This window comes from Nipponia nippon, unplaced genomic scaffold (assembly GCF_047370975.1).
Source record: "Nipponia nippon isolate SJK-2023a ecotype South Korea unplaced genomic scaffold, ASM4737097v1 scaffold_13, whole genome shotgun sequence".
NCBI classification, from domain to species: Eukaryota; Metazoa; Chordata; class Aves; order Pelecaniformes; family Threskiornithidae; genus Nipponia; species Nipponia nippon.
Genome location: NW_028262324.1, coordinates 17,075,537 through 17,189,359, shown reverse-complemented (window position 1 = coordinate 17,189,359; position 113,823 = coordinate 17,075,537). Strand labels below are relative to the sequence as shown.

Sequence of the window (113,823 nt, the reverse complement as noted above, 5' to 3'; positions counted from 1 at the left end):
GGAGCATCCGTGCAGCATCCTGCGCTGCCCGTGGCCGCCGTGCTTTGTGAGCACCAGCCAGGCCTGGGTGTGTCTTGAGGGCACTGGGGGCTCTCACCAGTTTCGCACAGGGGGTTGGCACATCCCAGCCCTTTGGTGATGGCTGTGGCAGCCGCGTCCCGAGGAGAAGTCCAATGAGCAGAGCCTCCTGGGCTTGCAGGAATGGGGGTTCCGGGGAGGCCAGCAGTGCTGGAGGCATGGGCAGAGCCAGCGACAGGCTTGGCTGGGTGTGCAGAGTAGCCCGGTCAGCAGGGAAGGGAGATGCAACACAACACAGACTGCAGAGCTGCCCTCTGGAGAGATGTGCCTCTGGACAGGGAACCTGGCAGCCCGTCAGGGCACATGCAGGTGCTCTGCAAATTCACAGTGGCAGCAGCATTAAGGCAGAAGCCGGCACTACCGCGGTGCTGTGCAACAGTCGGCAGGGCTGCTTGGGGCCAGCGAGAAGCAGGCTATCAAGAGAGAGTCTCCTTCCAGAGCTGCTGCCAGCAGCCCTGATCCAGCTGATGGTTATGGGGGAGCAGCCACTAGATGCTTCTCCCGTGAGCTTAGGAGAGCCCAGCAGCACACACTGTCATGTAAATACTGCTTTGTGCCCAGCCGGGGTCCTTGTGGGGTGTGGGGAAGGACATAGCCCTGCATAGGGACACACAATCGAGCACGGGAAATGTCTCCTGTTGCAGGAGGAGAAGAGCCAGGACAGAGCGCGAGCCCTGGTTGATGCGAGGGATGTGGGGCTTCCCCTCCCTGGGGAGATGCATGGCTCCGGCTGTGCTGTGGATGCCAGCAGGGGAGGGAGGCAGCGAGGTCAATGCACTAACGAACACGCTGGCCTTTGAGGGCAGGTGATGTATTATTCACTCTGCATTCCATATGCTGGCTGCCTAGCAGAGAACTCTTGCTCATGCCAGCTTGATTGGCTCAGCTGTCCTCGGGCCGCAGCTCATCAGGTGGAGGCCCTGACTGCAGGGCACTGCCGACTGTGTGCATTTTCACCAAACTTTGCTAACGGTATGAGTCCTCCTCCAGTGCTCACATCTGCCACGTGCACAGAGGTGCCTGTGTGGTGCAGCCTGGCTGGGGGAGATGAGCAGGGGGTGGATGGCTCGCTCCCCTTGGCCCTGCTCTGCTGCAGGCGGGTCGGTGGTGTATGGCGCTCGTACAGCCCCTGGGGGGACACCGCCAGTGCGGTGGCCGAAGTCTGGTGCTATGAGTGACCCCAACCAGGCAGGACCACACTTGCTGGCAGGGCAGGTGCAGGGAACAGGAGACTCTGCACCCCCAGGGGCAGTGGTGGCTGTGACACAGCCTAGCCAGCCCCAGCAGACCTTTCCCTGTGTGCCAACTCAGTCCAGGCAGGACACAGGCCTGTCCTCATCCTCAGCAGGTTGGGTTCAAGCTGCTTCTGCTGCTTGGTGCTGAGCAGCCTTCCCACAAGGCTGGCTGCGTTCTCTGTGGAACTGTGGCAGCTGACCTCCACCAGCCCCTGCTTGTGACGTGCGGCAAGGAGATCTCACCGAGCAGGCAGCCCCTGTGCTGGAGAGTGATGAAGGAGGGCAGTAACCTGCCTGCCTCCTCCCCAGCACTGGCCAGCGAGTGCCCTTGCCATCCACAGCTGCCAGCTGGGCTGCCCATGCGACCCCCTGGGGTGGGCTGTGCTGCGCTGTGCAGGGACTGCCCCATCCTGCAGAGCTGTCACCCTGTGCATGGTGCAGCACCCTGCCGCAGCAAGGCAATGCTGACAACCCAGCCAGCCTTCCCCCAGCCTGGCCTGGGAAGAGTCGGGCCCCCTGCGAGCACCTTGGGTTGGGAGGTGGGACAGGCAGCATGCTGCCAAGCCTGCTGGACCTGGCTCTGCTCCCAGGACCAGAACTGCAGCCCCTTCCCTGCCAGGACTATGATAGACAGTCAATGATTAACACTAAAGTAAAGCAAAAGCTAATAGTAGCAGCCCTTCCCACCAGCCCCAACCATGAGAGCGCTCTGCAGCAGTGCTGCAGCCTAAACCAGTGACTCTCTAGGAACCATTGTGCTCAGAGACCACCCCAAATGTACCCTGGCAGTCTGCAGCACCACATAGCTTTGCGGAGCTGACTCCTCTTCATTACTGTTGTCAACATCTTGCGCCTGTCCTGCACGGTCTGTGTGATCACAGCAGCTTCCAAGCAGGGCCAGTTCTCTGCAGCTCAGCCTAGTGCCACAGTCTTCTTCCTCCGTTAGGTGTTTCTCTGATCAGCAAGCAGAAGGCAACTTGCTGGCCAAACTCTCCTACAAGAGCAGAACTTGGCTCTGGCTCTAGCCTGAGCTTAGAGCAATTTAGTATCAGCAGAAGGAGAGGATGGGGAATTAATTTTGGTTGCTACCACCTCTTTAGGCTACACCTGCAGGTGCGTGTGTGGTGCCACGCACAGCAGTGTGCTGGCTCCCTCCTTCCTCTGCTCTCACAGCTGCTTGAATTTCCTTGCCCTGCCTTCATCATTCCTTGAATTAACTGTTTCTCAGACATCAAACGCTGGAAGGACTGCAGTCTGCTCTGCCCAACAGGCTTTTCCTTCCTGGTGATGGAAAAAGCATGAAGCTCTCAAGGAAACCACAGGCTATAAATCAAGGGCAGCAGAAGCACCAGGCAGCCAATGGCTCTGAACAGGCAGTGCAGGACTCACCGGTAGAGGGCAGGTGCTTGGTGGTAACCATCTACTCTGGGGCACTCGCGGTCCTGAGGGAGAGAGGAGGAAATAGCTGTGGGACTCTTGCTTGGGTGCAAAGTCAAAGCTCTACTGCAGAGCCAGAATGGCTGGCCAGCAGTGTGCCCTGCCCACACAGCCCTGCCCACACACATGCCAGCATCCCTCAGGAGAGGATCGAGCAGGCAGGGCTCCCTCAAGAGCGTGCTTTGGGCAGTCTGAGCTCACCAGCAGGGGCGGCTCCACACAGCAGCAGAGTGTCAGGCCGGCGTTCCACCACATGCTGTGTCCCCCTCCCCAAGTGGCAGCACAGGACGTGCCCCAGCCTGGGGCTGGGGGTGGTGGGGCCCTGGGGGGACACTGCCCAAGGCAGTGGGGCTGAGCACTCGCCCTGCAGAGGGGCACGCAGTTCCGGCTGGCTCTGAAGAGGTTAAATCTTTCTAATCACTCAGTAAGACCTTCTCTAAGAATTTATCTACTTTCTGCCTTCCAAGAACATATGGATAAAATCCCCCTGAGCGGGACTTACATTTATAGCATCTATTACTGAGATCAAGGTTAATCCAGAGTAATCTAATGGGGTGAAAAGGACTTTATATAAATCTGTTTTAATCTACAGGACATGATAGCCTGACAAGGCCATCAGAAAACTCGTGCGCCACAGGCTGGGGCAGGGAGAGGTGCCCAGGTTGCTTGGGAGGTGTGTGAGGGTGAGTTGGCTCATCAAGTGCCCGCATCTCCATAGCATAGTGGGGCTGTGTCGGGCAGCCGCCGGGGCTGGGACGTGGCTTGCTGGGCCAGAGCTGTGCTGGCTGTCCAAGCGTGCAGCTGCTGCCGGGGGCTTCAGAGAGATTTAGTGGCTCTGTCTCTGTTGGGATGTTGTGCCATGGGACAGGGAGGCTGTAAATGCTCTTCCCACTAAGTTATGAGCCGTCCCTGGAAGGTGTAATTTATCTGCGCTTAGACAGAGGGGATGTTCAGCAGGGAGAGGCAGAAGGTGAACTTCACGCAGCTTCCAGTGCTGTGGCCGCATCCTGCATGTGTGCCCCATGCTGAGGACCAGTGCTTCGCTGGGGCCTGGTGCCTATAGCACCACGCACGGGGCGCTGCCAGGCAGGCAGAGCAGAAGGAGTTCCCCTGCCAGGGTGTCACACTATGGTCCTTGCTGCACCCCGCATCCCCCACAGCTGGGGCAGTGTGCCCTCTCTAAGCCATCTGGTGCTGAGCACTGCTCCCACGGCTCCTGCTGCTCCTGCTGCCCTCCGTCCTGCCACCTCTGGGCTCGCTCTGGCTGCTCCCCATGCGAGTCCCGCAGCGCTGCGCCCGGCGGCTGGGGATGTGCTGAGCGCCGGCTGGGCCCAGCGCCAGCGGGCAGCCCTGCACCGCACTGCCTGCCTGGGCCAGCGAGGCGCAGGAGCGAGTCCTGTGACACGGGAGGCCAAATAAGACAGTTCTCCAGAGCATGGTGTGTCGTTTTACATCTGCTCAGATGGAAACTGAGTTATCCAGGTCCCTGAGTCCCAGACCCGCCAGAAGACAGTATCTCAGCTAAACGATGCAAAAATGATTTAATGGAGGGAACTAATCAAGGAATCCAAGAGAGACTGCTCACCAAGGGCTGATGCAAGATTCAATTAAACTGCAGCCTTTGTGGGCTCACCATTTTAATTTTCCACAAATTAGCTTAAAAAAGGTATGGAAATGAAGATATTAGATTTTTTTTTAAGTCAAAAGGAAAAATCCTTTGAGGATTATATTAGCTATTTCGTTTTAACAAACATAATTTCTATACTCATTTTTTTTGTTTTAATCTCAGCTGTTGAGATGCTGTTTCCATTTCAGCTCCAGTGTCAGTGTTTTGAGAACAAGATGGGGAAGGCTGTTAACTCTTCCAGGAGCAGGCCTTGCAGCCCAGCTGCCGCAGCTCCCCAGGCTCCCATGCCGGCCCGCAGTGCTGCAGCGAGGGGGAGTGCTACGGCACAGGCAGCCCTGCCCATCCCCTCCTGGGGCAGCTGGGTGCTGATGTGGGAGCACTTGCTGTGCTTCCACAGGAAGCATTGCCACCTGGCTCTGCTGGCCGCCACAGCACCAGCAGGTACAGCTCAGCTCTGCAATGGTGCAGCTGGCGGCAGCATGGCTGCACGGGACTGCCACAGCAGCCGGGTGCCCCATGCTCTGCTTCAGACCTACAAAGCAAGCCCATCCTCACAAACGCTGTCCCCCATGTGCGGCTGCATCCCTGGGGACTCCCAGGGGGCAACTCCCTGGTTTGTTAGCAGCAGCCGGCCCTGCCCCACGGTAGCGTTGGAGATGCCTGCCCAGTGCAAGGGCAAAGCTCTGCTCCATCCCTGCCTGTGCCCGGCTGGTTGGGCAGAGGCTGGTGGTGAGCGAGCCCCGTGCTGGGGCAGGACAGGGCCATGAATCTGCTCGGGGCTGTGGCAGCTCTCGGCTGCAGCAATCCCACGTCTCCTCTAACTTCACCTGCTCTTGCCCTCAGGCAGCTGGAGATGAACACGAAGCAACGGTGTTGTGTGTCGACTGCGATTTGTTTTCTGCGTGAGTGTGTCTTGTGCTAAGGATCTCCCGTGAATAATAACAGCTGCTGTTACGGCCATGCCTCCACTGGGATCCACTGGGCTGGCACGGCTGTCCTCTCCCTGCCCTGTGCAGCACAGCCCTTTGCGCCGGCTCTGGCTCTGCCAGGCGGCTGCAGCACCGGGCTTGGCCGGAAGCCACTCTCCGGCAGGAATGGTGCCTTGAAAGTGGCGCGGCTGGTGGCCAGTTCACTGGGCTTTGCATAGGCAGACAGCCTGCTTCCCACCCCAGGGAACCGTGTTCCTTTCCCTGGGTTCATGGCTCGTCAGTGGGAAACGAGTCCCCAGCAGCATCGCTTACCAGCACAGGGCTTGGGCAAGACCGCAGTGGGTCTGGCAGGGCTAGCACGGCCGGGCCATGGCCCCAGGCACTTGCAGTGCTCAGGAGCATCATCCACAGGCCTCCTGCTCCCTGCCCATCCTCTCCCAGGGTGGGGACAGCTGCTGCTCCCCCTCTTCTCCCATCGCTGCCGGCACCTCTGGCGCTGCCCACCCGGGTCTGGCACCCACCGTCCCACCCTGCTCACACTCTCTCATCCCACACCGTCCCCTCCTGGGCCCCCCTTGCCCCATGGCAGCATCATCTGGCTCCTGGGTGACCTTCAGCTCGCAGCTCCTGGAAGCGCCTCCCTGCCCCCTTCCTCCGCGCCTCGAGCTGGAAGGGAGCTTCATTTGTCACTGTCTCTTCCAAAAGGTCCAATCTCTTCCTCGGGGTCACCTGGCTGCTCTGCCAGCAGCTCCTTGTGCTGGCACGCCTCTGCTGCAGCCACCGCAGCTGCCAGCCTGGGACACATCATCCCTATCCCCTTGTCCTTGGGGGTCCTGCTGCGGTCCCCCTCTCCCCATGGGCAGAGGAGCACTCGGAGCTGGGGCCTGGGGGGTGCCCAGGGGTGGCTGCAGCCCCCACCGGGCCCCACAGCCCATGGTTGGGGCCTGGGGCACCCCCTCCCCTCTGCCAGCACGGGGCTCATGGAGCCGGTGCAGCCCAGCCCATGGGACTGGGAGCAGAACCCCCGTGCAGCAGCAGCCCCCATCCAGGGCCAGGCTCCAGCTGGCAAGGCGGGCGGCTCTGGGGCAGCAGGGCCGTCCCCTTTCAGGTGCTCGGCGCTCTGCAAGCCCCACTGATGGCTGGGGGTTTCTGCCAGCCATGAAGAGGGGCTGCAGAGCCAGGCTGCGGCTCCTGGCTGAGGGCAGCTGCCAGGGACGCAGGGACTCTCCTGCACCATCCTCCAGGAGACATTCCTGAAGCAACAGGTTGTGAAGTCCTGGCTTCGCCCCATGGTGCGGATCTGGTGGCAGAGGCTGTGGCCAGGACTCTGCTGCCCCTCCCCGTCCTGCACTCGCTGAATGGAGCTCAATGGAGAATTAATTTGTCATATTGACACTGATCGTTTATTATGGAGCAGAGTGGAGCCCATTCATTTGAACAGAAAACATTTCATCTTATCTCCTGCCTTTTCATGCCTCAGCTCTCACTCTTTAACCTTGGACAACGAGACGTTCATAATTTCCTCACTGGCTCTATGGCTCCTTTAGATAAGAAACTTATTTTTTAATCTTTCTTTCTATTGAATTTTAAACATGTTCCATTACAAAACCTGATGCACATAACAACATACTTCGCCCAGCATTAATGTGGCCACGTTGTGCTGCAGGCTCCTCTCTGAGTCAGGCTCCCGGCCCCGCTGTGCCCCGTGGGGTCTGAGGGCTGGGGATCAGCGCTGCTTTCCCAAATGGCCATAGGGGCTGCCCACAGTGGTGCACGGGTGCAGGCACTGCGCAGGCAGCAGCCTGGCCCAGCCCATGCTCGGCCGTGCTGGGGCCTGGTGAGCACCCAGTCTGGGGGACAGTGTGCACGTGGGGGTGCTGCCAGCAGCCACGGGGAGGGTGCATGGGGCCGTGGGACTGGCTCTGCCCACGCCAGGGATTGCAGCTCGGCAGAGCTGCGCGAGAGCAGGTGGCCCGAACTGCCACAAGAGGAAGATGCTGTCACTGGCTGATTGTTTCCAGCAGTTCCCATTTGCTCTAACATGGTCTGAGGTTGGGGGGCGTAATTGTTGTTTGGGGATGGTCACTGGAGAGCTGCTGCGTGACCAGGAGCCTTTGCAGCCCCACGGCCGAGCCCTGCTGCAGCCTCAGGCACAGCAGTGCAGGGTCTGGCTTGGCCCAGGGCTGTGTGCGGCCACGGAGGGACCGGTCGCATCTCCAGTCTGCATAGCCACTGCTCCAACAGTAGATAGCCCTGTCAGGGCCCCTACAAGGAGAAGCCACGATTGCTTTCCGTGTGCAGGAGAACCACATAGATAAGGCTTTCACCTCCAAGGCTCTGCTGAAAAATTAGGAATGGGAAGTGGGAGGGAGCAAATTGAGATAAATGAGCGTGCTGCATGGCATCCTGCCCACAGGATGCTGAAATAAAAAATCAGTAAATAAAAAATCACCAGTCTTTATCTGGTCAGAGCCTGAACGGGCTGTGTGATAACTGTAACAGATGAGCCTGCTGTAAGGGCCTCAGAGAGGGACCTACAGTCCCTCACCACCACACGGGAAGGCACCTGCCGTGCTGGTTTGCTGTGGAAAAGCGAAGGGCCGGGGTGGGCAGCTCTGCCGCGGCGCACCAGGTCCTGTCCCTCCAAGTGCGCCGCACTGGCTGCCATGTCAGTCCCAGGGGGTGCTGGGAAGGGCTTGGCTCCTTCCTCACCATGAAATGCACTTTTCCAAGTCGTCCTTCACAGCAAGGGAAAAGGCAGATCAGATGCCGAATTAGCCTGCGAGAGCCGTGTCTCTCTTATCTAACTCACTGTAACAAGCTCTTTGCATTTATTCTACCAAATGTGCTGCAGAATTACGTTACAGCTCATGGCTGCGAGCCATCTGTGGAGAGAAATCCAGTTATACCTTGTATAATAAGTTCCTGACAATCTTACAGAAGACTCCGGGTCATAAAAGTCTCCCAGTTTTATCGCCAGTAACAGACATGGAGAGAAATTAAGTTGTCTTATCAAATTTAGATAATATATATCCCTCTGGAGTGGAAGGTTTCTGATGGATCTTTTACAGTATTAGAACATTTAGAGGGGTGAATAGAAATGCACAGCAAGGGTGAGAGAGCAGTGGGGAGCAGAATGCCCCAGGGGCACCCAGGGAGCAGGAGTCCAGTAGCCGCCAGGCAGAGATGGTCCTTGGGGAGCCCTTGAAATGCAAGATGAGGCAAAGGCTGTTTGCAGGCAGGAGCCATGCTGAGATATGGGCTCTGCTCCTGTCTTTCTTACCTCAAGCACTTGCATGCCACCAATTTATGAAAGCAATAACTTCCATCGGTCCTGATACGCAAATGCCTTCCCTGCTGCCTCCTGTGCTGGTCATTGCAGGAAGAAGGAGCCACAGGACGTTTGCTGAGTTTCTACGTCCCAGGGTCTGCTGAAATAAGCAGCCAAGCCCCTCAGAGAGGCGAGAGACGGGATGTCCTTATCACATATTCTCTGTCCCTGGGGTGCATCTGCTTCGGACCAATGCACTGAGCGCCCTGCAGCTTCCCTGCTGCAGTCAGGCATGGTGAAACGGCCAGCACAGGGGAGGAGGATCCCCGGCGATGGGAAAGGTCTTGCTCCTGCAGCCTTTGCAGTGAGGTGAGGTCCTGGTTGGGCTCTCCCTGCCGCTGCTGGCGGGAAAAGGAGCTCTGCTCTGTGCAGGCAGTAATTTTAAGCTCCCTGGAGAAGGGTCTCCTGCTGAGCCTGTTGCCCAGGGCTTGGCCTGGTGTCTGCTCCCCTGGCTCGGGTGCGAAGGCTCCTGCAGTCGGGCATGTGGGACAGGGACGCTTGCTGCCTCGCCTGGCCCGCAGCCCCGCAGCCAAGCGCTCCCTCCCAGGGGTCGCGGCTGCCTACAGAGATGGTGCTGATGGCTTGGGAGGGCTGGGATCCTCCGCACACCTGCTCTCTGTTCAATATTTAGTTTTCTGTAAAAGCAGAGTGCAGTAGTCATGGTAATGAAGCGGGCAGGCCCAGCATCGCTAGCGTGCCATTTATTAAGAGCTGTGCAGTCTCAGGCGCTGGGGATGCAGACACATGCCTCCCCTGAGATCCCTGTGCTAATAAAAAAATGAATCCTCACTTACTGATCTCTGTATTTTTAAAGACTGGTTACTCTGTCTTTTCCTTTTTTATTCACTTTTTAAAAATCTATCTTGCCCTTCAGTACAGAATTATCTGTTTAGCACCATCGTTACTTTAATCACAATTAGCTTTCCCACTCCATTAATAAGACTCTAAATGGTGCTAGATCATGGGAATGGGCCTTCACAGCCATCCCAGTGTTTTGCCAGTTCCAATACCCAGGGTTTGCTCTCCCGACAAAGGTGGTGGTCGGTGCTCCCCATGCCATGCCATACGCTCCTCCCCGGCCCCTTTGGTCTCAGAGAGGTGCTGAGCCCCGCGGCCAGCCAGACTACAGGGATGGGCAGGCGCTGGCAGCACTTCCCTGGCAGGCTGCACGGCTGGGCTGGAGCCGTTCCTGCTCATCGCAGCGGAAGCAGAGAGGCTGGGAATTAGGATTTAACCAGAAGAGTGGGTCAAGAGCCTGCCTCGCCACCCCACATCTTTTCTTTAGAGCATTTGGTGAACAATGCATGCAGAAGGCTTTTTATTTTTGTGTAGAAACGTGTGTCTAATGAATTAGCCACGGATTGGAGCCTAACATGGGTAATTTACACTGAACATTCGCTCGCTCAGAATCATCCATCAATATCTTACCACATTAAAACTGACGTCCCGCCCTGGGAGTGTGCGGCTGGTGTGGCACCCCGTGACTCCCTCCCAGCGCAACCCTCGGCGCAGCGCGACCACGCGGGTCCCCTCTGCGGAGCGGGGGGCTGGCGTGCCACAGGCCGTGGTCACTCCAGTCCAGCCCTTGTGTAACTCCATGGGTGACGGGCCATGCTGTGCCTGGGACCTGTTGGCACGAGATGGACGGACGCAAGGACAGGCACAGGCTCCCCGTCCTGCAGCCTCTGGCCACGGGGTGCCAGCAGGGTGTGGGGGGAAGGGGGATTTGTCACTCCAGAGGGCTGGGAGTGGGGCTGGGCACTGCAGCAGGGTCCCAGGCAGCTGGCACATCCCTTGGCACCCACTGCCCAGGCATGGGAGAGGGTCACGGAGGGCTGGCTGCGGGAAGCAAAGCCCCTGCCCGAGGCTGGGCACCAACCACTAGGACCAGCGGGAAGCCCTGCCGTGTGCTGAGTCTCCCCCGAAAGCACAGACAGCTTTTCGGCTGGGAGCCACATCCTCAGCCCAGTGTGGCATGAGCCTAACTTGCTTGCCTGGGGACCAGCGCCAAACCCAGGGGAGGACAGCACCATCAGAAGCCAGCGCAGCCGGAGCAGGGCATCTGCAGCAGGGCAGGTGGCAGGTGGGGGGAGTGCACCCGTGCAGTGCCGGTGGGGGCATGGGTGGGGCTGGTGCGTGGCCGTGCCCGGGGTGCAGTGGGGCAGCTCACCCCTCCGCTTGGCAGCACCAGGCTCCCTCCTCCCACTGGCCTGCCTGCCGCTACAGGGACACCCCCAGGGGAGGGATTACATGAGGGAATCTTCAGCACAGACATAACTGCTGAGATAACTGCTGATTGTGGAGTTTGCAGACAAAAAATGGAGTGGCCAGGGTCAGTCATAATTGGTAAATATTTGTCTATCTAATCAAAAGGCCTTTTAATTAACAATTTTGTTCTTGCAACTGGTTTAATTTTTTTTAAGAACTTCTGCAGGAAGTCAATTAGACCCAACAGATGGTGAAGAACATCCCAGCATCAGCACATCCTGCCATCTGCCACCTCTGGAGCACAGGGCAGCCCTGCCAGACCCACTTGCCCCATGGCAGCCCCCCTCCCTGGGACAGGGCAGCTGTGGACCCTCACCTCCACCACGGGGCCACAGACAGGCGGGTTCCCCTCAACAGGAGCTATGTGCAGCCGGTGCCACTGCAGGTGCTGAGAGTGAGCAGAGGGGCCAGGGCTGCCTGAGCCATGCGCGCCAGGGCTTTTGGAGCTGCAGCTCTGCCTGGGGTGGTTTTGCCTCTCCCTGGGCAGCTCTTGCTAGCCCCGTCCCCGAGCGAGCGGCAGGCAGACAGGGCAGCTCTGTGCTCGGCCGTGCCTCAGGGCTGGCTCCCTGGCAGCACCAGCAGCGGGCACAGGGCACAGCTCGAGGCAGGCATGGCTCGCCGTGCCGACAAGCATTGCTCCCTCAGCTGGAGACCATGGCCTGGTGCCCCTGCCCTCTCCGCCCTGCGGGGCTGCCTGGCATGTGGTCCCCAGGCGGCCTGTCCCTGCAAGGCTGGAGCAGGCCCTCAGGAGAGAAATGCCTGCAGGAATGCAGGGCACTGCCGTGCAGGGATGCAGGGCACTGCTGTGCAGGGACACAGGGCACTTCCAGGCTGGCTGCAGCCCTGGCATGATGAGTTCTCCCATCTCCTGCAAGCAGGAGGTCCATCAGGCCTTTGCCCCGCACCCACATCCCCCCTGCCCTCACACTGTCCTTCCCTCCCCCTCTGCAGGCAGGGCTGCATCTCCGCAGGTGAGCTGACAGCGCCCGCACCTGCTGCTCTCCACAATCAGGAGATCGCTTTGCACAAGAGGCATCTGATGCGTCTCTTCCTCAATCAGCTGCTCTTCACGCCCAGCTCCGTGCCACTCGCCGCTGATTGCCCTTTGTCTCCTGCAAGGCCACACTCTGCGGCGGTGCAGGCAGCAGGGCCGTGGTGCTCCCATGGCAGGCACAGCGCTGCTCCCAGCATGGCTCTGCCCTCCTCTTCCCATGTTCCCTCTGTCTCCTGCAGCTCCCAGTGGGGGAAGATGCTGGGGCTCTCCCAGGTCTGGGGGCTTATCCCAGCGTGGGCTGGACAGGAGCCCCTGGGACGAGCTTTGGCTCCACATGGGTCCAGGGCCCTGCTGCTCCTGCCCCAGTCCCTGCCCACAGGAAGATGGCCAGAGAGCACATAGCCAGCTGGGTCTCCGGGTTTGTATGAAGACCAGGCATGGGGTAAGTGGCCAGTCCTGCAGCTGGCAGGGCAGGAGGAGATGCAGGAGAGTGGAGGGCTGGGCTGGGCACAGGGCAGAGCGCCCGTGCCCCAGGGCTTAGCTGGCAGCAGGGCAGAAGCAGGCACGGCCACCCCGAGCATCACTCCTGAGCCATGCTGCTGGAATGTGTCCAAGGGACCAGGGAGCAAAGCACCTAAATCTCTCCTGCCAGGCTCTCCAGAGATGTCCCCCTTTATTCACAACTGCTTTTTAATTGCCTTTTGTCAATTACAGTGAGATGGATCGGGTTCCTTGGGGAGGCAGTAATTAGTGTGGGGATGAATGCCGAGGCAGCCAAGCTCCCTCTTCACACAGCAATGGTGATTTGTAAACCTGTCACCGAGGCACTGAACTCAGCTCCCTCCCGCCACAGCACGGCCTCGTGGGGGCAGCGGGAGCACTGTGCACAGCATGGGGAGGCACCCGCGTCCGCCTGGTCCCCCTGGAGTGAGCAGGACCCAGGCACCCACCCCAGCCTCTCCCTGCAAAGAGCCTCACCATGCCCCCCAGTGCGCAGGGCCCAGTGTGCGGCTCCGCAGACAGAGGGCTCGCCAGCCAGCGTCCGGGAGGCGTGCACCCTGCCGATGGGGAATGGCTGTGCGTGCAGGGCAGGAGGGGTGCGGACTGGGGCACAGCACCAGGGCAGGCAGGGCCTCTGTGGGCAACTGGGGAGAGGAGATGCTGTGGGCAGTCTGGGGTGCAGGCGCCCCTCTAGACAGGGCACTGCTCCCACCAGAATGTATTAACACCTACAGTTTCCAGCTGGCTGTGGCCAGCCTCCTGATTAGGTTTGGTGACAAGGGCAATTAGTCTTCCAGGTTTCCGGTGCAGTGCCTGGGACCTGCAGGGAGCTATGACCAAGTTGCTGCTTTCCACGCAGTGACTCAGGCGTCCTGCCCGTGGCTCAGCCTGCACGGATGCTCTGCCTGCTGCTGCCTGGCCTCCACAACTGACTGTCCTTGAGCTTGGGATGGTCTCATTCATGTTGCCAAAATTCATCCCTCCGGATAACCTGGTCAGTCATGGGACAACCTGGGCAGCGGTCGGCTTGGCTGCACCCAGAGCTGCAGCCTGCCAGGGGCTTGCTCTTGCTCAGCCCTGTCTCCTCCTGGCACTGATGTCTCCCACGTGCATGGGCGGCACAATTCCAGTCCCAGCTCTGCAGGGCTTTGGGCACCAGGGGGATGTAGCCACCAGCCATGGGCTATGGCCAGACTGCAAGGACAAGCCAGCGTGCCAGCCTGGCCAGGCTTGTATGAGCCCAAAGGGTGCTGCAGACAGCAGCATCGCCTGGCCAGCACTGGGATGGGGCCAGCCTGTGGCTGTGCTCCTGGCGAGAGGGAGCTGTGCGATCCCCGCCGCGCTCGGCAGCACCTCAACATGCGGTGCTTCAGCCTCAGCAGGTGTAAGTCACATCCCCAACCCCATCTTCCCGGAGCAAGGTTGGGGCAGCGCAGACAAGCGTCCTGCAGCTCTCACAGGTGACAAGACGGGGGGGACAGCCGTGAACGCTGTCTGCCCCCCTGCCTGTGCAGCTGGAGAGAGCTCATGGCACAGCAGAGGCTTCCCGTGGAGGCAGCACAGGGTCGGGGCAGGAGGGAGGGGGCAGCTGAGTCCTTCCCACCATGGGGCTCTGCCCTGCCCTGGCTGCAGCATCAGCTATGCCTGTGCTGGGGCTGCCATTGGCCACCGCCTGCTCTCCCCAACTCCCCCCCACCCTCCCTCTCTGCTTTGTGGCTTTTGCCTAATTCCCTACGCCCCTTTCCTATTTTTCTTCTTGACAGAAGAAGCAGGCTCATGCATCTAGAGACTCCACAGCCCTTTCTTGTAGCTGTAGATTAAATTTCCCAGCGCAGTGTCTGCTGGCCTCTGGCTGAGTCGGTGTGCACAGGTGTCCTCCCCCGCCTCCCAGGAGCAGAGCACAGTCCTGGCAGTGCCAGGTCCTTGGGAAAGGGTCTGTGCAGAGGCACAGGGTGGTCCCTGCCAGCCAAGCTGAGCCAAGCTGAGCCCTGCCAACCCTCCAGGCGAAGAGAAGGGGTAAATCTTGTGTGAACTCAACAGCCAAAATCTGCCGAGCATCCCCCAGCTCCCGCTTCCCTTGCTCTGCTCTGTCCTTGACCCCAGGGAGAGTGCAGCGTGTGGAGGGAGCCTGGCTGCTCTAATTAAACCATGTTTGCAAACTCCCATGGTAAGCATCACTAATTATAATTAGGGAGAGCAGATCTGCCTTCCCTGCCTCTTGGAGACATGAACAAGCTCCCTGCATGCTGACCACGGTTGGAGGGCACTGAGGGCCGGCACGTGGCGCTGCTCAGCGTCCCCTGGGCCAGGCACGTGCCCCAGAACAGCACTTGTGGAGCGACCGTCCCATTGGGGCCCCTTGGGCTGGGGGTGCCAGGCCGGGGGCAGGGTGCCGCAGTGCAGCTGGCATCGACCCTTCCGTCCATACATGGCATGACTGCTGCCCTGCTTCCTCGGCACGCTGTCTTCATGCTTGAACCATTGGCCTAACGATTTCAGGTTTTTCCCCATTTTCCTGTATTATTATTTGTCGCTGTTCCTGTTGCAGTTCAGTGACCATGAATTATTGAACGTCTGCTTGCTCAGTAACTCTTTACTTCCACCTCGGCACACTGCTGCCTCGCAGCCTGTGCGGGACGGCCGCCAGCTCTTGCCCCCAGCCTCGCCGCCTGCTGCCATGGGACCCCTCGCTGTGCTGCAGCATGCACAGCCTGGCCCCACTCGCTGGCAAGGCTGCAGGCAAGGAGCTGCACAGGCTTCTGGGTCCAGCAAAGTGCCTTTCCCCGGCTCTGCTTTGCTGGCGACAGGGGCTGGGGAAGGCCAGGAGCCACTCAGCCACGAGAGCCCCAGACGAGATGTGGGATGATGTGGGATGCACTGGGGGGGCGTGGGGGCAGTGGGGGCAACCAGCTGGAGTTCACTCATGCCCTGAGTGGGTGTGACCCAGGCCATTAGGTGCACATGGGGCTGATTGAGGGCAGTGCTCAACACATCCCTGCCAGGTGATAAGAGGAGGAGAGGGGAGCACTACCTCCCTACCCAGCCTGGGGTAGTGTGGTGGGAGAGCTCAGCCTGCTTGTTCTCCAGGGAGCCTAATGGCGCTCTGCGGGCAGGGAGGGTGCAGGCATGGTCTGGCCCTGGGATGTGATGGGTCTGCACTGCTGTTGAGGACTGCCGTGGGTGCCTGGACCACCAGCTCCCTGCAGCTGCCTGTGCGTTTGCTGTGCCAATGCCGTGTGCTGCAGCTGCCATACCTGTGCAGGTGAGTCTGGTCTCGCTGGGCTCCAGCTCCACTTGCTTGGGGCAGCAGGGCTGGATCCCCCAGGGCCCCTGCAGTGCTTGCCTTTGCCCCTTCATCCTGTCTCTCCCAGGGCTGTGCTGGGGAAGGGGCTAGTTGTTGTGGCTGCTGCAAACACAGCACCTCTCACTGAGCTGCAGAGACCCTAGGTGCTGGGAGGCCCCTTCCCAACAGCTCCCCAGCTTGCCCTAGCAGGGGCAGGGGCTTTGCAGCGAGCGCTCACTGGGCAGTGCAGGTGGGCATGAGGGGGTCTTGCCCAGTATCCTGTCCCCATTCTTAGGAGCTCTGTGCCCATCAGTGGGCAGAGACATGTTGGTGTTTACTGAGCTGCCCCAGTGCTGGTGGCAGGACAGGGGCTGGAGCTGAGGATGTGCTGTGGCATTTGCAGGAGTGAGGAGGCTCTTGGCGGGTGACAGCGTCTGTCCAGACTATCAAAGCATGGGGGGGGGGGGGCTCAGGCAGAGACTGCTGGTGCTCCAGGACTGCCTAGGGCAATGGCACAGGTGGCCAGGGATGAGCAAGGGAGGCTCTTGCCAGCACCCAGCCCTGCCTGGGAGGACAGGGCTTTCCCAGGACTGGGGAAATGTTTCCCTCCCCTGTGCCATGCTTGGAGTGCGTTTACTGGGGGCAGAGGGGAGCCCCTGGGTTTAACAGGTCCCACAAGTGGCCCTGGGTGGGAGCAAGGACGTGGGTATGCCTGGTGCCAGGCTGAGCTGCACCAGCGGGAGCCGGTCCCACCAGTGCTAGGGCAGCCAGGATGTGCTGTGGCTGGAAACTGGCTGGCACCTTGGCCCTGCAAAGCCGCTGCTTTCTCCACGCTGCTTTTGTGCTTAGGGCAAAGCTGAGAAATCTCTGCTGGTATTGTGGGACTTCACAGAAGTGAAGAATAAAGTCTCTGAACTCCCTACAGCTGCATTTTCTGAGCACTGCAATACTCTGATACCTCTGAAACACTATTAAGCACCTGGTGCTGTGTTGTATTTGCAACCGTGTCCCCTAAATAAATCCCTTCCCCATGCTGAGCTGTGCTAATGGCCCATTATTAAATGGCCAGCCAACACAGTATAAGATGAAGTCATTATTTTTTCCAATCATCCCAGAAAAAAAAAAAATATCTCCAGCACCTTTCTTGTAGGATGAGACTAAAACTGGGAAGCTGCAAATCCCTGTGCAGGGCACTTGCTCAGCTGTGCCCCCTGAGCATTGGATGTAGGGGGAGCTGGTTGCTCGGGGCCCTCCTCACAGGGCTTGTCACAGGAGGCATTTGCCCGCACTGAGCTGGGCCAGGCACCCTCTGCGGTGAGGCAGGGCAGACTCCGGCAGTGCCAGGGCTGGGGAGCAGCATCTGCCCCGCTGGCTGCCACGTGGCGTCAGCTCCTCTGTCAGGGTAGGCCAGTGGCACCTACAGGGACTTGCAGCCTCCTCGGGCTGTCCTGGATCCACAGGCCCCACTGCCCTCCCCTGTCATGAGCCAGGGCCATTGCTGCCTGCTGTGCTGGGGCCATGCTCGGCTGGGCATCCCGCAGGGCCAGCAAGCCCCCATCCCTGCCCGCATCCACAGCCTGCTCCTGCTTTGCGCCTGAGCCAGCAGTGAGGCAGGGCGGGGAGCCTCGGCAGCCCAGCATCAGCTACGCCGGCAGGCCAGGGCCATGCGGACCAGCACGTGCTTGGCCCTGGCCTTTTGCACTCGTGTGCAAGGCGCTGCCTCCAGCCTGTACCGGCCTGGCTGCTCTCCAGCACCTGCACGCTTGTCTCTGTCTGCCACCGTCTTGCACATAAGCAGGATCCCTGGGACACTTGCTCCATTTTTTTTCTTTAACCTTGAAATGCAATTTCCTCCCCAAAATACCCTTTTTCCTGTAAACAACATCTCTTTAGTGAGATTACAGCAAAAATCCCTGAGCTACTGGGTCTAGGCGCTTTATCACCTGGTGAGCCCCATCCGTCACAGCTGTGCATGTGTTCCCGGTGCCCCGCCCTTGCCGCCGGGTGATGGTCTTTTCATCATTTTTACAGATTTATTTTACAATAATTTAATTTCATCCTCAGCCCTGGGAAGACAAATTGGCCCCTGATGTGACTGGGGATTTGGAGCCAGCCTCATAAATTTGCTGCCTCTACACAAAGCTCCTTCTGGAGTCCCAACCACAGCCGTGAGCGAGAGTCTTTAAACAACAGGGGACGGGCCGTAAATCTCGCGCTGTGGCAGAGATGCTGGCGCCACTGCTTCTTCTGGAGCCTCAGCCGGGCTCGGTGACTCCAGGTGGCTGGTAGGGCCTGGGCATGGGCACGGGGCAGGCAGGGCTCTGGGCACTGCCAGCAGCTCCACAGGGAGCTGCCAGCGGCCACATGCCGGGGCTCTCACTGCGCTGTCAGGATGCAGCCTGCCTGCATGGGCACCTGCTGCTGGGAATCCAGGAGTGGCCAGTGCCCGGCACCCACCTCCGCAGGCATGCACCTCACTTTCCTGGCTCAGTGGAGCTGGTGCTGTGCCAGACATGGGCTTTGGGGCGGTGCTGCCAGCCCTGCTGTGGAGCTGTGCCCGCTCCTGCACATCTGCGTGCACCGCATGTGGGACTCGCCATGCTTTTGTTGCAAGAGGCTGGCCAATGTAATTAAACTCGAGTGACTCCTCTGCCCCCAGGCACAGCCCCTCATTTCCCTTTGATTTATTATGTCTTCTTAATTTATTTAAATGAGTCTGTGTTTGCACAGGCTGGGAGGGTGCTGGCTGGAGCTCTAATTGCTGGAGCGAAGGGAAGGCAGAAGGAGGGGCTCTGTGGGCGCTCAGCCTGGGCTAGGCAGCCATGTCCACCCCCGGGCACAGCTGGGGCTGCAGCAATGGAGCTGTGGGAAGGAGCTTCCCTGCCTGCAGCCACTGTACCCTGCAGATGTGCTGCTGAGTGGGGCACGGCTGCCTGCAGGGGTGTGCGCTGTGGGGCAGGGGGCTGCAGCTGGACCCCTAACTGAGGCCTGGGCATGGGAAGAGCCTTCAGAGCAAAGCTCCCTGTGCTGGTGGGGGCTGTTTGGCTCCTGGTGTTGGGCTGTGCCACCGCCTGGGGCTCTGCCTCAGTGAGGCTGCAATGGGAAAGGCTGAGCAGCTTTTGGGGCCGATTTAGGGGCATCTCCCTGGGCACTGCAGGGCAGTGGCTGCCCTGGCTCTGAGCTGGCAAAGGCAAGGGGATGGCAGAGCCCAGGGCGGACCCCTGCTTAGTCCCGCTCCCAGCGTGCGCAGCAGCTGGGGTCCAACCAGATCTCACCATGGTTCCTGGCTGGTATGGAAGAGGCGTGCAGGACCCTGGGAGAGCCCATGGCACGGCTCCAAAGGGTCACTCTGTGCTCGAGGCTGGAGGAGGTTCCTCTCCGCAGAGGCTCTCACTCCCTCCATCTCTTCCTCCTGCCTCCCCATGGGCCCTGCTCCTCTGGTTCCCAAAGGACCACTAGGCTGAGCAGGCAGCGTGCCTCCTTCCTGCCCTGTTCCTGCCTGAGCGCCTGCTTGGTCTCATGCCTGGCTGGGCTCTGTGCTGCCGGCCTTGCCATCCCCAGCCTGTGTTTGCACAGCTGATTGTTCCTGGCTCAGCATACTGCCTTGCACTTGTCCCTGTTGAATTTTATCCTATTTTTTCCAGTCCATTTCTCCAATTTGTCAAGATAATTTTGAATTCTAATCCTGTCGTCCGAGATACTTGTAGTCCCTCCCAGCTTCGTGTCATCTGCAAATTTAATAAGCACTTTCTCTATTCCATCATCCAGCTCCTTAATGAAAACATTGAGCAAACCAGAACCAGGGCGAGCCCTTGGCCATCCAAGCAGCCCGACACTCATGCCGCGCTCGCCATGCTTGCTGCCCAAATGTGATGGGAGGTGGTGCCAGAACTTTGCCATGTTGGCTGTGCCTTGCTGCGTCCCCCAGTTCACGTGGGACCTCTCTGCTGCCTCGGAGCGGTGCTAGGACCGTGGTGTGCTGCTGGCTCTGCGGTCCCCGGTCCCTGCTGGGGGATGGGGGTGCGAGAGCTGGGGCAAGGTTGGGAGGGGGCAGAGGTTCATCTCGAGGAGGGCTCCAGCTCGAGCTGCCACCAGCCGGCACAGTGCCAATGCCTGGGGCCAGCCTGCAGGTCTGCACAATGTCCTGTGTACTGGGGAGCTCGGTGTGGCAAACACCGCAGGGCCGTGATGTACGAACCCCTGCTGCGGTGATGCCAGCGGCACAAGGAAGGTGTGCGGAGCAGCGGTGAGACACGGCTCCGGTGGCAGCTGCTCTATCCTGGGCTGGGGCATGCAGCCTTGACCGCAGTGACAAGTGGGGTGCAGAGGGGAGCAGGCGTCCAGCAGTGGGAGGGCAAGAGCCCCTCACCCAAGTAATTGGCGTGGGCATGAGGGCAGCAGAGCAGAGCCTGATGGGGCCGTCCTCCCCCCTCGCAGCGCAGCAGCAGAGGGCAGCAGCCCATGTCCTTTTCTGCCAGGTGCAGGCTCTCCCCAGCCCCACGGTCTCCCCATGCTGAGGCTGCTCCCTTGGGGGCCAGGACTGCTTCTCTGGGCTGCACAGCAGGGACCTGGAGCCAGCCCAAAGAGGAGCCACCCCGTGTGCCCCCTCCCAGGCCACCAGCCATCTCTTTTCTTTAATTGATTGTGGAAAGCAATTTGCAAAATACAAACTGCTGCCTATGCCAAGCTCTGTGTGTCCAAGCATAGCTTAATTTCACAGTAAAATTTCAAATGCAATGAATGGCTTTTCCCAGCTCCAGTCCATGTCGAAGCCAAGAGCTTTGGTAGCTGCATGGGCTGCGCTGAACAGGCCAGAAATGGCTCTTGCACTGCCCTGCAGAGCACGCAGCTCCCCAGGCTGGCTGTCACGACGGCTGCGGCAGCCCTGCCAGCACTCACGTGGCTGATGCTGCCTGGGTTGGCTTGGCTGTGCAGGTCCACCACAGCTGCAGCCAGGTCTGCAAGGAGCCACAGGCCTTGACTCTCCATGCAGCAAGCTGGATGCAGACCTTGCTGCAGGCGTCCCGTGCGATGCTGCCTCTCTGTGCAGCTGTCGGGGAGGTGTCCCAGCAGGGCTGGCCAGCATTGTGGTGGCAGGGGCTCAGCTGAGGGCTCGTGCTCCTGCTCTGGCTCCTTTCATGTCAGAGTTATAATTTCATGGTCAGGGTCTAGGAGGTTTGTACACACAGATGCATTAGTTCTGCATTTAGTGATACTTGAATAATTGGTGTCACGTCAATTAGATCAGTTCTTGGATACTGCAGTGATAAGTGCTGTGCAAAAGCCTCTGGGCTGCAGGATATGAGGAATCCCAATGGTGAGTGAGGCTGGTGGGGCGGGCGACAGCGGGCAGAGCGGGGCTGGCGGGGATGTCAAGTGCCAAGAGAGCGGCAGGGGTACACGGCGCGTTTGTCTTTTGCAGGAGAGTGGTGAGGCCTGGGGCTCTCGAGGTGGTCAGTGCCTGGGGCTGCTGTGCTGGGGGGATGCTGCCCTGGCTGTGCAGCATGGGGCTGCAGGTGTGCGCTCAGGGAGGTGCTGCCAATGTTGCAAACTTCTGAGCTCCTCGATGCCCCAGTTGTCCTGTTGTGGTGCTCCTCTGTGTCAAGCCACTTGCTGGGTACCTAGCTCAGCATCTTCTGCCACTTCCATCATCCCTTTGGGCTGCTGTTACAGCCTGTGGCGTGCATTTGTACGCATGGTGGATTTCCCGGCACGGTGCTGCCAGACCTGCCAGCTAACGGGGAGGAGACTCAGGTGGGTCTGGGACAGTGTGGAGAACCCCAGGGCTCATGTGCCCACAATACAGATCAGTGCTGTCAGTCCTATCCCCGCTGCGGATTGTAGGCAGAGGTAATTTGCAGATGACAAATATCCCCGACAGTAAATATTTTTCCCACCCTCATCTTTCTACAAGCAGATAAGGTGGCAGCACTGTGGCAATACGGTTGCTGAAGGGAGACAAACTCTTTGGCAGTCATAAAAGTCTATTGTGTCCCTGCAACTATTTATAGATAAACAGAAGAAAGCCAATAAGCACAGAATGGAGCTGCACAGCTGCATTTGTTATGATGATGATGATGTTATCTCTCCCTCATACCCACACAGGCACGTCTCCAGTGCATGGAAACTTGCTGCTGGCAACAATTAAATCTCCATCCCGTACGAGGTAGGACAGGCGGGAGGTTTTGTCCTCTCCTTGCTGACTTGCTGCCAGTCTCTTCTCCCCCCCAGTGACCCAACACAACTCCTCCAGTAGCTTCCCACCCCTGGCTGAGCCGGGGAGCCACGGCACCCAGAGTGCTGCAAGGTCCTGAGGCATCCATGCAGAAGCGTGGTCCCTCCTTGGGGCAGCCTGGGGCTGCTGCATCTCTGGTCCTGGAGACAGCAAGATGTGGAGACCAGGTGGCCTTCATCCAGGGAGGGTGGGTCCTGGTGTTGCTTGCAGGGAGTGTGGGAGTGGCTGGGTCCTCACCAGCTTGTGCAGTAGGACCACAGGGTGCAGGTGCTCCCCACCTCCGGGAAGGGTGCAGGGGTGAGCCTGTTGGCTTTCCCTGTTCTGCCCAGCCAAGATCTCTTCTCCCATACCACACTGCTGCTGAGGACAGAAACAGGTCTGTTTGGAGGAAACCGCATGAGGGATCTGGGATTAAATGATGTGGCAGGGAAGAGCGATGGAGATTGCTGCTAATGAGGGCGTTTCTCCAGCCTGTGGAGTGAAGATGCCAGGGAAGTGCCAAGGAGTGAAAAACTGACTCTGGCATGGGAAGGGGTCAGGAAGCACCGTGCTCTCCCTGTTTGGCGAGTGCTTGGCGAGGTCCCTGAGCTCTGTGGGAGCCTGCAGAGAGGGGCTGGGGCGCTGGCAGGGCTGGACCCACCAAAAGGGAGAGCAGGAAAGTTGCAGGCAGAAGGCCCAGGGAGCCTCTGCACCAGGCACCGGCGTCCTCAGGTGAGCTGTCGTTCATGTGGCATTGGGGCTCTTGACCAGCCCAAGTCTCCCCATGTCCCAGGGTGCTGCACGGCATCACCTGGCTCCCACTGGAGCCAGAGCCCTGCAGCTCCCCTGGGCATGCACAGCTGCTGCTCCTCCCTGGTGCCAGGGGTGCAGGAGGGGTATGCATCCCTGCCAAGCACTCAGCCTTGTCTCTGTAGGTCGTCCGCCCAGGGAAAGCACCAGGACGAGCTCTCCAGCTGCAGACAGCATCCGAGGCAGCAACTGGGAGCCCTTAACTGGACTGGAGAGTGGGATGATTTTTCATTGCTTCTTCATAACAAGAGGACAGGAGTAAGTGACTAGTACAGTTCGTTCACTCGGTAAAGATTTATATTATCACTTCATCCAGTAATTGGTATTCTGGGGAGAGAGGGAGCTGCAGCTCCAGCATCCGCCTCTATTTGTTTTCTCTCTGTCTTTCTCTCTTTCTCTCCCCTTTTCAGAATGAGTAATTCTGTCCCTCACAATCCCATTTAAACAGAGCATTTGCAGAGTGAATAATTAGTTACATTCAATTAGGTCTCACGTGCTCTCCCTTCTCACTTTGGGGGACAGAATTAGTTACATTCAATTAGGTCTCATGCGTCCTCCCTTCTCACTTTGGGGGACAGATGTGCTAATGAGATGGCACATGTCTGACATGCGGGAGCCGGCATTAAACACGCTGCATGCCAGCAGGGAGCGGTCAGCACTGGGGGAGGCAGGCAGCCAGAGGGGCCAGCCCGCTGCTGTGGGGAGACAGTCCTTCGGGGGCCATTTGGGGCCAAAAGCTCCGTGTCTGTGGCCCACATGATCCCAGCCTTCTCTGCCAGCAGGACTGGCAGGGCCCGCAGGAATCAGGGTCACATCTGTCCCCAGGGCAGGGTGCTCACTGGGCTGGTGCCGAGGGGATGCTGCCCAGCCTGGGGACCATCCCGCCAGCACTGCTGGGAGTGCCGAGCCCTGAAAGGGAGAGCTGCTGACATGCTTTTATCTCCCTTATTAAACCTAACATTAGGTTTTAAGAGGAGCCTTAAATAACATGCCACTGCCTTTACAGTAAAAGTCGCTCTCTGTTCCAGCTGCTCCTGGCTCTGGGATTTATGGCCTTTCTTATGCCACACTGCATGCTCTCGGGTGGTGGCAGGTCACAGGCTGCAGCTACTCTCCGTACCTGGAGCCTGCACTGGGCTTGCAGCCACTGCAGTCCAGCCCCATGCCAGCGAGTCAGGGCCCACAGCAGCTCTGCTATTGTGCGCCCCATCACCCTACAGCTCTGCCCTGCAGGGAGACGGGTCCCAGATGGTGCACGTGGTGATGGACGGGCAAGACAAGGTGCACTGAGCCTGCCTGCTGCAGGCAGCCCTGCCTGTATGCTCAGTCCCCTGCGATACGGGGTTGCGGTCAGGGCACGGGCGGTGGGGCTGTGTTGGACTGGAGCCCCTGTGCAGGCACGGGGTGAGCGGGCAGGAGCTGTCCCATTGCTGGGCAGCCTCGGGGGCCACTGGCTGCAGGTGCAGGGGAGCAGGCCCAGGCTGAGGGCCCGCTGGAGGGGGGGGACAGCGTAGGGAGGGCCTGGGGCCACGGCAGGGCTCAAGCACTGCGGACGGTGCCCCTTCCCTTCCCTCCTCTGGTGGGAGCGCCTGTCCCCGGGGCGTCCCTCGTCCCAGGAGCGCGGGAGGCAGCCGTGCGGCGGGGAGGCCGGCGGAGGGGCTGGCCGGGGCTGCGGGCCGTGCTGCTCACGCACGTCGGGAGCATAACGAGGCTCAGCGACAGCTCTTTGTCGGCGGCGCGGAACGATCGAGCCCCGTCCTCCCCCCGCGGCGTGGGCTGCGCGGCACGTGGCGAGCGGCGCCTGCCCCGCCTTGCGCACGTGCCGCGTGGGTGCGTGGCGGGGGGGTCCCGCCCCGCGTAGGGGTGCGGGCGCTCGGCCGGCCCCGCCCCGCGCAGCCCCGCGCCCGTCCCGCAGCACCATCTCCCGGCCGCCGCGCGCCGGTGCCCGTGGGCCTCGGCCCCGCCGCAGCGGTCCCTGTCCCCGGGCGAGAGAAGAGGGCCGCAGGCTCTGCCGGACACTGCGTCCTGACTGTATTTGTCCGCACGGAGTCCGCCAGCGCAGGGCGCCCGGGCTGACACGGGGGCTGCTGCCCTGGCCCCGGCCGCCACGGCACCAGCAGCCACCTGGCCTCCATCACCAGCACCCGCTGCAGCCGCTGGGCCCAGCTCCATCACAGGGCTCTTTTACAGGTGGCCCAGCTCAGTGCCGCTGCAGCCTCCTGAGGCAGGTGGCTGAACCGTGCTCTGCCATGGTGGTCCCACACCAGCAGCCCGCCCTGTCTCCCCGGCAGACTGGGCTCTGCCATGGTGTCTCTATGTGAGCAGCCACGCTCTGCTCTGCTGTGGCAGCCCTGGCCCAGTGGCTGCACCAGCCTCTGCCAGGGGGTGAGCACGTGAGCAGCCACACTGCACTCTGCTGCAGCACCCCAGGCAGGCAGCAGGACTGGGCTACGCTCTTGCATCCCCATGCAGGCAGCTGAGCTGCCCTGCTGTGGCAGCCCTGGGCAGGCGGTCAGAGCAGGCACTGCTGTGGTACCTCCATGGGGTGGTCATGCCATGGTCCACTGCAGCATCACATCATTTGCAGCCAGGCCAGATGCTAGATTTCCTCCCTGGCTGGAGAGGGGACAGAGGAGACAGTGCTGGCCTCAGTCTGTGCTCCTGTCAGAGGCAGTGCCCTGCACCCTCACAGCCTCTCCTGCTCCGAGATGCGGCTCTCCTTGCCATCCTCCTGGACCACAGGCTGGCCCCCAAGCAGGGTCTCTTGCACAGGGAGGAGGTCCTCCCCCTCCTCCACAGGCTGCTGGGCCTCCAAGATCTCTCTGGGCTTCTCGCCGTCTATCTGCACAGGGGCAGGGGTAGGGGTCATGGGCAGGCAGCTACATCCCCCTGCAGCCACATCTTTCCACAGGCTCCTGCTACGCTCCTGTGCAGGGCAGGGCCTCACCCTGCGTGCACCCCTCCTGTCTCAGCATATTTGCCAGCAGCATCCCAGGGTTGCCCCAGCCCTTGTCCTGTCCCAGCCAGGCAGCCCTAGGACAGGCCCCACCCCTCCTGCCCTGCAGAGCCACAGCCCCTGCTCTGTTGCACTCTGCTGCTGGCACATCCCCGGCTGTGCCCAGGAGGGACCCCAATCCATTGCTGGGGGAGGACTCTGGGCAGACTCACCTGCTTCTGCACCCGTCGCCTGGGATCTGAATAGAAAGAGGGACAGAGAAGGCAACAGTCAGGGGCATGCTCCCGCCCTGCAGTGAGCTCTCAGGGGTCAGAGCCGGGGCTGGTGCTGCCACCCTGCAGGTCCTGCAGCTCATGTTGCTGCTGCTGCCAGGCTGGAGAGGCAGAGAGCCACGGCAGGGGAGCTGGGCTGGACCCACAGGGCACTGGTGCTTTCCTCCAAGAGCTGGCCCAGCTTCAGCTGCAGCAATGCAAACATGCCTGCTCCCAAGGACAGAGCCCACTGAGCCGGCAGGGCAATGGGCTCGGGAGCCATGCCCTGGCAGTGTCCCCAGAAGGGCTGCCCCACTCTCAGCAGAGCGGCCGCCATCCTCCCTGCTTGGCTCCTCAGCCCCATATGGCGCTTCTGGCCAAGGCATCACTTCCCGCATCCCAGCCCCTCACCTGTGTGTACCAGGCAGTAGATGCAGATGCCCACGAGGCACGTGACGACCGCAGCCGTGATGGGGATCAGTACTGACAGCGAGGAGCGCCTGCTCGACTCTGCTGAGGGAGATGGGGTCAGTGAGGCACCCGTGTGACGCTCCCACCGAGATGCCGAGTGCCCCAAGCTGCCTCTGCTCCAGGCCCAGTCTCGTGGGGATCCCTCACAGGGACAGAGAGGAGCAGGAAGGCATCACTCCAGCAGTGCAGCCAGACCCTCCTCTCCCAAAAACACCCACGGGCCAGGCCAGCTCCTCCAAGTGCTGTGGGAGCCAGAGCACCAGGAGATTTCTGCTTGGCACTGGCCCAGGCCGGGGCACTGGGCACTTACCACAGATCACATCTGAGGTGTTCGTCCCTTTTGCTTTCACCACCAGCCCCTTTTCCTCACAGCTGCAGGGAAGAACAAGACCGTGTAACCACAGCAGCAGCCTGAGCACACAGAAAGCCCTTGAGAAGGAATAGCTGGGGCTGGGCAGCCACCAGAGCTGCGTGAGAAAGCGTCCTGCACTGAGCCTGCTGGGCTCTGGAGGGGCAAGTGGCCGGGGTCCCCCCGGCTGACGCCAGGGCCTGTGCTGCCTGATAGGGACACCGGGTACATAGCAGGGCCCCACCCCGGGGTCCTGGTCTGGAGTTGCTGAAACTGCTGAAGATGGGGACAAGTTTGGGGACAAGGCACAGGAAGGAGCAGATATTTGAGACCGGCTTGGTCAGGAAGACCCTGGGGCTCAGGCACTGCAGCTATTGCAGAACAGCTCAGAGATGACTTGATGACAGACATGACAGACTACAAGTGGCTCCGTGGGGAGGTAATTTCTGGGCACAGATAAAAGCAAAGTGAAATCCAATGGCTGGCAGCTGAAACAAGATGAATTCAGCCTGGAAATAAGGCTCACGTTTCTACCAGGGAGTGCAATTAACCCTAAAGCAGCTTTCTAAAGACAGGGACGACCTGGCAAGCCCATAGCATCCTCAAAGCCAGACTCCCCACGGAGAGGGCTAGTGCCTTGGCTGACGACTACAGCCAAGGAGCATGCTGGGAGGGAGAGCCTGGACAGGGCATGGGGGATCCCCGTGGCCCCTTATCCCTTGCTCCCCAGTGCAGATGACAGCATGGATGTCCCTGGAGGGGCGAGCAGTGTGTGCACATGCTGAGGGACAGTCACAAGGGCCTGGATGTCTGCCTTGAGCTCAGCCACGCCATCCAGGACCTCACCGCCCTCAGAGCTCTGCTCCTCTCGCTCCTGCCCTATGCCAGCTTGATGCTGTGTCCCTCAGAGACCATCCCAGCCACTCAGGGCCCCTAAGGAGGCTGGCAGCAGAGGACATGCTCACAGGGACTGGGCACAGCTGGGGATGGGTGAAGGATGTGGTCAGCACTCAGACAATACCTTGTCCAGGGATGGCATGGCTCAGTTTTAGAAGAGACATTGGAGAAGGTGCCTTCTGCGCAGGGCTCGCAGGGGGATGAGATCCGGGCCACAGCCTTGGCTGGAGAGGAGCGAAGGTTGCGGGAAGGTCAGTACGGGGTGTGGGAGGTGAGGGGCTGTGGGGATCAGGCTAGCGGCCCTCCCCATGGCAATGTTGCCAGGTGCAGCAGCAGACACAGCTCTCCTGGAGTCCTGCTACGGGCACCTTGCTGGGGGAGTCCCCCTTTCCCTGGAGGACCCAAGATCAATGCTGCCAGGGCATCGGTCCCGCTGAGAGGGATGAGCTGGTCAGACTCACCAGCCACAAAGCCGAAGCCACGCTGGCAGGGCTGGTTCTCCACACAGGTCTGACAGCTGGTATCAGAGCAGTGCATGCCATCCCGGCACTGGCACACCGTATTGTGCGTTGCATTTCCTTGTGTCTTCACGATGAGGCCAGCGTCTGGGCAAAGGGAGCATGGGCAAGGTGAGACACTGGGCTGGTGCGCCTGGGAAGACACCAGCCCCTGTAGCTCCTGCAGGCTGGGGCCGGTGGGCACAGGGAGCACTTACTGTCTTCACAGATATCATGGGGGGCACAATGCTTCTCCTTGGTCCAGCTGTGCTGATAGTGTCCGCTCTCACAGCGGGTGCAGACGGAGTCTTCTGTGCCATTGCATTCAGAGACCAGCTTTTCCCCTGCAATAGAGGCTGGTGAGGAGGGGGCGAGGGGGCTTTCCCCCTCTCCAGACAGCAGGTCTGCCAGCAGAACAGGGGAGCACTAGCAGCTGTGGATGCCAGGCCCGCTGAGGCATGCTGCTCAGTAGCCTGGTGCTGTGCCAGCACGCAGGGCTGCAGGGCCCAGCTTGCCTGGTGGTTGTGCATGCTGCATTGGGCCAGGTAGGGAGGGCTGCTGGGTGCTGGGGCAGGAGGGGAGGGGGGAGGCGTTCACTGCCTCCAGCACTCCAAGGACAGGGAAACAATCTGGCAGTGTCAGCAGGAGCTGGCAAATACCATCACGATCTACTAGTGCCAGTGGCAGCACTCTCCCCGTGGAGTGCCATGGGGTCCTGCAGCTGCAGGAGCACAGACAGTCCCAAGAGAGCTCTGGCAGATTCGGTGAGGTCCAGGGGGTCTCCCACGGCACCCATGAGGTCCCTGGTTGCTCCAGCACTGACGTGACACAGGGAGGTGAAACTGTCAGCACTGCTGGCAGTGGGGGGGAGAAGGGGGACTCGGTCACACCAAGCTGGGCTTGCTTCGCTGTGGCCGGGCAGTGGGCCCTGGCACAGCCAGGCCCTGGGGCCCCAGGAACGGGAAGGGGTCTCCATACCTGGCTGACACCGGTTGCAGCACCTGCCCTTGTGTTCATACTGCTTATCAAAGCATCTTATGGCATCACCAGGCTCCCAGCACTGGAAGAAACAAGACCTGCGAATTCATGCCGCTCCCCAGCGCTCCGGCACCGCCTCGCTTCTGCAAGCACGCGTGTGCTAACCTGTGCGCTAACCCACGTCCCGAGGTGAAGGCTTCCTTGCACTGCTCTTCCCATGCCTGTGCTAACCACAGACCACAGCAGAGCCGCCTGCGCTGCCTGATGCCACCAGTGCTCTCTTTGAAGTGGGTGGCAGTGATTCTGGTAACGTGGCCCCACGATTCCCCACATTTCCTAAGAGATGCTGGTTTCACATCGCCCCGTGCCCCTGCCAACAGTGCTGCAGCCCTGGGCAGGGGGAGCGGTGTTAACCGAGCCTCCCGTGCCCAGACCACTACCAGCCCCTTCCCAAGGCTGGTGCACCGGCCCCGAGGGGCAGGAAAGCCCCAGGCAAGTATATCATCCACGCAAAGCCAGCCAGGGCCCTTCCTTGCTCCTCCTAGCAGGGGGCTGTGCGCACGGGGAGGGGTGGAGAAGAGGCAGGGAAGATCTCGGGCCAGTCCGGGTGCAGGAGGGCACCCGCAGCACCGTGCCCAGAGCGAGCCCCGCGCTGCCCACCCCCCGCAGCCTGGCAGTTCCCGGCAGCCCCGCCTGAGCCCGGCCGTCCGGGGAGCGGGACGGGGGCTCCAGCAGAGCCCTGCGGCCAGCCGGTGCGGGGGCCGGGGGGCCGTGGCGCAGCACGGCCGGGCGCTGCGGGGCCCCTCGGGCCGCCCCGCCTCGACGGGGCAGCGATGGGGCCGCGGGGCCCCGCCAGGTCCGGCCTAGGGCCGCCTGGCCCGGCAGAGGGGAACCGGCCGGGCCGCCGCGCACGTCTGACAGCGGGCAGAAAGGGAAGTGAAAGGCGGGCGGGCGGCCCCGTCCCTGCGCCCCCGCCGCCTCCCAGCGCCCGACCCGTGCCCCGGGCTGGGGGTCCCCGGCCGAGGGCCCAGGCTGCACCCGGGGCTGCGGAGCCCCAGGGCCGGACGCTGCCCGTCCCTGCCCGCGGGGCCCCGCGCCCCGGCCCGGCTGCAGACCCCGCGGGGCCCCGTTCCGCGGGCGGAAAGCGAAAGCGAGGTGGGGCGGAGGGGCAGCGGGCCGGGACCTGCCCGCTCCTCCTCCCCGCAGCCACGGCCGCGCTCCCGGGCGCCGGCGGGGGGTCCCGGACCCGGCGGGCGCGGCACGGCTCAGGCTGTGCGGCGCGGTAGCGCTGCCGGGGCTTCCTCCGCCACCCCGGGCGCGGCCCCGGCCGTAGGCCTCCGGCGGGGGCGGGCCGCGCCGAGGGGACGGGCCAGAGCGGCCGGACCGTGCCGCTTCCCGGAAAGCCCAGCGGCTGCAGCCGGGGCTCTGCCCCAAGAGAAGGGGGAAGGGGGAAGGGGGAAGGGAGCAGCCCCAGCCCCAGCCCCAGCCCCAGCCCCAGCCCCAGCCCCAGCCCCACTCACGCCCAGCAGCACCGCGCCGAGGAGCCCCATCAGCCCGAGCCGCTTCATGGCGCTGCGCCCCGCGTTGTCGCCGCCCGCCCTATAACGCCTCGGCCCGTTCCCGCCCAGGAAGGGGGCGTCGGGCCGCCGCCGCCCCCGGGGCTTCCCCGCGGGGCGCCGGGCTCGGGGAGCCCCGCCAGAGCCCGGCGGGGGGGCAGCTGCCCGCCAGCGCTCCCGCATCCTGAGCCCACCCGAGCCCCGCGGGGCCAGCCCGGGGCTGCCAGCTGGGGGCCGCGGGAAGGGCGCCCGCCCCGGCCTCCCCTGCCACCGTCCCGGCGGGGCAGCGGCCATCCCTGCCGGGACACTCGGGCCCGGGCCCCCCGCCTGGCGGCTCGGCGGAGCCGCGGGGACTGGGGGTCCCTGCGCGGTGCCCTGCGTGGGTGTTCTGCTGCCGCTGGAGGTAGGACGCTGGCTGCTGCTTGCTCCGTGCGAGCCCTGCAGAGCCGCTGCCCAGCCTGCACCTTCCCGGGGTGAACGAGGTGCAGGCAGGGGCAGGAGTCACCTGTGGACCACGGTGAGGAAAGCGTTTGTTCTGGCCCCGCCAGCTCATTTCTGAGGCAGAAGTTTGAAGTTTCACTTCATTTTTCCCAACGGTAACTCAGAACTGCGGAGAGCCCCTTATCGCTGCTTGCAGGCCCCAGCCTCTGCATGGAGTCCCCACAAATACATCAGCCCAGAAACGGGAAGGGGCAAAAGCGCTGGAGGCCTCGCTGTGCCTCTGGCTGGCCACCCGCCTCCAGCTCCGTTTCCTTGGAAGAGTCCCCGAGTGGTCCCCAGGGAAGTTCCAGGCTCCCCTGCCCATGCTGGAGACTCCCTGGGTTCCCCTTTCCAGTGCAGCGTGCAGCCGGGCAGGGAGCTGTGGCTTCTCAGCATCTCTCTGTGCCCCTGTCACACACCGCACCGCCACCCTGTCCCCCCACGGCCACGCTGCCCCCACACCGCAGCGATGCCTGCGTGGCCGCACTGCAGCGACAGCCTCCCTGGCCGCGATTGCTGCCTCAGCCCTGGCTCGGAGGCTGCCAGCCGTGTGCTGCTGGCCGCCCATGGCCTTTGCCAGGTCAGGTCTTGCCTGCTCCCACACAGCGGCCGGCGGCAGGGACGGACAGCGTGCTTCCCCGAGGGTGATGGTGAGGCGGGCAGCCACGGGAACCGTGTGCTCCAGATTCCCCGGCCTGCCGTCACTTCCCAAAACTGACTCACTCGAGAGCGCGAAGGGTCCCAGGGGAGTCTCGAGGGCAGAGACGAGGACGCAAAGCTGGGGAGGGGATTTCTGGGCCCGGCTCCCGGGGGCCCGGCCTGGGAAGTCCCCGCAGCCCTGAACACCAGCCGCGCAGAAGGACACGCTTGCGTCTCCGGGCTGCGCGCGCTCCCCGCTCCCGGCCCCGAGGCAGTGCCGAGCGGCGCTGGGGCGGCGGGGCCCGGTGCTTCCCGCCCGGCAGGAGCTGCCCCGGCGGGAGCCCCGGCGGGAGCCCCCGGGCCGCGCAGCCTGCCCAGGCCCCGGTGCCCGCACAGCGGGACAGGGCGGGGCTGGCGCTGCTGCTCGGCGCCGTCCCCGCGGCTGGGGGCGGCAGCACGGGCCCCCGCTCACCGCGGGCAGGCCCTGGCCCTCGCACCGGGCGGGTGTGCGACGGCAACGGAGGGGGCCCGCCCCGCCCCGGTCTCGGTCCCGGTCCCTTCCACCTCCCCCGCACCCCGATCCCGGTCCCGGTCCCGGCCCCTCCTCCCCTCGCCTCGCGCCGGGTCAGATGGCGCCACCCAGCGGCCTCGCCCGGCCGCCTCCTGCGGACTACAAGTCCCAGCCTGCCTTGCGGCGGCGGCTCACGGGGCACGCCGGGAGCCAGGCAAGGCGCGCCCTTGCCTCGGCAGGTATGGCGGCGGGCTATACGTCAGCGCGCCGCGCCGTAAAGTGCGAGGCGTCGCCCTCCCCGCGGCGCTCTCCCTCCTCTTTGCGACGGCGCCGTCTGGCAGTGGCGGTTGGCGCCTTTGTCCTGGCGGGCGGCGGCCTGAGGCGGAGCGGGCCCGGTGCGGCGGTAAGTCTGCGGGCGGTGGGGCCCCGCGGCTCCGGGCGGCGGCGCGGCCTTACGCGGAGCTGCTCGAATAAAAGACGTACCACAGCAAACCTGGCGGAGGGCTGAGTCCTTCCTGGCCGCCGGGCCGGGCGAGCCCCGCGGCCTGCGGGCGGGCCGCGCCTCCGCCTCGCCGCCCGGCGCCTCCGGGAAGTGGCAGCGGGGAGCGCGGGCTCGCTGGAGCTCCCCCTCTCCCCTGGTGGGGGTGGCACCGGCCGCGGCGGCCCGGGGCCGGTCGGTACGCGGGGGTAACGCAGCTGTGAGGCGGCTCGGCCCGAGCCGCGGGGGGCGCAGCCCGTGGGAGCTCCCGCGGCCTGGGGTGGGAGCTGCGGCTGGCAGCGAGGCGTCGGGCGTGCGGATTGCCTCCCGCCGCCGGTGAGCGCTGCGGGTAGCGCCCAGGGTGAGGGCGCTGCCGGAGCTGGTGAGCGGGGCCCCGGGCAGCGGAGCCGGCGAGCGGCGCCCCGGGAAGGAGGGCCGCCTTTTCCTTGCGGGCAGTTCTGCGTCTGCCCGCTGGCCTGGGCGCGGAGGGCCAGGGCAGGTGGGTGCCGGTGCTGCCCGAGGACGGCCCTGCTGGCCCCAGGCCTGACCTTTGGGGGTGCGGTGGGGGGGCTGCCTGGCGGGGCTTGGCTCCGAGGTGCTGAGAGCCGCTAGCCTGTGCTGGGTGGGAAGCTCACTGCTCCTCAGAACCCTTCCTTTCTGTGGTCGCTAGCTTTTTTTTTTTGTTTTTCCTGCCTTGCTTAGGAACTTCTTGCAGACTCCTGAGTAACGTTTCACTTGTATCAAATTAGTTCAAACATCCCACTTCAGCTGTCTTGCTTTCTGAAGCTGTAGCAGTATTAATAAATAACTTTGGCTTTATATGTAAGATTTTTAGGGAAACGTGGCTTTAATTAACTTCCAGAGGATTTATTGGTGCATGAGCAGATGCAGGCTGTCCTTTTGTAGGAACCTGCTTGGCCTGGCGCTCGCTTTCTGGGCGGGGGGATTGGGACCTTTAAGCTGCCCAGGTGCGTAGTTGGCCTCTGTGGCTGCATTTGTCAAAAAAGACTTAATGTGAAAATTAGTCCTTCACCTGGTGTAGTGTGCCTGAAGTTGGGACAACATTCACTTACTCTGGTCTTATGATTGCTAAATGGCCCTTAACTATGTAATCTATCAAGTGGAAAATGGTAAGAGGCAGTAAATGCTCCTATATGAAAATTCTCTAGTAATCCAACCTGTCTGAGTGTTTGGGATTTATTCCTTTGTTTTGAAAGCGACCTGCAAGTGGAAAAATAGCTCCCTGTTTTTCTTCATACGGAAAGCTCTTGCACCCTCTTCCCCAGCCACCCCCTACTGTCCTCACCCTTAAGAAAAGAAAAGGGAATTTCTTCTGCTTTTTATACTGGAAGTGAAATATCCCGCCAGCAGCAGTTACAGGCCTTGTTGATGCCTCTTTGCTGTGCGTATACGTGATGTCCCGAGACCGTACGTACAGGCCATGCTATCTGAGCGGGTGCTCGCAGGGGGTCCCTGTCCCTGGTAGTGCTCGGAGCCCGGATGGAGAAGGCCATGACAACTGGATCCAACTTGGATGTCACCCTGCTCCAAATGGGAACTTGGGCTAGATGGGTCTTTCCATGTTTTATAGCTACTTAATCATTTTGAGAGAATTTTGAAAACTTCTTTCCCCTCAGCTGATGAGAACTGGAGCTGCAGTAGTGGAATGGAAGGGAGGCCTAGTGTTTCCATACAGAAAAAATGGGACAAGATTTGGTACTTCTGACAGGGAAGGTAAAACTCTGTGTGTGGACAAACTTAGAGGATTGAGGCAAATATGGTAGAAGAAATGACTTCTTTTGTTTGATTTTGGTTTTGGTGTTGGGGTGTTTTTCCTCCTCCCTGTTCTGGCAGTTCAGTTGATTTTAAAAAGTTTATTAGGCTGGGAGGCATTCTCTGCCTCCTGTCCCTGCCAGGTTTCCTGAAAGAAGGAGAAAAGTGATATGAATGTAAAGTTAATTGATCTTTAAAAAAACAAACAAACAAAAAACCAAACAAAAACAAACAAATTTTATGTCTCAAATCTGGAGTAGATGTATTTTTCATGCCAGTTAAGTGTTGTAGAAGTATTTATGTAAAACTGGTTTATATTTTTGGATGTTTGACTTGTTTATTTAGAGGCTACTTTTACATTGTAATGAATATAGGTTACTGTTAGGGAGTGTGTTGATTGTAGGCATCTCCTGATGAACAGTAGTAGTTTCTGTTGATGTACTCAATTTCATCAGCTTTGTTTTTCCATGTTTCTTGCATGTTGTAAACAGAAAATCCCATCCTGCATTCCTGTAGATGAATGTTTAGGAAGTATGACAACTTTATAAATGGTTTTCAAGCTTTGAAGTTAATCTTGAAAGTTTCAGTGTTTTTCATTTTTTTAAGCTTTATGTAATGGTGACTTTTAAACCAGAAAGTATGAATCCTGGGTGGGGTTTGGGAGGGGAGGGTTGTTGGCTTGGTAGAGTTTGTTTTGTTGTTTTTTGTTTGTTGGGTTTTTTTTTTGCTGTAATTCTTTGGGTAAGTTTGCAGTGACTGTTGCTGACTGCTCCAGCTTTGTCTGTGATAGTGTGGGTTAACAAAGTGTACTTGTGCCATACTGGGGGAGAAGAGGTGGTAGTGGTACAGCATTTACGTGGGGGTGGTTACGTTCCCAGCTGTGGACCCGCCTTCTGTGGGAGCTGATGTCTCTATGGGGACAAGGATATGCTCTTTAGTAGGGGTATGAATGAGAAACTGTGTTTTCTGGTATTAGAAAGCTAAGATTTCACATATAGTAAAGTGATCCAAGCGTGGTCACTCAAGAGCATTTAAACAGTACTTCCTGATGTCTCGTTCAAAGCCTGTATTGAAATATTTGGGTCCTGTTATGCAATGTTGTGATGAGTGTTTCCTTTCCGCTTATTAAAATATTGCATACATTTCAACACTTCTTACCAGTAGGCTGAAGAAATGGATATGACAACAATGGGTGTATTGAAAAGCTTAAAGTTAAGATGTTTTAGTGGAAAATTAGTTTTATTTGTATCTTAGTTTGGAGTTAAACCATTAAAACTTATCTGCAAAATAATTAGGTTTACTACCTTTCAGTATTACAGAAAAGCTCAACCAAAATGCCGTGGTATACGTTTTTGCCAGACTTCTCTATCCCTTGTATTAAGATTTCTCTGGAGTGAAGTTTGCGTCAAGCAGACCCAGTTGGCTTCTAGTCTGCAAAGCTGTTAAGTTTAATCTTGTTCCAGTTTAATTTTAATGTCATGGATTGAAATTATATGCATGGCCGTTTTTCTTTTTTGCGAAGAGTTGGATTTGGAACGAAAGCAAAATGGCTCGAGGACGCAAGAGCAATAGCATCAAACAGAGCGACTTCACTAACAGCACCAATCCTCAGGATTTAGAGAGAAGACTTTTTATCGGCAATTTGCCCACAGACCACATGACTCGTGAAGAAATGGAAGAGATATTTTCAAAATATGGCAAAATCAGGGGTTAGTATATTATCTTATGCCTTTTTGTGGCTGGGAATTCAGTGAGAAATATAACTTTCATGCTTGTCAAATGCTATGTGATGATGATGACAGGAGTGACTAATGTTGTTCCTAAAAAGTGACCCCTTAATGATAATTTTCTCTGCCTGCATTTTCTCTGAAAAAGTGATTCCTTCAGTACAGCTGAAACGTAATGCGTATATATCAGCTATGTTTTAGCTTTTGGGGTTGCAGTGTGATGTTACAATACTCTTTCAAGTGACTTCATAGTCTCTTAATCAAATCTCGGTCACTTCATGGGCTGTATTTTGGTCACTGCCTTGTCAGAAGGCAGTTGATCTACGAAATTTATTTCAGAGTCTCTAAGCTCTGCATTTTGATCCTGGTAGATTTGGTTTTCCCAGGAAACTTGCATAGTCATTTCTGGGTAGAGCCCCTTTGCTTGTTCACCTGGTGGGGTTACGCGATGGCCTGGGTGCGGGTTAGTACTGTCCCTTAGTTGTAACCGGTCTTGCCCTGCTGTTAACTTTTCCAGCCCTCAGCATGTACCATGGCTATGGGTTCGTGCAGTATGACCGTCTAGAAGATGTCCAGGCCGCTCTGGACGGTGAGAAGGGTCGCCTTTATAAAGGGTATAGATTAGGTAAGGAAAACTGATCCGTGCTCTCCTACTGACCCTAGCATGCGTTCTGGTAGAAAGAGTGCTTTTGTTTTAAAGCTCTCTGGAAAGATCACTATATGCAACTTGCCTGGCACTAGTCTGAAATCACTTTTACTAGGTATGTATTTGCCTTCTGAGTTATTTGCTGTAAGTGCTGTGGTTCAGCTGCAGTGTTTTCTCTTGCTACCTAGGTCGTACTCTGAACGTAGTTTTATGTGTTAGTATTTGAAAAGGTGTATTACCCTGTGTAAGACTGTTCAACATGTAAGCCCTGGAAGGCAGTCATTGAGACCTCGTACAGAGAGTTTTAAAAACGTTTGTCAACCAATATTGGGCTTCATCTTGACAGGTTCAGACGAATTGGTCACAGCACTTAGCAGCTGCTTAGATAAGCAATCTTAACTTGGATTTTTTTTTGCACATGTGAAATCAATCTAAGTAGTGCTATAAATACTAGGTGCTTTAAAAAGCCCATTTTCATAAAGATGAAAATAATTCTGTTAAATATGCTGGGAGGAAACAAACAGAAATGAATGGTTAGAAGTCTAAGAGTAATCTATTAAATGCAAGCAAAAAATTTACTTTGGAAGTAAACCTATGCTAGTTTAAAGAACAGCAGTTTGACTTAGGAAGGAATGAAAGGAGCAGTAAATAATGACTTGTGGGAAGGTGTGTGTACAGTGCAAATATGACCCTGAAGATGGAAATGGAGGCAAATGGACAAGGAGGGTAGAAGGATACAAGAAGAAATTATGGCCAGCATTGTCAAAGTCTAGAAGCTTAAATAGAAACAACTGCGGCTGTTTTAGAAGCTGAGGTGTAACTGTCTGGAAATGATAAAATTTCTCGCTGGAAAGGGCCACCTAGTCTTCAGTTAATGTTTCTGCTGTCTGTTTTTGAAGAGGCAGAAGGTGGTGTTTTTGATGTCGTTTCCATTTCAGTAGCAAACTAAAAAAAGTAAAACAGCAGCTACCAAAACTAGACCTCTCCAAAAATTTAAATCTAACTAACATCTTTGAGGCTCAGTGAAATGAAGACCTGCCTAGGCTATTAATGTTTTTCCACAAGCCTTGGAAAACTAGGGAGTTTCCAGGGACCTAGCAGAGCACTGCGGATGTGCCAATAGGCAGCGTAAATGGGATGAGCCTGGCATCAGCCCCTGATAACAAAGGGATTCTTTCACCTGACGCTCAGTGAGAAGTGAGTTAGTTAATGCCAATCAAAATTATTCCTGTCAAATTAACTTATTCTTATGATACTGCAAGTTTTATGGCTGAAAGTAGCAGTGTTGATGTAAAAGACTTCTATAAGATGTTTGATTTAAGAAACTAGAACAATTAAAAACAACATAGAGTTAATTTGACTTCAAATGAATCTTAGTGTAACATAGATGGAATTGCTCAGTGCTTTGAGTGGTGTTCTGGAAAAATTGATTCCTGGCCATACAGTGCTTTTATAAGTGACTTGGAAAGAAAACACACATTCATGTTTTAAAAAGAGAGGATGAAATAATGAAGATTGAGTCACTGATGGTGAAATGACCTGGACTTCTTCCTAAGCTGGATGCAGGCAGAACAGAGCTTTCAGTAAAGCCAAAAGGGAAAATTTGCACCGAGCAGGAGTGCGTTTGTCATCCTTTGCTGTACAAAACACAAATTTGTAAGTAGGGAGGTTTTGGTACCTGTGGGTTTCTGCTGCTGGAATACTGTGTTCAGTTCTGGTATGCTTGGTTCAAAAAGGATAATGCTAAATTGGAGAAGCCTCAGAAATCTGAAGAATGCTTAAAGAGTTGAAGAACAAGCCCTAGCAAAAGCCTCAAGATAAAGGAGTGGTGTGATCTGTGTGTTACAGACAGACCTGGGGATAGGTGAGTTTTAACCTAGTAGGTGTAGGTATCGCAAGTCCTTAAATGGAAATAAATAGTTTTCTTTAACAGCAAAATAATTTACTTCTGGAATAACTTATTGGAGCTTTGGTGGTTTCTGTGCTCTGAAGACTTTTAAATTGGAATTGGATGTTTTGCTAAAAGTTAAGCTCTAGTTCAATGCCACTGCTGCACTTGAGATAGGAATGTGATTCAAGAAACTCTTGTCACCTGTGCTTATTCAGAAGGTTACACTGTATGATTACAGTGGCCCTGTCATCTCAAAATCCTACAAGACAGAAGACTTTTTTTTTTTTTTTCTCGGAAGTTTTGTCAGTGTTCAAATACTTAACCTGTAAATGCTGTTGGCATTAAATAAAATGTTATTAAATCTGTTCGTTTTGCACAAGAGAAAGATCCATGTCAGCGGTGTTTTTTCTTCTAGTAAAATATTTTTGTTCAGATTTAAATACATTTTTTTATTTGAAAGAAATGTATGGTATTGAGTGTAAAAATCATAATAGGTTTCTGCAATGGCATCTTAAAACAGAAAATAAAAGTAATCTTAAACCAAAGAAAGCAGATAGTGTCTTGCTTAAAGATAACACTTGACTTTAAGGGGGGGAAAATTCTCAACTGAAAAATAAATGTAAGGAGAACAGTTGCTTCAGTTATGCAGTCTGAGTATTAAATATAATTGCTAATAACACAATAAGGTAAAAGGCTTTGGGAGAGTTTTACTCCAGTGTTGCATTATACTAATACTTCCACAAATGCATAGAAGTGTTTTCATATCTTTAATGAGTAAAACTATGTAGGGAATGAATGTCCATCAAATTTAGTTTGTGACAGTAGACAATGCAGCTGTACTTGATCCTGGAGAGACTGCTTTGTGGTCCTGTGAATGTTGTTATGCTGCATTTGTATTTCATGTTCAGATTGCACTTGCTTCTCTCCCCCCACAAAAAGAGAACATGCTGCTGCTTGATTGACAACAAGAGCAAAAATTAGAACTAATCCCTTAATTCTAATTTTAATCTTGAAAGTAATGAAGGATAGTTTAGGAAGTTACAGAAGATGTTAAGACTGAGTCTGCCTAAAGACACTGCAGCATGTTTATTCTTCTGCAAGAGCTTTGAAAGTAGTTAATATAAATAACTAATAAGAAATTTTAATTGTTGATAGATTCTCAGGTAGCAGATAGGACCTAGGTTTGTTTTGTTCATTTCCTTAAAAGGCTCCGAGTAAAACATCTGAAGTCATTTCTGTTTGTTCTTGCCCCCCTCCAGTACATTATTTCATCTTCAGTCAGCTGTTATGGAAGGCTTTGTTTCCTCACAGTAGAATGATATGGGTCCCTGCCAGTTCTGGGCAACTTCACGTTTTCTGGTTGAGGACAAGACTCTGTTTCTTCAGCTCTCTTACTTCTTTGTATTTCACTTCATGGTGTTTTTCATGGAGATGCTCAGAAGCCAACCAATTTTCAAATTTCTGATCTGTTGCATCAGTTTGCATCATGTTAATAGTGGTGTTCTGAATGCACCATGTTGACTTCATAAGGAGCTTGTGCTTCAGGCTCCTTGGATCCTGTTTCCTCCATGGTGGAGGCTGTACAACTTAACGCTGCAGCAGTCCCTTGGAAGGCAGTTGCATGTGCCACTTGAGAACCCTTGGATTATTTTCAACAAGGGTAGCGGCATGCTCCATTGAACAGGACTGGCTGTGAACTTAGGACTGTGCTGGCCATCAGCTTCCTTTCTTGGAGGTTTTCAGACTCTGCTTTTTCTCCTAGAGTCCATGAGTCGCTTTCTGCTTGCTCATAGACTGCAGAAGAAAGAGGTTCTCTTATGGAATGAAGAGTCTGGATGTAGGCCTGAACGTAAAGGGTTCAAACTTCACCCAAGCTGTCCACCCTGTTTTGAAGTCAGACAAATCCATGAAAATTTCATTACATTGTACTATCTAAACTTAATAAAAAATTGTCAAAGTGACAATGTCTCTCTGCTGAATGGATTTTCTTGCACCATCTGGATGTTGTTGAGCTTAAGTTGCTTTCATTTGAATTGTGCTGATGATCTTTTTTTGTTCCATAGCATTGAACAGATGGGTTGATTATTCTTTACAGATATTAATAAAGCAGTGGAAAGAAGAAATATGAATAAGGCTTCATCAAGGTCCAGTCCAGCACGAAGGTAAAGTACCTGGAAGCAGTGAGTTATACTAGGAAGGTCAGGCTTTTAGGGCATGAGCCCAGTGGCCTGTGCTAAATGTCTGTGTCTCTTCCCTACCATCACCTCCCCAGTCAAACAGAGATGCTCAAGCGAGACAGTTGGGACATGGCCATTCCACCTCTAAGAGCCCTTCTGGCGCTGACACTTCAGGAGGCACGAGGGAAACCTCGTGTCTGCTGCTGTTACTACAGCTAAGCGTTATGTTTTGCAGCACAGGTTGTAAGAGACTTGTGAGGAAGAATACAGTTGATGTTTGTTCCTGCTTCAAGTATCAGAGAAGCCAAGGCATATCTAGAGAATGCCGAGGGGCCGTAGCGTTCCCAGTGCCATGCTGCAGAGGACTTCGGGATCTTGCCTCTTCTGATGTCAAAAGCTCCCAGTGCTGAAATGAGACTGGAAAAGAGCATGTGAGCGAAGCACAAGACAGCAAACATCTCTATTGCACTGTCCCATCTGCATGTGTGCTTGCGTTGTCCGTACCTGGAACCAGTCCCCTTCTGTGCAGTTAGTGATGTGTACCTGCCAGCTTCTGGTGTCCCACCCTTCGGTAGGCACAGTGTGTACAGCTCCTGCACATCCTCTGTGTGCGAAGTTGCAGGCAGGTGGAGAAGACGCGCACTGTCCTGTCACAGGAAGACAACTTCGGTTTTCTTTCCATGGCATTACTAGGGAACGCACGTGGTTACAGTTTGGTATAAGGCGTGCATCTTCCATGCCTATACTGTAAAGCTTTCCACACAAAGGAGTGTTATGTGTTGGACTTGAAGTTAATCAGGCTCTCACGTGTCTGGTGTGCTCTACTAACTTGACCTGTTAAATTACCAAAAATGAGGAAAAAGTGCAACTAGCAAGACATCTACCACCAAAAACCAGAGAATCAGTAGCTGCAGTTCTTGGCATCATCTAGGTCTTTTGTATGTTGCACGCTTACCCTGCACAGGGCCAAATGCACTTGCAGAGACCAGCACGTGGACATCGCCCAGAAGTGCTTTGGGCACACAGCTGGGGGTTTCTGTTACAGATGTGGCAAGCCTTGGGCCTGGGCACTGTCAGGTGTGCTCAGTGCTGGCATGAGGCCCCCAAGAATACTGCAAGTGCATGAGCAGCAGGCACTGATGGCACATCTTTGGTCTCAGTGGCACTGCAGGTGCGTAACGCTGAAGGCGCCGAGCAGCACTGTGGTGTGAGAGGCAGGCACCTATGCCATGAGTGTTGGTCCTTGGACCACGTTACAGAGGGACCAGCAGCAGGCACTGATGCTATGGGCATTGGGACCTGTGTCACCCTGCATGCATGCAAGAGCAGATGCCCATGTCGTGAGCCCTGAGGAGCGCTGGAGTTGCATGAGCCACGGGCACCGGGCTGTGGTCTGGACTACCGCCATGGCTGCTGAAGGCTTTGGCGCCACTGTGACAGGCACTGGATTCCAGCTGGCACTGCAGACACCGTGGCCATCCCGTGTGGCTAGCATTGGGTCCCAAGCAGCACTGTGGGCACAGGTGGCGATGAGGTCATGGGCATCAAGCCTGGGCACAGCTGTGGGCGCACAGATGGTGGACGATGAACTCTGGACTGCGCTGCAGGCGTGTGAATGACAGCTGCTGATGCCGGGGTGCAGAGTCCCACGCTGCGCCGCAGGCGGCGGTGCTTGGCCAGCGGTACTGAGTCACGAGCAGATGCGGGCAGCGGTGCTGTCGCTGCAGGAGTCGGACCGTGGTGACAGAGGCGTGGAAGCAGAAGGCTGCTGTGCCTTCATGCTGCTGCCTCTCTGCAAGCAGCAGGGCAGCGATGCAGGTGCAAGAGCAGAGACCTGCGCCATGTCTGTACTTCTGTTGCAGTTGTGCATTGTTCATTCTGGATCTTTTTGTCCCTGCAGATAATGAATGTGGCCTGGTCACCCCCACTCCAGCTGGAATAAATGTCATATGCCAAACAATTATACTGCATCTGGCTGTTTTGCTATATAGTCTTACAGCTACAGAAAGATCAGTTACTCAGTATCCATTAGAGCAAATCAGAAGTTTCCCCTGAGCTTCTGCCATCCTTCGCTGTAGGTTGGGGGGAAGGGGGTGATGACATGTACCCTTCGTGGGATGTGGTTTCAATACAGATCACAAACAAAAAGCAGATTTGTGTGTCCAAGAGGCTGAAGGAGTTTACACTTATTTGTGTGCAAATACAGTGTGTCTTTTATAGGAGGAGGCTATATATGCTCTTGGTGGCAACACTGTAGTTTGTCCCAAGATCTGTTTTGTATGTGACGTAAAAATAGAGAATGCCAGCACTCCTCTGTATCCCCCAGCACAGCTGGGTGTCTAACCACCAAAGTCCATGCACAGTCTCCGTACATCCATCTCGTTACTGTCTGCTCTACCTGACACTGAACTTGGGCACATCTGACTCGCTGCTCCTGCTGTTCTCTCCAGGTGACTACTACGTGAATCACTGTAGTGGAAGCAGGCTTATGTTCTGCTTATCTCTCATAAACTAGATTAAACTGGTAGAGGACTCTCAAAGTCTGTCAAGTTTTGGAAATAAAAAGATTCAAAAAGCTGGGTTTTTTTCTGATGGTTGTCAGTATCTTGGGGAAAGAACATTCCAAACACGTGAAGCTAAGTGGTTTCTCTGCAAGATTTTTTTATGTTTGGCTTAGACTACAGTGAAAGTTATCTTTTTTTCTGGAAAACAAAATATGACCTGGGAAAAAACCCCTACTGTTCTGGGAAAAGATGAAGACTGGAATGTTATTCTTCCTTGCCTCTGAAGAAAGTGCAGTACAAAGTCTGAATGAGATGGATCATTCAGATGTGACAGAGAAGCCTGTTGCTGATGAGGATGCCATGCTGGTTGGGTTTAATACCCTCTTAACATGGGGCATCGTAAACATAAGACTGGCTTTCTACAGAAACTATCCCTTCAAACCCAGGACACAACGGTAGCTATCACTGCTTTCTGCTAGCAGCACAAACCCAACCGCAACATGGAACCTACAGTGTCTTTGGTCACAACAAGCTCCTTTTTTAATCATATGCCAGTAACAAGTTATTTCAGGTATTCTGCTGTCATTGACTAGTGGATTTAATGGATCCCTTGAATGCTCCTGGCTGTTGCATATTTGTGGGTATTAGTCTCCAGCACCTTGAAGTCTCAAAGAATTTGCAAAAGCATGTTTGGTAGATGATCTGTGGTTGACATTGGAGGCCAGAGGCCTTGAAATGTTTCTGAGGTGCCTGTTCACTTCTTCCACAGGTGCTCTACACTTTTAGTGATGCTCCATTAAGGAGCTTTGTGGGTCTTGTTTGGCTACAATAAATATTGGAATTAAGAAGCTTCTCCAGGCTGCTTCAACAAATACCGTTTTTGGGCAATTTTTGCTGTTGTGGGATAGGAGGGTGGATTCAGCTGCTGAGAGGAGGGTCACTTTGGCACCTCAGGTAAGAGATCTAGGGGTAACAGTACTCATGTCGTTAGCAGTCTAATGGAATTTCCATGCTGTTTTCCTCAGAGAGCCATATGCCTATGGGGATGGCCGAGATGCCAGACGCGACCGCTCCCCTCTTCGGGGGAGCCCAAGGAGAGACCCCAGAGATGGCAGGGATGGTAGAAACGGACGAGATTCCAGAGACACTCGAGACATTCGAGCTAGAGACATGCGTGACGCTAGAGACCACAGGGACCCACGGGACCTGCGAGACCCACGAGATATCAGGGATCCAAGAGACTTGCGGGACCCTCGTGATGTTAGAGATCTTCGTGACCCACGGGAGCCGCTGTATGATCGATACAGGGATCCACGGGATATGAGGAATCCACGAGATGTGAGGGATCCACGGGATGTGAGGGATCCACGGGATATGAGGGATCCACGGGATATCAGAGACCCTCGGGACCCTTTGTACAGGTAATTTCCGTAGGATTGTAGTTGGCAACATGTTTTTACGGTGATCCTGCCTCGATGGCTGCATTGGTTTGAGTGGTGTCAGGCACTTAAGATAAGGAAGTTGCTCTGGCTGGGGACAGTTGGGTGCCTGCTTTGTGTTTTCTGGGGAGCAGGTGGGTACTTCAGAAATTAAACTTGAGGAAGGTCTGTGGGTGATGCATTGGCAAGTTATTGCCTGAGATTGTGCTGGAGCATGCAAACCCTTGCTTCTTCTGTACATGTTGCAGACGAGATGAATCTTACGACCGTTACCTTCACCTTGAAGACTACTATCGGCGGAAGGATGACTCTTACTATGACCGTTACAAAGAGCATTTTGATAGAGCACCGGTGAATTCAGAAGGTGAATACCTGTAACACTATAATGGGCAGATTCACATTCTCCCTCTGGGAGGATGCAGGAGATGCCTGCAGTGCCAAGGGCATTGCATTCCATGACACTCCGAGCAGGTCCAAAGGGCATTATTTGTTCTGTCCTTATGGCTTGCTTTCAGACCGTCTGAAGCGTGAGGAGCGGCGCCGAGAGGAGCTGTACCGTCAGTACTACGAGGAAATCAAGAGACGTTTTGATGCAGAGAGACCTGTGGATTGTTCTGTGATAGTGGTGAATAAACAGACAAAGTAAGAAAATAGTTATGACCAATTTTATTATTGCATGGTAGAAGAAAATGGAATTAAATGTAGTCCTGCCTTGAGACTGTTTGTCTTACAGGTTGCTCTTGAGGAGCGTGGCTTTAGAGCCCTCAGAAAGCTACAGCTCCTGTTGCTGTTCTGAGAATACATGTTGATGAGATGGAGAAATGTTGTATCTTGTGCTTTGCTTTTATTCCCTTCTTGTCACCTATCACTATACCTTCTCCTGATACTTTTCTATGTACTCTTCATATCAGCCTACTGTCGCAACAGGTCATAGTGACCTGTACTTGTTATTCATGGGTTGGATGTTATGGAACTTATTAATATGTGCCAACCAGCAGATAGTTCAGAACAGTTGTCAGGGAGGAGTTGTGGGGGTGTTCGTTTCAGAGCTCCTGTCAGATTGGTTACTAGGTCAGATACCAGTCAATACTGTTAATCCAATGTGCAAGAAGTATAAAATCACTGTTGAAAGTAGTCGTGAACGATATTGAAAGCATGCGTAAGTAGTAACCAGGGCAATCTCATGTGGCAGTCTGAACGCTTACTGAGGTGTCCCCACTCAAACACAGCGTGTCTTTTTATTGTGCTGAATGCAAGATTGTTTATCTAGAAACAAAAATGCAGGCCATCCCTGTAGAACGGTGGGCTTTCTCTTGGAATGTAAGGACTTAAAACAATTTTAGGAGTCAAAGGGACTTGTGTCAAAAATGTTAGTATGTCCTTAGTTTGGAGAGCGGGCGCTGTGTTGGGAACAGAGGAGTGCACGTATGCCTGGTACAGTGAAAGGGGGCTGTAATGATGGCACCAGTCTGATGCCTATATCTTTACAAATAAATATATTGAAGAATAGCAAACACGTAAATAAATCATAGATCTGGGTTGGGTTCTGAAGAAAATGGTTGTCAAGAGGAAATTTAAGTTCTGTCTCCTTAGCCCTTTGGAAAAAAGATCACGAGTTGCTTTTATTTAACTTTCCTATATCTGTGAGGCAGAAAGAGAGAGCTGGCGCTTCCCTGATCTGGTGGTAGAAGGCAGAACAGGAAATCAGAACAAGGGAAGCAGTGAAACTAGAAGTACACTTCTGTGGTTTGCTTTTAATGGAGCTGATTACCTAGGGGAACAAATCTTGAAAGGAAATTTTAGATTCTTTATCCTTTGGTGACTAAAAGTCTTTGGAAGATATTCTAACAGACCACAAGTTACTGTACTTGATACAGGGAGAATTTTTTTTGTGCAAGAGGATCAGCTTAATACCCTAAGGATCGTTTTGGTCTGTAACAGCTACAAACCTTATGAGCTGGAGCACATTAATAAATCTTGGATATTGAAGCATTGATGTCACCTACTGTAGACCTGTTTAAAGATGACTCCCAAAGAACTTAGATACACAGTCTGTGTAACTTAGAAATCCTTAAAAAGGCAGTTGGTGGGGGGTGAACAGATTTAGTCACCGTTACAGTGTTTGCATCCAAAGTCGATAAATGGAACCTCTTTCAAAAGGTGTGGGTGCACACAGGCTAAATTTCTCAGAATGCATGTGCAGTCTGTATTGCAGGTTTTGGTACTGAGTATAGTAAGCTTAAAAAAAGACTTGAAAACTTGAAGCTCAGCCATGTGAGCTGTGGTTTGTGTTCGGAATGGGAAATCTGCAGGACAGTGGATGCAGGAACAGTGGATCGATAGATACTGTGTTGATACTGGGTTAGAGCAGAAAGCAGCTAGTAGAACAAAAGAGCAAGAGAAAAATGTATTTGGAACTCAAGTGAATGCTTATGGATGGGTAGTTATCCTCTGAAAATTAATCTTCAAGTCCAGAAGCTGGTCTGTGCTACAGTGAATTAGGATAAGGTGTATTTGAACAGTTAAGGTACTGAACATAGCACAAGTAACTGACTTCTGTAGGTTAGCTGCTCTGCGGTGTACCCCTTAGATCTGTGCAGGCATAAATTACCTCACCTAATGAGTTCAGTTTAAACACATTTATATGTAAGCAAATATATAATAGTGTAAATCCCTTTGCAAACACTCTGTCTCTCAGCTAAGCTGAGGCTTGATTTGTAGTCTATTTCAGTTAAACTGAAATGATGGTTTCAGATCAAAATAAGGGTAGGATATGGGCTTTTATATTATTGTAATGAGATTGCTTTAATACTGTCCTGTTAAACATTATGACGTTTGGCAAGCCATTAGAAAAGCGAATCTGAGATGACGGAGAGGGTGAATGTGCCAGGGTTTCTGTTTCTGTATGTGACTGACTTGTTAAACTCTGCTGGCTTTGCTTTGTGGTAGGGAGTACGCGGAGTCAGTGGGGCGGAAGGTGCGGGATCTGGGCATGGTAGTGGACCTGATCTTCCTCAACACAGAGATGTCACTGACGCAAGCCCTGGACGATGTGAGCAGAGGAGGGTCTCCTTTTGCCATTGTCATCACCCAGCAGCATCAAGTTCACCGCTCTTGCACTGTTAACATCATGTTTGGCACTCCACAAGGTACTGAGGTCTCAGTAGGCTGTGTAGCTTTGTGGTCACTCTGAACCACTCAAAGTGCTGCTTTAGAACACTTTCTTTCAAGCAGAATCACACAGGACAAAGTTCATCCTTGCTGTGACATAAGTAGTTATTAATGACTTGACACCATGTCATAAATGTGAATATCATTATTTACAAGTTTCCATAATGCTTTACTTGTCCCTTGTCAAAAGGACTGTCTAATTTCTGCCAAGAGAGAATCTCGGCTGTGTTCTTAGCACCTAACATCACCAGCCATTGCATCTTAGGGCAAATCTTGAACCCCAGCTCTAGAAGTGACTGCATTGATTTGGCAGATTTCTGAGTAATACCAGTCCAACCTCAGTTTATCACTTGTTGCTCTCAAATAGATCATATTTGGAATGTGACAAATTACAGGACAGATTTTAAAACCAAATGTGATTTAAGGAGAACAGAATAAGGATAGCGTATTCAGTCAAGATAAAGATCTGATTGTGAAACTAGGAAGAGTTATAAAAAGATACACCTATAAAGTGATTTGCTGTACGTGCTCCACCTTTTTAGCATTTTAGTGCCATTTATACTTGTTGCATCGCTTCCCATCTCAGGGTGTGACTTGGTTGTGCTGAGCGTGAGGGTGGGTGTAGGTATTAAAAAAACGTCTTGTCAGAATGTGATCTCAGAAAGCAGCCTTTTGCTCTGATCAGGTTATTTCTCCCTTATCGTGTTCTCAAGCAATGTTTTGTGAGATTCATCTGGGAGAGTAAACTTCTGAACGCACAGTCACTGGTTTTTGGTTGCTTACTGGCTGAAGAAGCCCGGTTTCTTTTGACACTGGATGCAGATGCGATAGGAGGGTCCTCTCATTTCCTGCACAAATACAGCTGACACACACTTTCACTGGGCTTTCCACTGCCCTCAGTTTTAACTCTAACTCCTTTGGTTTAACACCCATCCTCCCGCCAAAGCTTCTCTGCTTTACTGGATCTAACAGTGTATCAAATCTGATAAGAACACCAGTCATTAGCTCATCCACAGCTCTTTCTAGAGATTAAATATGCTCACTTGAACTGCATGCGGCCACCTTTCAATTCAGATTAGTTTTAGGGAGCTCCTTCACAACTTGTGCAAAATGTAATGTTAAAATGAACCCTAGTTTGCTATTACGAGGAAAAGGGTGGCAGCATTTGATGATCTGCAGGTGTGAAAAGTGCCCAGAGCTTTGGGCGCTTTTTGGAAGGTAAAGGCCTTCTCTTTTGATCTCCCTGCTTAAATCTGTGTTCAGGGCAATATTTGCATGTGTGCTTTGTGAGGTGGAAATAATGACCTCAAAAACTTTAAAAGGCAAGTGTAAAAAACAAAAAAAAGTTGAAATTGACCATTGTTCGTTGTATTACAGAAGAATTTGACTGTTGCTTTTTGCCTCAGAGTAGTAAACATAAACAGCAATGTGACATTGAGCCAGTGCTTCTTTCCTCCCCATCTCCTGCATGTGCACACACTCTATTAAGGCATTGCCAGTACAGAATCAAAAAGTATTCCCATCGCTGTCCTGCTCTGGGAAGCTTTAGCAGCCTTCAGAGGGCAAGTTTTGGATCTGTCCAAAGCTTTAGCAGTAGAATGGCTGGAACTGTCTCCTCTTGGAGCACGGAGAATTTATGTGAGAGATAGAGGGAGCTGCTTTCCCTTTTAATTGGATGAGAGGCAAGAAAGATATTTCTTGGGCTGATAGGGTATCTTCTCAGAGCCCTCAGCTATGGAAGTAAAGGATGGCCTTGCTGAGTGATAGCCTTGAGCCTTCTGTCACCTTAGGAAATTGAACTGTTATTGTGTGCCTAGGAAGCTTCCCAAGTCAATGCTTGGAATCCCAAAGCGGTGCCCGCCTGCTGAATGAGATGTGCTGGTGTGCGTGAGGCAAGGCACCTCCTGTTAGCATTGCTTTGGTTTACTTAAAACGTTTCTTTTCCTTCTGCAGAACACCGCAACATGCCCCAAGCTGATGCCATGGTGCTGGTGGCAAGGAATTATGAGCGCTACAAAACAGAGTCACGGGAGAAGGAGCGCGAGGAAATCGCCCGGCAGGCTGCCAAGATGGCAGATGAAGCTGTTCTGCAGGAGCGGGAGCGCCCACCCTCCATGGAGGAGGGTGTCAGAGGAGGTCACCCTCCAGGGATTCAGACTCTCTTGAACCTGCTGGCAGACAATCGTTATCTAACTGCTGAGGAGACTGATAAAGTAATTAATTACTTGAGAGACCGGAAGGAACGGTTACTGAGGGGAAGCACTGATTCTCTGCAGGGTAAGTTTCTCAGCCCCAGACAAGGCTGTTAATCAGATGGTTTGTGGGTCCTCTGGGCTGGGACCCAAAAACAGTCCTGGGACTGCAGAGGAGTCCTAGTGTCATAATTTACTCACACAGCACCTCATTTTATTGAGGTGGACTTGTCCTTGGGAGTCCTGAGACGATTCAGATCTTTCATGTGAAAGAACTTTTATATTGGATTCTCTCATGGAAACCATGGGACTGCCATAAATGGTTTGGCTGCTACACGAAGGGCAACAATTCTGCTGAATGGTTCATGTTCCCCAGAGCTGTGCAGCTCTCCTGTTCAGAGGGTGGATATTCATTGATGCTTGTGTCTTTGGTAGCTGTTTCACAAACTTTCTTGAGGTGCCCTTTCAAGGGCATTTGCAGAGCTTTAACCCTCTTTAACCCTCTTTTCTTTCTTTCCCAGCATCCATGTCAAGACAGTCTTTGGGGGCACCTTCAGGATCATCTTTGGGTAGTCAGTCCAGCCTTCCAAGCTCTCAGGCTCATCAGGGTTCACAGCCTCTGGTCTCTGCTCCTTCTGTTCCAGTGTCCTCTTCTAATCCTCAGCAGGAGCTTCAAGCAAAAATCCTCAGTCTCTTCAACAGCGGGGCGGCAGCAGCAGCAGCTGCTGTAGCAAACAGCAGTTCTGCAGCCTCTGCGGGCACTTCGGGCAGCACTCCAAACCAGAACTTTGCTAACATGGCCAGCGGTCAGGCCCGGTCAGCACAGATGAGTGCTGGAAATCTAAACCAGGCTCAGCAGAGATTGCAGACTCCAAGCACGCAGCTTCCTGCTCTCCAAGGCCCTTCAAGAAATGCAGGTCCAAGACCTGGAGCTCCTCCACAAGCTCAGTCCCTCTATGGTCAGCACCAAAATCGCCTCCCTGCACCTGGCAATGTACCCGCTCAAAGGCCAGTATCTTCTGGTATCAACTTTGACAACCCTAGTGTACAGAAAGCCTTGGACACCCTTATCCAGAGTGGTCCTGCACTCTCCCACCTTGTGAGCCAAACCGTGGCCCAGGGGCGAGCAGGGTCCTCAGCCCAGCAACCTATGGGTTCCTACCAGCGGCACTATTAAAGCTGAGCTGTCAGGCCCTTTCCCCTTCCCTTTGCCATTCCATACTTATAGCTGTTTAAAGAGTCTCTGTTCTTGACACGGGACAAATGCCCCTGGATATGCATGTCCTCTCCACTTTGGCGAGAGTGTACCCCCAGTGGCATTGCTGCTGACTGTTGCTAGCGCTGCCCTTCCTCACCTTGGTCTGGTTAGCAGTGTTTGGAGAAGTATGCTCTGTTTTCTCAGCGGCATGATGTGCTAAGAGCCGCTTTGGATAATTGGTTGTTTTGTCCAGTCCCAGAAGCTGCTGCAATGACGGTCCTTCTGCATTTTCCTCACTCCCAGCAGCTGGTGCATCTTCACATTGCAGTGCAGTCTGGTCTTGCTGAATGGTCTTAGTAGTGTTTTGGGTCAGTGGTTTCGAGGAAATAGGGGACTGAACAGAGCAGTATGCTGACTGGGCCTTCTTGGAGACCCACCTTTTTGGAATGGGCACTATTTTTCTTTGGATTTCTTTTTTTTATTTCTTTTTTTAATGGCATATAAGCCAGTTGGAAAATACAGTGGTAGTGCTAGCAGCTGAACTCATGAAGCACATGCCTGACCACTACTCAGTAATCCAGGACCGTGCTGTTTGGTCCTTCCGTAGCTGGACTGTCATGTCCTGGCAGAGCAAGGCAGAGAAACGCTCCTCACCTCGCCCAGCTCACAGAAACTGGCAGCTTTGGTCTGACTACTGTGGGAGATCTGAAACACAAGAGCTTCCAGCCAAGGCAGAGATTTCAAATTGTCTGTCAATTTTCCTACACCAAGTAGTCAGTGTTAAGATCAATCTGTTAAATTTGGCGTATAAATTTCCTTTTCTTATCATCTTGCTTTGGGACGGTTGGTTACTGTAGCCCAACAGCTCAGCCACAGCCACGCTGATGTGCTGCTGGCCCTCCCTTGGGAACACCTGCAGCCAGTTACCAGGTGGTGAATGTCTGCTCTCTGAAACTTCATCTCACTGTTGATGGGTGGTCTGTCCATCTAAGGTGCAGAAGCAGTGCCAAGGTGCAATAGCATAATTTTATACATTTTTTTTCAACACTTTGGTAGCTGCAGCGGACAGTTGATTGGAAAATTGGGCAGTGATTCTTCACCATGTTTTTAACCAGTAACATACTTTGATACCAGAACACAAAACATCTCTTAACTATGTGGTCCTCCCCATCACGGCCGCCTTAGAGTCTGTAGGCTTCCTGCAGAGAACCAAAAGAAACTAAGGCGGCAGTGTTCTTGGAGCAGAGGATTTTCTTTGTCCCAGGTGGTTTGTGTTGTAGCATTTTTTCTTTCCTCTCTGTGCTGTTAACAAGAGGACATTACTTTTTAATAAAAAGGCAGGAAAAACGTTTTGTTGCATTTTTGACACTTGACAGCTTTAGTACTACTGGATTACATTATTCTGCTGTGTTTGCCATTACTCTCTTCTTCCAGATCAGCTGTGTCCGACACTGCCCAGTGCTGGATGCTAAGTGGAAAGCGTACGAACCTTAGTGTGACCTGCTGTGAGAATACTGTAATCGGTTTATAACACTTTGGTTTTGAAGTACCTCTCAGATACTTTTTCTCGCACAGTGGACTCGGACGATCTCAGGCAGAGCAGCCCACGTGCCCACTGGGGGACCCGCGTGCCGGAGCAGTGTGTGGCAGGGGCCAGCGTGAGAGGTCCGAAGCCTCTCCAGCTGCTGGTAGTGGGAGGGGAGGGCGTGCACTCGGGCCAGCAGCGAGCTGCTCCAGTGTCACAGTTGCTGTTAATTGTACGGCTGCTGTGTGAAGTTAGGTCTACAAGTCCCTGTGCGTTTAGCACTGGCCTTCTTTGACTTTGTGCTGCCGTTACTACACAACCTGAAATCGGATGGAAGTATGTGTCTTCCATCTTTCCTCCTCCAGTCTCTTTTTGTTAGATTGCTTTCTCCCTCTCTACAACCCTGCACACAGGTAAAGCATCTTCGCTGGGGTGATCAGAAATTGGCCTGAGCTTAAACATGGGAACGTGGCACTTGGGAGAGGCTGTTCCTCTCCTGATGTTTTGCTTCCTCTGCAATCTGCTGCTCCCTGTCGGGGCTTGCTCCTTGTTAGGGAAGCGGTAGCAGCCAAGTGCAAAAATAGCTGTGGAGACCCTGGAACCAAGTGAAAACTCCCTGTGCAAGTAGTGAAGGGTGTAATAAAATCATTTATTGCATTTTGTGCAGACAGGAGTCTAGAAAAATTAATACAGTTAAAGCAGTAAAGCATTAACAGGGAGCATTCAACAGCCGAGGAGCCACTCCTCCATTAATACCTGCACAGAGAACACAGGGTCTGTACTGAGGCGGCCTAATGCACAATACTGAAACACTCACAGAAATTAAATGCAAGCCTAATACTTTTTTTGTTTGTTTGTTTGTTTTGGTTTGCAACCTGTTTTATTTACAAGGTTTTAAACTTAATTGCATTGCTCTGCACACAGATTCTCTAAAACACAAAGCATACTAGGTCACTACATGTCTATTGAAATATTGCACTCGAATAAAAGTCACTTGAATGGACGTAGAACATCTAGCTACGGTGATTAAAAGATTATTGAATGAACTGACTTTGTGATAACATTCATAACAAATATATTGCACATGTAGCACAGAAAGTGGTGTAACCAGCAAATCTCAGACCTTTTGGTCTTTCTGCTAGTTTTTAGTCCTGCTACACAGAGGAGGGTCTTGACTCTTCTAGTGCAACTCTTACCCTTGTTCAGTATCTAGTCCTTCCTCTCGTCCAGCCACAGACCAACACCGACTCAGGCTGGATGCTGCCTGCACCTCCTGTAAGTGCTGTCTTGTGGCTTGTTGCCTGTACCGCGTGTGGCTGCAGCGATGTGAGCCACCTGCTGCTGCGGCTGCAGCTGCTGCGCGCAGGGGCCTGTGCCTGCCCGCTGACAGGGGTAGGGCAGCTCCCCACTCAGCGCTCCTGCAGCAGGAACTGGAGCACACACCATCGCTGGCCCAGTGCTGTGCGCTGGCCGAACGTGGCTGCGGGTATGCGTGCTCCCCACCTGCTGCGGGCCACGCTGCCATCCCACCGCCCCAGTGGGTCGTGTCTGCTCAGCACTGCTCCCACCAGCAGCCTGCCTGTGAAACAAACTTGGGGGTCAAGACCTTCCTGTCTGGAACAAAAACTGAAACGTGTCTGCACATGTGCCAAGGAGGAACTTGCATGTCTACCAGAGGAGGACGCTGTCTTCACCAAGGTGGTACGGCAGAAGGGTGCTCCATGGGGAAACTGAACACTCACAGAGGCCAAACGTGCAGGGCTGGGTTTGTAAACTAACATGCAGTGCTGTCTGCTAAAACTGACCCTCTCCAGCCAACGGCGAGAGAACTCGCTGTGGAAACCAGCACCTTTCTTGCCACAGCCAAATTTTGCCTGGCAGGGGTGTTGAGGCAGCCCTGGCTCTGTCTAGAGCTGTGCTCCTGCTCTTGCTGGAGGATGAGGAAGGGAAACGCCTTTTTTCAGCGGCAGTGATGGAAAGGACTTGCCTTCCTGCTCCCTAGGGGAGGGGGGGAATGGGACCCGCTGGGGATGCTGGGGAGGCGATAAAGCAAATCTCTCAGCGGAGAAGCATGCCCTGGCCTGCTGCCTCAGCGCTGCTCTGCAATGTCATTCCCTGCTACCCTGTATCTGTGGTCGAAGGAAGAGCTCTTCGCCCTGACGCTGCCGAAGGTGGAGGCTGTCTGTGGCCTCAGCAGAGGCAGGTGCTGGCGGCTGCACGTAACCTGCCTCTGCACTCCAGCCCTTGGTGCTGACCTGCTCCATGCGCCGGAGCAGGAGGGGATCAGGCTCATTGCTACAGGGCACTGGCCAAGCTGTAATTAAAGGGTGACTGCAGGGAGCGAGTGGCACCTTCTGAAGAGGCAGAGCAGCTGGCAAGTGTTCTAGGCCCAACGAGTGTGATGCTAGCACATGAGATGAGTGGGCAGGTTGCTGTGCATGCCTCCCCCATTGCTGCAGAAGTGCCTCAAATAATTTTGGGAGGCTGGAAGCAGCACGTGAGCTTGTGTGTGGTGGTGTAGGACCAGCTCCAAGGGGCAGAACAGTTAGACACTGACAAATCTCGGTTCCTGGGGGCTGCCCTTCCCAAAGCTAAAAGAACTTTTCACTTGTAGATGCCTGCCTGCTCTTTCAACAGCTCTTGAGCAGCTGAGGCAGTGGCAGGACCAGAGAGCACTGCCCTGTGTGTCTGCACCAGTCATCAGCCCAGAGCTCCTGCACTGAAACCAGGTCTCAGCTCACCCTGATGGTCGCCTCCCATAAACATGGAGCTCCCCATGCCCTTGGGACTAGCTTCCACACCAGAGTCGGCAACACAGGCCAATGCAGCCGTGCAGATAGCTGAGCTACTGTGGCGGAAAGTCTGGCTGTGGCTGCTGCTGGAGAGAAGGGAGGCACTTTGGGAGTGATGGAAATGTAGGAGCAGGCACAGATGTGCAGCTGGGGCATGGTTTTGGTCTGGGAGGGTGTCCAAGTAGTATCTTAAAGCCAAAAAAAAAAAAAAAAAATCATCATCAAAAAACCTACTGCTTTTTATCCAAGCAGCCCCAAATAGCTGTGGCCTGGACCTGGAGGAGTAGAGGCGCTCAGCAGAGGGAGCGGGGACTGGAGCCATCCAGCGCAGAGGGAGCTTCCTGCCCTCAGTGAGGCAGGAGCTGAGGGCTGCAGCCACTCTCAGCGGGCAGGAGGGACAGGCAGGCAGGGTGCTGGGACCAGCCGTGCCAGGCAGGAGGCAGCCACTGCCAGGCCACCCATGGGGACACTGTGGCAGCACCCGCTTCCTCTGTGCTGGCCAGGAGGCTGCTGGGGTGCAGGGCGGTGCTGGGAAGCGGTCTGGGGGGGCCGAGAAGGCGAGCACTCCAGCACAGGGGCTCAGCTCTGGCCAGGGGACAAAGTGCTGCTGCTCCAGGCCAGGCTGGTGCAAAGCAGCCAGCACTGCTGGGAGAGGGCAACTCTTAGCAGGCTACACTTTGAGTGGAAGCTCAAATCTGCTGTGAAACAAGTTCAGAAAAGTCTGTGACTTCTTTTCCCTGAAAACTCTTAAGAAGCTAAATTGAGAAGAAAATGAACCTGCGACCTGGCCCTTTCCCAGGGACTGCCAGTGACCAGAGAAGGCTGTAGCCTTCACCACCGCTCCAGAGCACTGGGTGCGACGGATGGGCACCCATTTCATGCAGGAGCGGCCCATCTCGGCTCTCTGTCCCCACGGCCTGGTGCTAGCAGAGCCCTGCATCTCTCAGAATAGATATAGATCTCTATATATAGACTTCATCTGATTCTATTAACATAAATATGATCACTTTAAAAATACACGTACTGTATTATGTACACTATGTACATGGGGCCGGGGCGGGCGCCGGTGGGTGCCCTGGGCACCGTTTCCTGCGTGGTTCCTGGAACCATTCACATTTGTTAAAAGCTCCTCAGTTTCTCTGGCATGAGAGATGCTGGGGGGGACGACAGGGGCGACCCTGCAGCTGCTGCCAAAGGTAAGACGTGTTTGAACTGCCCCGGCATGCCCTGCTGCCTGCGTGCAGGGGCTGCCTGATGCAGCATGGCAGGAGGGGACAGGCTTTGGGGTGCAGTGGCCACGTGGCCAGTGCCTGGGCTGCCCTGGCCAGCTGGGTGAGGGAGTGCTGTGATGCCAGGAGGCGGTGGGACGTACAGCCACCCCTCGCTGCGGGGTCCAGCCCTGTCAGAGCAAACAAACTTTGTATATGTTAAAACTACACACGGATACAGACTTTCCTACAGCCCCAGGCAGCATCTGTGAGTGCCTGGGGCTGGTGCCGAGTTAGCAGTGAAGCCCTGGGGAGCAGCAGGGAGCACAGCAGAGCATGGGAGGACCCAGATGCACATGCAGGTGCTGGAACCAGCCAGGCTGGCTGGTGCCGGGGGCCTGAGAGCCCCCGGTGCCCCCCAGTGCAGTGTGGCAGGGAAGCAGAGCAGGGGGACGGGACAGGACTCCTCTGCACCCAGGCCAAGAGCAGGCCCTGGTGCCTCAGGGCATCAGCAGCACCCACACAGCTCCAGTGGCTGAAGAGTGGCTCCGGCTTACACTACACATGGTGGGGCCTCTGGGGACACTGCAGCTCCACACCACGACTGCTGCACAAGCACCAGGAAAGCACCAGGGCAGAGAGAGCCTGGAGTCAGTGGGGAGGGGGACAGGGAGCACCCCCCACCCACCCCAGGCCGGGGTTTGTGCTGTCATGGTTTGGGATTGCTGGGCTCCAGCACCCAACCCCCTGCAGCTACCCCCCACCACCACCCTCTGCCCACTCCAAACCATCACGCTGCATCTCCGCAAGCTTGGCCTACAACCTCCAGAGACGGGTGGCACTGCGGCAGCAGCACGGTGGGGCTGTCCAGGCCCATCCTGGTGAGGGGTGGCCAGGTGGCAGCACCGTGGGAGGCAGCGCCAAGCACTGCTGGAGGTGGGGAGAGGAGCGTCTGGCGAGGAAAGCGTGCTGGTGGCCTCTCTCTTCTCCCAGCGCCTCCGCAGGGAGGCAGGGCCGCAAGTGGCAGGTGGTCACAGGGCACAGGCACGTCCAGCCAAGCTCTGCACAGGGGTAGTGGCACAGCCGGGCCGGGCGCCTGTCTCGGTGCAGCCACTGTCCTCTGCCCGGCCAGGGGCTGCAAGCAGCAGTGCTGGGGCTGGCGGCAGGGCTGGCCCTGCTGGGGATGGACGGTGGCAGCAGCGCTGGGCTCTGGTGCTCAGTCCGCAGTACAGTGTATATATTTATATATAAACAAGGACAGCAGTGCTGTGATGTTGCAATGAGGAACAGCTGCTCTGATGCTGGATGCTCCCGGAAGATCTGGTGCTGCAGTTCGAATGGAGGGATCAGGGGCACGGCCAAAGCCAGGTGAAGTTTCTGCACACCATCAGGCCTTCCCTCCTCCCCTCCAGGAGCACGGTGCAAAGGGGTGGCGGGGCTCTCAGCGTGCAGACAAACCTCTCTTGCACACCATGTTTCAGGAGTAGATGGTGATGACCTCCCGGCCCCCACCACGCACCAGGAGCACTCGGTCCAGGTGCTCTGTCAGCACCTCCAGGAACTCCATGTCTGCACAACCGTCAAGGAAGACCAACACCATGATAGAGCACAGGGACGGCACCGTGCCATCCCTGCCTGGCCCCACAGCCGGGGAGCCAAGCCTGCGGCATGACGCCCCCGCACCAGAGCCAGGAGCTGGTGGGAGTCAGGCCTGAGCCGAGGGGCCAGGGGAGCCCACCTGCGCTGGTGCCACATGACAGGGACCGTGGCCGAGCCTGCCCCTGCAGATCTCTGCCTGCACCCCTGCGATGTGCCATCGTGCTCACACGTGCAGGTGCAACATTACATGGCCCCACCACCCGTCCCACGTGCGTCACCTCTGCCGGACAGGCAGGCTGGTGCCAACGACGGCTGTTGGACCCAGCCAGGGGCAGGAGGTGTAGGGTGTCCAGGCTCAAGCACTGGACCTGACCCCAACATTGGCCTTGCAAGATCCACCAGCCTTGGGGGAGTTGCGGCCCCCCAGCCCCGCCCTGTGGAGAGGGGTCTTGGCACCAGCCCCAAGGCAGCAGCCCTGCAGGAAGGATACAGTTCTCGTCCCCTTTCCGGTTGCGAGGAGGCCCTGGCATGTTCAGCAGGACCAACTTGGCGTCCTGGGACTTCTTCACGATGACCTCATTGAGCTTCACAGCTGTGTGCATCCTCCGCACGTTGGACTGGTTCCTGGGGGTGACAGCACGTGTGGGCACAGGGATGGGCATAGCCAGCCTCTGGCCCCACACCAGCCCCAAGGAGCCATGGGGCAGGCTGGCCTCCTGCCCCAGAGGGGCCCAGGGCTAGGCTGTGGCATGAGTTCAGGGAGCAGCAAGCTTTGCCCAGCACAGCCGCTGGTGACTCTGAGCTCGCACCAGTGGCCATAAGGTGAGGGGCCACGCACGGTGCCCATGGGGAACGGCACGCCATGGCTGCTGGGGGCTGAGCCGTGTGTGAGCAAGCAGGAGCAGACAGTGTGAATGTCACTGTGGGAGCCCGAGCCCAGGCTTGCAGGAAGTTGCCGGCAGCGTAACAGGGCAGACAAGGAGCATGCGGCATGGGCACTGCACAGCACGCAGAGTCTGCGCAGGGGCTGGCAGCCATGGCCCCCGCACACTGCCCGGGTGAACTGTCTAGCACCATGCCGGTAGCAGCTGTCGCGGCACACCGAGCCGCCCTCGTGCTCGGGAGCAACCCCAATGGCTCCGAGCGCGTTGGCCCACAAGCGGCAGCCCAGCTCCCCCTGCCCTGGGACCCAGCACCCAGCCAAACCCAGACTTACAGGTTCTCCCACTCCCTGCCAGGAGCACCATGGGCCGGGGGCAAAGAGAGAAAGAGAGAGAAGAGGTGAGCACCAGCTATGCACCCCGAGTCCCCACAGTGCACGCTGCCCAGGCGCTCCATCCCTCATCAGTGCAGCTCTGTGTGGGGACCCTACCCCACGTCCCACCCAGCCCCTCCGCAGGGGCTCAGGGCACCCAGGCTGCCAGACCCCTCCCCTCAGAGCAAGGACCGAGCTGGTGCTGCTGGGGCCCTGCCTGCATCCGCCTGGCCAGGGCGGGCAGGGATGGCCGAGGCCAAGGGATGTGGATGGGATGAGATGGCAGCATGCAGGGCCGTACGGCTTCATGTTGAAGAAGTCCTTGATGCCCTCAGGGCTGACAGGGCTCTTGCTCTTGTTCTTCTCGGCAACAGACTTCTCCTTGGTCCAGGTGAGATGCACCTTCTCAGGGGCCGTCTCCACCTCGTCGCCAGGGGACTGGGAGCTGCTGGAGAAGGTGGTGGCGTTTTTGTCATGGATGAGCTGGACCTGCAGAGAGAAAAGGGGGACAGTGGGCAGGAGGCAGGGCCAGCTGCCTGCCTGGGCCCTGTTCTGGCACAGCGCCTCACCTCCTCCTCTGGCTTCTCCTCGCCATCGCCCACCTGCTCTTCGGGGACGCTCAGGCGCAGGCGCGTGTTGGCTGGGTTCTTGCGCCGGATGGAGCCACGGGACTCGTCTGTGATGCTCTGGATCTGTGCAGGACAGGGTCAGCCAGGGGAGCAGGGCAAAAGAGGGCTTGGCCGGGCAGACCCCAGCCAGCAGCCCCAGCTCCCCAGCTGTGTGTGGAGCCACAGGGCAGCTCGGCCAGCGGCATAGCCACCACAGGGGCCAGATGCCACCCAGGCTGTCCTGCATCCTCACCTCCCGCTCCCGCTCATTCTTGGTGAGGTGCATTTGCTTGAGGATCTGGGAGCGCTGCTCCATCACTAGAGTCTTCTCGTAGGTGTAGGCAGAGATGTCGCTCTCATGCTGGGGGGCGGGGGGGGACGACACAGGAGAAACAGTGAGGTAGGGTGAGCTGCATCTACTGCTCCCAGCCTGGCCCTGTGTGTCCCCACGGTGCTGCGCGTCCCCCCATGGCAGGGTCTGGCTGGCTCTCCCACGTGCAGCATCCCAGACTGCGGCACGCACCCCTGTCCCAGCACTCACCATCTCCACCACCTCCACCTCTGCGGTGATGCGCAGGTGGTACAGGAATGTGGTCAGGTCCTTCTTCATCTGGATGCTGTTGTCGTCCATCTGTGCCACCGTGAAGATACGCATCTTGCACTTGCGCCAGACCTGCAAGGGACAGAGGTATGGGCACGGCTCGGCGGGGATGGCCCCAGCCCCCTGCCGCAGGTTCCGAGCTACCTTGTGGTGCCGCAGGAGGAAGGGCAGCAGCATAAGCATCCCCCCATCGTGGACAATCCACCAGACGTCGATGTGGCCCTCCGAGAATCGCTCCTGGTTGCCCGGGAACATGGCGACATTCTTGGCCACCAGCAAGGCCAGGTGCCCAGCCGTGGTCTCTCGCACCAGCTCTGGGAGAGGAAGGGCCACATCAGCCAGGGCGGCTCGCAGCCCCCCCTCCAGCCCGGCAGCACCCACCCTCCACAGTGCCTACCGATGAAGTTCCTCCAGGTCTGGTGGTCTTCCTTCTGGCGCCAGCTGCGGGGCCAGCCCACCAGCACTGTGTTGTGCTGCAGCCCCCCCAGCCCGCTGGACTGGATGAGGTGGGACATGCCATCCCGCAGGTTGGAGGAGATCACCACCTGGCAAAAGCCCTTCACCTTCTCTGCTTCCATCAGGCGGCGGATGGACTGGTGGCAGGAGAGGGGGGTCAGGGACAGGTACCTGCCACAGGCACGGCAGCCACCAGCCCCGGCAGCAGTGCCCTGGCCAGACAAGGTGCAGGTTGTGGGGTACTGGGCGTGGGATGAGGGGTGCAGAGCGTGGGGTGCCCAGGTCTCCGTGCCCCACGGCAGGCTGGTGGCTCTGGGCCGGGAGGGGAGAGGCCCGGCAGTGAGTGGAGCTGGCGCACAGCTCTACGCCATGCCGAGTGGAGGGTGTCCCCGTGCCAGGGCTGTAATGGGCGGTGGAGCAGCAATTAGAGTTATTTACTCACAGAAATTATAACATGTCTGCATGGGAGAGAAACTGTTTGCTTCCAAGGGCTTAATCTCATTAATGTGCCACCCGGCTGGTGCAGAGGTGCAGGGAATGGGGAGGGCTCTTGCTCTGGCAGGGAAAGGCTCCCATCTCCCACCCTGCCTGGCACCGGGACTGTGGGGGCTGTGGGAAGGGTCGGTGCTGCAGCCGCCATGGGGCAGCGGAGGGGCTGCTCAGCCCAGCAGCACAGCAGCCCCTGGCCAGGCACTGTGCCGTGCCAAGCCCTGCAGCAGCTGGCCAAGACTGGGACCAGTGCCCAGCTGGTGCTGGTGTCTCGGGCATCTGGGAAGTGGGGCAGGGGTCCAGAGGTCCCCGTGGTGCCCTGATCACCAGTAAAGCATGGAGTCTCCGAGCTCTGCCCAGTGTCACCCTGGTGCTCTCCTGGCCAGCTGGGGCCGCCAGCCATGGACGCAGGGCAGAAATGCCACTGGGCTCCCAGGGATGGCCGCAGGCACCCGCTGCTGGTGGAACTTGGCCTGGCATGGGCAGCAGCCCCAGAGCAGGAAGCTCTCACCTCCTCTGCTCTCTGCGCCTGCGGGTGGTTGTCCAGGAAGGTCCCTTCCAGCACGGAGGCCACAATGGTGAGGCCCTTGCCAGCCTTGAGCTGTGACGTGAAGGACAGGAGCTGCGGGTGCACCACGTTCTGCTCCTGATCCCCACGGACCAGGACCAGCAGCTGCGGCCTGGAAGGACAACCCTGCAGTCAGCACCCGTTCCCTGTCCCCCCTGCCCCCCCGGCCCCTGGCCTGGCCTCACCTCCAGTTCTTGGTGTGTGGGGGACCCTCCTCCAGCCGCAGCAGGGCATAGCGGGCGGCACTCAGGGACAGCCCCCGGATCCCATCACCCCACTCCTTCTCCGCCCTGTGGGAACCAGCGGCACATAAGGGATGCCCACAGCTCCGGCCATGGAGCACTGCACGGGTACCCCAGAGCAGCCCAGGAGGAGCAGCCCAGGGGAGCTGAGCAGCCCACAGCGAGGGGCGGCTGTCAGTGCTGGCCGCAGCTGCCCTTACCCGCGGTACTCGATGTATTTGTAGATGAGGCCGGCAATCAGCATAGCGACCAGTGCATAGTACCAGGAACAGATGAACATCAGCGCCAGACAGAGGCTCATGCCCAGGAAGGACAGGGTCCTGTGGAGAGCACCACGCCGTCATCAGCGCACCCCAGCCCCTGCAGCAGTGCCAGGGTCCCCAGCCCGGGGTGCCAGGACACCCTGTCTTGTCCTATCCCATCCCAGCTCACCAGTGGTAGTAGCGAAAGCGGGGCCGCCAGTTGGGTGTCCGCAGCAGCGTCTGCACTGCACACGCCAGGTTGACGAACATGTAGCACATGAGGAAAAACCTGCAGGAGAGAGTGTGAGGCTGAGCTGGGCACAATGGGCCAGACCAGAGCTGCAGCCAGGCCCCACCACATCTCCCAGCCCCAGGGTGGCCAGCACTGGAGTGGGCTCCACCAACAGACAAGGGAGCTGGGGTCATGGAGCAACCAGGCCACAACGAGGGCTGAGGAGGGTCCATGGGCTCCCTGTGGGGCTCCCCTCTTCCCAGGCAGAGGCAGGGGCACCCTCCCCCCCCACCCCCAAGGAGCAGAGACCCACATGCGCCATGCGCCTGGCCACGGTGAGGGGGCACGGGCCCGTCCGCCACTCGCAAAGGTGCGGGTGGACAGAGCATGCTGCCTACATGGAGAGGATGGGAGCCACCTCGTCCAGGGAGGCGATCAGGATCCCGATCTCGCAGATGCAGGCCGTGAGCAGCAGGGCCCACGTCGGTTCCCCGTTGGCTTTGCCATGGCCGAAGACCTGGGAGCGGAGAGGGTCACGTCAGGGCTCTGCAATGCTGGCACGGCACAGCCCTGGGCGAGGGTCCTTGCCACAGCCCAGTGGGGCTGGACCCTCCCACATGCCCGAGCAGTGCACCAGGGCCACACAAGCACTGCTGCGAGCCGGCACACGTCCCGAGCCAGGTCCCACCAGGGGAGCAGTCCTAGGGCCAGCAGGACTGGCTCCTGTTGCCAATACAGCCCCATTCCTGGCAGACCCCGCAGCCCTCCCTGCACCCAGAGCAGCCCCTGTCCCCCGGGACCCAACCAGGGACAAGCCCCAGCTCAGCCTGGCCACAGCCAGCATGGAATCGGGTACCCCATGCCCAGGACAGACATGCAGCCAGTTGAGAGCGCCTGCTTCTGCAGCTGCAGGGACACCGGGGGCCTGGGCGCTAAGGCAGGGCCAGGGCGCGTGTCCAGACGCGTTAGAGGGTGTGGGCAGCGTGAGCAAGCGAGAGCTGGGGCTGGCAGGGTGAAGGAGGGAGGATAAAATTAGCCCACTCTTCCCTGGGGGGAGCTGTCGAGTTAGATTTGGAGAGATGAGGTTGTGAGAACGTGTCTTCAGAGAGCAGATAAAATATGAAGTAGCACGGCAGCCGGGGGAGGGGATCCTGACCTTTCCCAGCACTCTCTTCCCACCGACACCACGGCTAGAGCCACTACAGCCGCCCTCCACCACGCCGGTGCCAGCGGGACGAGGGCAGGGCCGCTGGGCTGCTGCGGCAGGTGGTGGCGCCGGGAGGAGGCAGCATGGGCAGCACGGGTGCCCACTGGTCTCCCACGCTGATGGGAGTCGTGGGTGCTTGGGGCCGGCAGTGCTGGGCTCAGGGGACGCCTACCCTGAGGAAGGGCACGATCCCATCCCTGGAGATGGCTTGCAGGAGGCGTGGGGCTCCGGTGAGGCTCTGCAGCCCGGCCCCACACGTGGAGAAGAAGGAGCCGATGACAATGACCCACGGGGATGGCCACGCCAGGGTGCCAACCACCAGGTTCCCGTTGACAGCTTCACCAAACCTGCAGGGTACCGGCATCACCCACAGCTCCATCCTGTGGCCAAGCCCCAAGAGCACCAGCGCTGCAGTGGCACAAGCCAGCCCCCCGGGCAGGTGGGCCACCGAGGGGCACGGGACCGGAGACAGGCCCTGCCTGGCTGCTGATGGTCCCCACCCCCCGCGGGGGGCAAGCAAGGGAGTGGGGACTCAGGTAGCCAGGGTCCATCCCCATCCCCCACCTGTGGCCCTGGGGGGGACAAGGGGGAGGCGTGGGATGGAGGCTCCCCATCCCCTGTGCCAGGAAGAGGCCAATTAAGGCTGCATGTGGTTGGATACTGTTTGTGTTGGCGCTGGCGTCCCAGAAGTGTCACCTGCTGCGTGCAGCAAGCTGGGCTGCCCCAGATACGCAGGCAGCGCAGGCAGCTCTGCCTGTTGACAAACAGGCACGCTGCCTGCAGCCCTGAAGCGGGAGGAAGGACTGCGGATGTGTAGCAAAACATGGGGAGGGGGGTATTCAGGGCACACACAAGCCCCCAATGCCTGTTACAAGCTCGGGCCCCCCTGAGAGCCCCCCCACCTCAGCACTCTCACCCCAGGACCCCTGCAGACCCTCAGTCTATCCACCCAGTGTGTCCCAGCTGCAGTCCCCCCCCCCCAGCCTGTTCTTGGAGGCTCCTCTTGGGGGGCTGCCGGGCTCCCCCCAACCCGCCCCGCACGGCCCTGGGGCACTCACTTGTCGCGCAGGACGACCCCCTCGATGCACGCCCCGAAGAGGACGACAGAGCTGATATCTGCCGGGCGGTCAAGGAGAGCCGGGAGGACGCGGAGTCCCGCCCGCCCCCCGCCCAGCCCGGCGGGGCGGCCCCGCGCAGCACACCCACCTGCCCGCAGCCCCCCGGCCCGGGCTCAGGCGAGCCCCGAAGGATACAGACCGCAGAGGTGGTGGCGATGGCCAGGATGGTGCCCGTGGGGATGGACTTCTGGGCGTCCCGCAGGTCTCCGGAGCGGTTGGAGCCAGCCATGATGCCTGGGGAGAGAGGGGACGGTGCCACGGCGGGCAGAGCCACAGCCCCGCCCGGCCCGCAGGACGGCGCACGCCCGGCACCGCGAAGCCCCGGCTCGGCGTCGTGTCAGGGCGGGGAGCGGGCCCCCGGCCCCCAGCCCGCTCCCCGCGTCCCCCCCCCCGAGCCGCGGGCTGAGGCCGTTCAAGGGTTCGGCTCAAAACGCTCCTAAGCGCCGGGCTCCTGAGCCCTTAACGCGCTGAAGCGGGGACGGTGACTGCAGCGGCGGCAGGGACAGAGCCCGGCCCCGGCGCTGCTCCGGGAGGCCAGGCTGGGCACGGCCCGAGGGACGGCCAGTGCTGCGGCGGCGGCGGCAGCCCCCGCCGGTGGAGGCGGCAGCCGGGACAGCCCCGCGGGTCGCACCGGCGCCGGCAGAGCTGCGGGCGGGACGCGGCAGCCCCGCAGCGGGACTGGGGCGAGGGGGGGGGGGGAGCTCCCCCGCCCCCGGAGCTGTAAATACCGGAGCTGCGGGGCGGCACCGCGCGGCGCCGCCGGATCCGGAGCGCGGGCGGCCCCGCCCCCGCCCCCACACGGGGGCCCGCGCACGTGGGGCTGCGCCGGAGCACGCCGGTGGCACGTGCGCCTGCCGGTGCCCCGCACGCGATCGCGGCGGGGGCGGCTCCCACCTGTGACGGAGGGGAAGTAGATGCCGACGAGCAGGGTGAAGTATGAGGTCATGTCGCTGAAGACGTAGGGCTGGTCCATGTCCACCGGCGTGTCGGGGGTGCTCACGGAGGGCAGCCCCCGCTTCTCCACGATCACGCCCTTGGTCAGGTACGAGCTCCAGAGGTTCTCTGCGGAGGCAGGAGGCCGGGCAGCGCGGCGGCGTGAGGAGGTGCCACGGAGCCGCCGCAGCACCCTCTCACCCCGCGGCCCAACAGGACGGAGCACGGGGGCGTCCAGCACTGCCTCCCCTGGCCCCGGCCTCACGAAGCAGCCGGCACGGCCGGCAGCCGGGCCGCTGGCATCTGGCAGGCGAGGGACGGGGCATCCCCAGCCCATCACGGGTGTGCAGAAACACCCGGCCTGGGGACAGGCCTGGCAGTGCAGGTGGGCGACCAGAGCAGGTCCGTCCTGCCGCTGACATTGTCCCTGCAAGATACCGGAGCGGCTGACATGGGATTGCAGCAGCAAATAATTAAGAGGGTAATATAATTAATGCTGATCAACTCAGGTTTAAGGAAAGTGGATCGTGTCAAAGTAACTTGATAATGTTTTTGATGGGATTACAAGTGGGCTGATGTAACAGGCTTAGTGTCCTTCCGCGTGCTGCCTTGGCTGCAGATCACGGTGAGAAACTGGAACAGCAGAGAGCAGCCAGCGCCGGGGCACAGCAGGGAGAGGCTGACAGCCCTTGGCATGGCATTGCAAAGGGGCTGCTGAGCGAGTCCAAAGGGGCCCCACAGGGACCAGCCCTCAGCACCCAGCTGAGCACCCCTCCCCAGCTGTGTGACCTCCCCTGGCTGCTCTCAGGTGACAGACGGGGCTGGCAGCCCCCACTGACACAGCCCTGCCTGGCTTATTCTCCCAGAAAGGCACATTTCTCTCTGCAGGGAGACCCAGCGCCGGGGGCACAGCCAGCCCCAGCCACCTCTGCAGGGACCACGTGGTGACACCCTGTCTCAAGACGCTGCTTGCCCGGTCACCCTCGCCACCAGCTGCCCCAGAGCCAGGTCCTGGCTCTGCCCCGCGCACCCCAAATGCAGAAGCATTTGCTGTCTGCTGCCCTGAGAAACACTGGCCGGGTGGGGGGGTCCGGGTCCCCTCTCTGGCAGGACCGTTGCCAGCAGGAGCAGGCTGTACCCAGCAGCCAGGGACTCCTTATCTGCCCCACAAGACCTCAGCATGGGATGCCATTGGGAGCCTCCCAAACACCCAGCAAACACACTCCACTGCATCGCCATGATGCAGCCTGGCAGCTGTAGCCCCAAGTGCCACACGCTTAGCAAAGTCCGAGCTCCCGCGCCTGGGTCCATGCAGCTGCCACAGCAGAGATGGGCTGGAGCGGCCCCACCGCTGCCCCGGAGCAGTCTCAGCCTTGGCACCTGGCAGAGATGCAGCCAGGACTGCCCCGTGGCAAGTGCCAGCCATGCCTGGGTGCCCCAGCCCCTGCCCTGCTCTGTGGGACCTGCCAGAGACAGAGCCACCATGAGGTCACTGCATGCATCCGGCACGCTGCACGGCCAGCACAGCCACCGCCCCGACACCCAGCCTGGCACTGCAGGAGCGCCCGGCCCGGCTGCCGTACCAGGGAAGGGCTGATCCTGCTCGCGGCTCCACAGGCAGGGAAGCCCGATGGGGTGCTGCACTCCTGAGCCTCGACACCCGCCCTGGTGCGGGAGTGCCCAGAGCAGGTCCTGCCGGCACAGCCCTGCAGAGCAGGGGTCTGCAAATGCCCTCTGAGCATGGCACTGAGCATCAGCCTCCGCTGCCCACTGCGGAGTGCGAGCACCTGGCAAATGTACCAGCAGCTCTGGGAAAACAGGTCAGAAGTGACTCCTCCCAGCAAATTCACGAGTTTTAATGCCCTGGTTAGTCTCCCGGCGTGGCTGGAACCGCAGCAGCAAAGTGTCCCCGAGGGGCAATCGCTCCTTGCAAAACCTCAGATCAATACCAGCCTTTCCGAAGGCCAAGAGGAAGCAGAGGGAGGATTTATTCCTCCCCAGCTTTTGGGCATCCTTCAGAGCTGTCCTGCTGCGCGCAGGCAGCTGCAGCACCCAGCTCGGTTGCGTGGTGCAGGAGTCCATCCCGCTGCCCAGTGCAGCGTGAGCGCAGCTCGCTGCGCCCGAGGTGCAGAGCAGCCCATGGCAGGGATCACCCACACGCCCCTCACCTGGACCCGGCACTGCCCGACCGTTCCCACAATGCCTGCCTGGAATGCCCGAGGGGCTGGCCGCCCGCGCACACGATGGCCCCCCGCGGCACCGGTCCCTCCACCAGCCCTGCCAGCGGAGCTGCCCAGGAAGCATGGCCACTGCCCCACCACGGCTCCCCTGGGGCTTGTCCTGCACCTCCGGCCCCACGGCCACAACCCCCCACGTCCATCCCCATGCCTTCATCCCCATGCTTCCGTTCCCATGCCGTGCCCACCTTGGATGAGGCCGCTGGCGGCACCAGGGATGCCCTCAATTTCAGTCACATTGTTCATGGTGAAGTATTCGTCACAGGTGGCATTGAGGAAGCGGGAGGTGCAGAAGAGCTCCCAGAGCTTGGAGCCCACCGTCTCGTTCCCCTCCACCACCATCTTGGTGCAGAGGTCAAAGCCGTGGCGTGAGAGGGTCCTGTTGCCCAGGAGGCAGATCCTGGGGGGGGAGGCAGGCACTCAGCCATGTGCCTGCGCACCCCAGCCCCACCGCAGCCCCGCGGGATGCCGTACTCACGGGAAGCTTGGTGGGTCGAAGGCTGACTTGATGACACCAGCGTAGATAGCGAGGATGGAGAGGATGACACAGCCCAGGAAGACCAGGGCAAACTTGTTGACGTACTTGACCCCCACAAATACCACGGTGGCCATGCAGGTCAGCACACAGGTGCCGTACACACGCATGTTGTTGAGCATCGCGGCTGCCTCCCCACTGGCATCCTCTGCCTTGAAGATGGCCATGGCCGGGAAGATGTAGGCCTGGGAGAGAGTCATGACATCACCGCCCGGCTAATGGCCCCATGGAGGGGACCCTTGGGGAAGGGTCCCTCAGCCCCACTGCAAAGCTTCAGCTCCCTGATGGGCCACAAGGAGCGGGCAGCACAGGCAGGTGAGGGCAGAGCTCTCCTGCCAGGACCTTGGCACTGCGTGGGGGGAGGGACCAGGCACATACCAGCAGGATTTCGATGGTGCCCAGGATGTACATGGCGCCGGCAAAGGTGGTGCCCAGGTAGAAGCAGAGCCCCACAGCCCCACCAAACTCAGGTCCCAGGGAGCGTGAGATCATGTAGTAGGAGCCACCCGCTGCCGGAGAGAGCAAAAGTGGGTCCCAGCCAGACCCCAGCGGCACCCCCAGCCCTGCCAGGCATCCCGGAGGGCAGGATGGAGCCAGGGCAGCCCTGGACCCCGCTCCAGCACAGAGCAGGACGCAGGCCCCAGGGCCCCAGAGCAGCAGGAGTGACCATGCTGGCAGAGCCATTCCCCAGGAGCCCAGCATCCAGGTGTGATGGCCGTGGGGACACGTGTCCCCTGGGATGCCAGACAGGCGCTGGAGCCCCAGGGACATGGCCTATGCCCTGCTCCATCCTCCCAGAGGAGCCGTTAGAGCCAGGCTGCTGGGATCAATGGTCCTGCTGAGGCAGCAGAATGATAAATAGCTTTAATTACGCCCTGTGCTGGGGCTGTCAGTGCCGTGCCCAGCCTGGCAGACCAGCCGGGCCGGCGCAGTTTGCCCACTCCAGCTCCCCGGGGCTCTGCGGGGCTGGGCATGCTCTGGGGGAGGCAGCCCAGGGGCACTCGCACGGCCAGCCCCCGCCAGTGCCTCTCCGGGGGTAAAGACTGCACACAGCAGCATCCTTGCATCTGGCACGGCTCGGGGAGGTGGGCGGGAGAGGCCACCCCATCACCCAGCCCACGGCACCCGGCACGCCCGGCTCCCCATCCTCCTGCCAGCATGTCTCCCTGGCTCCCCCGTGGCCTCGCCAGTCTGGCGGAGGGAGGAGCCGTGGCTGGCGGCTCTCACTGCCATCTGCACCTCGCGGCTCTGGGGACGGGTGGCAGCTCCAGCTCTGCACTCCCCCCGGGCCATGGGGAACCCGTGCGGGCTGGTGGCAGAAGGCTGGGGAGTGGCTGGCAGCAACGTCTGCCCTCGGGTGCACGGCATGGAGCAGCCCCAGAGCTTGGCTGGCACAGCCCAGGGAGCGGGATGGTCTCAGGGGATACTCTCTGGGAAAAGCCCTTTGCCACATTCGGCCCAGCCGTTCTGGGGCACAGGGGCTCCCGCAGGCACCTGACCTGGCACGGAGCCAGCTCCCCTTGCCCCCGGTACACACACGGACACGGGCTCGGATCTACCTGGCACCACGCCGTTGGTGGCAATCGCACTCATGGAAATGGCCGTCAGCATTGTCTGCAGGAAGAAACGCAGTGTCAGCACCCGGCAGAGCTCCCTCCTCGCTGGGGCAGAGGGACAGGGGAGTGGGAAGGGAGAGCTGGGGCCATGCTGGGACATGGGGCTCCCCAGGGCCACGCTGAGATGTGCCACGGGGCTGGGATGCCTGGGGGAGAGATGGATGGATGGATGGATGGGCAGGCACAGTTGCTGGCCAGCAGCGCAGCCTGGGGGCTGAGCCCCTTGAAGGGACTGGCAGCACCACGAGGCACGAGGGGTCCCCAGGCTGCCCAGGACGCTGCCCGTGTTCAGCCCCCCCCAGCCTCTGCCCTGGGGTCACTGTCCTGGTGGGACAGCTCTCTGTAGCATGGCGTGCAGGGCCAGGCAGGGGGCCCCTTGCTACATCCCCCCTGCATGGCAGCTACAATCTGGGTCGCCATTTGAGCACCATTCTGCTGCTGATTCCTTTGGGAAGCCAGAGGCTTCTCCTTGCTGTAAGTGGGACAGGAGCAGGAGCAGGAGCAGGGGCAGGAGCAGGGGCAGGGTGGGCCGACAGCTAGTGCACCTCTTCGCAGCCCGGCTGGTAACCCCCAGACCCCAGGTGAGGCCAGTGGGGGCCCCCGGCCGGCTCCATCACTCACGCAGGAGCAGCAGAGGAAGACCATGCAGAAGGACTCCATGATGCCAGCGATCCCCACCACCCAGGTGAGGCGCAGGAAGAGAATGACCCCAAAGATGTTCTGGAGGCAGGGCAGGTAGACGCCCATGAAGGTGCCCATCCGCGGGGCCTGCCGAGGAAGCGGGCAGCCATCAGGACTCACCGGCCTGGCTGGCAGAGGAGCGAGGGGTCCCGCTCCTCCTGCAATGCAGCCAGGGACCCTGGGTGAAACCGCCCCCCCAGCAGGGGCCAAGGGACCTGGCTGTCCCTGGGGCAGCCCGTGGCCCCACACTGCAGAGGCAGGGGCCGGGAGAAGGGGCTGTGTCCCTCCTGTGTCCCTCACCTGCACTGGCTTCTTCTTGCCCCCGTCATTGTTCTCGGCCTCTTCGTGCTCCCGGCTGCCCTGTGGCAGGTTGGTGTAGTTGGCCAGCCCGCTCAGCAGGGACGAGACCATGGGGCTGGTGTCCATCTCCTCCTGTGGAAAGCAGAGCCCTGAGCCATGAGGACAGTCCCTTGGGACCCCGGCCAGCCCTGGGACCCGGGGACTTCACCAGATGCCACCCCACCACCCACCCCGCCGGGCACGGCTGGAGCAGCTGGGGGAACCCTGGCCTGGGGCTCTGGCATGTCCTGGTGCCCAGGGCATGGGCCGGGGTGCTGTGGGACAGCTGCCCAGCTTGGCCCCCTCCCCAGGGACCCTCCCTGCCCCGCTGCCCATGCACCCTACCTCGAAGAGGGCCATGTTCTTGCCATCATACTCTTTGCCCTTCTCCAGGTCCGTGCTGTTGATGAAGGGGCTGCTCTCCTTGGGATTGCCATCGCCTGCAGAGATGATGCTGGGTCAGCCAGGCAGCCCCCACCCCAGCCCGCGCCGGGAGAGCATCCACCCCGCTGGGCTGCCGCTGCGAGGGGTCGCAGCTGCACCCCAGTTCCCGCGGGATGGCTGCCAGGGCCATGGGCACCACGCTCACGCCCAGGAAAGGCAATGGCAGCCCCTGCATCCCAGCCACCAGCATCACCTCCCACGCCACGCATAGGCAGGAGTTGCCCATCCCCAGGAGCCACGTGCTGCCTTGCCTGTCCGGGCCGGCGCGCGGACCTACTGGAGCGCATCCACGCAGTGAGGTGAGCGGTGTGGATCCAGGGGGAACCCTCCCTGCGGGATGGCTGGCAGCAATAACTCATGTCGCGGGGTGCCCGTGGGTGAGCGTGCCGGGGCTGCCCACAGCTCTGCGTCTCCAGGGGCAGGATCCAGCCGGCTGCTCAGCACGCTACTATGGAAGGGGACAGTCCTGGCTGGGAGCGGGGCGAGTGGCGAGATGTCTGGTCCTGCTCCCTGACATGCACCACAGGAGCAGGGGCCATGGCCTCGCCGGCAGTGCTGCAAGGTGGGGAGGCATCTGGTGGTGCCGCTACTGAGGACAGGCGCTGCTGCTCTGCCCAGGGCAGCGGAGCCACCTGCAGCGGTGCAGAGCCTGCAGAGCTGCTGGGACAGGGCTGTGGCTGCTCACTGTATTAACGACCTCGTGCAGAAGAAACCCGGAGTCGGCTTAATAGCAAGGAAAACAGTGGAGCTGCAGAGCAGCAGAAATAAATCAGGCTGGAAACGGAGCGACAGTGAGAATGGTGCTGCTGGAGCGGCACAGCCCTGAGCGGAGGCCCAGAGGGGAGGGGGCCAGGGGCTGTGTGGAGCCAGGGAGCCAAAGGACATGGTGCTGGGCAGAGCGGCTTGGCGGGTGACGGCTCCCATGGCACAGGAAAACCCGGCAGCTGAGCCTGGTCCCCAGCCCTGGGTGGGAGGGGAGGGGCTCCCTGCCATGCACCCATCCCCACCACCGTGGCCCCGCAGCCAGGGCAATCACACTGTCAGTGGCAGCAGCACCGCCGGACAGGCTGCCTGCATGGGCAGGATTATAGACCTGCTCCACACCCCGGGCCTGGGGCAAGAGCTGTCCCCTCCGCCAGCCTTGAGCACAGAGCCCGGGAGCACCTGGGGGCACAGGGACGGAGCAGGGGCCACCCATGGCCCAAGGCAGTGCAGCCACCCATGCACGTGGCAGCCCCGAGACAGACCCCGCGACCGTTTGGAGCAGCCCGGTCCTTTGAAGACCGCCTGCCTCCTTCCAGTTGACTCATATTCGGGATCCTGGGAGCCAGTTTGCCTGCGTGCGGTGGTGATTCACCATCTGCAATTTCCCCGGCAGACGTGGCACTCCTGGCTGACCGGGAGGTGAAGCCCCAAGCGCTGCAGGTGACACCGACCCACCAGCTGGCTCCCCGCCTCCCACCGGTCCCCAGGCTCCTCCAGCATGGGGCAGCGGGGCAGCAGTGTCCCTGACAGCACAGCCAAACTGTGGGGCAGAGCCCGCAGGCTCCTCCTGCGCAGGAATGGCCGTGGTGGCAGCACCAGGACACCCCGGCCCACAGGTCCAGCTGGCCTCACTCCGGAGCCCCCTCGGACGGACACCCGGCGCCGCACACGGCACTGCCAGCATGTGCCCTGCCCCGTGTCCTGCACCGAAGGGTGCACAGGGGGTTCTCAGCTTGGACCCAACGTGCTCCTTGCTCCTGCACCCAGCGCTCGTTAGGTAACAGCAGCGGCAAGGGCTGGCACCCACCCGCTCACCACGGCTCCCACCCACCTGCACTGGCTCCTGGGACCATGCGGACGTGAGACGTCCATCGCGCCAACGGGGACGCCCTCCAGGCCGACAGCGGGGCCCATCCCCAGCGCAGGGACGCGAGGGCGCAGGACCGGGGGTGTCTGGCGCCCGCTTCCCCACCGGGACCGAGGGGGCCCGGGGTGGGGCAGCCTGGCAGGGGGGACGTTGGGCCTCCCAGCGAGGCCCCGGGACCCCACCGGCAGCGCGGAGCCTGCAGGGGCCTCGCCTCGCCACCTTCTACCCGGCCGACGACATCACCGTGCTGGTTTCCATGGCAACGGCGAGCCACGGCCGCCTCGGCTCCCGCTCTTATGTAACGGCGCGGGCGGCCGGGGGCCGGCCCCGCACGGCACCCGCGCCCCGGCCCGCCCGCCTGCCCGGCACCCGCGCCCCGGCCCGCCCTGGCCCCACGGGCCGGCAGCGCCCCGGGGCGCCCGCGCACCGACCTGCCGGCACTACAGCAGCCCCAAGCCCGGCGGCACCTGCGCCCCCGGCCCGGGGCGCCGCCCGCCCCCGCACCGCAGGGACCGCGGCCCCGCGCCGGCACCCCCCGGACTGCCAGGGCCGGCCCGGGGCACAGCAGCCCCGCGCCCGGCGGTGCCGCCGGGAGGAGCGGCACCAGGAGAGGCCCCGGGCTGGCGGGGACGCGGGGAGGCGCAGGCGGCGCAGCTCCGGCGTCCCCGGGGCAGGGCGCGGGGGGACCCCGGCCTCCCGCCTCGCCCCTTCCCCGCAGGGTGGAAGGAGTTAAGCGCCGGGGCCGCGGGGTCCCAGGTGACGATGCGCTCCCCGCTCCTGCCGGAGACCATTTTGCCGCAGAGGGGCTGGTGCGGCCTCTCCCCGGCGGCTGCCACGGGGTCTGCGGGGCGTGCGGGGGCGCCGCGTCCCCCTCCCGTCCCGCCACGGCCAGGCCCTGCCCGGCGGCACCGCGACGGCGACACCTCCCGGCCGCGGGGCCCCGCGGGACGCCGCCAGGTCCCCCCGCGTCCGCCGGGCCCGCCCGGCCCAGCCCCGCTCCCCCAGCGCAGCCCGGGCCCGGCGGCACCGGGGCGGGAGCGCGGGACGGGGCCGGGCAGCCCCGGGGCCGGGCAGCCCGGCTCGGGAGAGGCCGCGGGAGCCGAGCCGAGCCGAGCCGTGCCAGGCTTCGATCCCGGCGCTCAGCCGCCCCCCTCCCCAGGGATCACTCAACATGAATCGGCCTTTTAATTTGCTGCGGCGGCTGGAAGGGCTGGCGGCAGGGCTGCTGGCAGGAACCCACAGCCCAGCTGCGGGCACTGCGCAGTCCCGCTTGCGGCAGGGGTTACCGCCGACCCAGGGCGTCCCAAAGCCAGCCCTGCTGCTCGCCCCGGCAGCCCGGGGCCCGCAAAGCCGAGGGACTGTCCCTGCGCCCCTAGGAGCTCGCCCACCCCGCAGGGCAGCGCTCGGGCTGCAGCGCCAGCCACGATGTGATCTCCTAATGGCTTTTTACTCAGCCCTAAATTGGGTTGGGAAGCGTCAGGTCCCTTATCCCAAATCCTCCCTAATCGCTTTACATGGCACAGGGCACCGAGCACTGGCTGGGGGGAGCCCGGGCAGCCAAACCCTATGGGCTAATTAACCAGAGCTGCTGTCAGGGCTGCTGCCCGCTCCTGCCCGGCCATGGCCAGCCCAGCCCCTCCACAGCACACGGCGAGCCCCAGCCCCACATTCCCCCTGCGCCTCTGTTTGTGCTCCCGCAGCGCCCCAAGGCCCACTGGGTGCTGTCACAGGGGTGCTGACAGCTCAGGGACCCCCTGCACGGGCCTGGCCGCTGGCCCCTCCTGTGCCACCCCACCGCCCCAGTCCCGCCAGCCCCAGGGGCAGCAGCAGTGCGGTGGCTGCTCACGGCGCCCAGGGACGCCCCGGGGCTCCCCTGGAGGTGCACGGGGCACCTTGACTTTTGCCAGAGCGTTCGACCGCACTGGCTGGCAAGCAGCCTCCTCCTGCTCCCCAAGGCTCTGCCTGCAGCCAGCAGCAAGGGGCACCCCAGGGTGACCCCAGCAGCCTGGTGAGCACACGGGTGAGCACGTGGCCCTGGCTGATGTCCTCAGCTGCTGCCATTTTGCAGGAGCTGCTGGCTGGGAAGGCCACGGTGCTGTTCAGTCACCCCCAGCCATCAAGGGGACTTGGTCACATGTCCGCTGGCCTGGCCCTGGGCTGCTGGCCTGGGGGTGCCTAAGACAGATGGGGATGGCCAAGGGGCCCTAATGCCAACTGGCACCTCTGCTCCCACCCAGGCTTCCCTCTCCCCTGAGCAAGGGTATCTGCCAGCTGCCCCGGGGAGGGTAACCCTTGGAGAGGCCACGGAGCTGCTGCAGCCCCCACTGAAGCAGAGACCACCAGTGGCCAGAGCAGCGCTGGCTCGTGCTGGCAGCATGCACAGCAGTGCCGGCTCCCAGCTGCAGCACGGCAGTGGGGTGGGGTGGGGGGGGGTGGGATGCTCCCTCTGCGCTGGGGCTGCGCTTTGCCCCTCCAGCCAGCAGGCACACCGAGTGGCCTTTTGGGCTGGATTCTTTCACTGCCTGACCCAAATTAGACCAACTGATACTTCAGACCTATCCTCTTCCTTCCTAAACCTGGGATTATCCTCCCTTTGATCAGCCGGCCCTGCAGGCGCAGGATTTCCAGCACAGGCGCTTTGGCTGGCTGCGTTTAAACAGCTTCCCAGATTCTCTGACAGCCCGAGCCCTGCCTTGGAAATGGCCGTGGACACAAGCTCCAGCAAAGCTCCCGGCCCTGGGTCTCCCCTCCTTGGGCAGTCCGGTGCCTCCAGGCTGGAGCACTGGCACGGCAGCCTGCAGCGGGGCTGCATCTGATATTTCCACAGCCCAAACAGAGCGGTGCAAGCTGCCAGCCTGGACACTGCAGGCAGCAGCCCTGCCTGCTCCCCCGCTCCCCACCACCTCCCCAGAGGGTCTGCCACCAGCCCAGCCCTTGCCGGGCTGCCAGGGCTGGAGCCCTTCCAGCCCTTGTCATGAGGCTCTCGCAGGCTGTCCAGAGCGGGGACCAGAGCAGGGACACTGCTGGACCTTTCCAACAGAAATGGCCTAAGTGGCACCCAGGGCTTCAGCAGCGCCACTGGGCTCAGCAAGTTGCTGTCCGGCCAGCACTGGAGCAGCCGGCACGCATTGGGGAGGCCCTGCTGGCATGCAACAGCTCTGCCACCCCCCCGGGGCATCCACAGTCCCCACAGACAGACTCCGCGCAGGGAGCTCAGTGCGACCCTCGGCAGGGGGGGCAATCCCACTCCCCCGCAGCAGCCGCCCTCGGCACGGGTGCGGAGGGCCCTGCCGTGCCCCTCCCCGCAGCCGCTCCCCTGCTCTCCCAAGCCCCCCAGGGCCCCCGTCACCTCCAGCCCCGCGCCTGCCGTCCCACAGAGCACCATCTCGCCAGGCCCGGCTTCAGGGACAGTCTGCCTGCTCCATCTGTAGTGGCACCGTGTCCAGCCCTCCCGCCAGACCCCAGCAAGGCAGAAATGCTTGCCGCCGTGCCGCTGGCATGGCTGCAATGGAAATGCAGCGAGTGGGATAGATCCTGGTGCTGCAGAGGGCAAGGGGAGGGTGAGAGCTCAGGGAAGGGCACAGCCGGGTGCCAGCGTGGCTCCCCCAGCCCAGCAAGGTGTCCCCAGAAGACTCCTGCCAGCCCTGACCTTGAGTGGAGCTGGGAATAAACAAGGAAATAAACAGGCTCAGGTCGGCGGAGCAGAGCGAACACCAAAAGCCTCATCGCGGCTGTGCCCAGAGCCTCACTGCAGGCAGCCAGGGACTTCTGCAGCGACTGCCAGAGCCGGCTGTCCCCTCCTGGCCGGGGCTTTCAGCAGACCCCGCGAGGGGACCTGGCAAGGGGAGCTGGTGGGGGGCTGGGGGGAGTCAGAGAGGCACTGCAGGTCCCCTCGGGCACATCACTGCATTTCCCTGGCTCCAACCCATCCCTGTGCCCGACAGAAACACCTGCAGGAGAGGGTGCTGCACTGGCTCAGCTGCCTGGGGCTGGACGTGTCCCCGCAGGGGCCCCAGGACCCTCCGCAGCAGCGCGGCTGTTGGCAGGTGCCCGGGGCAAGCTCAGGCCAAAGTGCCAGCAGTCGCGTGGCTGCTGCCAGGGCCTGGCGGCCCCATCGCCCACGGGGCTGCGGCCCCGTCCCCTCGCCCGCAGCAGCCCTGCCCGCCTGCACTGCGCCGGGCCTGCAGCATGGCCGGCACGGCACGGGTTGGCAGGGAATGGCACAGCTTGGACCGGACTGGCAGGGCAGGGCACAGGCTAGACCGAGCGGAGCAGCTCGGCTCGGCTTGGCACGGCACGGCACGGCTCGGCACGGCTCAGCTTGGCTTGGAACGGCTCAGCTCGGCACAGCTCGGCACTGCAGAGCACAGCGGCCCCGGGCCGAGCGGCTCCCGCCGGCCCCGGCGCAGGGCCCGGGCGGCGGCTTCAGCACCGCGGACAGCGGCGGCGGCCCCGGGCGGGCAGAGCCCCGAGCGGCCCCGGGGGGCGGCGGCGGGGACGGGGGAGGCGGGAGGGAGGGACGGGGGGGCGGCAGCCGGAGATGGCGGGCGGCAGCAGGGAGGGATGGGGGGGCGGCAGCGGGGACGGGGGAGGCGGTAGGGAGGGCTGGGGAGGAGGCAGCCGGGGATGGGCGGGCGGCAGCCGGAGGGGGGAGGCGGTGGGGAGGGCTGGGGAGGAGGAGGCTGGGGTAGGGGGGGCGGCAGCCGGGCGCGGGGACCCCTGCAGGGGTCCCGGGCGGGCGGGAGCGGGCCGGTGCAGCGGCCGCCGGGGGCTGCCGGGGAGAGGGCAGGGACCGGCGTCCGGCGGGATCGCCCGGAGCGCAGCCCGCAGCCCCCGCCCGGGAGGCGGCTCCCCGGCGAGCCCCGCGCACGGCTCGGCCCCGCCGCGGCTGCTGCTCCAGCCGCGCCGCCGTTTCCCGGGGCTGCCGCAGCGGCGGGAGCGGGGCCGGGGCTGCGCGGAGGCGCCGGCAGCGGGAGCGGGTGCAGCCCCGCACCGCCCGCCGCAGCCCCGCGGGGCCGTGGACCCGGAGCCGCCGTCGCGGCCGGTGCCGGTGCTGCCCGCTTGCCCCGCGGCGGGGTCCGGCGGCCGCGGCACCCCCAGCCCTGGCGGCCCCCGCCTCCGCGCCGCCTCTGCCACCCGCTCGGCGCCGAGCCCCGAGCCCCGGCCCCCGGCCCCCGGCCCGGCAGGGGCGGCCGCCCCGGGCTCCCCGGGTCCGCGGTCCCCCGGTCCCGGTCCCTCACCTTGGCTGGCGCCGCCGTCGCCGTCCTCGCAGTCGGCCAGGTTGTTCAGCATGGCGCCGGCTGCCCGCGGCCGCACGCTGCTGCCCGGTTGCTGCGAGCGCCGCGCTCCGCAGCCAGCCGCGTCCCCGCGCCGCCCCCCGCCGCCGCCGCCGGTGGGAGGGGGCTGCAGTGCGGAGGCGCCCGGGCTGACGGCTCGCTGCTGCCGGCGGAGCCCAGCCCGGCCGCTCACTTCATCACGTATGCAGGAGGCATTGCCCCCGCCGCTGTGGGGAGGGGAGCAGCGGCAGCAGGGGCGAGGCGGGGGAGGGCGCGGAGCGGAGCGCACGCCGCCTCCCGGCTGAGCCGGGCGGGGGGGGGAACTAGGACACGGCAGCGCTGCGGGCCCCGGCTGGCGCGGGCGGGACGGCCCCGCACCCCGCGCCCCGCACCCCGCCCCGGGCCCCGGCGCAGCCCCGGGAGCCGGCAGCCGGCTCGGGGCGTGCAGGGGGGCAGACCCCCGAGGGACGCTGAGGCCTGGGGTCAGGGCAGCCCCCTGCCCGGCCAGCCCCGGCCCCTGCCCCTGCCTGCAGCGAGGCCGGCGGGGGCGGCTCGCAGGTGGGGGCAGCTCGCGGGTGGGGCAGCGACAGCCACGCTGAGGACCCCTCTGCAGGCAGCAGGGCCCTGGCCGGGGGTGAAGCCCCCCGCCCCAGCAGCAGGACCGGCCTGCAGCTGCCATCATGCAAGGGCACTCCGGGGAGGAGGGGGACACCCAGACCACCCGGCAGCGGGGCCAGGGGTCCGGCAGAGGCTGCCCACCCTGCTCTGCCCAGCCGGGCTGCAGCAGCCCTGCAGAGTGGGCAATGCTGCCCACAGAGGGGAGCGGGTTTGGCCTGAGCACCCCGGGTCTGCAGGGGGGCCGGGGTCACACCGTGCCCAGGAACACCCCAGCAGCACGGCAGGTCTAGGGCTGTCCTTGGAGAAGGGCTGCGAAGGGGCCGAGACCCTTCGGCCCTGCTGCCTCCTGTGGAGCCCCCGGCCCTCGCAGCCCGTGCCCCAGCAGGGCCACGGGGCTCAGGGCCGCCTTCGGGCCGGGGGCTGCTGACAGGACCCCGCACTGACCCCGCAGGGCCGCTCGCAGCCCCCACTTCTCTCACCCACTTAATCCGGGAGGATCCCAGAGCCAGAGCTGGCTGCAGCTCCCGGCATCTCCTCCGGAGCGGGCTGAGATCATGACAGCCCGCTGGCGTTAGTTACTTCTTGACGGCTGTAATTAATTGTTTACTTTCTCCTGGTATGGGGCCAGCTGCTCTGCAGCGCGGAGGCTCCCCGGCCCTCACCTTGTGGGGCAGGAGGGCTCGGACCTCTCACACCAGCCCCGCCAGCAGCCCCAGCCCCTGCCCTGTCCTGCCTGCTGCAGCCAGGACCCCCGGGCCCACCGTCCCCCGGAGCCACACCGGCACAGCCCCAGCTCCGCGGCAAGTGGCGCAGGACGGCCCACAGCCAGGGCGGGAAGCTCCGGGGCTGCCCCAGGGTGGGCAGAGAGCTTTGACCCCCCCTCTCGGCCCCCACCTCCCCTCCCTGCCCAGGATCCTGTGCACCAGCCATGGCATGGGGCTGCCCCTGCCCAGCCACAGCAGCACCGGCCCCTCGCCCCTGCGTCCCTCGGCCTTGAGCGGGAGCCAGCGCTGGAGCAAGGGGCTGGCCCATTCCCAAGGGAAGGGACTGGACCCCGCACGCTGCCTGCACAGCCCAGGCTGCAGGCAGGACGCAGCGGGCAGAGCCGCCCTCCCTGGCAGGTCCTGGGGGGTCTGCAGAGCACACCCACGCACGGAGGCCGTGGCTGGGCAGAGGGGCAGCGGGCCGGGGGCCAGCCAGCCACGGCGAGTGCCAAGAGGGTGGTTTTGTGCAGGAGTCCGCAGCGTGTGGACTCGGCACAAGAGGGATTTTCCTGCTAAAACAGATGGGGGGGAGGGAGCATGTGAAGGACCACGAATCCCCTAATCCCTGGATTATGGCTCCATTGCAGGGGCTGGGATTTGCCAGCAGCGCAGGGGGGCTACGCCATCGACTGCATTTGCTTAGCCCATGCGTAGGGTCCCACCGGCATGGGGGAGCACATTGAGGGTGTCCCTGGGGCAGAGCCAGACCTAGGGGGCTTGACCCCCCCCAGCACAGCACTGACCTAGCCCTGACCCACGAGCATGATGCCCTGGGGCTGGGGTACGTGACCCCAGTGTGCTGGGAGCAGGGAGGCTTGGCATGGCTTGGGCAGCACCCATGCCCTTGCGCTGCCTGCAGCCCTGGTGCCAGGGGGGCACCCAGGAAAGGGGTCTGGCACCAGGGCTGCAGGCAGCGCAAGGGCATGGGCAGAGGAGCTGGGCATGGAGGGAGGCAGACGGCTTTCCCTGGGCATAGCGGGGGATCAGCTGCAAGTGGCCAGGCACGGCATCAGTGCCCCACTTAACTGCAAGAGGCTGCCCAGGAATGACAGGAGAGAGCTGCGTAACTCCTCTGCCAGGCCAAGGGGCTGGCACCAACACAGCTGGACCATCCCTCCATGAATGCCTCTGCACACCCCGCCGGGATGGAAACTGCTGAGCTGTGTGAGATCCCCAAGAGCCAGAGCCAGTCCGGGACACAGAGCATCCTCGCAAACCACCCTGTGCCACTGCAGACCCCACAGAGCCCCCTGAGCGCATCCCAGACCCCCCGCACCCACCATGTAGTGCAGAGCCCGGGTGGGGGCAACCGTCGCCGCAGCTCTTCCCAGGGCAGGCAGCCCGGCAGCAGCCACACAGCCCTTGCCTGTCTTGTCACTGGCAGAGGTCAAACCTCCCAGGAGCAAGACACGTGCCAGAGGTGCTGGGAAACCTCCTGAGGGCATGGAGTGGGCAGCCTGGCAGCAGCCCGCCCAGGAGGCGAGGGCAGCAATGCTGCAGAGATGCTGGTGGGCATGCTGCACCGCCTGCAGCGATCCCCGGGCACCGTTGGCAGCCTGCCTGATCCACACCCTGCCTGGATGGGAGACCCCGTGGTCCCGGCTTGGCAGGGTGCTCCTCGCGGTGCCAGGGCCTCAAGGGCCATGAGGCCAGGCAGCCCCGGGGAGAAAGAAGAGCTGGGGCAGGAGAGACCCCAGAGGATGGAGGGGTGGGAGGGGAGCCTGGAGGCGCAGTGAGGCTCAGAGGGCAGCAATGCACACACACAGCTAGGGGCTGTGCCGGAGGATTTGCATCACGGTGTGCCCTGCACCGCTCTGTCCTGCCGACCCCATGAGTCCAGGGGCAGCACGTCCTGCAGCACCTCGGCGGGATGGAGGGGTCTTGCTCGTCCCCGTCCAGACAGGTCAGGGCCCTGCTACCAGCACCAGGGCAAAAACAGAGCCTGGAGGTGACATGGGTGCCAGCTGGGACCTGCCACCAGCTCCAGTGGCAGGACAGGACATGGAGGGAGGGACAGTGTCCCATGGGGCTGGGAGCAGAGCCATGGGTAGCTGGGAGCTGGTGCAGCTGCCCAAGGCTGAGAGCAGAAGGGCGGCAGTGGGGCAGGGCAGGAGGCAGTGGGGCAGGGCAGGAGGATGTGAGCTCCTGCGTCACGACAGCCCTGCACCGTACGCAGCTGGCGCGGCGTCCCCGGCTGCCCTGCCCAGATGTCTTGCCGGCAGCAGGGCTGCGGCAGTGGGTGGCTGGGCAGCCCGGCACAGGGATCAGCTGCAGAAGTGACCTCCTCCTGCCAGGCCCCACTCCTGGGCAGCGCAGCCGAGGAGCACCCCCCGAGCAGCCCCGCACTGGCTGCAGCCCCCCAGGGACGCAGGGCTGCCACAGCTGAGCGAGGGCCAGAGGGCACTGGGCCGGCCGAGGAGCGGCTGCACAGCCATCGCCGGCTGCTCCCAAAAGAGTCGGGCACAGGAGCGTGGCTGACCAAGGCACTGGGGTGTCCTGCGTCCCACACGGCACCCCGTGCCCGGCCCCACAGCCTGTGCAAGCACCCCCAGCCCCTGGCACCCTGCCGGAGCACCCACGGTGGGTCCAGCGGCATGGAGAGGCCTCGGGAAGGTGCTGCGGGCAGCAGTTGGGGCTTGGGCTGCCTCAGCCCCCCGGGAGCAGTCCCACACCCCCTGTGCCACGCAGCCCCTCCACGCTGCAGCCCCTTGGCGCTTTTAACAACACCTCCCAAGAGCACCCAGTCTCCCACGAACCTGTGATGTGCAGCTCTGGGGGAGCTGGGGGAGCCGAGGGGCCACGGCAGCGAGGGGTGGTGGGCGGGGGGGCCCCCTGCCCACACAGCCTCCGCAGAGGCTCCCCCTTCCACGCACCCCTCTGCACCCGGCGCCTCGAGCGGGGCTGCGAGGCCCCTGCCCTGGCACCCACGGGTGGCCCTGCCCCCCCCCCGCACCCCGGGCCCCCCAGGGCAGCGGCCCCGCAGCAGGGTGTCCCTGCGGGCAGCAGCCGCACGGGCGGGACGCAGCCGGGGCTGGTGGGGCCCCCGCCGCCGCCCAGGCCCACCCCCTCCCGGGTGCCCACCCCCGTGCACACCCCCTGCCCGCGGCCCCGCGGCCCCGCCCTCCCCGTTGGGTCTGGACAGCGGCTGAACCCCCCCCCCCAGCATCAGGAGCCGCCGGCAGGGATGACACGGGGCCGGGTTCCCATGGCAACGAGAGAGGCTCCTTAACCAGTTGGTTGCCATGGCGACTGCCGCCGAGCCCGGCTGCCTTGAGATACGGGGGGGCTCCGCTCCAGGGATGCCCCGGTGCCCCCCCGCGCCAGGGCAGCTGCCCCACGGCCAGCGCCCCCGGGGGGCCCAGCCCAGCCCCGCACCGCTGGGTCCCGGGGAGGCCCACCCGACCCCCGGCCCCGCGGAAGGCCCGGCCCCCCACGCCGCGGGTGCTGGGGGGGGGCGAGACCCCCGTGGGGGCGGCCGGGTCCCGCAGACGGCGGCGGGGCGGGGCGGGGCGTGGCCGCGCGGGGCGGGGCTCTGCGGGGCGGGGCTCCCCGTCGGTGGCCGTCCCGTCCCGCAGCGCCCCCTGGCGGCGGCGAGGCCCCGTTCAGCTCCGGCCGCCCCCGCACAGACCCGCACAGACTCCGCGCCGTCCCGTCCCGTCCCGAGCCCAGCAACAACCTGCGCCCGGCCCCGGGGCCCCCGCTGCGGCGCCCGGCCCGGCACCGGGAAGTCCCTTCCCGCGGCCGTCCCGGCAGCCCCAGGCCGCCCCTGCCCGGGCTCCGCACCGGGCTGAAACCTCTCCCCAGCGCCGGCTGCTGGGGCCGCCTGGGGCCGCCCACGGACAGAGCCGGCCGGGAGGGGCGGCAGCAAGGCGGCCCCACGGCCCCGGCCCGGGCCAGCCGGGAGCGAGGCCCCGCGGGGCCGGGTGGTCCCGCAGCGCCGGCGTCTGTGCGGGAGCTGACGGTCCTCCTGCCGCCCCTGCGGGCCTCCGCGCCACCCCGGCACCGAGCAGCACGGCCGGCTGCGGCCCCCACCTGCTCCCCCCCCGGGACCCGCTCCGAGGCCCTCAGGCCTCCATCACCCCAGCGCCGCTGCCAACCCCGCGCGTGACGCTGGGAAAGGCCAGGCGCCACCGAGCACCCGCATGGGACCCGGTCCCTCCCCGCCGCCGCACAGGCAGCTCTGCCGTTGTCAGCCCCACGCCAGCCCTGCAGGCACCCAGCCCCACGGCACCGCCTCCCATCCATCCCCCCGGGAGGCTGCATCCACAGCCCCGGGGCCACCGAGCAACGTGGGGCATGCATTGGGGCAGCCCGGGGGCTCTCCCGTGTGCTGCCCCGACCCCTCGGCACACACCCTGCCGTGGCCGCGGTGCAGGGTTGGTCCTGGGGCGCCTGCCGGCAGGGCCAGGCCACTGGCTGTCCTTTGCGAGGGTGCAAGGTCACAGCGTCCCTGCACCTCCCCTGCTGTGGCCCCTGCAGCATGCCCACCCCAGCTCTCCCACGGCCAGGCCTGCTCCTCGCCTGGCCCCCCACAAGGAGATCAGCCACCGAGCCGATAAGCCATGGCTGGAGGGCTGCGGACTCCAGCTCAGCACCGGCTGCTCTGCTCCCGGCGCAGCCCATAGGCCAGGCCCAGCCGCCCCGGGATGCCGTGGGGTGACAAGTGGCTCTGCGCCCACCCACCACTGGGTCCAGCCCTGTGCCACCCTGCCACAGCCGAGGTCCTGGGCAGGGTGCTGCAGGGGCCGGAGCCCACTCGTGGGGGCAGAGCCCGGCCTGGCCATCACGGCACCCGTCTGGCTGCTCGCCACCTCCCACCAGCGCCCTTCGCCGAGGGCGCAAGGTCACAGCTCCGCACAGCACGGTGCTGCCGTCGGCTGGGTTTCTGGGATCAATATGGCTCCAGTGACAGTGCAGCCCTGACACCACGTCCCCTGGGCACCACGAGGCGACGGCCTGCCAGCCCCAGCGCCCACGTCCACTGCAGCCCACTGGGCCGCTGCCGCTGAGGGCTAGCCACAGCCCACCCTCCCCATGCCCTCGCGCTGGCCCAGCCGCAGCCCCGCAGCCCACCCTTCTCCACGGCTCCCGAGGAGCAACGCGCAGCCTCGCACCCCACTGCCGTCTCCCTGTGTGCCAGCCGCGAGCCTGGCTCCATCCCGCTGCCAGTCCCGCAGGAGCAGGGCCTTGCTCTGACAGACCCACGGGACGGGGATGGGGCAGGGGAGCTCCCAGGGAACGGGGGCAGCCCTGGAGGAGAGGCCGGGGATGAGGGGTCCTGCCCAGGCAGCTGCGCCCCACTGCCCGCTCTGCACCCCTGTCCTCTGAGCCCCGCACCAGCCCTGCTCCAGGGGTCCCCACTGCCTCCGAGGGGCCCGGCCGACCGACCACTGGTCTGGGGCGACTCCGCACGCTCCCGCGGCAGCCCGACGGCCCTGCCCTGCCCCGCGGACCCTCCCCACGGACCCTGCCCTGCCCACGGACCCTGTTCCACCGGTTCAGCCCTACCGGCTCTGCTCCGCGGACCCCCCCCCACGGAGCCCCCCCGGCGCCCGCCCCGCCGGCCCTGCCGGGCGCTCACCTCTGCCGTCGCGGCCGGGCAGGCGGCCGCCCCCCGCGGCGCGGTCGGGTCCGCGGGCGGCCGCGGGGCCGTGGCGGGGCAGCGCGGTGACGGTGAACCGCCGGCTCATGGCCCCGCCGCCTCCACAAGTGGCTCCGGGCCCCGGCGGCCGCCGAGCGCGGCCCCGCCGGGCGCTGACCGGGGTCCTAGTGCCCGCGGCACCGCCCGCCGCGCCGCCCCCGCGGCTGCAGGGCTGGCGCGGCTCGGCTGGCACGGCTGGCTGGGCTGGCTCGGCTCGGTTCGGCTCGGCAGCCTAAGCTCGGTTCGGTTCGGCTCGGCTCGGCTGGCTGGGCTGGCGCGGCTCGGTTCGGCTTGGCAAGGGTCGGCTCAGCTCGGCTAGGCTAAGTTCAGCTCGGCACGGCTCGGCTTGGTTCGGCTCGGCTCGGCTCTGGTCGGCGCGACTTGGCTAGCCTAAGCTCGGTTCGGTTCGGTTCGGTTCGGCTCGGTTCGGTTCGACGGGACGGACCGCGGGGTCGCTCCGCTCCGCCCGGCCCCGCAGCCGCCGCCGCACGGGGGGTGCTGGGACCGGACCCCGACGGGACGGGACGGGACGGGACGGGGCCACACTCTGCCCCCGCCCTGCGCGGAGCCGCGGCCGCTAATTACAGCTAATTACAGCCCGGGGCTGTGGTCGCCCCACCCTGCCACGGCCCCGGGCAGCCCCCGGACACGGCCCCGGCCCCGCCGCTGGGCTCCGCGGGCGGCGCTGGGACAGGCCGGGGTGGGCCGGGGCAGGGCGGCTCTGCGGGGGGGCCAGGCTGCCGCGGGGCCCGGCCACACGCCGTGTCGCAGCCTGCGACAAGCGCCCATCCCTCCCGCCGGTGGAGAGCGGGGGCTGCGGGGGAGGGCCGGGGGCTGGCGGGGTACAGGGGAGCCGGGGGGCAGGAGGGGCTCTGGAGGGTGGAGGGGCACGGGGGGCTGCGCATGGCGTGGGGCAGGTGGCGGAGGATGTGGGGACCCAGGGACGTCCTCCCCGGTGGGACCCGCTGTACCTTAGGGATCCCGGAGCCCTCAGCAGAAGGGGGGCTTGGCTGCAGCCCCCTCTCCCACCACTCCCTTCCCCACCGATGCTGGCACCCCACACCTTGGGGGGTTCACCACACCACATCCCCAGCCGGCAGACGGAGCACTCGGAGGCCGTATCCGAAGGATTGTCTTTATTAAAAAATGGCAGATGGAGGTTGGCAGAGCCCCGCGTCCCTGGCCTGGCCGAGTCCCTGGGCGCCAGCTCCCAGCAGAGCCCGGCCCGACCCGGTATGGCTGGCTCAGGAAAAAGACAAAGTCGTTACAAATCCATGTGCGGTTTGCGCCAGGCAAACGCCTCTGCGCGGCGGAGCCGGCGCGGGCAGGGGCGGCACGGTGCCAGCTGTGGCGAGAGTCCTGCTCCCCAGCCGGGGCTCCCCGGGCTGGGCAGCTCCTGAGGGGCGACCCCAGGACTCCCTGCCCCTTCCTGCCCAGGGGACGGCAAAGCCCCCACCTCGGCAGGGGCTGCCCCATGGCCGCAAGGCTGCGCGGCCCCCGGCGAGTCAGGCTGCCAGACGGGAGCCGAGGGGTTGGGAGAGGTGGGCAGGGAGCAGCGTGCGGGCCAGAGATGGGCGGTGGTCGGGTCTTCACTGCTGGGGGCACTGCAGGATGTCGTACTTGACGTAGCCCACCCGGTCCACCTGGTAGCGTGGTGTCATTCTCCAGTAGAAGCTGCCCCGGCAGAAGTGGTACTTGTCTGGGCGAGGAGGGAGGCGGAGGGAATGGCGGGTCAGCAAGAGGCTGGCTGTGCAAGGACCCGTCCTGGCAGCCGCCCGAGCGGCATGGGCACGTGGGGATCTGGCCCCGGCAGATGGCCCTCGCCAGGGCCCAGCCAGCCCCACCACAGGGACCTGCCGGGGCTGATGGCGTGCACTGCCCCAGGGCCATTCCCCACGCTCACAAGCATCCCCAGCCCAGCACCGGGGTGATGCAGCCGCTGCCCGCAGGCGGCTTGGGGCAGCCTGGGGGGGACGGCACGGCCCCCACCCGCCAGGTCCCTGCTCACCTTGGTAGAGGAAGACATTGCGCGCGTCAAGGGGGACGCCAGTGAAGACATCATCGGTGGCACGGGGGTAGCCCTTGTCCACCCTCTGGACCTTCACGTCCAGCCTGCGAGGAGAGCACAGCTGTGCTGAGGGCTGCCAGGAGCCCTCCGCCCCAGCCCCTTGCGGGAGGAGCCTGCAGGTGCCACTGCAGCCGTCCAGACCCGCTCACCTCCAGTAGCTCTCCCCACTGAAGAGCAGCACTTTGCCACGGCCCCGCTGCAGGGCCCCCGAGATGCGGCCGGCTTCCTTCCCAATGCCCAGCTTCTCGATCCCCCGGGGGCCCAGCACGTTCTTGCCAGAAAACACCCAGAACTGCCGACCTGCAGCCAGGAGAGAGCATGGGCGTCAGCCAGCCCCAAGGGCGCCAGGGCAGGAGTGGGCTCCTCATGATGCCCGGCAGCACCGGGGCCAAGGGCGGCAGGGGCAGAGCTCACCGGCGAAGAAGAAGACCCTCTTGGTGAGCACGTCCTGGAAAGCGGCGTCGATGACAGCCGGGAGGCCAGGCCAGGTGTCTGCGACAGAGAAGGCACCCTGGATGCCCGACTTCCAGAAGGATGAGAGGGTCCAGTATTTCCTGTTGGGGAAGGTCAGTCGTCCTGGTAACCTCAGCCTGGCACAGCCCCATGTCCCCCCATGCCCCCAGCACAGCCCAATGTCCCCCCATGCCCCCTCATCACCCCAGCACTCGCCAGGGCAGGAGGCACCGGGCACTGCCGCTCACCCGTCCTTGAAGAAATGCAGCTCCCCGTTGATCTCTGTGATGGCATCGAAGTTCTTCTCCATGCAAGCGTCTTGGCTAGGGTCCACGGGAATGGGCTCGGCCGTGGGCTCTTGCGTCTCCTCCTCCACCTCCTCCTCGGTGGTGGAGGTGCTGCCAGCCTCCGTGGGCATGGGCTGGGGCTCCTCAGTGGGCACGGGCGCAGGGGCGGTGGGCGCGGGGCCAGAGCCACGACCTGAGCAAATACAGGGGAGGGCGTGAGGCTGGGGGCTGGCCCAGTGCCACGGGACCCCCGGCATGCCCAGCTGTAGCGCAGCTGCTCACCGTAGAGGTACTGGATGCCCTGGACATCATCTGGGTCCAGCTGGAAGTCCTGGACGTAGCTGTACATGGGGTACATCAGAGCCTCGCGCACGCTGGAGTGGTCAAGCCCCAGTGAGTGCCCAAACTCGTGGGCAGCCACCAGGAAGATGCTGTAACCTGGGGGAAAGCACTGGCCTCAGCACCTGGTGGGACAGGACACGGCAGCCGGGGACCACGACCCCCGTGGGGACCACGCCAGTGCGGCACAGTGTGGGGCCGGAGGGTGCGGGCAGGGGGGCTGGTACCTCTGTCTGGGCAGAAGCCCCACTTCTTGTCGGTGTCGTAGTTGCTGGTGGTGGCACACCAGAGCTTGCCGTCCTGCCGGCCCTGGCTGGTGCAGGTGCTGTAGGACTGCCCCAGGAAGGTGAAGGGGAAGACGCAGGGGTCCCCCTGGGAGTTGCCGCCAATCACCGCTGTGTCTGCAGTGCAGCATCAGTGGGGCTGGCCCCGGCCCCCGGGACAGCCCCAAGACCCCTCGGGTGCCCACCTTGTGCACGATGGCTGGGGACTGGCCTCCCCACACACCCCCTCCCCGCTCGCACCTCGGTTGGGGCAGAAGCCGTATTTCTTGTCCTGGTCGAAGTTGGCGGTGGTGGCACACCAGCGGTAGCCATCGGATCGCCCGTCCGTGGTGCAGGTGTTGTAGGAGGTGCCGTCGAAGACGAAGGGGAAGACACAGGGGGACCCGTCACTGTTGCCGCCGTTGGTGTAGAGAACTGCAAGGCGAGGAGGGATGAGGACAGCCCCGGGCACCCGTGGGGCTGGGCAGGGGCTGCAGCTGCTGCTACTCACGTTCACTGGGACAGAAGCCATATTTCTTGTCCCGGTCATAGCTGGCGGTCGTGGCACACCAGGGCAGCCCGTCCGTGCGCCCCTCTGTGATGCACCGGGAGTAGGAACGGCCCTCGAAGATGAAGGGGAAGTGGCAGTTGGCCCCGTTGGCATTCCCATGGCGGGTCTTCACTACTGCTCGGGAGAGGAGCGGCTCAGCGACAGGGCTCGGGCAGGCACCATTGGCTCCCCACAACCCACCAGGCCTTGCCCTTACCTAAGCCAGTTCCCAGTGTCCAGAACTCGTCGTCATCAAAGTGGGCATCGCCCTGGATCCCCAGGCCTGGGGGAAAGGCATGGGCCAAGAGCCCGTCCTTGCCGTCGAAGGGGTACCCATCCCCGTGCTCTGCGGGGACAAACACGCTCAGGGCCAGCCCCACCAGAGGAGCCCCTGTGCCCCGGCGCATGCATGGACCCTGAGCACCCGAGCCCTGCGCACCCCCTGTGTGCTTGCACACACACGTGCCTGTTGGCACATGCAGGGGCAGAGGGACCCTGGGCACGTGGGGACACGGCCCCGGGGAGATGTGGGGTGATGGTCCTGCGGGCAGGGCACATCACCAGCCTTCTCCCCGCGGCTGAGCTGGTTCCCAGCTCCCCGCCTGCCTGTGGGACGTCACCTTGGCTGCCAAACATGATCATGATGTCTGCCTCGCCGCTGTATATCTGGGTGAAGGTGAGGGGGGTCACGTCGCTCCACACTTTGAACGCCCGCTTGAAGGCGTCATCGATCACGGCACGGTCCAGGTCAGGGGAGTAGTTCATCACCCTGCCGGGGGGAGCGGGACGGTCAGCACTGCCAGGTCCTGGCTCTTGCTGCAGGAGTGATCCTGCTCTGGGTGCACGGCGGGGATGTGCCCCCGCCCTGCGAAGGGACAGCAGCGCTGGCACGGCCAGGCAGGGCAGCTGGCCACCACCCTCAGGCCAGGGCTCAGATGCTCTCCCAGGCACCGGGGAGCAGATGCTGCTGCTGTGCCAGCTTGGACCTGGCTGCACCAAGACCCAGCTGTGCCGGCAGTGCAGAGGCACGGCCAGTGGGCTGAGATGAGACTGCCACCCTGCCTGGGCCCTTGCGCCTGTCTCCATCCCCCAGGTGACTGTTGCTCCATGGGCTCCATCTCCTGGGGCAGAGACTCACCGGTACGTCAGGTCCATGTGGTCCCACTTGAGGTCCCCCTCGAAGGTGAGGAAGGCTCCCACGTCAGGGACACCGCAGCGGGGGGCTCGCATAGCCTCCAGCGTGCTGGCATCCAGCTCCCCCGTCTCCTCCAGGCCCAGCTGCTTCTGCATCTTGCGCAGTGCCTTGGCCAGGGACACGTGCTTGCTGCCCGTCCTTGCCTCTGCGTCTGTGGTGTAGCCGAACCGCAGCAGGTAGCTCTGGGGAGGAAAGGCAGCCGGAGGGGCCGAGTCAGGCAGGAGGGTGCTCGGGCACTCCTGGGCACTGCACCCCCCCAGTGCCCGACCCCAGCCTGGGCACCTCCCGGGGCACAGGGAGACAGGCAGCCCCTGAGCTCAGTCTGCAGGCCCGTGCTGCCGCCCCGGGAGCCCCTCAGGGCCCTGGGTGCCGGGAGGGAGCCGTGGGGCCGCACTCCCCTCACCTCCGCCAGCTCCAGGTCCGACAGGGTGCTGACCAGCTCTCCCGGGAAGGTGACAACCGCCTGCGGCTTGCTCTGGAGAGGGGCCGCGCAGCAGGAGAGGGCCAGTAGCCCCATGGCGAGCGGGGCCAGGAGGATGAGTGCCATGGCACAGCGGTAGCAGGAGGGCTGTGGCTGTGCCGTGTCCCTGCCGCTCGCTCTGGGTGCCGCCGGGCTCCCACTCCTATTTATGCAGCGGGGAGGGCAGTGAGTCACCCTCAGACCCCTCAGCTGCAGACTCACGCTCCCTTCCCATGGTGACGAAAGGCACACTCAGGCTCCTCCGTTGCCTTAACTGTTTCATCACCTTGTTTACTAAACACACTGGGTCCCACAGCTACACAAGGCACAAGGATGGGCCAGGGCACGGGGCACGACACAGCCTGGCTGCCCTGGGGCTGCCCCGCAGCAGCCGGCAGTGATGGGCATTGCCCTGCTGGCCCAGGCCCAGGGTGGCAGCAGGGACAGCAGGGGGTCGTGGAGGCTGGGGGGCCAGCTGGGCACTTGGGACCCTGCAGCGGTGTTGCCACATCGGCCGACACTGAGCTCAGCCGGCTGAGGGCCAATGCCACCAGAGCCAGACCCACAGGGGCCTGGGTAGGCACCGGGGTCGCGTGGGCAGAGCCGGCAAGAGAGCCCCTGCCCAGACCCCCAGCGCCTGCAGCCCAACTGCCCGGGAGCTGGACACCAGAGCTCGGACCCTCATCGGGACACAGTGTCTGTGCCCCTGTCCCCCACCCCGGCTGTGTCACCCTGGTGGGGCAGAGCGTTCCCGGCATAGGAGGTCCCCATGTCTCATCGCCCCACGGGTGCCTCTCAGCCCAGTCACCAGCAGCTGCCCGGCAGAGCCCTGTGGGACCGGGGGCAGCACCTGCCTGGGAGCAGCCCCGTGCCCGAGGACACTCCAGCGGGGCCCATGGGATATGGAGGTTCCCCGTCCTCACCACCGGCTGCTCCACAGGGTGCTGCTGAATCAGGTTCCCACCCAGCATAGCACAAACCTCGCCATGGGATAGTGTTTTCCTGCTTGTCCCAAAGTGCCGACGCTTGTGGGAACAGGAGTGGTGAAGGGGAAAGCAAACAGGGATGCGGAGCGAGAGGAAAACAGATGGCAGAGCAGAGAGAAAGGTGCAGCGTCAGCTGGGGGAGGTGGGAGGGCCGGTGCAGCCCAGCGATGCTGCCCAAGACACAGGTCCCAGAATGGGTCCCCCTTCCCCAGCTCTCTCTAAGCCTGGGCTGTGCCCCTGCAGCCACCCCCAGCAATGCATCACCCTGGGCTCTGCCTGAGTTACACTGGAGTCCAGCAAGGGTGGGGGACAGTGAGAGGAAAGGGGCCGTGCTCCCTTGTGCCCTTGCAGAGGAGCCCCGAGGCCCAAGAGAGGGCTCAGCCCCAGGGGAGCATCACCCACGTGGGGCAGACAGGCTCACTGAGGGGGCTCACCCCAGGCGCAGGCTCTGCCCTGGACCACTCCCCGCCCAGCTGGGGTCCTGCGGCCCCACTTGCAGCCCAGCCGCATGCAGGGGAGCTGCCGAGCGACGGGTGCCTGGTGCCAGCGGGATGCAGCCCCGAGGCCATGGTCAGCCGGGGCTGGGGAGCTCACAGGCAGCGCGAGCCCTGCCCGGAGGAAGCGGCGCTGAGAAATCGCGGGGTTGCCTCACTCCATGCCACAGCCCTGCAAGAGCAGCCCCAGTTCCTGGGCAGAGGAAGTTGCTCCACAAGCAGCTGCCGTCCTGCGCCCTGGCGTGACAAACACGTCCAGCCCGCGGTGCTCACATGCAGCCCCCTTCTGGCGCAACGCAGGCCAGGAACCCCCACAGCCAGGCCACCCCCACCATCTCCCCTCCCCGTGGGGTCCAGCCTGCTGCCCCTCACCCCTGTGCATGGCCCAGCTCTTTGCAAGGCAGGAGGCAGCGGCTCCCTGTGCTCCCTGCGTGGCCAGCAGCCAGGGTGAGGATGGGGCTCTGCCGAGGCGCCCCAAGGCCCCCACTGGAGCCAACGGCTCCTGGGGTGTGCAGGGAGCAGGCACTGCTCCATGTCTTCAACTCTCCAGGCTGCCAGGACCTCAGCCCACAGAGCCGGTGCTGGAGCTGGATGCAAAAGCACCACTGGGAGGATGCACCCCCAGGACAGCCCGGGCAAGGGGACATCTGATGCTGGCTCCGGGGTGCAGCCAGGGAGGCCAGATCCGGCTCCAGCCTCCCCAGCACTGTAGTAAATCCCTGGGCCTTTCCCATGCTATTCCCATCCCTCGTTTCCACCACATGCAGGAGCTGCAGCTCCCACAGCCGGGGCACATTGCCACGGAACCACCCTCGCTGCACTGCACTGCACCGCACTGCACCGCACTGCCTGCAGCACCCCTGAGAGCAGAGCCACGGCCGAGCAGAGCAGAGCAGCGCTGGCCAGGACAGGGCTCAGAGGAGAGCGATGGCAGGAGGGGCCGAGAGCCAGGGCTCTGCACACTGTGCAGCCCGTCCTGGCAAGCCCGTGCTTGCCCGGCCCCGGCTGGCTCCGGGGTGCACCGGTGGGTCTGTGGCCAATGGCCCCGAATATCCTTGAGCTGGGTGGCCAGTGCGGGGCTGCCGACCGCAGCTCTACCCCCCGGCCTGGCCTCTCCCACTGACTCATGGCTCCACTCGCCAGCTTCCTCCTGGCACCAGCCTGGGGGATTTTCTGGTGACTCTCTGGAGGCTCCGCAGGGAGCAGGGGCAGGGCCGGGGCAGCAGGGAAACCCCCGTGTCTGGCAACACTGTCAGCCTCAGAGCTGGGCCGGGAAACTCCATAGGGACAGGCTCGGCACTGCCAGCACAAACCCTGCAGGCAGCCCCAGCCCTGTGCAGGGCCGGGCCGGGGAGCTGGGGTGAGGCATGCGTTCCTCAGCATGGGCACATGCAGAGGGATGCTCGGGGCAGCCACTGCTGCTGGTGGGAGAGGAGGGTGGTGATGAGCATGGGCAGCACAGCAGGCAGGAGAAGACTTTTGGCTGCCAGGGACCCCAAGAGCATCTGGGTGCCGTGCCCAGCCCGTGTCTGCCCAGGGGCACCGTTTACACCCAGAGCCCCTGTAAGGACAAACAATATGGAAAAACCCACGCAGACATCCTCCATCCCAGCCGGCTGCCCAAGCCACGAGGCTGCCTGTCACCACCGCTGCCGCTGAAAGGGGAAGGAACAGCCACCGCAGCCCCTTCCCACGCCCTTACTCACAGCCACCCTCAAGCAGGCGGGCGCCATGCGGAGACCCCCGTAGGAAACTGGTCCCAGATCCCGGCTGGGGCTGGATGCCCGCCTGGATCCTGCCAGCGGGGAGGCAGCAGCCCTGCCTGGGGCAGAGGCTGACGGGACACAGCGGCACCTCGGCCAGGCTGCAAGTCTGCAGCTGGGAGGTGCTGGCTGGGCCAGCAGCGAGGTTTGGGGGGACTGGACGGAGCCAGGGACCCCCAGAGCCAGGCCCGGAGCCTCCCCAGCTCTGTTCTCCCAGTGCAAGTGAGTGGGGTGGGGGCCAGCTGGGGAGGGAGCATGGCACCGGCCAGCCAGGGGAGAGGTCCGACAGCTGCAGCCATGGCGTGCACCTGCGTGGCAAAGGTGGCGGGAGAGCCGAGGAGCGGGGGGGCAAGGGGACACCCGGCTGCCACTGTTGCTGCCTCACACCTGGGAGCCCAAAGAGCTGGGCAGGAGACGGGGGGGACGGGGGAGCAAAGGGCAGGCCCAGGCGTGTGGAAGGCATCGGACACCCTCCTGGCACGAGGGGCTGGGCAGGAGCGTGGCAGAGCACGGCAGAGGGGAAGCAGGGCGGGAGGGAGTCAGCATCTTGTGCGGGTGAGACAGTGCTGGGATGGGGAAAGCACGGCGCCAGCCGCCGTGGGGAAGCACGGCCCGTGCAGAGGGCAGGGAGCTGCTTGGACCTGTCAGCCGCCCCACACAGTGCCAGTGCCACGGCCACCACGGCAGAGCCAGATTCCCCAGCTGGCGGGCAGGGCACCAGCCCAAGCCCCCAGCCAAGCCAGGCGGCTGGAGCTGCCAGCCCCACCGCCCGAAGCCCAGCCCTGCTCCCATCCCATGGGCTCTGCAGCACCCTGTGCCCAGGGAACAGAGCTGCCGCAGCCAGCACCAGCCCGCCATACAGTGCGGTGTCCCAGGCATGCGGATGCTTGGCGCAGGAGCGGGACCAAAGGCACAGGGAGCAGCTCTGCGTCATAGGCTTGGAAGCCCCATCGCTCCTGGTCAAGGGCTCCAGACAGAAACAACATTCCTGCACACGCTTCCCGTATCTGCTGCCCTGACGCTGAGCTGCGCGTGGGCTGGGATCGCGTCCTCCAGCTGGGCCCAGGACCCTTCTTGGCAAACCGTGCCGCATGCCGTGGCCTCGCAGCACTCCTGGCACAGACGGTCCCCAACCCTGCACGCCTTCCCCGCCTGCATCCTCTGTGGATGCACCTGCTCATCTCCCTGCCTGTCCCTGCCAGACCCTGCCTGTCCCTTGCCTCACCTGGGGAACTCCCCACCCCTCAACACCAGCTTCTTGCAGTCCTTTGCCCCTGTTTGCCTGGGCAGGAGGTGGTGTCCTGGTCCCCAGCCCCGCTGCCCCCCCAGCCCCAGTGCTGCTGCTCTCCGCAGCCTCTCGTCTGGGTGAGGATGACGCAGCCGGCGTCAGCCGGGCGGATCACCACCGCCCTGCAGGCACTGAAACCAGCACTGCAGTTTCATCACTCAGTAGCACCGATCCCAGCTGCAAACCGCACATGACGGATCCCCCCAGTCGTCACACCGGCTCCAGGCACCCAGGTGTGTCGCACAGTCACCTCCCTGCATCGGGCTGGGACATCCCCCCTCCACGCCTTCCCTGTCCCATTCACACCCCAGGAACCCCCCCATCTGTTTGGGTCCCACAGGGATGCTGGAGCAGGAATCTCCCACCCAGCGCTCTGCTCCTCCAGGCAGAGGGAAGGGGACTTTGGGAAGGGGTGTCCACAGGCAGCCCCGCTGCCGTCATCCCCTCAGCCACCTGGGACCAGCCCCTCTGGGGTGACCCGCTGCATCAGGCCTGCAGAGGCTGCCTCCTGCATCCCACAGGGTAAGGCAGGGGCCAGGAGGGAAGCGGGGCAGGATGGGGCTGGGCGGCCGCAGGTTCCTCGAGGCACAGCTGCTGCGCCGGACTGCCAGCCGGCATGGCACGGCACGGGTGGGCAGCGCTTTGTTCCCTGGCAGTGAGAGAGGCACGGCAGCTGCCTGCTAAAATGGGAAGAGCAGCAATTGTGACAATGACGGCAAACCTGCCTGCCTGTCCGGCACGTGAAGGGGACAACGTGGCGCCAGGAACCCGCCGGCTGTCAGTGATGAAACAGCTCAGGAATAAGAAGCGGGGGTTTGTAGAAGGTGAAATATGGGCAAAACTGGTTTTATTTAATTGTAAACTACAAGAAGCAGAAGGAAGAGTAGTAGATGCAACATGCTCGGATTTCAGTAAAACATTTGACAACTGTTCTAGCGCTTGCTGCCAAATTAATTCACAGCGGCTCAGTTGTCAACACAGGCATATGGACAGAAGCCAGGCAGCCCGGGGAATGGCAAACGGCCTGGCCGTCAGCTGGGGAGCTGCCAGGGCTGCGCGACCCTTGGGGCCTTTTAAAACCTCTTCTGCAGGCATGGGTGCCGCAGGACGGGAGGAAGGCAGCCACTGGGCCGCGAGATCACTGGGGATGGAGAGAGCTGCTGTGCTGCCACGGAAGAAGGGCTGGAGAGCATGCGGGCGAGAGCCACCAGCCCTTCGGGAGCTGCCGTGCCCTGAGCCCCGCGGGCGCCTCCGAACACCACACGGCAGAGAGCAGCCCTGGAGCCCACCCGCTTGGCCCCAGGGACCCCCTTCCATGGGGCAGGGGGGACCAACCAGACCAGCACCGCACCCGCTCGCTGCCCGGTGGGGCTCAGGACCGCCGCCATGCAAGAGCCGCAGAGCCCCTCTGGCCTCCGAGGGCGTCCGGCCGCGGGCAGGGCTGCGGGGCCAGCGCAGGCTGGGAGCCCCCATGGCAGCGCTGGGGTACCGAGCTCTCCTGCTTCATGGGTGCTCAGCGGGGCGAAGCCCTGCACTGGCAGTGAGCAGAGGCAATGGGAACAGCCCGGCACAGCACGCGTTTAAGGCCTCTGGGGCCCTGCTACACACACAGTTCTCCTGCCCACCTTGTTTATTTTACTTATATTTCAGTAATTTGCTGATTACTCTTTTTTAACTAACCAGCAGTGATGAATCAGCAGCGCAGGAGAGGGTGGAAGCCGGCGGCCTTGGACCATGGCTCCGAGGTCTCAGGTTCTGGGAAGGAAGCCACAGGATCCCTCCAGAAGAGAAAAAAAACAACCACCAGCAGCAGCACTTCTGGCAGGCGAGGAGGGGCCAGGCAGGGCCGCAGCCGCGGCTGTTTGCATTTCAGCAGCTCCAAACACATCCTGGAACGGCCGTCGATGGTCCCAAAGCCCTGTGGAAATGGCAGCCATGGCTCCAACCTGGGTGCAAGATGAGACAGGCAGTGTACAGCACTGGCAGCATACGGCACAGTTCAGTGCCGCCGTTGCTCCAGCCTGCATGCAGGGTGGTGAGCACCGACGGCCCAGGAGGCAGTGGGACACAAGGAGGGCACCATGGCCCCCTCTGGCAGGCAGAAGCACCCAGCAGAGCGGTAGCGGTGGTGCCGGCAGGGAGCCAGCCCAGCCACGAAGCGCCACCTCACCCCGAGGACAGCCCCTCTGTGCCCATGGCACAGCCGCTGGCAGCACCTCCCGGCCCAGCTGGGCTGGGCAGAGCCAGGGCCAGTGAGCCACCTTCTGCCAAGGGGACCTTGCGACGATAAAAGTGGCCTCACTACAGGCTTTCGCCGGCTCCTCCAAGCCCCTGGGGAGCAGCTGGGAGCGGCTCCTGCCTGTCTCGGGAGCGCCCTGCCCGAGCCCAAGGGTGGCATTACGGCTGAGGCCATGGCTTCAGCCACAGCCACAGCAGCCACAGAAAACAGGACATTATCCTACAACACTCCCACCCGTGCCAGTGCCCTGGGAAGCGGAGATCCCAGCAGGAACAGCCAGCACCAGAGGGAGGCGGCTCCCCACAGAAGCGCCGGTGGCCGAGCAAGCCCTGGGCACACAGCAGAGGGGCCGGAGTGGTGCCCAGAGGGAAGCTGTCCCGGCTTGCTGCCACCCCAGCACGGAGCAATCCCCTGGGAGAGCCCCAGGCGCCTTCTTCAGGAGCCACTGCTGCTGGGAAGGAGCTGAGCGGTGAAGCAATTTGGTGTGAAGAAAAACCCATTTCCTGCAGCAAGGGCTGTTTTGCTCAACGTTTTACAAAATATGCTGATGCAACTGCCCTTCCCAGGTGGGATATAAATACAAGCCTGGTTGATGTGGATTAATGCCCTGCAGCTATACAAACATCGCGAGCAATGTTTTCTTTAAAAAGAAAAAAGGAAACAAGGAGGAACAAACAGCAGGGATGATAAAATCACTGACTGTAGAAGTCCGGGGGCTCAGGTTGCAGGGAGGCTGGAGGGGCACAGCCCTGGGCACCGTGCTCAGCGCAAGCCACCACCTATTCTGGGACAGTGACCGAAGCCATTAGCTCATGAAGAAGCTATTGTGGGAGCAGGGCAAGCCTGCAAGTGGGTCAGCGCAGCAAACAAACCACTGCTGGGGACGGGGCAGGCCGGCATGGCCGCAGGGCGCCGGCAAGAGCAGGACCCCAACCAGAGTCACTCGGTCAGCATGCTCCCGCTCTGCCCCGAGCGGCAGCTTGTCTGGCTGTAGCTCCTTCCAAATGCTGTATCCAGGCTGGAGAGCGTGGAGCTGGGAAACCTTCCACCTCCCAGGACAGCCTGTCAGTGCAGCTGATCAACTGGCTTGTTAAAAATCAGCTTCAGATTCCACTCGAGTCTTATCGCTTTATTCTCCAGGCACAAGCGTTTGTGTTGTCTTCTCAGCCCATTCCCAAAAGGCCTTTAACCTGGTGCTCCCCCTGCTAAGGTATTTGGACACGCATCCAACGCATGCCACATCCATTTTTGGATTCTCTTAAGCCTCTTGCCGAGATTTCTTTGTGTTTTCTTTGGCCCTGAAATGATTTCAGGCAGGGGAGCCACAACGGCAGAGCATTATCAGAGAGGAGCTGCGCCTCCAGACCAGAGCACGAGAGCTGTGCTTTGCCTGGCTTGGAAATTCTCCACTCACCCCTGCTTGGGGGCACACAGCATTTTTAAAAATAGCAGGTTACCCATCTCAGCAAAGCTCCCACTCACACAATCCTTTAAGACAGAGGACATGGGGTATCTCTGCGGGGTAACAGGGAAGCTTTAAGAAACTTTCCATCAGTCGAGCCAGTGTCAGGAGAGTCCACACTAGCCCGAGGCTAGTCAGGTCTGGCTGCTTTGCCCTGGAACCATCATCTGTTGGGAAAATTCTCGTCTCAGACAGCAGCTGACTGAAGGCAAAAAGAGAGGAAACTTGCTAGTCTGACACAAATCCATCCTGTTTCCTCTGCCTGGGAGGCAGCTTTTGCCAGGGGTTCCTCTGACCCTCCCTCCCCAAAAGAAACGTGGAGCTTCCCCCAACAGGGAGCACAGTGATGCCCCAAGCCCACAGACGGAGCCAGACCCACTGCCAGTCACAGACAGTACCAGGCTCCTCTGGCGTCAGCCACGGAGAGAGGACATTGTCCACAGGAGCCCCCCACGTCCTCCCCAGCCCCACTTCCCCTCCAACAACTGCAGAGCTATGCAGGGTTGCCTTAAAGAGGAACAACGGGAAAAAAGACCCCAACCCCTTGGTCTCGCTCAGCTTCTGGCACGACGGTGATCGCAGTGGCCGGCTGCGCGCAGGGACTCAGCATCCGAGCTGCTGTCATGCAGTGCTGCTGCAGCAGGAGCGCTCGTGCAGCCCCTTCTCAGCTCCCGCCAGCCCGGCGACGGCTTCACTGATGCTGTCACCCCATGATAGATGAGGGCATAAACCTTTCAAGGATGTATTTAATTAGCTTGAAAAAGAGCCGGAAGATGCACACACACCAGGCTGGCTGTTCCATGGCAGCTCCTCTGCTGCCTCTACCGGGCATATGGCACCTCCAGGATGTCTTGCCCAGTGCCAGACAGAGGTGAGGGACCTGCAGAGCCCCACAGAGGAGCTCCCACTGAGGGGGGATGAACCCAGCCAGCGCCCTCCTTGCCCTGGAGCAGAAGCACCACCACCAAACGGGGCAGAGTGCTGATCCAGCCCGTCCCTTCGTCCAACACCTGGCCACTCAGATTTCTGGCAGGTTAACTCCACACTCACACTGTGCCAGATGAGGCACTGTCTGTCCTTCTGCAGCTGGCACCATGTCAGCACCAGCTCTGTACTGGCCGTTCTGGCCAGCAAGAAAATGCAACTGCCCGCCCAGACCTGCTCTGGACGGAGCCATGCTGCAGGCTGACTCAGTCCTAGCGGCCCTGGGACCCGGCCGGGACGCAGAGCCTTGGCCCCCTCACTCAGCGAGCGCATTCCTTCCACAGGGACTGAGCAGCCAGGGTCAGCCCAAACACATCTCAGCCTCGGAAGAGCGCAAGCACAACACGGCTGCCTTTCTTCCAGAAAAAAACTGTGATAGAGATGTTCTCAGTAGAGCACTGCAGCATGAGAAAACATCGGTGAGAGCAAGGAGCCACCCAAGCCAGGGGTTCATTAAAGACGTCAGCGTGGAACAGGGGCTGGCTGCAGCAGGGGCCTCGGCCAGAAGAGGCCAAGCCCAGGCTCTCTGTCCACAGCTGAACTCAGCTGGAGGGGATGACACAACATGGCGCTGCTGGAGAGCCGGGGCAGCAGCAGGGTCCCTGCGGGGACACCACACCATCAGGAGGTGCCGGCAAAGCCCCACCGCCCACGGTGTGCTGGGCCAGCCCAGTGCAGCCCCACAGCTCATGCGCCTCAAGCACGGGCACTGGAAGTGCCGCCAGCAGCCAGCGCAGCTGACCCAGGCCTGCCAAACCAGGCACCCATCGCCATCTACAGCAGGGCATAAACCAACCCCGATGACAGCTCAGTTAGCAGGGGAACAGAGTAAGATGGCTGTTGTTCAGCTGCAGAACCGCCATCAAAAGAGGCAAGCTGGCCTTCTGTAAGAGAGCAAACCGACAGCACCCATCAGGCGCCATTCCCACACGGGAGAACAAGGGGAAAAGCCCAATCTGAGACTGCGCGGCCACCGGGGCTGAACACGGCAAGGCCCCGGTGCCCCTGCGAGGACGGGAACGGCAGAGGCCCCCGCGGCTTGGCCGGGGTCGCTCCGGGGACGGGCGGCCCCAGCTGGGTCCGCAGAAGCAGCCACGAACCGCGCCGGGCTCGGTGCTCATCGCGGGGTACGGAAAGGGAGCCGGAGCGCCGGGGCTGCACGGCACCGCCCGAGACGCGGCCGCCGGCGGGGGGGACGCGCCGCCAGGACAGAGCCAGGCGCGGGCCGCGGTGCCGGTCGGTACCGCAGAGCCCCCACCCCACCCGCGGCGGGATGGGGCTGCGACTGGGGACTGCGAAGGGGTCGCAGAGCGCGGCCGGGCCGAGAGCCGCAGGCCCCGGCCCCGGCCCCGGCCCCATTCCGCCGCCACCGCCACTTCCGCTTCTGCCTTCTCGTCACGTGATGGGAGCAACCCGGCGCGACGCCGACGCTCAGGGCCCGGGCGCCGCTTCGTGACGCCATGACGCAGGCTTGCGGCACCTTCTCTATGATCCCTCCGCGGAGAAAGTAGTCCCCCGGCGGGGCGCTGAGGCCTCCCCCAGCCCGCGGGCGGCGCCGCTCGGTGCCGGGAGGCGGCGGCGGTGGCCAGAGCGAGGAGCGCGTCCCCGCGGTGGCGAGCGCCCCGGACGGGGCGGGGGCCGGGGTAAGTAGTCCCGGCTCGGGACCCGCGCGGCCGTACCGCTGCGCGGCGCGAGGGCGGGGGGGCATGGCGGCCGCCGTGATGCCGGCTCCGGCGGAGGCGCGGCGGAGCCGCGGCGGGCCGGGTGAGGGCGCGGGCCGGCGGACGGGCGGCGGCGGCGGGCCCCCTCGCCCCGCCGCGGCGGCGGCTCCCCCGCCCCGGCGCACCGGGGCCGCCCCGCCGTGTGCGCGCGCGCGGAGGCGGCGGGGGGGACCCCGCGGCAAGATGGCGGCCGGGGGCCGGGCAGGGCCGCGGGGCATGACGGGACCGGGGGCGCCGGGCGGCGCCGGGGTCCCCCGTGAGCGCGGCCGGGACCCCCGGGCATGGCGCCGCGGTGGCTCCGGCCCCTCGGCGGGCGCCCCTCGGGGCGGCCCGGGCCCGCGGGCCGGACGAGCCGGGTTGCGCGGGGCCGCGACTCCCGCGGCGGCCGGGGCCGCCCGGAGCGGCGGGGAGCGGGCGGCGGGCTGCGGCCCTGACGGCGGCGGCCTCCCCCTTCAGGTCGAGCCTAGGCGGCCCTGGCAGGGCGGGCATGGAGGAGAATGCGGTGGAGAGCAGCAGCGACGCGGCCCCGCAGGCGGCGCGGGAGGAGCCCTCCGAGAGCGGCCTGGGCGTCGGGACCTCGGAGGCCGTCTCGGCGGACAGCAGCGACGCCGCCTCGGCCCCCGGCCCCCTCTCCCGAGTGGATGACTCCGGCGTGGGCCAGAGCTCCGACAGCAGCGGCGTCTCCTTGGTAAGAGCTAACGGGGAAGGTGGGGCGGCAGGCGGCTCGGGGAAGGGAGGGCAATGGAGGTTCTGGTTCCTGAGAGCTTCTCTGGGCGTTTCTGGCAAACGGAGCTTCAGGAGCCAGCTCTGGAGCTCAGCGGCCTCGGCAGGCGCTGTTACGCTGCCAGTTTGAGTGTCTGCTTGCTGGTCTGAGGAGGAAGGAGAGCTCTCCTTGGTAGCCAGAGCAGCCCTGGAGATCCAGGCTCCTCGGCAATACCAAAGGAAATGTGCTGACGCCTTTCCTGGCAGTTCTGCGGTGATATACCGGTGTATACACTGGCTCCCCCAAGGGCCTGGCCTGGCAAAGGTCTCTCAGCTGAGCTCTTCTGGCCTCTTTTTTTTCCGCCAGGAAGAGGTGTCGGAGAGCAGCTCCAGCACAGACGCTATTCCCCGGATTTACCTGCCAGACTCATCCTCCATTGCCCAGTCCACCTTGGTCTCCAGTGTCTCCACCGTGAGCCAGTCCATCATGGTGTCAGAGTCCCCACAAGTCCTGGTCCACTCCAGCGTCATCACTGATGGAGCCACGATTGTGTCAGACTCCACTGCGTCCACTTCCTCAGACCTAGGTTCTGCCATCGACAAAATCATCGAGTCCACGATTGGGCCTGACATAATCCAGAGTGAGTGCGCGCTCCCAGCTGCTTGCACGTGCGGCAGACCTGCCCGCTCTCCCTCTGAAGTGCCGCGTGTGCAAACGGCTTGGGGGGCTGGGGGAGGGAGCTGCTGTTGTGCCCAACCTTGGGAGGTGAGGGGGAAATACGTACATGCATACGTATCCAACTCGGTCAGCAGGGGTTTCTCTTGCCTTGCTGCAGTAGCTAGAGGGTTTGATGAGGAGCTCATGGCTGCTGTGGCTGCCGGACAGCCCTCCCTCTGTCCGGCTGCTCTTTCAGCCGCAGTGCCAGCAGCCTAGGGCAGGCTCCGTCCCTGGAGCCAGACCTTCCTCACCTCTTCCCACTTGTGTCTGAAGCTGGGAGAGCCCCAGTGACTCTACAGACCCCGTGTCTGGCAGTTACCACTCTACTCTCCTCTTCCTTCCAGGCTGCATTGCCGTGACCAGCGCGGAGGATGGCGGGGCAGAGACTACACAGTACCTCATTCTGCAGGGTCCTGATGATGGTAAGGGTGTGCCCTGGGGCGTCCGGGGTGGCTGTCTCTGCCCCGAAGCCTTTTCTGCGAGAGTGGGACCTGGAGCGGGTTTCCCAGCTACATCAGCCACAGCGCCTGTACCAGAGTCCCTGTGGGTGTGCTGACTGTGGGGAGCTTGTTACTGAGCTTGTGTTCAGCCCTGGGCCCTAGGTGTGGGTGCAGCCTGGATGCGGGTGAGGGTCTGCTCCTTGGCTGAGCGGGTTTTGGTGTTTCAGGTGCCCCCATGGTGTCCCCGATGGCAACCTCTGCTCTGGCCAATAGCTTGGCGATAGAAGCTGTTGCTGATGGACCAACCTCCACATGCCTTGACCAGCCCGGCCCTTCAGACCCTTCCGAGCAGTTGGAAGTGCTGGAGCTGCCTGCACGGCCAGATCAGGCTCGAGAGGTGGACGGTGGGGAGGAGCTGGACCAGCCGGACATGGAGACCCTAGAAGAGATGATGGAGGTGGTGGTGGTGCAGCAGTTCAAGTGCAAGATGTGTCAGTACAAGAGCGTCTCCAAGAAAACGCTAATCAACCACATGAAAGAGCGGCACTTCCAGCCAGGTGTGTTCTAAGCGGCTGAGGAAAATTTATCTTACTGCAGACGGGCTCTGCTCTCTCCACAGAAGAAACAAGGGGAGGAATACAAGCGTAAGGACCTGTCCCGTAGTCGAGTCTGGTAAAGACTTTTCTTTCTGTTCTCTGTGGCAGTGGGTTCAGCTCTGGCTTTGAAGAAAGGACGTCCACGAAAGGGGGGATCTGCTCCAAAGACTGCGGAGGAGGAGGTCCCAGAAGAAGAAGAAGATGACGATATCATGGATGCTGGTGCTATTGATGACCCTGAAGGTAGGACTTGTCCTCCCCGCATCTTACGTAGCTTAGTCTTTTCCCAGTCTCTCTCTAATGTTTTGGGCCACTTACCTCCAGAGGACAGTGACTATAACCCAGCTGAGGATGAGCCCCGTGGGCGACAGCCCAAGTACAACCGCACTGTCCCCACATCCAGTGAGGAGAGGCCGCGGCGACGCCCAGGAAGACCCCGCAAGTTTCCTCGTCTGGAGGATATGTCCCAGGACGTGCCTGAAGGTGAGGGAGGCGGGAGGCAGCAGCCCCATGCTGGGCTGGAGCAGGGAGTGGTATGCAAGGTCCCAGGAGCCAGCAGGGAGGGTGTGTGACGGAGCTGTGCTGTGTTCTATCATGCAGGAGGGGAGGTGGAGCCCTTGGTGACATCCCAAAGCACACCGAGCTGTGAGCTGCAGAACTCGGAAGCAGCCAGTTCCTCTGGCCTGGAGAACGGGACCAGCGAGAGCCTGGTGGAGCCCAGCATCAGCCAGTCCGACTCCGAGAACAAGGACCCTTCCTCCAACACCAGCCCCGAGGAGGCAGACATCATCCCCAGGAGGCGAGGGCGGCCCTCCCGCCGCTTCCTGGGCAAGAAATACCGCAAGTACATGGGGCGCAGGTGAGGGGTGTGTGCTGAGCCGGCGCTGGGCCCTCTGGCCTGTGCCCAGGGCTGGTCCAGCCCATTTGCCACCACAGCTCTGAGCCCCGGCCCTGTTTCCGCAGGTACTACTACAAGTCACCCAAGCCCCTGATGAGGCCCTACCTGTGTCGGATCTGCGGCTCGCGTTTCCTCACACATGATGATCTGCGTTTCCATGTCAACTCGCATGAGGCCAATGATCCGCAGCTCTTCAAGTGTCTTCAGTGCAGCTACCGCTCCCGGCGCTGGTCCTCCCTCAAGGTGAGCGCTGTCTGTCCCGCTCCCGGACCCACAAGGGTGGCTGGTAGCCCCAGAACTCACGGCCCCCCCTCTGCTTCTCACAGGAGCACATGTTCAACCACGTGGGCAGCAAGCCCTACAAGTGCGAGGAGTGCAGTTACACCAGCGTGTACAAGAAGGACGTCATCCGACACTCCACAGTGCACAGCCGGGACAGGTAAGAGAAGTCCGGTCCTAGAGACTGTCTTGCAGCCTGGCTGAACGGCACTAACACTGTTCCTCCTGCCCTGGGAGGACAGCCCCGGCTGCCCCTTCCCCTGACCTCTGGCCCTTTCCAAAACGGGTAGTTTTGGTGTCTGGGTACAAGGGAGCTTGGACTTGGGATGTGGCTGACACAAGGGGGTTTTCTTCTTTCTTTTTCAGGAAAAAGAGAGCTGATCCGGTGAGTTTGAGTACCCTGTTGGCTTGTTTCTCAGCACTGTTAAATGGGAAGAGGCATGTCTGGGTCTTCCACAAATTCTTGGTGCCTTGTTGAAGGCAGTGTTTCTGGATCACCTGAGGAAAGGCAGCCCAGGTCCTGCAGTGGGGAGGGGGTAAGGAAACTGGTGAGCCCCTCCCAGGTGAGCTCATCTTCGTGCTCTCCCTCCAGCCCCCAAAGCTGAACTCCTTCCCATGCCCCGTATGCAACCGTATCTACCCCATGCAGAAGAGGCTTACGCAGCACATGAAGACGCACAGCACGGAGAAACCACACATGTGTGACAAGGTGAGGGGGGACACACAGCCTGGGGAAGGGCTGGTGGTGAGTGAGGCTGGATGGGAGGTGAATGCTGCTTTGTTTTGTTCTGCTGCAGTGCGGGAAGTCCTTTAAGAAGCGCTACACCTTCAAGATGCACCTGCTTACACACATCCAGGCCATTGCCAACCGCAGGTAGGAGCCCAGCAACAGCCTTGCGACGTGCCCTCGTAGAGCCAGTGTCCGGCTCCCCCTCAGAGGGGAGGACAGAAGGTCCCTACTGCCCATGTGACAGGCGGTGTTGTCCTGGCAGGTTCAAGTGTGAGTTCTGTGACTACGTCTGCGAGGACAAAAAGGTCCTGCTGAACCACCAGCTGTCGCACATGAATGACAAGCCCTACAAGTGCAGCTTCTGCAAGTACTCCACCTTCCGGGAGGACTTCCTGGTCTCGCACATGGCTGTCAAGCACACAGGTGAGAGGAGCTGCCTGCCTGCCCTGTGCCCCGACGTCCTACACCCCCACTTCTCCGGGAGGTGGTCAGAGTGTGTCTGCTCTCCCTGCCGTCCCTTGGGGACCCCCTGCTTGACTCCTGCATCCCGTGTCCTGCAGGAGGGAAGCCGTTTGCTTGCGAGTTCTGTCACTTCACCACCAAGCACAAGAAGAACCTGCGCCTCCATGTGCACTGCCGCCACGCCGACTCCTTCGAAGAGTGGGCACAGAGGCACCCCGAGGAGCCGCCCTGCCGCCGCCGCCCCTTCTTCACCCTGCAGCAGATCGAGGAGCTGAAGCAGCAGCACAGCCAGGTGCAGGCCCCGGCTGAGCCAGAGGCCAGTCCGCCGGTGAGTGCCGTTGCCCACGCCCCGGCTCCTCTTGGTGCTCACTCACCTCGGCCATGCTGTCAGCTCTCTCTCTCTCACACAGGCGCCTCTTGGCCCCGTCACCTACCATGCGGTCCAGGCCGTTCCAGGAGCAGAGCCCCCCATCCTCTCGCAGGATTCCCTGGGAGGGGCCACCATCATCTACGAACAAGGTGAGTGAGCTCCCAAGGAAGGGGGTGAGGATGGGGAGGAGGTGGGTGAGCGCGTGCCTGACCCTCTCCTTTGGACCCCGACAGATGTGGCTGGATCTGCAGAACTGGCCACACAGACCGCCCTGGATCTTCTGCTGAACATGAGTGCTCAGCGAGAGCTGGCCACGGGCTCGCTGCAGGTGAGGGGGGCTGAGGGGGGGGGCCATGCCTGCTTGGGGGATGGCAGGGGGAGGCTTCCCAGCCCTCCACAGTTTTTCCACAGTGCCCAGCCATGCTCTGCTTCAGAGGGTGTCTCGCAGAGCCTTGCCTTCCTCCGGCTGAGCTGCTGTCCCCCCCGCAGGTGGCAGTGGTGAAGCCAGGTGATTCAGGAGAAGCGCAGGCCCCCTGTGAGCCGCAGACGCAGGGGGAGGAGGCAGAGATGGACTCTGAGGAACAGCAGCAGCAGAAGTTGGTGACGATGCACATGGCAGAGCCTGGGGAGACGTTGGTGCAAGAGGCTTACGAGGAGGCGACCCTGGGTGGCTCAGAGCTGCAGCAGATCACTATCCCCTTTGGCGGGACAACAGAGTACAGCATCATCACACCCATTAGTGAGGAGATTCAGACTCCAGGCACGCTGTACAGGTCAGCTGTGTGGGAGGAGCAGGGAGACGGAGGCACTTCTGACCTCAAACGAGGAGGCTTTAGTGGTGAGGAGGACAGGGCGGATCCTCCCTGACTCTGTCCTCTCCAGCAGTGAGGAGGAGAGCCCTGTGGAGACCTCCCACGCGGTTGTGGTGAGCGAAGCTGTGATGACAGAGGAGGCCCTGAAGGACCATAACAATCACTATATTATGTCATCCGGCATTCCAGGGAGCCAGTTCCATCACATTGAGGTAAGGAGCTGAGCTTTCTCCCCGTCTCGGGCAGCAGTGTGAGCAGGTGTGACTGGTGTTTCTCTCTCAGCCCCTCAGCGGGGACGCTGCCTTTCCCTCACCTGTGGAGGGCCAGGAAGCACAGCCCACCGGTGTCAAGTGGCCCCTGGTGCAGTGTGTCACCAGGCAGCTCCAGAAGGACTCGTCTTTATCCCCAGCCTCCGAGGGGCAGGAAGTCTCATCCCCAAAGGTCAAGTGGCCTGCGTTCCAAGGCGTGGCTAAGAAGCTCTCATGCAAGGTTTCCACAGCCAAGAAGCTCTCGTGCAAGATTTCCACAGCCAAAAAGTTTTCATGCAAGATTTGCACAGCCATGTTCACAGGAAGAGCAGAAATGGAGAGTCACAAGAGAGCCCACATTGGGCCCAGCACCTTCAAGTGTCCTGACTGTCCGTTCACTGCAGCCCTCTGGCCGGAGGTTCGGGTATGTTCCCTGGCACAGAGCAGCCCTGGGAACAAGAGGTTTGGAGAAACGGGGGCTTTCTGACCCTGCGCTTGTCCTTCTGCCCCCAGAGCCACATGGTCCAGCATGCCAGCCTTCGGCCACACAAGTGCACCCACTGCAGCTTCGCCTCCAAGAACAAGAAGGACCTGCGCAGGCACATGCTGACACACACCAATGAGAAGCCCTTTGCCTGCCAGATCTGTGGGCAGAGGTGAGTGAAGTCTGCTGGGTTGTTGCTGCTTTGAGAGACCGTGTAGAGCTCTCCAAGGCTCAAGAGGAGATAGGATATTGGCAAAGAGCTGGCTGCCCTGACCTGATGCCTGGAAGCAGTCCCCTGTTAGAGGGGACTCTGCCCTTGAGAACAGTTCCTGCTGCAGGTCGACCCAGCTTTGTCTCTAAGGAACTTCTGCACGGGGAGGTTCAGTACTTGGGCACTGATGGAAGCGTTTTGGGAGCTGGGACAGGCCATGTCATAGGATGTGCTCGTGGTGCCTGTGGCCTGGGTCTCTGCAGAGAGCAGAGGCCCAGTGCTGCCCGTGGCAAACTCCACCTCACTCTGTTCCTCCCATAGGTTCAACCGTAATGGGCACCTCAAGTTCCACATGCAGCGTTTGCACAGCTCAGAGGGGAAGAGGCCGGGGGCACCTGCAGCTGCTGCCCAGCAGACCATCATACTGAACAGTGATGAGGACACACTGGCCACCCTGCAGAGTAAGATGTGTCCCTGCGACCAGGGGTGACATGCAGCTTTCCTGTGGTCCCGTGCAGGGATTCACCCAGCCTGTGGGCCAAGCAGGGCTGAGAAGGGTCGGTAGGAGATTTCCTACTGAAGGTTAGGATTGCCAACGGCGGCAGGACTCAGTGGGTGCAGAGGGGTCTGGGCGCAGGGAGCTCTCCTGGTGAGGCGCTGACTGTTGTGGCTCTGTGCAGAACTAGGGGTCCAGTGTTTCCTCCAAGCAGGTCCCAATAGATCGGTGCGTTGCGGGAGCAGCGGTGCTGTGAGCAGCTTACAGCTGAAATGGGCAGCAGAGTTCGTGGCCTGATGTGGAGGTCGTGTTTTGCCCACAGTGACCTCTAGTTTCCTTCATGTTGGGAGAGTTTGGTTTAGCTTCTGACCTTCTGTGAGCAGAGCTAAGAGGCTGTCCTGCGCTCTTCGTTGGGGCGGGCACCCGGCAGGGGCCGCTTGGGAGGGGGGCCAGCTGGCAGCGCCAGCAGTGTCCGCACCGGCTTTCTCTGCATTCCAGCGGCTCTGCAGTCCGGCCAGGCGGTGCTGGCTCCCGAGCGGCTGCAGCAGGCTCTGGGGCAGGAACACATCATCGTCGCGCAGGAGCAGAGCGTCACGAGCCAGGTGAGTTGGGCCCGTTGGTCTCATCCTCCCGCCCTGTGCAGCTGCTCCCCGCGAGCTGTGCGGGTTCCCTCCTCTCGGGGGTCTTGCGGTCAGGCCCACCCCCACTGACAGCATGGGGCTCTTGCTGACCTGCAGGAGGAGGCTACGTACATCCAGGAGATCACGACTGCCGACGGACAGACAGTACAGCACTTAGTGACCTCTGACAACCAGGTGAGGGGGGGCACGTCCCAGGAAGGGAAAGATTCTGTGCAGCTGGAGCGGGGAGAGCTGGGGGCAGTGGGCAGAAGTGCGGTGGAAACAGGCACAGAAGACAGACAAGAACCAGCCTTGTTGCGGTGTGGGGATGGGCAGCGGTGACCTCTTTTTCGGGTCTGAATTCCTGTGTTTGCAGGTTCAGTACATCATTGCCCAGGATGGTGTGCAGCACTTGCTTCCCCATGAGTATGTTGTTGTCCCAGAGGGACATCACATCCAGGTAAGCTTCAGGTTGTCTGCTCCCTTTGTGTGGTGCATGGGGCTCGTGAGGGTGCCGTGTGTGGGGCTCAGCCTCCTCCTGCTCCCTGTGGCTTGCTCCGTTCGAGTCACAGCTTTGTTCAGGGGCAGGGATGCCCGCTAGCCCTAACACACTCTCACTGCGGCTCTTGTCCCCAGGTACAGGATGGTCAGATCACCCACATCCAGTACGAGCAGGGCAGCCAGTTCCTCCAGGAGCCGCAGGTAAGGGGCCAGGTGTGGTGGCTGGAGCTGACAGGGCTGCTGTGAGATGGGCTCCGAGCACACAGATGGAGAGGGAGGGATGTGAAATAGAAGGTGCACGTGGGTTGGTGACTTGCTGCAGCAGCTGTGGCCGGAGCAGCACTCCAGGAGGGACCTGGAGGGTCCAGGACCCCTCCTAGACTCTCCTGTTCTCTCCTCCCTGCAGATCCAGTACATGCCTGTCTCGCCTGAGCAGCAGCTTGTCACGCAGGCGCAGCTGGAAGCAGCTGCACACTCGGCAGTCTCAGGTAGGACTGGGGCCCCGGGCCGAGCTCTGGCATAGCTCTGGCAGTCCCCTCTCCCTCCGGGTCTCAGGGTGCCAGTCCTGCCGGGCAGTTTGCAATGCCAGTTAGCAGCCACTGAGATGCCGCAGTGCAGTGGCCCTCGGCCGAAGGGCTGGGGTAGGCGAGGCTGGATTGCCACCTCGCTGCCTGCATCCCTGTAATTCTGGGAAGCAGCCAGCCTTGGTGTCTGAGGGGAGATCTTTGCTGGTCCCAGCATCTCAGTTCTGGAACTACTGCTCCCTTCCCCTGGAGATGAGTTGCTGCGCTGGGAGGTGCAGCAGCTTCCACAGGGTGGAGACACCTTGATCTGTGTTTGCAGAGTTAACCAGAGCCAGGCTCCCTGCTGGAGCCCCGCGTGAGCGTGGTGGCCCTTGTGCTCACGTCATACACCTGCCCCTTCCCCTGGAGGCAGGCAGCAAACGTGGAGCAGGGCCCCAGGCAGCCACCTGCTCTCCCCTGCCCTTGGACGCGAGGAGGCACTGACCCCCCTCTCCTCTGCAGCAGTGGCTGACGCTGCAATGGCCCAGGCGCAGCGCGTGTTCACCGCCGAGGCAACGGCTGAGCAGATCCAGCAGCTGCAGCAGGGGATCCACTACGACGTCATCACGCTGGCGGACTAGCACTGGGGCCAGGCCCGGCTGGCGCTGGGACACCCGTGCTGAGCAGGACGGCTGCACCGGGCAGGAGCCGCCTCAGCCAGCAGTTGCCTTATTGCTTCGGGGCTACGAGGGACGTGCCTGAGCATGCTGCAGCAGGGCCACACTGCCGCTCGGCCGTGCACCGTGAGGGTCCTGTGCATCCTCCCCGGCACAGGCAGCTGTCTCCAGCAGAGACTGCTCCGCAGCCAAGGTGCCGAAGCAAGCTAAGCGGTGGCAGCCCTCTCATGTGGCCGGTCTCTTTGCCTGTTGCACTTGATGGTCTGAAATCCCTTTTCCTGAATCATGTCTGTGTGGGCCAAACTTGGATCAGCATCTGCCTGGCACACGAGGATCCTGGGAGAGCCGTGGGGCCGAGCACAGCCACCTGGTACGGTGTAAGAGATGTGTGTGCAGCTGCAGCCACGTGCTCCCCGCTCCGCAGCTGTGGGGTGTACAGTCCTGGCGTGAGGGCAGCTGTCCCTCTCTTGGCTTCTCCGGCCTGCAGGCAGGCAGCAGTAGGGCTTTGGACTGGAGGAACCCAGAGTAGGAAGAAGCGTAGGTGGAAGATGTTCTATTTTTCTTCTGAAGAGGGATGGACTCTCGAGTTGGTTTGTAGGTGGTTGCGGGAGGGGTTCGATTCTGACATTCTCAAGCTTTGACTATGCTTATGAATAAAAAGGGATTGAAACCTGTGCCTGCGCTGCTTGGAGGGTCTGTGGTCCTGCACCAGCCCCTGCTCAGCGCCTGGCCAGCAGGGACGGGCAGAGCCAGCCTTCCTCCTGCCTCCTCCGGCGTGTCGCTCCCAGAGCCTGGCGCTGGGGCCGGGCAGGTCGCTGCTGGCAGCTGTGGCTGCTCTGTGCTATCGGCTTCCTCCCGCCCGAGTGACCTTGACTTCTGGGAAGTGAGCTGGGCATCTGGTACAAGGGTGGGTTTGAGGCTGGAGTCATGAAATTAAATCGACTGGTAAACAGCCTAA

At 61.1% G+C, this 113,823-nt stretch overlaps 5 protein-coding genes across 44 annotated transcripts; 2 read left to right on the top strand and 3 right to left on the bottom strand.

Annotated features, from left to right (window-relative positions):
• Nucleotides 1-20,287: 20,287 nt before the first annotated feature.
• Nucleotides 20,288-31,058, bottom strand: CD40 (CD40 molecule). Of its 17 annotated transcripts, XM_087750085.1 has the most exons (11): nucleotides 30,627-30,703; nucleotides 29,272-29,496; nucleotides 29,107-29,188; nucleotides 28,788-28,979; nucleotides 28,347-28,472; nucleotides 28,093-28,236; nucleotides 27,756-27,855; nucleotides 26,696-26,757; nucleotides 26,326-26,527; nucleotides 25,876-25,901; nucleotides 20,294-22,275 (listed from the first exon to the last, which is right to left on the bottom strand). In XM_087750085.1, the coding sequence occupies exons 2-11, from the start codon at nucleotides 29,437-29,439 to the stop codon at nucleotides 21,764-21,766; spliced, it is 1,614 nt and encodes a 537-aa protein (XP_087606211.1). In that variant the 5' UTR covers nucleotides 29,440-29,496; nucleotides 30,627-30,703; the 3' UTR covers nucleotides 20,294-21,763. The 17 variants fall into 17 exon arrangements, with proteins under 17 accessions (XP_087606212.1, XP_087606208.1, XP_087606211.1 ...); XM_087750082.1 differs by lacking the exon at nucleotides 29,272-29,496 and having other exon boundaries at nucleotides 20,293-22,275; nucleotides 30,627-31,058; XM_087750084.1 differs by lacking the exon at nucleotides 30,627-30,703 and having other exon boundaries at nucleotides 29,272-30,493.
• Nucleotides 31,059-32,503: 1,445 nt separating this feature from the next.
• NCOA5 (nuclear receptor coactivator 5) lies at nucleotides 32,504-53,501 on the top strand. Of its 10 annotated transcripts, none has more exons than XM_087750071.1 (10): nucleotides 32,504-32,695; nucleotides 36,066-36,252; nucleotides 36,788-36,895; nucleotides 40,903-40,969; nucleotides 44,514-44,909; nucleotides 45,176-45,291; nucleotides 45,443-45,569; nucleotides 47,877-48,076; nucleotides 50,052-50,375; nucleotides 50,812-53,501. In XM_087750071.1, exons 1-10 carry the CDS (start codon nucleotides 32,534-32,536, stop codon nucleotides 51,465-51,467), a joined length of 2,343 nt encoding a protein of 780 aa, XP_087606197.1. In that variant the 5' UTR covers nucleotides 32,504-32,533; the 3' UTR covers nucleotides 51,468-53,501. The 10 variants fall into 10 exon arrangements, with proteins under 10 accessions (XP_087606197.1, XP_087606198.1, XP_087606205.1 ...); XM_087750073.1 differs by lacking the exon at nucleotides 32,504-32,695 and adding an exon at nucleotides 32,710-34,504; XM_087750072.1 differs by lacking the exon at nucleotides 36,788-36,895.
• A 140-nt stretch (nucleotides 53,502-53,641) lies between these two features.
• On the bottom strand, nucleotides 53,642-86,616 carry SLC12A5 (solute carrier family 12 member 5). 5 transcript variants are annotated; one of them, XM_087750066.1, is made up of 26 exons: nucleotides 86,507-86,616; nucleotides 72,317-72,411; nucleotides 71,933-72,064; nucleotides 71,573-71,719; nucleotides 70,895-70,949; nucleotides 69,714-69,844; nucleotides 69,279-69,520; nucleotides 68,989-69,200; nucleotides 66,525-66,692; nucleotides 65,766-65,864; nucleotides 65,571-65,628; nucleotides 64,685-64,859; nucleotides 63,704-63,822; nucleotides 63,264-63,362; nucleotides 63,032-63,151; nucleotides 62,775-62,879; nucleotides 62,533-62,701; nucleotides 61,474-61,669; nucleotides 61,221-61,390; nucleotides 61,017-61,148; nucleotides 60,729-60,836; nucleotides 60,437-60,559; nucleotides 60,169-60,356; nucleotides 59,829-59,843; nucleotides 59,103-59,236; nucleotides 53,642-58,582 (listed from the first exon to the last, which is right to left on the bottom strand). In XM_087750066.1, the coding sequence occupies exons 1-26, from the start codon at nucleotides 86,613-86,615 to the stop codon at nucleotides 58,491-58,493; spliced, it is 3,393 nt and encodes a 1,130-aa protein (XP_087606192.1). In that variant the 5' UTR covers nucleotide 86,616; the 3' UTR covers nucleotides 53,642-58,490. The 5 variants fall into 5 exon arrangements, with proteins under 5 accessions (XP_087606192.1, XP_087606194.1, XP_087606195.1 ...); XM_087750068.1 differs by having other exon boundaries at nucleotides 60,470-60,559; XM_087750069.1 differs by lacking the exon at nucleotides 86,507-86,616 and adding an exon at nucleotides 79,508-79,641.
• Nucleotides 86,617-87,687: 1,071 nt separating this feature from the next.
• Nucleotides 87,688-92,337, bottom strand: MMP9 (matrix metallopeptidase 9). Its single transcript, XM_009471426.2, has 13 exons — nucleotides 92,125-92,337; nucleotides 91,665-91,903; nucleotides 91,147-91,295; nucleotides 90,744-90,872; nucleotides 90,488-90,661; nucleotides 90,238-90,411; nucleotides 89,941-90,114; nucleotides 89,657-89,812; nucleotides 89,336-89,567; nucleotides 89,049-89,188; nucleotides 88,784-88,934; nucleotides 88,575-88,678; nucleotides 87,688-88,265 (listed from the first exon to the last, which is right to left on the bottom strand). The coding sequence occupies exons 1-13, from the start codon at nucleotides 92,266-92,268 to the stop codon at nucleotides 88,156-88,158; spliced, it is 2,076 nt and encodes a 691-aa protein (XP_009469701.1). The 5' UTR covers nucleotides 92,269-92,337; the 3' UTR covers nucleotides 87,688-88,155.
• Nucleotides 92,338-102,789: 10,452 nt separating this feature from the next.
• ZNF335 (zinc finger protein 335) lies at nucleotides 102,790-113,539 on the top strand. Of its 11 annotated transcripts, none has more exons than XM_087750057.1 (28): nucleotides 102,790-103,040; nucleotides 103,575-103,806; nucleotides 104,194-104,461; nucleotides 104,883-104,960; nucleotides 105,206-105,535; nucleotides 105,683-105,817; nucleotides 105,899-106,057; nucleotides 106,175-106,433; nucleotides 106,538-106,715; nucleotides 106,799-106,911; nucleotides 107,118-107,136; nucleotides 107,344-107,460; nucleotides 107,549-107,625; nucleotides 107,744-107,904; nucleotides 108,042-108,271; nucleotides 108,354-108,462; nucleotides 108,547-108,641; nucleotides 108,803-109,086; nucleotides 109,196-109,337; nucleotides 109,408-109,797; nucleotides 109,887-110,029; nucleotides 110,390-110,529; nucleotides 111,063-111,166; nucleotides 111,302-111,379; nucleotides 111,561-111,644; nucleotides 111,821-111,886; nucleotides 112,092-112,173; nucleotides 112,529-112,702. In XM_087750057.1, the coding sequence occupies exons 2-28, from the start codon at nucleotides 103,606-103,608 to the stop codon at nucleotides 112,690-112,692; spliced, it is 4,206 nt and encodes a 1,401-aa protein (XP_087606183.1). In that variant the 5' UTR covers nucleotides 102,790-103,040; nucleotides 103,575-103,605; the 3' UTR covers nucleotides 112,693-112,702. The 11 variants fall into 11 exon arrangements, with proteins under 11 accessions (XP_087606183.1, XP_087606184.1, XP_087606186.1 ...); XM_087750058.1 differs by having other exon boundaries at nucleotides 102,791-103,040; nucleotides 104,188-104,461; nucleotides 106,175-106,418; XM_087750060.1 differs by having other exon boundaries at nucleotides 102,791-103,040; nucleotides 104,188-104,461; nucleotides 108,390-108,462.
• The last annotated feature ends 284 nt before the right edge of the window (nucleotides 113,540-113,823 follow it).

Excerpts from the sequence above, each read along its gene's own strand:
- ZNF335 (XM_087750053.1), top strand. The coding sequence starts at position 103,606 with ATGGAGGAGAATGCGGTGGAGAGCAGCAGCGACGCGGCCCCGCAGGCG. Across the intron at positions 108,642-108,802 it reads TGGCCACGGGCTCGCTGCAG|GTGGCAGTGGTGAAGCCAGG; the intron begins GTGAGGGGGGCT and ends TCCCCCCCGCAG. Across the intron at positions 109,338-109,407 it reads GCCAGTTCCATCACATTGAG|CCCCTCAGCGGGGACGCTGC; the intron begins GTAAGGAGCTGA and ends TTTCTCTCTCAG.
- CD40 (XM_087750082.1), bottom strand. The coding sequence starts at position 30,956 with ATGGCCGCTGCCCCGCCGGGACGGTGGCAGGGGAGGCCGGGGCGGGCG. Across the intron at positions 25,902-26,325 it reads CTACTGCCTGGTACACACAG|ATCCCAGGCGACGGGTGCAG; the intron begins GTGAGGGGCTGG and ends CTTTCTATTCAG. Across the intron at positions 22,276-25,875 it reads GGCGACGGGTGCAGAAGCAG|CAGTGTGGTATGGGAGAAGA; the intron begins GTGAGTCTGCCC and ends TGTCCTCAGCAG.
- MMP9 (XM_009471426.2), bottom strand. The coding sequence starts at position 92,268 with ATGGCACTCATCCTCCTGGCCCCGCTCGCCATGGGGCTACTGGCCCTC. Across the intron at positions 91,904-92,124 it reads CGGACCTGGAGCTGGCGGAG|AGCTACCTGCTGCGGTTCGG; the intron begins GTGAGGGGAGTG and ends TTTCCTCCCCAG. Across the intron at positions 88,679-88,783 it reads AGTGGGGAGAGCTACTGGAG|GCTGGACGTGAAGGTCCAGA; the intron begins GTGAGCGGGTCT and ends CTCTCCTCGCAG.
- SLC12A5 (XM_087750066.1), bottom strand. The coding sequence starts at position 86,615 with ATGAGCCGGCGGTTCACCGTCACCGCGCTGCCCCGCCACGGCCCCGCG. Across the intron at positions 65,629-65,765 it reads CGCCACCACCTCTGCGGTCT|ATATCAGCTCTGTCGTCCTC; the intron begins GTATCCTTCGGG and ends ACCGCCCGGCAG. Across the intron at positions 58,583-59,102 it reads CCGGAAAGGGGACGAGAACT|ACATGGAGTTCCTGGAGGTG; the intron begins GTATCCTTCCTG and ends ACGGTTGTGCAG.
- NCOA5 (XM_087750071.1), top strand. The coding sequence starts at position 32,534 with ATGGCGGCGGGCTATACGTCAGCGCGCCGCGCCGTAAAGTGCGAGGCG. Across the intron at positions 44,910-45,175 it reads CCTCGGGACCCTTTGTACAG|ACGAGATGAATCTTACGACC; the intron begins GTAATTTCCGTA and ends TACATGTTGCAG. Across the intron at positions 45,570-47,876 it reads GTGGTGAATAAACAGACAAA|GGAGTACGCGGAGTCAGTGG; the intron begins GTAAGAAAATAG and ends GCTTTGTGGTAG.